Source organism: Camellia sinensis, chromosome 1 (genome assembly GCF_055761805.1).
Source record: "Camellia sinensis isolate YWXY chromosome 1, ASM5576180v1, whole genome shotgun sequence".
NCBI lineage: Eukaryota > Viridiplantae > Streptophyta > Magnoliopsida > Ericales > Theaceae > Camellia > Camellia sinensis.
This window is the reverse complement of record NC_138961.1, coordinates 129,196,234-129,340,412: the sequence shown is the minus strand read 5'-3', so window position 1 is coordinate 129,340,412 and position 144,179 is coordinate 129,196,234. Positions and strand designations below refer to the sequence as shown.

The 144,179-nt window shown below is 34.8% G+C and overlaps 4 protein-coding genes and 2 long non-coding RNA genes across 30 annotated transcripts; 5 read left to right on the top strand and 1 right to left on the bottom strand.

The window, feature by feature from the left end:
* Positions 1-1,979: 1,979 nt before the first annotated feature.
* LOC145789953 (uncharacterized) lies at positions 1,980-2,680 on the bottom strand. Its single transcript, XR_014328487.1, has 2 exons — positions 2,601-2,680; positions 1,980-2,413 (listed from the first exon to the last, which is right to left on the bottom strand). It is a non-coding gene; the product is annotated as an uncharacterized LOC145789953 (long non-coding RNA).
* An 8,255-nt stretch (positions 2,681-10,935) lies between these two features.
* Positions 10,936-16,426, top strand: LOC114310753 (CCT motif family protein). 2 transcript variants are annotated; one of them, XM_028256839.2, is made up of 4 exons: positions 10,936-11,261; positions 13,625-14,131; positions 14,654-14,800; positions 16,031-16,426. In XM_028256839.2, the coding sequence occupies exons 1-4, from the start codon at positions 11,142-11,144 to the stop codon at positions 16,121-16,123; spliced, it is 867 nt and encodes a 288-aa protein (XP_028112640.1). In that variant the 5' UTR covers positions 10,936-11,141; the 3' UTR covers positions 16,124-16,426. The 2 variants fall into 2 exon arrangements, with proteins under 2 accessions (XP_028112640.1, XP_082740296.1); XM_082884170.1 differs by lacking the exon at positions 10,936-11,261 and adding an exon at positions 11,300-11,405.
* A 3,977-nt stretch (positions 16,427-20,403) lies between these two features.
* LOC145789952 (uncharacterized) lies at positions 20,404-21,926 on the top strand. The gene is made up of 2 exons (XR_014328486.1): positions 20,404-20,957; positions 21,655-21,926. It is a non-coding gene; the product is annotated as an uncharacterized LOC145789952 (long non-coding RNA).
* Positions 21,927-31,704: 9,778 nt separating this feature from the next.
* LOC114310754 (histone-lysine N-methyltransferase ATX4) lies at positions 31,705-57,581 on the top strand. 22 transcript variants are annotated; one of them, XR_003646275.2, is made up of 23 exons: positions 31,705-33,197; positions 33,349-33,404; positions 33,479-33,698; positions 33,974-34,096; positions 34,218-34,286; positions 34,613-34,681; positions 34,768-34,859; positions 34,960-35,037; positions 36,849-36,984; positions 38,987-39,092; positions 39,188-39,287; positions 40,357-40,481; positions 41,043-41,188; positions 49,568-49,672; positions 50,909-50,973; positions 52,022-52,224; positions 53,226-53,312; positions 53,443-53,464; positions 53,710-53,799; positions 54,770-54,856; positions 54,946-55,020; positions 56,985-57,085; positions 57,201-57,581. XR_003646275.2 is itself a non-coding variant. In XM_082884123.1 (23 exons), the coding sequence occupies exons 1-23, from the start codon at positions 32,340-32,342 to the stop codon at positions 57,289-57,291; spliced, it is 3,138 nt and encodes a 1,045-aa protein (XP_082740249.1). In that variant the 5' UTR covers positions 31,705-32,339; the 3' UTR covers positions 57,292-57,581. The 22 variants fall into 22 exon arrangements, 11 of the variants coding, with proteins under 11 accessions (XP_082740249.1, XP_028112642.2, XP_082740251.1 ...); XR_014338711.1 differs by having other exon boundaries at positions 53,443-53,482; positions 56,985-57,079; XR_003646273.2 differs by having other exon boundaries at positions 53,443-53,482.
* Positions 57,582-83,217: 25,636 nt separating this feature from the next.
* On the top strand, positions 83,218-97,473 carry ORG1 (OBP3-responsive protein 1). Of its 2 annotated transcripts, XM_028256850.2 has the most exons (14): positions 83,218-83,436; positions 84,171-84,496; positions 84,597-84,640; positions 84,725-84,803; positions 84,894-85,010; positions 85,427-85,609; positions 85,719-85,805; positions 92,016-92,122; positions 92,214-92,301; positions 93,139-93,219; positions 93,300-93,376; positions 94,263-94,398; positions 94,760-94,822; positions 96,699-97,473. In XM_028256850.2, the coding sequence occupies exons 2-14, from the start codon at positions 84,182-84,184 to the stop codon at positions 97,350-97,352; spliced, it is 2,031 nt and encodes a 676-aa protein (XP_028112651.2). In that variant the 5' UTR covers positions 83,218-83,436; positions 84,171-84,181; the 3' UTR covers positions 97,353-97,473. The 2 variants fall into 2 exon arrangements, with proteins under 2 accessions (XP_028112651.2, XP_028112652.2); XM_028256851.2 differs by lacking the exon at positions 94,760-94,822.
* Positions 97,474-102,415: 4,942 nt separating this feature from the next.
* On the top strand, positions 102,416-121,791 carry LOC114310757 (Got1/Sft2-like vescicle transport protein family). 2 transcript variants are annotated; one of them, XM_028256853.2, is made up of 6 exons: positions 102,416-102,730; positions 102,834-102,887; positions 120,094-120,167; positions 120,370-120,487; positions 121,131-121,189; positions 121,427-121,759. In XM_028256853.2, the coding sequence occupies exons 1-6, from the start codon at positions 102,632-102,634 to the stop codon at positions 121,503-121,505; spliced, it is 483 nt and encodes a 160-aa protein (XP_028112654.2). In that variant the 5' UTR covers positions 102,416-102,631; the 3' UTR covers positions 121,506-121,759. The 2 variants fall into 2 exon arrangements, with proteins under 2 accessions (XP_028112654.2, XP_082740209.1); XM_082884083.1 differs by lacking the exon at positions 121,427-121,759 and adding an exon at positions 121,765-121,791 and having other exon boundaries at positions 102,441-102,730.
* The last annotated feature ends 22,388 nt before the right edge of the window (positions 121,792-144,179 follow it).

Sequence of the window (144,179 nt, the reverse complement as noted above, 5' to 3'; positions counted from 1 at the left end):
TCGTGTAGTTGGGAATACTCAATCTCTATTTTCATTGAGTTTGCAAAGCATGTGAGTAAATTGAGATACAATTCGAGTTTTATTCAATTTTTGTTCGAGATAGAGTTGGATGTTCGTTCAATCATTCTTCAAGATGTATTTTATTTGTAACGGTGTTTTGTTTGTTGTTGATAAAAGTTTACTTTGTACAACAATAAAAGTTTATTGTAAGACAACATGGAATGAATTCACAAAAAAAAAAAAAGGAGGAGGAATCAAAAAAGTTGGCAAGAGGCCATCAAGGGAAAACTCATACAGCTTTGTAGGATAAAGTTATCAGAGAAAAACATCCAATATCCACACAAAATATTGCAAACACAACAAAATAAAAAGATAAAAAATAAATAAATAAACTACATGTAATGGAAATATAGTAAAATTTTATTTTGAATAATAATTAAATATTACTCTAATATATGGTAAAATTTACTCTAATTGTCTGTAATAAATATACAATCTAACGAAGCATAAGAAGATGAAGACAAAAAATTTAGATTTCATGAACCTAAACAACTCAATACGAATTCAAACATAATAGAGACCCTCACTCACCCCCAATTTAAAATATATGTCACAGAAAAAGTCACTAATTATAAATTTTAGTGACAATTTATAAAAATCATGATAAAAAAAAAATCACTAATTGTCAATTTTTAGCAACATTTAAAAAAGCATCACAAAAAATTATTTTTGGCGACAATTTCACTAGGACCTATTTTCAATAAGATTTGATGGAAATTAAATTCAAATATTATGACCTATTGGTGGTTTACCCAAATAATAATCTCATTATTCAGTCTCATCATATTTATAACTAGGGATAACCCGTGCCTGAAGGCACTGCCAACCATTAATTTGGTATCACGTGCTACGAAACTCAATAGTAATAAATCAATTTCAAATAGTAATATCACTCCGATTTAAAACTTTACATATAAGAAACTGAAATTATTTCTACATATTGAATTAGCGAAAGTATTTATGAATTTCAAATAGCAAATTTCAAAATTAATGTCCAAAAAATGAATTATATATTTGAATGTAGCATAAGCAAAGAATCTAGAAATATTTGCTAAACTTAAAGTCCTAATAGCAAATTTAAAATTTTTATCCACATCAAAATGACACATCTATACGCTATAGCAAGCTAAAATGGGATAACCTTCAATAAAAAGAATGTTATTGAATTAGTATCATAACCGGTAACCCTTTCGCTTTATCAGGTTTCAATGCCTTAAAATAAAGATAAGTTTTCAAAAATCAATATATGAAAATTGATTTTAGAAACCCATTCAGAAACCCATTTTAATAATTGTACTAGTTCATTTATCATTTTAATCTTTTTGGAATCAAAACCATTCAGAAACACATTTAAATCTAACCTTCCATACTAGCAAGAATTTTAGAGCAGGAAAACAAATAGAAGTCACACATTCATAGAATCTCATTTCATTGAAAAAGACTTATGTCATCTCATAGTAACCTATTTCATATTCATAAAAATGAAATCAAAACCATAAAGAAACACAAACAATTATGCCCAACTTCTCTACACTCTTTCAATTTTCCATAAAGAAATTGAAGGAAAAAAAAATTCAATCAACACTACATAAACAAACCTGTTATAAGAAATGAGTATAGTAACTTAGAAATAACAATATTAAATTAGGATACCATTGATGGGTTAACATGGTGCACCGAAATGCTAAGAACAGCAGTTGCAAAAAAATAAATAAATAAATAAAACAATCAAATAGCTCAAACTATTCAAATCCACCCATAAGCAAAACATGAAACCAACATTTTGAATCCATTTAATTTGCTCATGGGAAGCAGCCTACCTATTCATATAAATGAAATCAAAACCATAAAGAAACACAAACAATTATGCCCAACTTCTTTGCACTCCTCTTTCAGTTATCCATAAAGAAATTGAAGGAAAAATAAATCGATCAACACTACATAAACAAACCTGCTTAACTTTGAAATGTATCTATTAGATTGCAGCAAAGCCATTTCAACCCTTGTTCATACCTATAGTCTTAAGGCTAATGAATTACCAATAAAAATAAAAAGGCATTTTAGAAGTTCCTTTAGTTTTATCATAATTTTATACACGTATTGCTTCCCCTCCAAAATTTCAAGTCCCTTTCACACAATTCCATCCAACCTTCCACCATTGGTCAAACAATATTAAGGTTTCTAGAACAGGCATTGTTGTTAGGAAAAAAATCGTGGAATATTTCAACAACAACAAAGGTCAATGCAACAAAAAGGCTATTTGCTAAATTTAGATGCACAAAGACCCTTACCAGCAGAAGCATTTTTTGAAAGAAACTGTTCTACCACATCTTCATTCTGGTCAACTGCTAAACTATTCCACCAGAAGGTAAAAGCAAGTCAAAACAAACATTAGTTGTTTTAACCAGGGAGGAAGAGGCAGAAGAAAAGAATAGAAAAGAAAAAGAAATTACTTCAGAAAATAATTTTGATTTCCATTAAAAGAATAAAAATAGAAAAAATAAAAGGAAATAATAGGTATGATAAAAGCAGTCTCTTACATTTCCACCGAGTATTAGAGAGTTAGCCCTCATCCATGTCTCCTGCATTTCAGTTTGGCAGTGAGCATAGCAAGAGTTAATTGCTTTTTTTTCTTAGCAGCAGTAGAATAGAAAAATATTTCCAAAGACAGTATTTTGAAATACAACAGAGATTTATAATGGAAAATTGACTTGCTCAATACTTCCAAATTTGCAGCAATAGAATTGAATGCTTTTTTTCTTGGCAGCAGTAGAATACAAAAATATTTCCAAAGACAGTATTTCAAAACCCTTAAGAAATCATTCTAGGAACCCTTAACACAAAGAAAGTAGTTGAAGCAAGCAAATACAACACGGATCTCTACTGTTTAACTGTCCACGTTTTGTACCCTCACCTTTTATTGCTCCACACCTACAACTTCTCTCATTTAACTGCCCAATTATATATATATTTTTTTAAAAAAAATACTTCATCCCTACACCTACATACGCATTCTATTCCCTTACTTTCATTTTATTATTCCACAAAGTTGTCAAAAATTCTCTTCCCATTGACAGGTTTGCACATTTCTGTTGTCTTTTTCTTACTAAAGTTGCTCACTATAATTTTCTTAATCAAACTATTGTTGTTTTTATGTTTAATTAAACTAATTTTGAAAGCGACTGTTCCTCAAGTAAAAATATAAAAATAAACATTATTAGATATGTTTTTTCATACAATTTATTTTTATGTTATTGGTATGTAAAATACCGATTGAGTATTGTAAAGTTTTTTTTCTTCTTCCAATTCTTTCTAAATTTCTTTTTTTTTTTTAAATGTATTCAACCATATAAAAGTTCAATCTAAATTAAAAAAATAAAAAATAAAACATATATACATTATGACAAATTTATTTATAAAAACCACCATATGAAAGTTCAATCTAAATTACGAATTAAAAAAAAAAAAAAAATGCCCAACAGGTGAGGCCTTAACCTCAACACACTATGACAATTTTTGGTTTTCTCTAGGCTAATGAATCTAGTGAGGCATAACCTTGATACAAATCTAGCAAGCTAAAATTATGGAAAGAAAGCTTCTTATCTTAGCAAAATCAACAACCTGCCACCAAGCTAAGATATGCATATGCATATATACATATATACGATCAATTACATGCCCAAGATGACTACTAAAATGGAGCATATCCAGTTGACAGAGGGCTTGATCACAGTGAGGATCTCAAACCTCAAAAACAGGTTCTAAAAAATTAACAATTGATAGTCAAGTAGCAAGCCAAAAACTGTTTGATTAGCAGTTAAAAAAATTTTAAGTTAACAGTTGATTAAGTGTTTTTTCTAGAGTAAACCAGTGAAAAACATGCAGGTTTATCAATGGAACACAAACCATAATGTATTGCAAATAGATAGCAAGAAAAGGGAACTTTTCCATTACAGAAAATAATGCATACATATTTGTTCCATTACTGTCAAATGTATAATGTATACATGTTTGTTCCATTACTGTCAAATGTATACATGTTTTGTAACTTTGAATACAACTTTAAAAAAAAAATAATGTATACATGTTTTGTAATGCAAATGTATTGTTCCATTACTGTCAAATGTATTGCAATAGATTCTAAGTTTCATTAGAATCAAATACTTTTCCATTACTAAAAATCTAACTTTGAATACAAATTTAAAAAAAAAAAAGAAAAACAGAGCATGAAAATGGTTAAAAAAAATAACCAAATGGAACAAACACCCAAAGATTAGGAGTTCAAAAAATTCTTAGAATCTTAACCTAGATGGACAGATACAAACTCATTTATAATGCATATAATATAAGAAAATTAATCAGGGAAAAATGCATTGCATATCAATTTCTTTTCCCAAGCAAATCACCATAATGAACCAAAATTAAACTTTGAAAACATCACAACCCGATGGAGAGAATTGAGCAGCGAGAGAAGGGGAACATAAAGAGAAGGGGAGCGACATCTTACCTTGGCGAGCCGAGAGTGGAGAGCAGACTTTGCAAACATTCTTATAATACAACCCGATGTTTTGAACCCAACAGATTCTAAGTTTCATTAGAATCAAATAATGTATATATGTTTTGTAATGCAAATGTATTGTTCAATTACTGTCAAATGTATTGCAACAGATTCTAAGTTTCATTAGAATCATATACTTTTCCATTAGAAAAAAATCTAACACAACCCAATGGAACAAACACCCAACAATTAGGAGTTAAAAAAATTCTTAGAATACAGCCCGGTGTTTTGAACCCAATAGATTCTAAGTTTCATTATAATCAAATAATGTATACATGTTTTATAATGCAAATGTATTGTTCCATTACTGTCAAATGTATTGCAACAGATTCTAAGTTTCATTAGAATCAAATACTTTTCCATTACAAAAAAATCTAACACAACCCAATGGAACAAACACCCAATGATTAGGAGTTACAAAAATTCTTAGAATGTTAACCTAGATGGAGAGATTCAAACTCATTTTAAAAAAAAACGAATACAACCTGACAGAAAATTGCATATCAGGGAAAAACAAATTAGGGAAAATTGCATATCAAGGAAAAAAAACGAATCAGGGAAAAACGAATTGCATATCAGAAGTAAAGAGAAGGGGAGCGAGCATCTTACCTTGGCGAATTGAGCAATGAGAGGAGGGGAACATTTTTTATTCAGAAAAGCCCAACAGAGACCAAAGGGGGGTTTTTTCGTTTTGTTGAAGAAGAAGAAGAACGAGAGTGAGAGAGATAGAGAGGGAAGGTGGGGGGATGTAGACGCTTCACAGCCCAATAGAGAGAATTGAGCAGCGAGATGAGGGGAACATATTTGATTGCTAATGAACAAAAAATTTGAGTGCGACGCAGAACACAAAAGGGGGGTTTTTTCATTCTGTTGAAGAAGAAGAAGAACCGAGAGTGAGAGAGATAGAGAGGGAAGGTGGGGGGATGCAGATGTGTTTTTTCATTTTGTTGAAGAAGAAGAAGAAGAAGAACCGAGAGTGAGAGAGGTAGAGAGGGAAGGTGGGGGGATGCAAACGCTTCACTGCCCGATAGAGAGAATTGAGTAGTGAGATGAGGGGAACATATTTGATTGCTAATGAACAAAAAATATGAGTGCGACGCAGAACACAAGAGGGGGGTTTTTTTGTTCTGTTGAAGAATAAGAAGAACCGAGAGTGAGAGAGATAGAAAGGGAAGGTGAGGGGATGCAAACGTGGGAAGGAGAACAGAGTGGGAGTGAGAGAGATACAGAGGAAAGGTGAGGGGTTCAGACGTTGGAAGGGGGGGAGACGTGGATAGGTGTGACTCTTTCCAATGTGAAATAGTTGGGCGGGAACTACACATACTTAGGATTGATAAATACTTAAGAGGTCATCTCAGCCGTTTATCTAAATATACAAATGAATCATGACCATTAAAATGTCCTAGTAGGACAATTGTCTCTAGGATAAATTCAAAAACCCTCTTCCCTTATTATATAGATTTGGGTCAGGCTTGTTTGCAATCCACTTTGTAGACTGGACGGTGCTATTGGGCCCATGGGGTGCACCACGGGTCTTGTTTCGATAATTCGAAATCATTCAATTTGTAGAACTCGTTGAGTACTTTATTTTTATTCAAAATCATATTAATTGGATATCAATAGCTACTTGATCGGATTAGATTTTTGTCGCCAATTTATTTTGATAAAAATTTGATTCAATCAAGTAACTATAGATATCCGATCAATGTGATTTTTCAAAAGGATAAAGTACTCGACGAGTGCTACACAATAAACGATTCAGATTATCGAAACAAGACTTGTGATGAATGCCCACTAGCCTAACAACACGCTCCAATCCAATCTTGGATTAGAGAGAAGCTTGACCCTTATAATTTTACCCAACTTAGGGGTTATTTAAAATGATCTAAATAAATATATATTTTTACTTTTTATAAAAAGATGTAAAAAAAATAAAAAAATAATATAACTTAAATAAATATACTTATTTAAATAAATACAGTTATTTAATTTATGTTAGATACTACCTTAATTCAGCAAACAAAACAACGGCATGGTGTGCGGCGGTGAGTGACCATGGATGGCCCAGCCAACTTGATATTTTTAATGCTTTGGCAAAATATTTAATACGTAGGATTGGATTTCATTGAGATTTTGAATTTTACCTCGATCGGGTCATTAATAAAATATTAATTTTAATTTTCTATTTAGTTACAAAATATATTAAAAAATAATAAAAAGATAATATATATATATATATATATAATTATTTTTAAGTCTTAAATCAAAACATTGATTGAAAAATATTTATTTTACAATTGAATTATATTAATGTTTTAAATTCAAATAATTATTAAAAATATATAAATAATTTAATATTCATTCAAATAATGACAAAAACAACAACAACGACGATAATGCACATATATGGAGTTAAGTGGACATCGGATTTGAAATTTAATTTTTTTTTTAGGATTAGACTTGTAATAGCTATATTATGTTTTTTTTTTTTATTATTTTACTGAAATCTATTGTTGGGCCATTTTTTAGTGAAAAGAACAGTCTAAATTTTTTTAATATCTAAAGTACCTAAAGAACAAGCACATCTTTCATGAAGGACAAAATGATTCGTTTTCATATTTTCATAGATAATATGGTCCTTCGATATATATGAAATAAATTTGAATCAAATCTTTCAATGATATTAACTCTGTTCTTTCTCTAGCAGAGCGCTATTTTCTTCATCAATCATAGTCCATGGAGTTCGTGTAGTTGAGAATACTCAATCACTATTTTTTTTGAGTTTGCAGAGCATGTGAATAAATCAAGATACAATTTGAGTTTTATTCAATTTTTATTCGAGATAGAGTTGGATCTTCGTTTGAACATTCTTCAAGATGTACTTTATTTGTAACGGTTTTGATTGTTGTTGATAAAAGTTTGCTCTGTACGGCAATAAAAGTTTATTGTAAAGACAACATAAAATGAATTCACGAAAAAAAAAAAAAAAAAACAGTAGAAATCAAAAAAGTTGGCAAGAGGCCATCAAGGGCAAAACATACAGCTTTGTAGGATAAAGTTATCAGAGAAAAACATCCAATATCCACACAAAATATCACAATCACAACAAAATAAAAAGATAAAAAATAAATAAATAAACTACATGTAATGGAAAGATAGAAAAATTTTATTCTGAATGATAATAAAATTTTATTTTAATATACAGTAAAATTTACTCTAATTGCCTATAATAAATATACAATCTAACGAAGCATCGGAAGATAAAGATAAAAAATTTAGATGTCATGAACCTAAACAACAAAATGAATTCAAATATTATGCCTCCGTTTGGGAAGTGGGTTGGCTTTTTGACTTTTTTGGTTATTTTAGCCTGAGCTAAAAAACTTGGTTTGGGAAGGATTTTTTTGACTTTTTTGGCTTTTTTTGTGAGAGAAGAGTGTAATGATTATGGGTTGGACGTGATGTTTTGTTTGTTATGGCTAAAATAGCCTATTTTATTTTTTGTGACTTTTTTAACCCCAAAAACCACTTGCCAAAAACCACCATAGAGACTCTCACCCCCACATTTACGTAGGGATTAGTGATTGGAGAAGAAAAAAAAAATTCTGACCAATCACAGCCCACCCACCCCCACCCCCCACATATACGTAGGGATTAATTCTGGCCAATCACAACCCACCGGGAGTCTTGCGGGATTCAGAGCATTTTTCATATGAATTTCACGTGTACAGCTAACAAAATTTAAATTTTTCCGTGATTGAATAATGATTTTGCTTATCGATTTGACTACCATCAACCTGTAGAAGATGAAATCGACGAAGATTTTCACGAAATCCAACCTTCACCAAAAATGGCACAGATCTATAAAAGATATCCAACAAAATGCTTACAATTTGGCCTCTGTATAAAGTTTTTTTTTTTTTTTTTTTAATTAGATTGAAGCCTTGGAATAAAGTTTTTGTGAGTGAATTTTGAAAATTTACGCAAATAGATATGATTTTAGCTCTTAGGCTCCATATTCAACTACTCTAAACCAATGATCTGCCCAAGCTTTCACTCCCAACCACCTATCACTGTACACAATCTAATACATAAGGAGAGTTGTATTATACTTACTCACATATTATATGTATTTTTAATTCCATTATTTTCTTCTATAATTATGATTAATTTTTTCTTTTAATTATGATATTATTTTAAGATATTTAATTATGACTTTTTTTAATTATAACTCAAAAAATATAAAATTATTTCATTTTCTTATATAATTATGAGATACATATAAATCTTTCCCAATACATAAATTACTTACACCTCTATACTTATTTTTTTTTTATGACTAAATATTTAAATCAAGTTACACGCGTCATAATTAATCTCAAGACCCACATAAAACACTCTCCGCATGGATCTTGAGGCAATTATTTTGCAATTCTCTCATAAATCTTAAGGAATGACTTTCCTCTAATTTGTAATAAGACTAGAAGATACTATTAAATCTATAAGGGTTCACTACATGTCCTGTTTCAATAATCTGAACCGTCAATGTGTAGAACTAGTTGAATACTACATGCTTATAAAAAATTGCGTTGATCGGATATTGATAGCTATATGATCAAATCAGATTTTTATAAGTTGTTTATTTTTCACCATCCATTTTTTTCAGGCATAACTGATTTGATCGTATAATTAACGATATTCGATCAACATAATTTTTTACAGACATATAATACTTAACGAATTCTACATATCATACAATTCTGATTATCAAAATAGAGTCCATAATAAACTTTCACAGACTTAGTATTCTCGGGTCCGTAATTAGACGGGAGAGTAGTCATTCTCAAAGCACCACGGCTAGTGTGTACCCAAATTATTATAAATTGTCTTGTCCTGTCCAAAGTCATGAACGAAAACCCCTGGAGCCTTCCAAAATAGATCCTTTCTTTCTTTTTTTTGTTATTTTATTTTAGAATAAATTATAGTAAACTACTTAAATTATAACATATTTGCACTTTATTTTCATAAATTTCAAAACTCAGTAATTAATTCCATCAAAATATTATTTATTAGGATTCTGTTAAAAATTTATAAAAAAATATATCATGTATTAAACATATGACATATATTTTAAAATTTTAAGATAATAAAACCTGATGATTGAGAGTTGTTTTGAGAAGTACAAATTTTTTTTACTTATTACGAAAATATAAACAAAAAATTGAGAGATGATGCGATCCACATAAACCAATAAACTAATAAATTGACTTTTTTGACATTTTTCAAAAGAGACCTAATTGTTTTAAGATAATTATACTCTTATTTAGGGATTTCATTTACACTGTCTTTTTTCTCTTAGCGACAAAGTACAAACGAGATCACCAAGGTCTTATTTGGGAATAAGTTATTTTAGTTGACTATTTGATTTTTTATAATAAAAAAAAACATGCAACAAAGTAGAGAGATTGATACGATAAAGTGTTTTGTTTTATTGACTATTTTAGCCTATTTCAAACACCTCCAAAATAAGTGCATTAGAGCAACTCCAACGGTCAATTGGTAAAAATGATAGCTAAAGTTATAATTTAGTAATGAACAATGCAAAAAAGTTATAAAATAACAATGTTACTCCAACGATGAAATTGTTATTTTTTAGCTTAACCAAACATCCAACGGGCTTCAAAATTCTACAATTTAGCACTTTTTGCAACTTCCACCAAGTCGTCAACCACCAGATTATCCACTCAGTCGATTATTGGCCTTTCAAAATTATTACGCTAGCAGCTTTAACTATAGGTAAAATTAGTGCTAAATTTGACAAAAGATATAGTAAAAATATAATTTAGGATTGGTTTGGGATGTTCTAAAAAAGTACATTTTTTGACTTATTGGCTTATATGGGTTGGATTTGATGTGATGTATTAGAGATGTGATGTGATTTAAATAAGATGATGTCACTTAAATAAGATAGTGACTTTTTGACTTTTTGTATTATTTAATTTTTGTCAAACCAACCTTTAACAACTTTAATAACTCACCATTAGAGATGAAAAAAAGTGAATTTCATATTATTTTATAGAAATTGCAGCTCCAATACCTCACCATTAAAATTGTTCTTATATGCTTTAAAATTTTAATTAATGTATCATATATTTTACATATAATTTAATTTTTTATAAATCCTTAATAATGTTAAGTTAACAAAAAAAATTAATTATAATAAAATAATATTATTAATTATAATAAAATAATATTTTAAAAAAGATAATTGTTGAATTATAAAATTAATAAGAAAGAGTACAAATGGATCATAGTTTAAAATGATTTGTATTAAGTAAATAAATATTAGTATAATTTTCCCAATTTACGACTGTTTCTGCTAGTCTTCTGCTCGTCTGTTTTTAGCGCTGTCCTTTAAAAGGGCTTCTCCTCCATTAAAGCTCCTCCTGCTTCATCATTCTCTCTCTCTCTCTCTCTCTCGTTTCAGTGAAGAAAGCAAATAATTTTAGAGAGAGAAAGCAAAATGAATTTAGGAATGTATGCAGATACTGGACTCATGTTCCCTTATTTTCACCAGAACTTCTGTCAAGAAGTACACCAACTTGAAGAGTTTTGTCGTTCTCACAAATCAAATATTCCAATGGTGAGAACACACGCACACACACTCTCTCTATCTTCTTTCTCAATCTGTAGTTTTTTCTCTCTCTAACACTGTATTCTTTGTTGATTTGGTTGACTGATTGACATTTGTTTGATGAGATTGAGCTTTCATTCCCATTCTTACAGAGTTAGGGTTTCTGCTTTTTCTTGCTAATGAACTCAATCGATCTTACTTTCTCTCTCTAACTTTGTACTCTTTCTGTTTCTGTTGATTTGGTTGACTCACTTCGTTTGCCATTCCTTGTAGAGTTAGGGTTTCTGATTTTTTTTTTTTTGGCTAATCAAGTATGGTCTGATTTAGAGCTGAATTGAATTTTGTATTCGAAGGTCAATTCTTTGGCGTGTTTGTCTAATTTTTGGGGATTTGAGTTTGGTTGCTGAGAGAAATTGGAAAAATGGAAGGAAAATTAAAATTTGAAGTTAATTATTACTACTACTATTATTTTTAATTTTTTCAAAAAATTCACGAAAATACCCAAGTTTCAAATTTTTTTGGTCCTTTCGGAAAGAAAAAAACTGAAATTTTCATTATCTAGTGACTTATTTTGTTGTTTTTTTGTTTTTCCTTTCTGACTTTTAGCATTTTCTCGACAACCAAACAGTGAAACTTTAAGCTTCTCATTTATATGCTAGATCTGGAAACAAAAAGATAGGTCGTGAGTTCCGCATTCTATACTTCTTTTCCATTTTTTTCCCCCCCACTAAAAAATACCCAAGTAGAATCGGATTTGTTTTTCCATCTCAATCATGATTCTCAGCTTTCTATTCCCATGTCAACTTTATTGTTTAAGGGGGTTCACTTTACGCCGAACAACTTAAAGAAGAAAAAAAAAAGTTACAGAAAAGCAAAAGCAAATTTGGCCTTACATTGTTGTTGGCTTATGTGTTGCGTTTTGGTGTCAAAACTAATTTTAGAAAGAGGAGGATACTCTTTGGAAAACTTGCTGTTGATCTCTGCTTCTTTAAAAGTGGGCATTTTCTGGATATTTAGGGTTGACATTTTAGTTGTTTGGAGAGGAGCTAAGAAGCTCGGACCGGTGAAACAGACATGGACACATAAATTTTAAAAAAAATATAAGATACGGCATGTTAGGAACACATGCAAAATATATAATTTTATATATTTGTTATCTATCATATTTTTAAATATTTAATATATATTTTATGTTAAATATTTAATTTTATTAAATTTATCAACCTGCTATTTTAGTAAAAAGGTTAAAAATTTTAATTTTTTTTGAAAAAAAATTCCTCAGTGTGTCCTTTACCGTGTCCAAGTGTGTCAGACTCTTTTCAGCATATTCGACACGTGCCCAACGCTTGTCAATGTTCGACACGTGTCCGACACTCGTACGTGACCTTTGAAATGGTGACCTCCGGAGAGGTGTCCTTGCTTCATAGGAAATGATGCTATTAGGACTAACTAAACAGTCTTTGCCTCTTAAGTGAGCAAATTCTAATATATGAACTTTCAGTATTTGGAAATGTTTTGGGATTTCTGTCTCATTCCATGTTTTGATCATCCATATGCTGAAATTTCTAGTATTAATTCATTTTAGCACTTCACTTTTAGTAAATATTTGGAGAATGTAAATATGCCATGAATCATAATTTGATCTCTCTTTGCCATGGTATCAATGGATTCTCCTCTCTTTGCTTTTGTTTTACTGTTGGCCCGAACCTTGAATAATTTTCTGTTAAAGCATCTATACAACAAAATATCCTCTGGTTTTAACTGTCATATATTTATATATACCCAGAAAATTTCTGAATTTGGCCAAGTTTACATGACTTGACTTCATCATCATGTTCCTGCTATAATTCATGAGTTGCATTTTGCCCTTGCTTTGGACTATCCTGTTTTTCCTATTTCATTTTTAAGCATAACCTCAAGAAGTATTCTGATTCAAAGTTGTCACCTTTCACTAAGAGGTCATGCATAAATGAATTCTCCTCCTGATTTACCTGTTTCAATTGAGTGAAGCCATATAATAAGCCTTTTCTCTTGAGTCAGTTTTACATTACAGATTTCCTGTAACTTGTGAGTAAACTGTTCTTTGAACTCTGTAAGCACCTATTGAAGCTTGTTTCTTGCATATAGGAAGAGAATCAAGGTTTTATGGTTCTAATAATAGTTTTTTCTTTGGTAATTTTCAAATGATTAGTAATTTTCAAATGATTAGTAATTTTGAAAATACTTTTATGGTCGATAATTTTTGTGATATCTGGATCCCAGTTGTGTTTTAGTGTTTTTATTTATCATTTCTGCATGTCTTTAATATATGTCAGTAATGACTTAGCACATGTAATCTTTTGAAATTTATTGAATTTTTGCTTCTAATGCAGGGCAACCTGGTTCAGACCTCCAGCATATCAGAGTATGACTTGGGGGGAGAAGGGGATCTATTCAAAGCTCCAGAACCTATTATTGAAGAACCAGCTGTGGGCCTTGATCCCATGACAGCTGCCATTTCAATGATCTCTTGCGGGGAAGATGTCATATCCCCGCAAACACTCAAGGTTGTGGATATTGAATCAATTCAAAATGAGCAACTTTTGAGTGAGGTTTTCTATGAATGTAAGAAGGATCTCTTGGCAAAAGATGCTATCGAAACACCACTTTCTGATGTATTAGATATAAAGATTCCTGTTGTAGGGACAGATGAAAACCTTATTGCAGAGGACAAAGTGTTTCCTGAAGGGTCATTTCAGAAGAGCGTTAGCTCAGGATGTTTAAGCTCAATGGAGCATATACCTGGGGCTCCAATGAGGCCAAACTTTCTGGATTTTTCTGGAATGGACCTTGGTGCTGTTTATGGGTTGCGAAGGGCATTCAGTGAAGGCGACATAAAGGTCAACTTTAATTTCTCTTTCATGTTGCTTTTCATCTCTGTCCTATCTTTATTTCTCTCTAATTTTCAATTGGAGCCTGTTACATGGTTTCCTAAGAAATTTTGAGCCCCTGTTATGGTTGTGGAGTTCAGGGGATCTAGGAGACTTCATGTTGTTGGCATGCAGCTCATCCTTTATCTATGTATGTAATATATAAGTGTTTGTGTGTGTGTGTGTGTGTGTTTATTTAAGCAACTAATCTTTAATATATATATATGTATGTATATATATAACATATATGTGTGTGTATGTTTATTCCTAAGCAGTTAATCCTAAATATTTTGTTGAAGAGCTCTTTATTTTAGTTTCGCTTTTCCTGTCCATCTGGTGTATCCCACCAGGTCCATATAAATTTATAATTTTGATTGAGCCCTGAGCATTCATTGGTTTTGTGACGAAGTCTACAAACTGAGAAATGTTTAGATGTTTCTGGTCATTTCAACAGGATGGGGCCGGATCATTGATACTGAGTTTTTATGACAGACTCTTTCCAATGGCAATGTGAGCCTCATCCATTCTCCCCTTGGGCTGCCACAAGTTATCAGCAACTGTACCACTGAAGACCGCTGGCAAAAGCTTTCCAGATACAGGAACAAGAAGTCAAAGAGGAATTTTGGTAGGAAAATCAAGGTAATTTATAATTAAGCTTTTCTGTTTCCCCTTGTTTTCGTTGTTATCCCATCATTGCTCACCATATGCAACCAAAATTTGTGTCATTCACAATGTTGAGGACACTTGGTTCTAATCTCCTCAGTCTCGTACTCACTTCTGCTCTGAAAGACAAATGAAACGATGTTAATAGAGATTTCTTTGACTTCCAAGAGCATTTTTTTCTGCTCAAACTTGAAAAGTTTCAAGTTCAATGTTTTTGCATTAGATTCATTCTTGGTCCGGGTTGTTAGCAATTAGGAGTTCACCATTCATTTATCATGGCAGCAGGTTGACTGATTTTCTGCTCTTTGAGAGCTTTATGTAAAATCATCTGTCATTTTGTGGTTAAGGTTAGATTGATACCCTGTAGCATTTAAACATCCCAACTTGAAATGGAACAGTGGGTTTTATAATGATGATTGGTAGGAACATTGTTCGACGTCCAAGGCTGTGATTTAATTCATTTGAAATCCTACAATCCTTGCCTTCAATTTTCTTTTCAAGAGAAGCCAACCTACTTAAAATTTCAACTGTTGTAACCATAGCAATACCCTTGTTGTAACCATGCCAAATGGTTACTATCTTTTCTTCCTCTTTTAAAAAAATGAATTAAAATCATCTTACTTATAACTTCCAGGATTTCAACATCTCCTTTCAAACTTTTGCACCTTACTTTCTCTGGATATACTAATTACAGATTATAACAATGTTGATTTTATTCCCATTTCCAAGGAGATTCTTGTCCTTGTAACTTTTGTATATGTCGATCAGATATTGATCACCTCCACAAGATCATTTATTTTATTAACAATTTTTTTTTATATATATAATTTTTTTGGTAAAAAATTCTGGCCATAATTGCAGCTCATGGTATCCAGCTGTCAGTCCCTAGGGTTTCTGAAGTCGGAACACTTTGGACCAGCATATGTGGCATGGTGCTTCTAATTTGGTTCTTTTTTGTCATTTTTTCTTTTCCCTTCTTTGCCATGTTATTGACGTCCTCCTTGGTCATTTTGCTCAATTGGCAATTAATTTTCCAATTATTGCCACCATGCAATGAGTGGGCATCAACAGATTTATTTATTTATTTTTCCGGGATAAAGGGTCGTGGTTTGCGTACAAGGTAGAAAAATTAGCAATTTATATGATTTGAACACAACCTTAGTCAATTTTTTTGGCTAATATGCTGATGGGGGAGTATACTTGCAGTATGCTTGCAGAAAGGCTCTGGCTGATAGTCAGCCAAGGATTCGCGGGAGGTTTGCAAAGACAGAAGAATCTGACATTTCCAAGAAGCAATGACTGTTGACCTATCTGCCTACGTACACCAGTATGAAGGAATGTTGGAGTGGAAGTAGCAAGAAAAAAATGCCAGTTATGAACGAATGAGAGTAACAGTAATGTATTAAGCCTGTGTCTTAAAGCTCAGCAGAAGCTTAAAACGGGTTTTGCTCAATAAGAAGGATCCCCAACCACCGGCGAGCGAGTTGATCTCTTATGTTCTGTATTGTAATTATAATAATCTGTGTAGATCAAAATGTCCCGACTGGGGTTGTATATAGTGTTTGTGGAATAAAAGAAGTCAATAGTGTTGCACTTGTTCTACATAATCCGCTCAAATGAAGGTTACTCTTTTGTGACTTTGGAATATATAACAATGTGGAAAGAGTATATTATGATCATAATCAAAATTTGTATCCAAATTTAGTGATCGTCACGAGCCATGAATAAAAGATTTGAAGAGGCTTCAGTAAATACAGACAATTGTGTAATTGAAGCTATCAAATTGATCAAATTTATGAGAACGTGAAATTCCCGATCAATTGATGAAGCTTGATGACAGTGAAGGGGAGAGAGAGAGATTTTAGGGGGCTTCCCATAAACCAACCTGCCTGTCCAATCTAGGGCAGGGCCTGTCCATGCCAATATGGTCTGGCTAGATCGCATGATATATATTCATTCATAGTCCAATCTCATGCCTAGTCCTGGCAGCATTGGGTGCATATCTTCTTCCAACCATATTTGTTCATATATATATGTATATTTGTGAATCAAAAATTGAGCTACAAAGGGGTAGCGGCCAGATTAAGCAAGGCAGATCAGACAGCATGTAACTCAATTAGTGAAGTAGCAGAACCAGAAATCCAGGTCCATAAAACCAGAGGACCAGGATCAGAAGTCGAGAACTAGGGGTTCAGGTCTAGATGATTAGAGTCGGGAAGCAAGGACTTAAAGAGCAGACTTAGTCAAAAGCGTGGTTCTAATTATTTGGGGCAACCTCTCCTAGAAATCCGCATATAGTGGAGCATGATCCCACAAGAAGTGGGGTTGACGTGAGGAGTGAAAGGGGAACAAAACAGACCATAACAGCTAGTGTAAGGTATAAATAAGAGAAACATATGCGGTTCAGGCACACAATCATTCACAACCATACTTGCGCTCAGTTTTTTGCTCCATTGCTTATAAGTTTACTGACTTAAGTCATCGGAGAATTCCCTATCTGCCAGACCTTTCATCTTCTTTGAGTGCATTTAGGTTCATTCGAGTTCAAACCCCATTGGAGCGTCACTATAGAATTAGTAGTTCACTTTTTACCCACCACAATATATATTTTTATTAAAAAAAATTTAAGTGATGATTGTAACAAACCGTCGTAATTTTGTTACGTATACATGCATATCTCTTTTTAGGAGCATGTACTATAAGAACATGTTTGACACAATGGAATGAAATGAAGTGGAAATGGAATGAAAGTCAGGAATGGAACACAAGGCTAAATGGAATGGATGGAATGTCCATTCCCATTCCATTGTTTGGTTGCAAGCATGAAATGACATAGGAATATGATGATAATTCTCATTTTCATGCTTGGTTATACCTATTGAACTCATGGAATGGAATAAATTTTTATTTTATTTATTTTTTTAACAAGCTAGTAAAATTTTATATAAATCATGATAATATTGATAGTTGTGAAAGTGATGATGTGGGTTGTAGTGGTGGTGGTGGTGGCGGTGGTGGTAGTGGCAACGGCGACGGCGACGACATCGGTGGTTGTGATGCAAGGATAATAGGATAGTCGTAGTAAACTATTGTGGCCTTGGTGGTAGTGGTAAGGTGGTATTGTGGTTGTGATGGTGGCTGCGGTTGTAGCGGCCAACGGTTGTGTTGGTGATAGTAGTAGCAACATTGGTAGTACAGTGATGGTGGTGTAGTGGTGGTGGTGGTGGTGGTGGTGGTGGTGGTGGTGACAATAGGGTGGTGATGATGGCGATGGCGATGGCGATAGGATGGTAGGAGAACGGAATGGTGGTAATAGTTAATTAATAATATTTTTTTTTAAGTGCTAACAATAAAATAATAATAAAATTTTATAGTAATTCTATGATGGAATCGAATGGTCATTCCTTAAGTTGGAGGAAGGAATAAGCATTCTTATATTTTGTTAGAATAATCATGTTAATCATATTATTTAATTTTGATGATGTCTAAAATATATTAGTTAATATACATATTATTTGACACAAATTATTATCTTTTTAAAATATATATATTTGTTAAATATTATTTAAATAAAATAATATTATCTTTTTAAAATATATATGTTAAATATTATTTTAAATATTTTCAAAAACTTTACTATTCACTTTTTGAAAAATAGGGTTAATTACTATTCATCTTTTGACAAATCGATTAATTATATTATTTTGACAAAAATGATTATTTTAAATATTTTCAAAAACTTTACTATTCACTTTTTGAAAAATAGGGTTAATTACTATTCATCTTTTGACAAATTGATTAATTATATTATTTTGACAAAATGATTGATTGGTTGTATTATTTTGACAAATTTGATATTTATGGGTTGTCTTATTTTGACAAAATTAATATGGAGTGGTAAAATATATTTAGTTTAAAATCTTTACAACATATACAATATTTTAAAGAGGACATATATTTTCAGATCCATCATAAATATTATTTATAGAGATTTTTCTGTATGCAAAATTTTGATCAGAACTTATATAACATTATATGCAGAATACATCACGTGCGCTATTAAATTTTTTACACTACATTAATTATATCATATTATAATTAAACAAGAAGAACAAGATGGAGTTATATATATATGTATATATATATATATATATATTTTAAACTAGATGGAGAAAATTATTTGTTTGTTTGAAAGTTGTGAACTTTGTATTAAATTGTCTACAAAAAATGGTGGCTCCATGTTTGAAATAACAAAAAGAAAAAAAAATCAGTCTTATTTTTTATCTTTTGCTGACTATTCAAAATCAAGGAGTGTGCTTATGTAAGCGATGACATCAAGAATGTGCTTATGTAAGCCATGACATCAGGAGCGTGCTTATGTAAGCCATGACGTCAGGAGCGTGCTTATGTAAGCCATGACGTCAGCAAGGAGTGTCCAACGGGTATATTTTTGTGTATAAATAGAAGTGTTGGATGTGGAGAAAAATCAAGAACTTGAAGAGAAAATATTTCTGTGAGCTCCAAAATTCTGAGTATTCTGCTCTTTCACTTTCAGATCTAAGTCTAGCTTTTGTTCTTACACTTTCATATCTACTCTTTGTGAGAGAATTATTGTAAAAGTGGGTTCAATTACCACTTATTCTTATTCCTTATTTTTGTGAGAGATTTTGTAAGGGTAAGGCATTTATTGTTGAGTGAGGCTCAATAGATAAGAGTAAGTCCTGTGCCAAATCCACAAGCTTGGTGGTGTATTTATTCAATTGATAGTAAAGAAATTCTCAAGGAGGTTCCTTGGGGAGTGGACGTAGGCCTGGCGTGCCGAACCACTATAAATCGCAGTGTTTGATTTTCTCTCTCTATCTCTTCTACTTTTATATTGATAATTATTATTCTGTTTTTTTTTATTTATTAAAATTCTGAATATTGTGTTATTTTTTAATATTGTGAAATTTTTAATAACCCAATTCACCCCCCTCTTGGGTTGCCTATCTGGGATAACAATTGGTATCAGAGCCTAGACTCTAGTTTTTGTGACTTAACCGTCTCAGAGTAGATCATGGCAACCCCTAGTTATTCCTTACCCGAGGGACAAGCATCTAATAGGCCACCTCTATTTCGCAGCACAAATTTTAGCTATTGGAAAACTAGGATGACCATACATATTCAATCTAATGATTATGAATGTTGGAAAATTATTTGTAATGGTCCAAAAATTCCTACCAAAACTATAGATGGACTTATGGTACCAAAACCTGAAGATGAGTGGGATGAATCAGATACTAGAATGGCCCAAATTAATGTCAAAGCTACAAACATGTTGTACTGTGCTTTAGATGCCAACGAGTTCAATAGAATTTCCACATGTAAAACCGCTAAAGAAATTTGGGACAAGCTTATAGTGACTCATGAGGGAACCGAACAAGTTAAAGAATCTAGAGTCAGTTTGCTAGTCCATAATTATGAACTTTTTAAAATGAAGCCTGATGAAACTATTCCTCAAATGTTTACTCGTTTTACTGATATTATTAATGGTTTAACTTCTCTTGGCAAAATATATACTAATGCTGAAATTGTAAGAAAAGTGCTTAGGTCATTGCCAAAAAGTTGGGAGACAAAAGTCATTGCCATTACCGAAGCCAAGGATTTATCAAAGCTAAGTCTAGATGAGTTAATGGGATCTCTCTTAACTCATGAGCTCATAATGCAAGAAGGAAAGGAAGAGGAGGACAACAACAAGAAGAAAGGAATAGCTTTCAAATCCACCTCGAAACATCAAGAGGATAAGGAAGATGATTCAGATGAGGATGAGGAAATGGCATTCATCACTAGAAAGTTCCAAAGGTTTGTGAGAAAGAAACAAGGTGTACGAAATTTTTTCAGAAAAGACTTCAACAACAGGGATTTTCAAAGAGGAGAAAATCACAAAAAATCTGAAGTAACCTGCTATGAATGCAACAAACCTGGACACTACAAATCAGAATGTCCAGAACTTAAGAAAAAATTCAAGAAGGACAAAAAGAAAGCTATGATTGCAGCATGGGGAGAAGATAGTGATGAAAGCGATACAGAAACCGAAGTTTGCAAAAACGAGGTTGCTAACCTATGTTTAATGGCACTTGGAAATGAAAATGAGGTAAATGACGAATCCTTTACATTTGATGAATTACAATTAGCTTTTGATGAATTACATGCAGAATTTAAGAAACTTAGTTTGAAAAATAATTGTCAAAAGAAAGTAATTTCAAGTTTATCAAAAGAAAATGAATCATTGACTTCCAAGATAAATGTTTTAGAAAATGAAGCCATGAAAATGAAAAAGGAAAATGAGATTTTAACTCAAAAAGGGTCTTCAATTTCTGAAAAACATTTAGTTGTATTGCAAAAAGAAAACGAGTCTTTAAAAAATGAGCAAATTATTTAAAAAGAAAATATTGAAGACTTGAAAACTACTCTTTCAAAGTTCACTCAAGGTAGAGAGACTTTAGATAAAATTCTTAAAAATCAAAACCGTACTTTTGGTAGAGCCGGAATTGGATATAAACCTTTTTCAAAAGTAAAAACTGCCAAAAATGGTTTTGTATATGCATCTTCTAATCACTCTCATCTCACATGTCATTTTTGTGGAACAAAAGGTCATATTTCACCTTCATGTCCTATTAAAAGAAATCCCTTTGCTAAAATAAAAAAGATGTGGGTTCCTAAGGATATCTCAAGGATATCAAATTCTAACTTTTATGGACCCAAGAAAAAATGGGTACCAATAGATAAATCAAATTTTTGTAGGTATGTTTCAAGACAAAATCCAGTAACGATAGATGGTATCTCGACAGTGCATGTTCGAGGCACATGACTGGAAATAAAGCTATGTTCGCCACACTCCAACCAAAGGATGGCGGATATGTGACTTTTGGCGACAATAGCAAGGGTAAAATCATTGGTGTAGGAAGTATTGGTAAAAATCCCTCTCCTATTATTGAAAATGTTTTATTTGTTGAAGGTTTAAAACATAACTTGCTTAGTATTAGTCAATTATGTGATAAAGGTTATAGAGTTATTTTTGAGAAAACTCATTGCACTATTGAAAATACCTTAGAAAACAAAACTTTATTTGTAGGTTATAGACATGAGAATGTATATGTGTTTGATTTACATGATTTATCTTCTCATTTTAACATTAAATGTTTATCTGCTATAAATGATAATGGTTGGCTTTTGCATAGAAGATTAGGACATGCTCATTTTGATTTAATTTCCAAACTTTCAAAAAATGAGTTAGTCATAGGTTTATCAAAAATTGTTTTTGAAAAAGATAAACTTTGTGATGCATGTCAATTTGGAAAACAAACTAGAATTTCTTTTAAATCCAAAAATATCGTTTCAACTACTAGACCGCTTCAACTCTTGCATATTGATCTATTCGGACCATCTAGAACATTAAGTTTAGGAGGAAAATCTTTTGCCCTTGTTTGTGTTGATGATTACACTAGATATACATGGGTATTATTTTTAACACACAAAAATGAAGCTTTTTATAATTTCTCAAAACTTTGTAAAAGAATTCAAAATGAGAAAAATCTTAATATTTGTAGTATTAGAAGTGACCATGGTAGAGAATTTGAAAATGATGATTTTATTAAGTTTTGTGATGACTTAGGAATAGATCATAATTTCTCAGCCCCTAGGACTCCTCAACAAAACGGTGTGGTTGAAAGAAAAAATAGAACTCTTGAAGAAATGGCTCGTACTATGCTTTGTGAAAATAATTTGCCTAAATATTTTTGGGCGGAAGCTGTAAACACCTGCATGCTATGTTATAAACCGTGCCATGATTAGACCTATTCTTAAGAAAACTCCTTACGAACTTTGGAAAGGTAGAAAACCTAATATTAGTCACTTGCGTGCTTTTGGTTGTAAATGCTTTGTATTAAATAACAATAAAGATAATTTAGGAAAATTTGATGCTAAATCGGATGAAGCTATATTTCTTGGTTATTCTATGTCTAGTAAAGCTTATAGAGTATTTAATAAAAGAACTCTACTTGTTGAAGAATCTGTGCATGTTGTTTTTGATGAATCTAACGATATTATTTCCAAGAATCTTTTAAGTAATGATATTGTAGAAAATCAACCAAGCATGGAGAGTATTTATAAAAAGGAAAATGAAGAAAATCCATTACGCAAACATGACGAAGAAATGACAATGGAGAATCTTCAAGAAATATATGCTCTTCCAGAAAATGACTCAAATCTACCAAAAGAATGGAAGTATGCTTATGGCCACCCTAAAGACCTCATCATAGGTGATGCGGCGGAAGGTATAAAAACTCGTTCCTCTGTTAGAAATATTTGTGGTAACTTGGCATTTGTTTCACAAATTGAACCAAAATCATTTTTAGAAGCTGAAAATGATGAAAACTGGATTTTAGCAATGCAAGAAGAATTAAATCAATTTGAAAGAAATGAAGTTTGGTTTTTGACCCCTCGACCTAAGGATCATCCCGTTATTGGTACAAAATAGGTTTTTCGAAATAAAATGGACGAATCTGGAGTTGTTACTAGAAATAAAGCTAGATTAGTAGCTCAAGGCTATAATCAAGAAGAGGGAATTGATTTTGATGAAACTTTTGCACCAGTTGCTAGACTCGAAGCTATTAGAATGTTACTTGCTTTTGCGTGTTTTAAAGATTTTAAATTATATCAAATGGATGTTAAAAGTGCTTTTTTAAATGGGTACATTTCGGAGGAAGTCTATGTTGAACAACCTCCCGGTTTTGAAAATCATAAATACCCGGATCATGTTTTCAAACTTTCAAAAGCCTTATATGGCTTGAAACAAGCTCCTAGAGCATGGTATGAAAGATTGAGTAATTTTCTACTTGACAAAGGTTTTTGTAGAGGAAAAATTGATACAACACTTTTTATAAAAATCAAAAAGGAAGATATGCTAATCGTTCAAATTTATGTTGATGATATCATTTTTGGTGCTACTAATGAAAATTTGTGCAAAGAGTTTGCTAAAGACATGCAGGGTGAGTTTGAAATGAGTATGATGGGGGAATTAAATTACTCCCTTGGTCTACAAATTAAACAAACTAATGATGGAATCCATTTAAATCAAACGAAATATATCAAAGATCTACTCAAAAGGTTTGAAATGGAATCATCAAAGCCTACAGCAACTCCAATGAGCACATCGATAAAAATCGACAAAGATGAGCAAGGTAAACCCGTAGATGAGAAGAAATATCGAGGTATGATTGGTTCTTTACTTTATCTTACTGCAAGTAGGCCCGACATAATGTTTAGTGTTTGTATGTGTGCACGTTTTCAATCCGCACCGAAAGAGTCACACATCATCGCAGTCAAACGCATTTTCAGATATCTTGTCGGCACTCAAAATTTGGGATTATGGTATCCTAAGGGAACCACCTTTGAACTTTTTGGTTACTCAGATGCCGACTTTGCGGGATGTAGACTTGACCGAAAAAGCACTAGTGGCACTTGTCATTTTCTTGGACACTCACTCACCTCTTGGTTTTGCAAAAAACAAAACTCAGTGGCTTTGTCAACTGCTGAAGCAGAATACATTGCCGCCGCTGGGTGTTGTGCACAATTGCTTTGGATGAAACAACAACTTCAAGATTTTGGACTTCACTATGATCATATTCCTATAAAATGTGACAACACAAGTGCCATTAACCTTTCAAAAAATCCTATTCAGCACTCACGCACTAAACACATTGAAATAAGGCATCATTTTCTGAGAGATCATGTACTCAAAGGTGACATTGAACTTGAATTTGTGCCTACAAATTGTCAATTAGCTGACATATTTACCAAGCCTCTAAATGAAGAACAATTTTGTTATATTAGAACAAAACTTGGTATGATGAATACTCCAATATAATGTTTATATTAAAAAATAATTTTTTAATAATTAAATAAAATAAATATTGTAATAATAATTATTATTATAAAAAATAATAACCATAATAATAATATACATATATTTATATATATAATTTCTCTCTCTCCCTTTCCGTCTCCATCTCTCACCCACTCTCTCCTTTACTTTCTCTTTCTCTTGGCCTCTCACTCTCTCCTTCTTCAGCCGACTTCATCTCCATGATCACCATCATCTACAACCATCTCCACCATCCACAAAATCATCCATCACTACCATCATCCACCCAAATCCCTTACCAATTCATCGAACTCCATCACTTCTCCATCCGAAAATCTGCATCACCATCTTCACCGGTTCATCAAGTTTCATCACCGATCCATCAAGATCCGTGACTGATCCATCAAGGTCCATTGTCGATCTACACTAATTCACCACCGATCTACCCCATCTTCTCCATTTCTTCCGATTTTCAAGGTCATCACCGATCAACATGTTAAAATTATTATTGCACTGTGTTGTATTTTTTTTCTTGTTGTATGTGCTCCAAATTCTCTTAGATTTAATATTGGTTGCTTCTACCTTGATTGAAGTATTTGTTTTTATTTTTATTTTCTCCTTTTATGCTAGTGCACTTGGTGTAGTTGTTTATGGCCAGATCTTAAGGGCCTTTGGTGTCATAGATTGGTAATTTATTTCTTCAATTTTATGAAATTTCTAGTGCATTAATTCAGGGGGAGACTCATATTTTGAGATTAACAATCATTATAAAAAATATATATATATATATAAAAAAAAAGGGCATGTGTATATTCTGTGCATGATTTTAGGGGGAGTATATATATACATTTTTTTTCTTATCTGCCATACTCCTTATCTGCACCAACAAACAATTTTTTTGTGCAAAGTCAAAATTTTAAAAAAAAAAAAATAATAATAATAAATAAATAAAGGAAGAAATGCTCACAATTTTATTTCAGAAAAAGAAAATATTACTCGATTACAGGTAAATTTTCAGAAGGTTTCACAGATTTTTTCTTTTTCACTTCTCTCAATAATTTTTCATGAGCCTCTGTTACATGCCTCTCTCTATTTTCGATTTCTGTGAGTCTTGGCATTATCACCGTTGCATAATACTGCACTGCATTCTCCAACTGTGCATTTTTTCTTTTTAGCTCTTTCTTCTCCTTACCCATATTCACTACTTGTTGTTTTAACAAGCACACTTCATCTCTCCATTGCTGATTTTCTTGTACTCTTGCTTGTAATCGTCGCGCCATATTGGAAACTGCAGTCATGGCCTGTGTACTAAGAGCCATAGTGTGATTAATAGCATCGAAATCATTTTGATTGCCAATACCACTAGAACCCTCATTTACAGGCATAGCATGTGCCTGCGTCACTGGTACTCTCTCATTTGCCTGCATTACAGGCACCTCATGCAGGTCCGACTCATTGATAGCCAAGGTAAGGAATGACATGATTACAAAAGAAGCTAAAACAAATTTTTCTCTCAAAACACTTGATGATTTTGTATCTTTGCCTCTGATCTGTGTCACTTTTTATACACTCCATTGCTCCATTCCTCGATGCATATCTGCTATCTCTGCTCAAATCTTTTGTTTGTCCATACTTCCTGCGCTCGAGATGCTCCAAAATCCCCACAATGATTCCGACAAGACAGCTGGCCCCTTATTTTATTTTTGGCCACCCAGATTATTGTATCCACTGTGTTTGTTTCTTATCTTCATCTTTATTTTGATGATGTCAAAGGGGAGAAAAAATATGATTTTGAAAATTATATGTTGCAGGGTTACCATTATCAAAATTATATGTCGCAGGGTTGTCAAATATTTTGTCAAATTTATTTTGTGTCAAATCCATACAAATATTGCCATCATCAAAAAGGGGGAGATTGTTAATCATATTATTTAATTTTGATGATGTCTAAAATATATTAGTTAATATACATATTATTTGACACAAATTATTATCTTTTTAAAATATATATATTTGTTAAATATTATTTAAATAAAATAATATTATCTTTTTAAAATATATATGTTAAATATTATTTTAAATATTTTCAAAAACTTTACTATTCACTTTTTGAAAAATAGGGTTAATTACTATTCATCTTTTGACAAATCGATTAATTATATTATTTTGACAAAAATGATTATTTTAAATATTTTCAAAAACTTTACTATTCACTTTTTGAAAAATAGGGTTAATTACTATTCATCTTTTGACAAATTGATTAATTATATTATTTTGACAAAATGATTGATTGGTTGTATTATTTTGACAAATTTGATATTTATGGGTTGTCTTATTTTGACAAAATTAATATGGAGTGGTAAAATATATTTAGTTTAAAATCTTTACAACATATACAATATTTTAAAGAGGACATATATTTTCAGATCCATCATAAATATTATTTATAGAGATTTTTCTGTATGCAAAATTTTGATCAGAACTTATATAACATTATATGCAGAATACATCACGTGCGCTATTAAATTTTTTACACTACATTAATTATATCATATTATAATTAAACAAGAAGAACAAGATGGAGTTATATATATATGTATATATATATATATATATATTTTAAACTAGATGGAGAAAATTATTTGTTTGTTTGAAAGTTGTGAACTTTGTATTAAATTGTCTACAAAAAATGGTGGCTCCATGTTTGAAATAACAAAAAGAAAAAAAAATCAGTCTTATTTTTTATCTTTTGCTGACTATTCAAAATCAAGGAGTGTGCTTATGTAAGCGATGACATCAAGAATGTGCTTATGTAAGCCATGACATCAGGAGCATGCTTATGTAAGCCATGACGTCAGGAGCGTGCTTATGTAAGCCATGACGTCAGCAAGGAGTGTCCAACGGGTATATTTTTGTGTATAAATAGAAGTGTTGGATGTGGAGAAAAATCAAGAACTTGAAGAGAAAATATTTCTGTGAGCTCCAAAATTCTGAGTATTCTGCTCTTTCACTTTCAGATCTAAGTCTAGCTTTTGTTCTTACACTTTCATATCTACTCTTTGTGAGAGAATTATTGTAAAAGTGGGTTCAATTACCACTTATTCTTATTCCTTATTTTTGTGAGAGATTTTGTAAGGGTAAGGCATTTATTGTTGAGTGAGGCTCAATAGATAAGAGTAAGTCCTGTGCCAAATCCACAAGCTTGGTGGTGTATTTATTCAATTGATAGTAAAGAAATTCTCAAGGAGGTTCCTTGGGGAGTGGACGTAGGCCTGGCGTGCCGAACCACTATAAATCGCAGTGTTTGATTTTCTCTCTCTATCTCTTCTACTTTTATATTGATAATTATTATTCTGTTTTTTTTTATTTATTAAAATTCTGAATATTGTGTTATTTTTTAATATTGTGAAATTTTTAATAACCCAATTCACCCCCCTCTTGGGTTGCCTATCTGGGATAACAAATCATTTTAATGAAATGACTATTCCCATTTGAATAAGACGTATCAAATAAGGAAAAGATAATGCAAAGTTAGAATGGGTATTCCATTCCAGCCCATTCCACTATACCAAATGTGCTTTAAGGGTTTGTTTAATTGAGCAAATTCTAAAAACAACTCCAAAAGAGGAGGCAAAGGAGTTGTATTAGCCATTTTTGTTAGTAAGGTTGTATTTGTCTTCCTCCAACGTATTTTGCCTCACAAGAGGCATTTTGTCAATTTTTACAAGTTTGGGAAGACTAAATAAGTGCACTTTTTGACTTTTTATGAAATATGGGATGGATTTGGATTGGGTTTGAAGTGATGTGTTAGAGAGGTGATGTGACTTAAATAGGATAGTGACTTTTTGACTTTTTGGATTTTTTGAAGGATGCCAAACTTGGCCTTAGACTCTCCGCAAGTCCTTAGCATTTATTGCTAAGCAAAGGGTCTTCTCAGGTCCACATCTCTTCATCGTTGCTTCTCTCGTCTAGTCCATGGATCATATTTTATATTATTTAAAAAAATAATTAACATTATATTTTAACAAAATAAATATTTACAAATGTCACATTAATAACCACTTCAACATTAGATGCATATGGAACATGTTATAAATATTTACAAATCTCACATGTTTTCTAGTCCAACAATGATAGGTGACCCAAAAAATCATGGCTCAAATGGCTCGAAACATCCAAAACGACGTCGTTTTGACATATTCGAGCCCTTCGAGTCACAAAAATTCGGGTTACCAAACATTTTCCTTTCTTGTCTTCCTATATCCTCGTGTTTAGTTGCTCCAGATATAGGGAATTTAGATAGTATATGATATAAGAGGGGGATACCACCCCCCAATGGTATTGTATATCCCCTACTGTCGAATATAGAGAATATTTCATCCAAATGTCAAAAATAACCACTCTCCTCTTATCTCATCTTATATCATATCTTAACCAAATATAGTATAAGTGACCCCACAATATATAATTTATCTCATATCTTACAATATATTATATCTTATCTTTATCCTTAGGTATTACATATCATCCTCAAACCCTTATATTCACATAGTATAAGTGACCCCACAATATATAATTCATCTCATATCCTACAACATATTATATCCTATCTTTATTCTTAGGTATTACATTCTCAAACCTTTATATCCAATCCGAATAATCAAATAGGGCCTTAATAGGCATTTTGCCTTTAAGCATTAGAGCTGCTCTGACATATAATTGATATTATTAATTCATGAGATTTCATTATTTGGTTGCAAATTTTATATTTGATTAGATTCCAATAGTCATTCTATCTATACAAAATTAACGGATTTTTTAATCCTACAGCTAATAACGCAAAGCATACATATAATTGTTATAATATATTTTTTTATATCTATTACAAAACAAACGCGGACAAAAAAATTATGTATCTCACTCATTTTACTAGATAACAAATTCTAGGTTTTGATTTTTAGAAAATAATTTTTAGAAAATTTTACTTTTTTATTTTTTGTATTTTAATGTTTTTAATGAATTTTTTTAATATTTTAAGCAATTGTTTTTTAATTTTTAGACACAATTAACACAAATACACTTAAAAAGTATAACATTTGTAAAAAAAAAAATCTTTAAAAAATATACTAAATACCAAAAAATACAAAAAAAAAATATAAAAATTCAGTACATTTTTTCTTATTTTTGTATATTTATTAATTTTTTAAAATATTTTTTCACAAATATTTTACTATTTAGATACATTTAAGTAAGGCGCATCTAAAAAGTAAAAAAATTGCTTAAGAATTTTTAAAAATATTCATTAAAAAGAAGAAAAAAAAACTCAATCTTTAAAAAACTGAGTTCAGAAAACTGAAACCAAACACATTAATTAATTTTCTCACTATTTTAATCATGTTAATTGGTTTAGGATCAAACAATTTTAGTAATTTTGTAACTTTTTATAAAAAAGATATATAAAAAAATAAAAAGAGTGATATGAAAACTTGTAATAATTTTTTTAGTTTTTAACTAAAATTTCAAATTGCCAAACAAGAGGCAAGGTGGCACTAACAACTTTCTTCAATACCGTGGATTCACCACCAATGCACCACCCGTAAACTTCAGAATTATTAAACCCAGCCTCGTGCAGAAAGAGAGACACGACTTGCAAACTAGTTAAACGAAAATATAACTATTTTTTAGATTTTGTGAACAAAATTATAAATATAAAAACAATATCAAAATTTTGAAAGTGCCCACCTCTCTTTTTACTTTTTTTTGAACCTTTATGCTGTGTTTGGTTGGGGGATTTGAGGAGGAAATTGGAAAGGGAAAGAGAAAAGTTAAGTGAAATGTAAATAAAATATACTTACATTTTACCTAGTTTCACACACTTTTTCCCTTTCTCTTTCCAAATTCATCCCTAAATCCCCCAACCAAACACATCATTAAACCTCTTCCTCTTTCTCTGTCTTCCTCTTCCTCCTCCTAATCTGTGCGTGTGGAATGGTAAGAAGGTTAACCTGACTCGCTCAACAGATCTACTAGCTAGTTCAAACAGTTCATTTTATTTTCATTCATGTCTTCTCTTTGATACTTCAATATATTTTCTTTCTTCTTATCTTACACAAAAGCATGGTCTGCATACTACTATCATTGTCGGAGTGAACAGAGAATTAAATTCAATTAACTTCAAATTTCTTCCTCGTCATCGTGGTCATTGTTTTCTCGTCGACTCAACTGAAGATTCATGAGGTCTTCTGAGGACATGACATTCCAGTGGTCTCCGGTCTACTTTTTCGGTGATGCAACTTGTGTAAGTAATTTTTTCTGCTACAACACTATTTCTCTGCTTTTATGTCATCAAAGCCCATTTCAACAGGCATAGTTAGAACACAACCCATTAACGAACCACCCATTTGCGAAACACATAAAAATAAAATTCAACGTACACTACAAATGGAGGATTTAAAAAATAAATAAAATAAAATAATTAGAATTGATCAGCAGACCCATTAGGATGAAGATAGCCAAACCGCCCTGATACACATACAAAACTCAAACACAAAAATAAATAAATATAAAAATTTCATAAATTCCATTCATGCCGCTTATAAAAAAAAAATGGTGGTTTGGTTTGCCAGAGAGACAAACAGACAGACAGGTCATCCTCTTCAAATCATAACTTGCAGGCAAGCATTTGAGTAAAAACCATTAAAATACAGATTTGCCAACCAAAAAATCAACCAATATGGAGCTTCACCACCACCACCATTACCTTGGACAATTTAAATGAACTGGGTTTCAAATTAAATGAACTAAATTAAATAAAATTATATTTGGTTGAAATTACACCACCCAAAAAAAAATTAAAATTTTAACAATATGGTTCCAAGTTTCTTGGAACACACTCTTTGACATATCTCTCTGTGTGCTGCTCTAGAGAGCCAAACCATTATGACTTACATCGTCACATGCAAGCAAAGCAATCTCTGAAATTTGACTCCTCCTCCGAAGACCGAGCACGCCTCGCTCGTTTACGCGACTTATACCCTTCTTTAATTTCTCTCTCTCTCTCTCTCTCTCTCTCTCTAACTTTCAGCATACACATATACATACGTATCTATATATCTATATGTATGAATCCTTACCAAAAATGAAAAAAAAAATTGCTAGAAGTTATGCTTATATGTTTTATTATATAGAGTATTTGTGAGTGTTGCGTGTTTATTTATAGATTAAAAAAAGAAAGAAAGAAAGAAAGAAAGAAAGAAAAATCTTTATCGACTAATGAGCAGTTAGAGAGCTTCGTCGCACAGAGATCCCTATTCAGACACCGTCTCTGCGACCCCATTTTTTCGATCGCGAACGAATTCCCGCGCAATTTTGTCTCAATTTTCTTTCCTCTTTTTCTTGTTTTGCTCAATTCGATCCTCACTCCAATCTTTTTCTGTTTGTTCGTCTGGAAAATTTTATTTTATTTTCCCTCTCTCTCTCTCGAGTGGGTGCCGCGTTTATTTCTTTCTTTCTTGGAAGTTAGGGCTTGAATTCGTGGAAATTAGGGGTTTTCTGAGTTGTTTTTTTGCCGGAATTCGGATTTGGATTAAGAGGTGGTTGTGATTGGAGAGGATGATAATCAAGCGCAACTTGAAATCGGTAATGCCGACTCTGAAGCGATGCAGAGTTGGTGATTCCGGTGGTGAAGAAAGCGAGAGTTCCGCGAAGAGAAAGAAACGGAAAATTAACGACTATTTTCCTCTGAATCTGCTCGGTGAGCTCGCCGCCGGTGTAATTCCCTTCGGTATCTACGGGCTGTTGAGGAATTCCGGTGAGAAACGTTTTGGCGCAGATGAGGTGGATTCGAAATCGAAGAAGACTAAGGAGAGCTTGAAGGAGCGCAACATTCCAGAACAAGAGGCTTCACGGCCGCCTCTCGTGAGGACGTCTCGGGGACGAGTTCAGGTACTTCCTTCTAGATTCAATGATTCAATTCTTGATAATTGGAAGAAGGAGAAGAGTAAATCTAGTGTTAGAGAATCGAGTTTGGACCCTGAATTCAATCCCTACGTTGAGAAATACAGCTTCAAAACCCCCAAACTTCGTTCACAAAATAAAGTTAGCTATCAATGTTGTAAATTGCCGCCATTGTTAGGGGAAGGTGAAGAAGTGAATTGTTTTGACATGAAGAAGTATTCGAGTTCCCATAGTACAATAACGTCGCTCCATGAGCAATTGAATGACACAGAAAGGTCCCCGATTGAGAAATTGGAGGAACCTGTAGATTTGGCTGGTAATGATGGATTGTTGAAGGAGGGTGAGTTTGTTTCAGGTGATATAGTTTGGGCCATGTCAGGAAAGAACTATCCTGCGTGGCCGGCTATTGTTCTTAATCCTCTAACACAAGCTCCCCAACAAGTTCTGAGTTTTCGGGTTACAGGTGCATTTTGTGTGATGTTCTTTGGCTACTCTGGAAATGGAACGCAAAGGGTAAATTATACTCTCTCTCTCTCTCTCTCTCTCTCCCCCTAACTGAGTTGCTATATATTGACTTATACACAAATAAATACAATACAATGTTTATATTGTTTAATCAGAATGTCTAAATTTAGTGACATTGTGTAACAATGATGATGAGCAGGATTATGCTTGGGTTAAACGTGGAATGATATTTCCATTCGTGGAGTATGTAGACAGGTGTGTTATTGATAAGTTTTTTTGCCTCACATTTGGATGGTTTTGCAATTGTGCTTAAACTTTGCTTGAGTCAGGTTTCAGGGGCAGACAGACTTGAATGATAGCAAGCCCAGCGATCTTCGGTCTGCAATAGAAGAGGCATTTTTGGCGGAGCATGGCTTCACTGAGATGTTAATGGTGGAAATTAATGCGGCAGCTGGAAATCTAGGTTATTTAGAATCTATTCGTGGAGGGGTCCAGGAAGTTACTGGTTCAAATCAGGATCAGGAATGCAACATCCATAACCAGGCAAGTGTAAGTTTAAAATCCATGCTTTAGTTTTCTCTTTTTTAAATGTTTGGGTAGTTTTGGGAATACATCAGCGACCTCAGAATTGTTCTTGTACTTCTGCGAGTGTTAAATGAATATCATACTGTATATCTAGTTCTGGTATTGGACATTGGACATGAATTTGTGGTTAGTTTTTCTTTAAGTGTTGAATTCTAGTCTGTACATTAAGACTTTCTCTTATGAAATAAATGTTGGTCATTTCTGTACTAGCGTTTACTAATTTTATTGTCGTTGTGCAGGATGTGCTTAAAAAGAAAGAGACATGGTCCTGTGAAAGCTGTGGATTGAATATTTTACTTAAATCTTCCAATAAAATGAAGTTTTCAACCCCGGGAAGCTGCCTATGTAATTCCTGTGCTAGGGTTCGTATTGTATGCCTTGTGCTGTGGTGTTTTAATTGTAGTATTCTGTACCAAAATGTTCGCTGAAGCCATTCAGATGCTGGATGTGTATTGTTGACTATTCTATGTGATTTCATTGCAGCTAAAAAAATTAAAACATTCTTGTGGCATATGCAAGAAGATTAGGAATCATTTGGACAGTGGCATTTGGGTGAGGCATACAATCCAAATTGATTTTGTAATTTTATTTTTTTATGTATGCAAATGGTGTGGCTTGGCCCAATGGTAAGGTTTGTCGTTAGCATCCCTAGTGATGCAGGTTGGATTCACGGAAACAGCCTCTCCAGAAATGGGGGTTAAGGCTGCATACATCTTATCCTCCTTAAAGCCTGCTTTAGCGAGAGCCTCATGCACTGGGTCGCCCTATATATGGACATAAACTTTTATTTTATTTTGTTTTATATATTTTCTTTTATGGAGATAATGTTTGTTTTCTCTTAATTCAATTCACAATTCGGATTTTTTTTACTGAATTAGGTACGCTGTGATAGTTGTAAAGTTAGGGTGCATGCAGCGTGTGATAAAATTTCTAGCAATCTTTCCAAGGTATGGCCATGCCGGCACTGTTACAGTGTTATTCTTCTTTTTGGTCTATGTGCATGCAGGTTGACTTAGTCACTTGTTTTCTGCAGGATCTGGGGGCCACTGATTATTACTGCCCTGAATGCAGAGCAAAGTTCAATTTTGAATTATCAGATTCAGAAATCTGTCAGCCTAAAGTCAAGTAAGACTGTAATATTTATTGCCGATTACTACTTATATGGTATTGGGATCAAAATTAAATGTTTTACTTCTGAATATCTAATGATGGTAGATATTTGCAGAAACAATAATATGCTGCCTGACAAGGTTACAGTGGTTTGCTCGGGCATGGAAGGTGTATATTCTCCAAGCCTTCATTTGTAAGCATCTATAGCTTCATGTTCTTACAATAACTTCATGCCCCCCATCCCCACCTCAAACAACAATTACTATAACTTTTTTCCTTGATGAAGATCTCTGGCTAGAATTTGCATTATGATGAAAGTAGATGATACTCTATTGAACAGTGTTCATTTCAGGGGCACTCGGATTCAGAGCATCAATTCAGTGTTGTTACTTTTTGTTTTGTTTATTTGTTGGATAAATATTGATCCAGTATTGTTACTGCTGCTTGCTAATCAAATAATGTAGCTAATGGCTCTCAGAATTGAAACCCTGTGATTTCTTACTGTGAACAGTGAACTACTAAACAAATGTAGCTTCCAGAAACTGTTGGCTTGAGGATTTTCTGTCGTTATTGCCATCACATATATGTATTCAATATGCTTGGAAGAGACTGAACATGGTAGCATAAATGCTGAGCTCTGTATCAGCATATTCAAATTCCAACACCTTTACAAGCAGGCTGTATTCTTGGATTGAGCTACAAGTAATATAGTCTGTCAAGATGAATCATTAGAAGCAGACGAACAGCTTGAGTTGCTGCTAGATTCTAACCAGCAAACTAGTTCCTAGTTAGCAAATTGGCAACCAGGAGGGACACATGTGTTCTATATAAGGCTTTTTGTCTTACATTCGTAACAGTTAACTTCAGTAGGCTTCTTCTTCTTCTTCTTCTTCTTCTTCTTCTTCTTCTTCCTTTTTTGTTTTTATTTTTAAAATTAGTATATTATTATCATTTGATTTTGGCTGATATATGTATTAAACATAAATTATGGAAGCTCATAGTTGGAACTATAAAAAGGCCCGAGTACTTTGGAGTTGTGTTGTTTGTCATGCTTTGGGTTATTTGTTTGGAAAGAAATGCGAGAATTTTTCAAGACAAGTTCGAAGATTTTCAAGGCTTGTGGGATAACATTTGTTAGTTATTTATTTTTTTTTTTTTTTGAGCTTCATTGTCCCTTTAAGGGTGTTCTTTTGTTTTGATTTATAGAGAATGCAAAGTTGTACGCGAGTTGTAATTTTGCCTTTGTTTCTTTTCTTTTTGGAGGATTACTTGTCCTACAACTTTTTGTAGACTCTACCTTTTTTCAATAAAATTTTCTTGCATTCAAAAGAAAAAAAGAAAGAAAAAACAAGCATATGCCAGACCGTGCCAGCTATGAAATTATTATTGATCTGTTGCACATTACATTTTTTTATTTCAAATGTAGCTATTGTGATAAATAAATTAGTACATACACTTGCATGTGAGAATATAGATAAGCTCAAGGTCCTTTAGAACCTATTGTAATTAAAAATTAACTGTGCTAGTGTTCTTGCTCCAGCCCTTGTTTTTACCCTGCAATGTCTTGTCTAGAATAATTTGATGTCATATTATCGGAAAGTTGGAATGTTTTGCGGGAAATGTTAGGATTGATTGAAGAGCAGCGCATTCAGCATTAGGGTAAAAAAATGCCATTGATTTATTACTAGGGAATAATTTGTGTACAACCATGTAAGTTGGGAAAATTTGGGGAATTTGACATATGCTTCCAGTAGTGGGCAGATACCATGACTTGAAATTGAGAAATTGTTTTCCTTCCTTTTCTAGTGCATCCTTGCGTTATTGATATGATAGATGATAAAAAATTGCATATTTTAGGGCTTCATATTACAGGCCAAATCAGCTTGAATTAGTATGATCACATTCTCAGCTGACATTGTTTTCGTTTCAAGACCCTTAGTTTCTCTGTTCTCAAAATCAAATATAACTCCTTTTTTATATATTTTCTCTCTCTATCCATGACAGAGTTGTCTGCAAATGTGGGTCCTGTGGAACAGAAAAACAGGCACTTAGTGAATGGGAGCGGCATACAGGTTCGAAAGCAAAAAATTGGAAGACTAGTGTCAGGGTGAAAGGTTCCATGTTAACACTAGAACAATGGGTTCGTTCTTGAAGTTGATCTTCTAGTTTCCTGCATATTATGTTTTCTTCCTCCAAGTTTGCACTAATATAGATTTGTGTATTATGTATGTATGAGTATGAATGTATGTTTGTATGAACTGTACTCCAATGCTTCCATATCTCATTGGTCAGATCTCACTTGAGTAAAAATGTACTCCAATGCCTTCATATCTCATTGGTCATATCTCGCTTCAGACTTGCATTCAGCATTCCAGTACACAATATCTTTCTTTATTTTTATAATTTTTGGAGGTTTTTCTACAATGCATAATTTCTACTTAATGGTCTATAGTGTGGTATAGATGTCTAGGGTTTAAGCATTAGAAGGTCCTCATAATGATATAACTAAGGGTGCAACTTGAGCAGGCTTGACCCAAACAACCCTAGCTCAATCTGAATTTTTTTAGAGTTTGAACAACATATTTTTGAATTCGATGCGGGCTTAGACAGAAATTCAAAAGCTTGAATTAAATTTGGGCTGAGATTGGGCAGAAACACCAAACAATATACACAAATAACTCAACACAAAACTTTTACTATTTTCTTTTCTCGCTTATAAATGGCAAAGACTCCTGCAGCGACGCATTGGTTCCTCAATTTCCATCTCTCTCCTCTTTGTCTCTCTCTCACATCATATAAATTATTTGTTCTGATATTATTAATGATTTTACCAAGAAAATGTTATTGAGTATAATTTTAACAAAGTAATCAACCAAACTGCACAAAGGCCTCATATTCAACTTTTTGAAGGCTTAATTAAATAAAGCCTCATTTTGATGTTGATTCTGAGGCCTCCAAAAACCATAGGCTGCTATTGGTATTAGCAGCCCAAGAAAACTTGGCATACTGATAGTTAATACTTATAACCATGTAAAAAGTAGGTAGGATGTATTATCAACTAGATTCTTCTTCTTCCTCATCTTTTTTGGTGAAAACGAAGCTAATTTTTAAACATTTTTTATGTACATATTTAAAAAAATCTCTTTCACAAGTATTTAAAGCATATATCATGTTTGTGGTAGAACTATGATGGAATTTTATGGGAATCAAACCTATAGTTGATGGATATTTAAGAAGCACAAACACTTCTAAGAAGGTGACGTGTCCATGTCAGACACCGACACTCCTCGAATACTCTCGGACACATGCCCGATACTCTTTTTTTTTGTGTCCTTAATTAAAATTAAAAATATTAATTGCGGACGCTTGTCCGACACTCATTTTACGACTTGTCCATCACCTCTTGGCCATGTCTATCACTAAAAATATGAACATGAGATCAACACTTTGACATTTACTAACATAAGATTTTCAAAGTTTGAGGATTTGGCATAAATATTTTATATTCTTAAAAACAATGTATAATTCTTAAGAATAACGTAATATATAATTCTTTTAAAAAAATGTATAAATAGACGGCTTAGGAGGATGAGGGAAATATTGCAATATAAATGTTTCCTATAGTTTATCTAATTTTTAACTACTATGATCCAATCCAATAGTCTAAAAATTCGTGTAAGAAAATTAGATACAAGATTTACTTAGTATAAAGTAATTTAATGTCGTATATATTATGCACATATAAAACTATATAACATAATTTATTCTTAGATAATATTATATCAACATATAATTATTTGTGGCGTGTCCAAGCCGTGTCTGTGTCCCACTTTTTTGGAATTTCCGTATCAACGCATCTATGTCATGTTATCCGGTCCTGTGTCCATGTCTATGCTTCATAGATAGATATGAATGATATAGTGATCTTTGACCATGAACCGGGCTGAATTAAACTGAAAAGGCTCCTAGCCGATGGTTCTACATTCTTGAACATATTATTTCATCTTTTTTCTTTTTGTTCCCCTCTCTGTAAATTATCAACATGGTAGTATTAGTGATGAAAGATGCCTTTGTAGATCTTTGACTGTATATGATCACTTGAGGGGTGCATGTATCTAATAGAATCTCATTTTGTTTCACAGATGCTGCAGATAGCAGAGTATCATGCACGTACTGTTGTTTCTGCTAATTCTCTTAAACGCCCTTCAATAAAAGCACGAAAGCAGAAGTTGCTTACTTTTTTGCAAGGTATACCGATCTTCTAAGCATGTAATTAATATGGTCCACTTTTCTGCACTGCTGTAACACCAGTGAACTTACTTCACAATATTTTAATTTTACAGCAAAATATGAGCCCATTTATGCCAAATGGACAACAGAACGGTGTGCAGTATGTAGATGGGTTGAAGATTGGGACTACAACAAAATAATTATATGCATCAGGTTTTTGTCAATATGGCACATCTCATGTCTTGATGATACATACTTGAAAGGTGGTTTTTGAAAAACAGTATTTGGAAATGTTACTCATATACAACAATTCAAGACCAACATTGAATGCACCCTTGAATTGCCGAGGGTGTAAAAATACTCTGGTCTGGCTGTTCTGGACCGTCCAATTGTTGAATGTTTCACTCATCAATAGCCCATGAAGCATGGGTACTCCAAAAATATGGCCCTATGAGTGCCGGATACTTACTTGGTACGAGTATACATACTGGCATAGCTGCATGTGTGCCAGGTACGGGATGGGTATAACTCGGTTATTGGATGGGTACGCTTCATGTACTTTTGTGGGTATGTCGGGGCATAAATGAAATTTTAAAAACTAAAAGGGTACAAGAACAATTATATTGTGTCTATTTTTAAAACTTTAAAAATTTAGTGTATTTTTGCAATTATCAAAAAATTTTAAAGTACTTAGTGTTCTTTTTTGGCTGCCTCTTCTTTCCGACTCTCTGTCTCTCCATCTTCTTCTATTTTTTTCAACGAGCCTCTGCCTTTGAGTACTCATCTTCGTCTCTGTTTTTTCTATCGTCTGTCTATTGTTCTACGCTTTTCTAATTGTTACTTTGATTATTTTTTGCATTGGATTGTTTAATTGTTATATATCATACACTACTAGAAATTATCAAAATATTTTTTTATTGGGTGTGCCCAGGCGTACCTGTATCCTATTTTTTTTATTTTATGTTTTGCCGTATTGGTGTACCTGCACCCACATCCATACCCATACTTGTGCTTCCTAGCCAATGACAGAGACTGATTGAGATTCTGTTAACCCTAGTCACTATTCTTTGGTAAGCACCTGGAAGGGAGCACCATCTTGTTTGCTTTTAGTCATATCTGTGTGAGATACAATTGATAAGCATTTTCTTCACATTATCAGTTTGACCTTTTGGCAAGAATGTCTGACAATTAAAGGCAAAATTCAATAGTGGCTTATGCATACTAAATTTTTAGTACTTTAATCATATGAAAAATACTGTTGACATTCTATTTTTTCTATCAGATGCCAAATTGCTGTCCATCAAGAATGCTATGGAGCAAGAAATGTTAAAGATTTCACTTCTTGGGTTTGCCGAGCATGTGAGACACCTGATATCAAGCGGGAGTGTTGCCTCTGTCCTGTAAAAGGCATGATCCTAAAATGAATGGAATCTCATGAGTCGTTATTGCTTATTTGGTGTTTCTTTTCCTTTCTTTCAGGCTCCCATTAGAGAAGCCATCAGGAATTTTCCCTATAAATTGCTGTCTGAAGCATGATTTGTTCATTGTCATAATGCAAAACTTTCTAATGATTACCCTATTGTTGCGAAATGCTGTCTGAAGGATGATTTGTCTTATTTAGCACATCCTCCTCACCCGTACTTTTATCACTTTCCACTATTTAGTTTTTTCAAAGTAGGGAGAATTTTGCGGGTAGTGGAAGTGGAGGATTGTTAATTTTGAAGTTACTTTAAAAAAATAATAAAAAGAAACCAGTTTAGTAGAAAATTAGTCTTGCTAAATTAATACCATCATTGGTTCCATTAGTGATGGTTACTGTCCTATCAGGAGATTCCTTTGCTCTTTTAGTGTCTTGTGGACTTCATAATTATCAAGAGAATATATTAATGCATATTTAATGTTTAAATTTTTTTTTTTTTTTTTGGTTAATATCTTATAATGGTGTTGTCTTTACTCTTTCCCTTTTAGGAGGTGCTTTGAAACCTACTGATGTTGAGTCATTGTGGGTTCATGTTACTTGTGCTTGGTTTCAACCTGAAGTTTCTTTCTCAAGTGATGAAAAGATGGAGCCTGCTGTGGGAATCTTGAGAATTCCATCAAATGCTTTTATAAAGGTAGAGTAGTTTACATTTAACTGCTTTAAAGGTATCTCTGTTTATTTCAAAGATAGAATTACTAGTTTACTTTATTGTGTTTTCAATTTTTGGATAGAGAGGCATCTTGGCAAGTTCATGCATATCTTGGAATATGTTTTGTATTATAACAAACATGTGATGTAAAACTGTTGTGATTTATGCCAAGTAAAAATAACAATGAGAAAGTACAATGTTTTCTTCCATGAGGATTTAATGCACAAAGAATCCACTATGTCAACATGTTATCACTAAATTTGCTTGTAAAAGAGACAATCTTTTAAAGTGATACTGTAATGATCCAGAATTTTTTTTGTAAAGTCATTGCATAAATTAATTGAGCAATATTTGGATTAGACTGCTGTGTAAAATTCTGTATGAGAATGATCAAGTTTTGTATTTTTTAAAAATAGTTTCCGATCTCAGAAAATTATGAAATTTTTATATGTTGTTCCTAAATGAGTCTAACATGTTGGACAAAAATTTCAGAATGAAAGGATGAGTATTTATTTTCTGAAAATTGATAGATTGAATGGCGTTTAGTTTAGTTTATATAGAATTTGGTGTTGAGTTTTGGGTGTTTAGACCATGACTTGAGATAAAGTTTGTTGGGTCTAGTTTGATATATAATTGGGTCATGTTTGGCTTATGGGTGGGAATTTAATTCAAGACTCATGACTTAAAATCAATATAATTTGAGTTTGTGTATAAGTTATGTTTAACTGTTTGGTCGTTTTTAATTACATAAATGATAGGGACCACCTTGAGAGTTGCTATTATTATAATAAATATTTGAAAGGTGAATTTATGGTGCGTACTATAAGGTGAAAAATTATATATTTTGTAGTGAGCAGAAGATTATATTTTGTGATGCACAGAAAAGTGATATTTTTGTGGTGAGATAAAATTTTATCATTTTATAATTTATGTTACAAAATTTTTGGTTTTATTACTGTAACACCTCAAAATTAACGATATTCGATATGCATTATAACTCTCAAACATACATGCGGAAGCTTACCAATCTCAATTATTTAATATCGAAAACTAAATTGGAACTATCATTCATTCATTTATCTCCTTAAAATATTACAAAACGACGTCACATGCACTAATACATTCATCAATCCTAGATTATGAATCTATAGCATGTAACAGATATATAGAAACAAAAGGAAATAAAGATAAGGTCACACTCCTACCGGCTACAAATTTCCATGGCTTGGTTACAACAAAAGTGGGTTGTAGTCCAATATGGGAAAAGCCCTAGGCTTGTACAAAACATAATTACAGAACAAAAATGAGCGTCCCGTTCTAATGTCCTCCCAAACTATCTCCTTAACGGAGGCATACCATTAGCACCTAAATATTTGTTTTCACAGAAGGTGAGTTAAAGCTTAGTAGAGATGAGTTTAATGATTTGTATGATGCTTGACAAAGTCATATGGTGAATGTATATGAAATGTCATTGCAAAACATGCGTTTTCCCTTTACACACACTGGGAATCTCTAGGTACGTGTTTACAAGTAGGCTATACGAGCACTATCAAAAGCCATTTTACCGGTATTAACCGGAAAGATCGACACCTAACTGCACGGGTTTCTGAACTTTCACCAAGGACACAAAGGCCAACATAATAACCACAACCACACCCCCTAACTAGATTTGCCAAGGTATTCACTCATTTTTCTCAAAATGATGCTTTTCAATGCATAAGTATAAAACCAATGTTCAAGTTTAATGCATGAGTGAATGGGTTCCAGTTGACCTAGTTCATATGCAATTTCTACAAGACGTAATGGTATTCTCTACCGATAGCCAAAACAGATATCTCTATTCAAAATATAGATTTCAAGAGATAGATATAATTTCGTAATCTGACATTTCCATAATTCAACATGGGAGTAACAATCACATATTCAATCTCCCCTTTTCCATCTCACCCAAAGACCATAACATTCTTCCAAATTCCATAAGGCTTTACCCCTTTTTGTTCGAATCAAGATTCACCAAGAATTTCCATTTTTGCCAAAAATAACACATGTTTCTCATTTGAATACAATTCCCTTCAGTTCCAATGTCACTATTATCATCAATAACCCAACATCATTTTCGAAGAAAACACTCCAAAACCCCCTCTTTTATGAATTAATTCAAGCCTAAATCAAACCCAAAGTTTTACAAAGTTTGGTTTAATCAACTAACATGTAACGAGGGTAAGTAACATGCAAACCAGTAAATAAATCCCTACCTTGAAAGCAAGAAGAAAAAGGGATGAATAATACCCAAACTGACGAAGACGAAACTCAAACTTTTTTAGATTAAAATGCTCCTCTCCTTGAGCTCTAACTTTAATTCCAAAGTACTAGGGTTAAGAAATTCATGAATTGTAGTAGATCGGAAGATTTACAGAAGAAATCTAGAGAGAGGTGAGAGCTTTTGAGTTTTAGATATTTGTAGAGAAAGAGAAATAAGAAAAGTGAGTAAAAAGATCTTTCCTCACAACTTTATACAAACAAACCATTTGAGCGAACAAAACACCGCTCGATCGTCAGATACAACACATCACTTGAGCAATCAAAACTAGGCTCGAGTGAAAAAACCAAACTCATAGAAGATTATCTCTCCAAAACAAACCGCTTAAGCGACCAAAGCACCACTCAAGCAAATAAAGCCTTACTTCCAGAAGTTCAGATTGCAAACTCAGAAATTGGAACAAAAGAAAGACTGCTCGAGCGACCAACTCACCGCTCGAGCGACCCCAAGTTCAACCAGCCAAAATCTTCCCAAAAAATCCAAAATCTCACCTATTTCAATATAACTCAAACAAACCCCAAAACTCAACTCAAATGATAACATTGGGCCAGGATAGATAACAACACCAACAGATACAGAATCCAAAACCAAAGAGTATAAAATGATTGGGTCTCAACCCTGGGCCGCTATAATTACCATGTATTTTGTATTAATTTTTGTGATGTTAGGTTAGGTGAGCATCGGTGGGGAAACGAACCCAAGGATACCCAAGGAAACAAACCCAAAGGGTTTCCCTTCCCCTCCCTCGCTGCTTCGCCTCTCCCCCATGGATACTTAAGCTTCAAGCTTAGAGTGGGAGTCCTTAGAGTGAGATTTTGTGAAATTTTTGTAAATAGAAGTTGGAGATCTCATCGTACTCTTTGCAATGGAAGTCTCAGATTCTTGATCTGGTGAGGTTTACATTTTCAGATTTGTTCCTCTTCATCATTTGAGGTAGGGATTATCTCAGTATTATTGCTTTGAAATTTATGATAGGTTTATGTTGAGGAAAAATGGCATGATAGGAGTTATATGGTTTGTATCTATATCATATTATGATTAGATAATTTATTTGAGGAAAAGAATGATGTTGAAATATTATCTTATCTTTGATTTTTCAAAAATAAATTAATATTGATGAATAAATGTTTAATGGTTAAGTTGGAATTATAGAGTTGTTTTGGGATTAAAAACTCTAAAAGTGTTATATTTATAATATTTTATGAATGCTGATATATTGATGATTAGGTTTTATTCATTTTTATGAAAATGAAAGCATGAAATGTAGCCTTTTGAACTCCTAACCTTTAAAAGTGTACTCTTGGGCATATTTGATAATTTTTTATTTTTTATTTTTATGTAAATACCATATTGATTAGTTAACTTTGGAAAAGTTGTGAAAATTGTTGTGTATAGAAAATTTGGGGAAAATGATCTATTTGAGTAGCTTAACATGAGATATGATTATGTTTGAAAGATGAGAAATATTAAATTATGTTTGGTATTATTTTTTTTTCGAAAATTGTGAATATAATGAATTTACTAATTTAGTGGATTAATTTTCTCTGGTTTACATTTTATACCCTTTATAATAAAAAATGTGTGTTATTGAGATTATATCATGACTTTTAATATACTAGGAAGGAAATGGTAGTATTTGATCAGTATGAGATTTAGTGAAAATCATATTGGTTATTTTGGTTGAGCTAAAATAGAGTTAATTGAAAGTTTTGTGTGAGTCAAAATAATTGAGAAATTGATTGCTAGTTTTACTAGTTGGAGTATTTTAATGTGTTATTTTTATACCTTAAATTCATATATGAAATAGTTGAATTTTTTGGTGACTTTTAATGAGAAAAGGAAAGGAAATGATTATTTTAACTTGTTTGGAGTAAATGGATGTTTTGGATTAAAACATAATTGGAGTTATTTAATTTATTTCCTTGGATTAACTTGATGAGGTTAATGTTGATAATTGGAAAGTGAGTACTTGTGTTATATTTTATAATTATAGTTAAAAGAGGATTTTGATATAATTGACTAAGTGTTGGAAGTATTTGTTTATGCTTATTGAGAATTACGATCTAACTTGGAAGATCCGAGACTTTACTTGCATGAGAAAATGAGAATTTAATTCTATTGAATGTTTAGGATGGTGATGAGTTTTGGAAAGAATGTGATTACATTAAATTGATAAAGTATGTGAGTTAGAAATAATGAAATTGATGAAATCTTGATTCCTCTTTTACGTTGTATGTTATTGATATTGATGAACCTATTGCTTAGAGGTTTTGTTGTTGACAACCGGTGGACGGTTGCATTGTTGGTGGTAAAATGATATGGATTTAGGTTGAACAAAAAACCCTACGTATAATGTAGTTGTTTTTATATTGGAAATGAAATGGATATGGTATGTATATTGTGATTGGTTGATATGAGTGCTATATAGAGGTCCCAAGTTCTTTCCAGTTAGCACCAGGTAAAGTGGTTTGTGTTTCTAATGAGAGGTACCATTTCCTTCCAGTTAGCGCCTAGTAAAGTGGGGTGCGCTCCTAATGAAAGGTACCAAATTCCTTCTAGCTAGCGCCTGGCAAAATGGCTATGCTTCGAATGATAGGTTCCAAGTTCTCTCCAGCTAGCGTCTGGTAAAGTGGATGGCTGTGGCTTGACGAAGCTGGATCGCGTTATGTTATGTGATAGTAGGTGATGATGTTATGGTAGATGATTAAAGTGAGTAATTGAAGTTGTTTAATTAGTTAAGTTAACCGGTGTATGTTAATTAAATAATTTGGACGTAAGGTCCTATTGGCAGTCGCTGAGCTTGATAACTGTGGATCTATTTAAGTTAATGAGATATGAGTTATTTAAATGAGATATGAGTATGCTTGTTGATAGCTTTTTAATTGTGGATTTATTTAAGTTAATTGGAATGAGTTAATTAAATAAAAGGATTGGAATTGAGGCCTTGCTAATAGTCATCCTAACTTGTGGATTCATTTAACTAGTATGAGTCATTAAAATGAAATGTACTTGATACTTTGTTGGAGGCCATTATGAATTGCTTAACTATTTAATTTAACTGGGATGTGTTAGTTGAATAGATTAAAAAGGATCTGTTAACATTTGGAGCATGTTTATTTATTTAAGTTAATTAGTTGGGGTTAATTAAATGAATTGGATTTAAGAGATTATGTAATAAATGCATAAGATTTTGGCATGATATGATTTTTATGTATATGTATAAGTGTCATTGTACCCACATATCTTTTAATGTTATAATATGAGATTGCTTGGTGAGCTAGTAGTTTGCTCACCCCCTACCTGTACATGTGAACAAGGAATGTTTTCGGACTTGAGGATCAAATAACAGGTTTACCTTGACGTAGTTATAAAGTGGTGATGAGTCGTAGTGCATTTTATTTGTTTTCTTTGGCTGAATATTATACTTTGTAAAGGGTCACGCCTTCTTATTTATTGTAAGCCTATGAGGCATTCCATTTGTAATAAATGTTATATTAAATGTAATATGCAAAGAGTGGGTTATAGTTTCATCCATGGTATTTTCTTATATTGACTTGTGAAAAGTAAAGAAAATGGTTAATAGAAAGGATTTTCGATAATTAATTGAATAAGAAAGGGAGTTCTTTCAAAAACCTCACACTTAGGTTAATTAGTTTTCGCCTAATTAATCTTTGAAAATTGGGGCGTGATAGATACAAATTTTATAAAATAAAAAATTATGTGAAGTAAGATGATAGCATCAAGATGACAAGCTGAGCGATGTGATTTTTTTCCCTAAAAAATTCTTTTGGAGTGGTGCAACTACCAAAATTGATCCAGAATGCTCATTTGATCACCATGAAGAGTCTTAGATTATTAATCTCTCATTTTAGTTTGAATTGTCTTGCTAATGTATAATGAATTGTGGTGTTTTGTGTACATGTGGATTGACAGTTTTTGGATTTTGTAATGGACAAGAAGGGTTATGGTGGGCGGTGGAGATCTTAGGGGATGTTTGTCAACTTGCAATATATCAGTTCTAGTTAATGGTAAACCAGGGAATTGCTTCAGGGCTTCGTGAGGGTTACGACAAGGGGATCCACTATCTCATTTTCTTTTTATTTTGGTGGCTAACGTATTAGAAAGGATGGTTGATAGAGCTAGAGAAGGTCTTTTCGTGGGATTGGAGGTGGGGAGGGATAGAGTTAGTGTGACACATTTACAATATGTGGATGATGCCATATTTTTCTCTTCAAGGGATGAAAGTCAGATAGTTGATCTTTATCGATTTTGAGACGATAGTTGATCTTTATCGATTTTGAGACTTTTTTGGGTAATCTCAGGGATTAAGGTTAATCTGGAGAAAAGTAGCGTGGTGGGCATTTATATGCAACAAGATCAGTTTCAGAATAGGGCGGCACTTTTAGGATGTAGCATAGAGTCACTTCCGTTTAAGTATTTGGGTCTTCCATTGGGGGGTAATCCTAGAAGTGAAGCTTTTTGGAATCCAGTTGTGGAAAAAATTGGCAAGAGGTTGAAACAGTGGAGTAAGGCTGCATTGTCATGTGGGGGTAGATACACTTTGGTTAAGACTGTTTTGAGTGGTATTCCTATTTATTTCTTATATTTGTTCAACATTCCGGTTAAGGTGGCAAGGTCACTAGAAAAGTTGATAAGGGATTTTCTTTAGGAGGGTAAGGATGAGGAAAAGAAGGATCACCTGGTGAATTAGGGTTTAGTTTCGTTACCTAAGGAGAAGGGGGGTTTGGCTATTGGTAACATTTTGGCTAGGAACATGGCCCTTCTTGGCAAGTGGTTATGGAGATTTCCACCTGAGAGTGATTCACTATGACATTCGGTTATTAGAAGCAAGTATGGGACTCAAGACAATAGTAGGGATTCGCAGGTAGTTTTGAGGGGTAACTGTCGTGCTCCTTGGAAATCAATTTCTCAAATCAACACATGTTGGTCTCGTCATCTTTCTGTATGGGTGGGCAATGGGGAACATGTTTGATTTTGGGAGGATGTTTAAATGGATCAATCTTCATTTGCTTCTGATTTTCCACATCTATATAGAGTGGCTCAATCTCATAATTCTTCTATTGCTTCCATGGCTTATTCACTTTTGGCTCCAATTTCCTAGAATTTTGACTTTTCTAAGAATCGTAATGATAGGGAGGCTTCACAGTTGATTTCTTTGTTGTCTAGAATTAATCATTTTTCTTTGCTCCTATTTTGGAGGACAATAGGGTTTGGGCTCTTCATTTATCGGGATATTTTCTTATAAGTCTTTTTTTGATAAAATCATCGATACTCCTCATGGTTCCTTATAGTTTCCTTTTTGCAAAAGAATTTGGAAGGCTTGTGTTTCTCTAAAGGTGAAGGTGTTCGTTGGGGCCATGGTTCATGAAGGCATTTTGACAAATGATACATTACAGAAACGGAGACCTAATAGCTTTCTAAATCCTCAATGGTGCATTTTGTGTTGTAAGAATGGGGAATCCGTGGATCATATATTTGTGCATTGCCCAATTGTTTTGAATTTATGGTACATTGTTTTTTTTAGGGAATGTTATGTGGGTAGCCCCAAAAGGGAGTGCGCACATGCTCCTAGTTTACTTTTGTGCATTCAGAGGATCGAAGAAAGCCAAAATGCTATGGTCTTGTGCCATCTTTGCCACTTTTTGGGTTCTATGGATGGAAAGAAATGTAAGGTTGTTTGAAGATAAGTTCTGGGAGGTGGACTCTTTGTGGGATAATGTTTACCACTTAACTTCTTTTTGGGTTTAATTCTCTATTTAAGGGGGTCCTACTTTTTTTTGTTAGCTAGAGATTGATTGGCGGTGGTGTATGATATGTAGGTTTTTGCTTGAGATTATCTTGTTAGGGTTTTGCTCTTAGTATTCTCATTTTACTTTTGTAAGAGGATGTCTCATCCTCGCTTCCTTTTTTTGATTTATCAATAAAGTCCTTTGTTGTTGATTAAAAAATAAATAAAAAATGAATCATTCAATGTTGGAATCTAAAACTGTATTTTTTATTTTTTTTTTTCCTGTGAATGTCAGATCTGTGTAGTCTGTAAGCAAATTCATGGTTCCTGCACACAGTGTTGCAAGTGTTCCACTTATTACCATGCTGTGTGTGCATCAAGGGCTGGGTATCGTATGGAGGTGAGTTGGTAATGTATATTTACATTTATGTCTATATATGTATGGGTTGTTTGTTCAGAAAAAACTCCGCCACGCTTTCCATACTGGTATGTTCACTTGTTTATTGATATTTTTGGAAACTAGCAGTACCATCTGCCTCTCTTTGTTATATTGCGGTATTTTCTGCTTAGTCTTTTATTCTGCCCTTCTCTCCAACCTAGAATTCTAATGTGGGCTCATGTTTGTACTAGTAATTTGCAACTGACTCTTGTTTTTTAGAAGTTTTTTTTTTACTTAATGCTAACTTAGTAAGGGTTCTTGAACATGGCTTGGTTTCACACCTTTTCTTGCATATGGGCTACTTCTATGCTATATGTGAGGCATGAGAAACTGTCCAATTTCTCTCAAGTGAGAAGTGGATGGTTTGGGGGCAGCAAAAGCTATTTGAAAATTTATTTTGTCACAAATATTTCTTCAAGCTGGTCTCTTTTTCTAACAAAGAAAGAAAGCGATTTTAATTGAAATTTATAGTTTCTTAAGAGTTTCCTGCGAGTTTTCCACCATGTTGCATTTTAATGTCAATATAGAGGGTCAATCTTAGATAATGAAGCTTTTCACAATACCAATGATGGGATTGACTGTTGCTGTCAAGTTTTGAAGCTTGGTCATAACAGGTTTTCTGCATTTGATGTCTGTCTTTTCTACTTCTGGACATGACCAGCAAGACAACTCTCCTTTTAATAATTTTAGCATGCCAAAGACTTGTTTATAAAGAATGTCTCTTCATATTCGGAACTTCACAGATTTGTTACTTTAACAATTTGTAGAAGAACTTCGTATTTGTGCATTCACACAATATTTTAATTATTACTTTAATCGATTATGTCATAGCTCTTGATGCATTAATGTTGAGTATTGCACATGCACATGCTCACAGACGCATTTGAGAAAATATATTTAATGACACAAACAGAGAAAATGTTGTGTTGCCAAGATTTGATCTTTGATTTGGTCTTTCCAAGCAACTGTCTTATGGAAAAATGCAACATGTCATGTGAATGACAGTAAATATAGTCTGCAAGCCTGGCACTGGGCACAAACAATTGAGTTTCTTTTATTTTATTATGACCTGAATTTTTGTCTTGTCTTGTATACCTCTATTTTTTGGTTTACGTGAACCTGATGCAATTGCCTGCATTTTGTTTTGCTCCACTATGTCAATTCTCTGCTAATTGCTGAATGCTTCTTGAATTGCAGTTGCATTGCTTGGAAAAAAATGGGAAACAAATTACAAAAATGGTTTCATATTGTGCTTATCACAGGTGAAAATCTCTCTCTCTCTCTCTCACATATTCTTTTGCTGACACAGTTCTATTAGACTGACGCTCTTTTGATAGGGTTCAAGTGCATTTTTAACCCTACCTAGCATCTCTCACAACCAATTATGTGTGCCACCTATCTCTTTGTATTAGTAATGCCAGAGATTAAGTCTGTTTCAAGTGACATCTTCTAACACCACCTGCATTGGCAGAACCTGCATTACATAACGGCCTTTATAATTGTCTAGGACGCACGGATACAGGTACGAATACGGATATAGATATGGATACCGGATCTGGCGATAGCCAAAATTTGAAAAAGTAAGATACGGGTACGGCAGCGGCGGGGATACATTCGTAAAAAAAATATATTTTTTTATAATTTTAATAATGTAATATGCATGAAAATAAAACCTAGAGCAAATTAATAAATTAAGAGATGGATTCTTGTTAAATAAAGAAATAGTAACATTAAAGTTCCTAAAATTATAAATTTGGTAAAGAAATACTTACATTAAAGCAGTGTAAGGAAACCCCCCCCCCCCCCCCAAAAAAAAAAAAAAAAGTGGAAAAAAAATTGAATAAAGTAGCCTAATAGATAAAGGAAAAAGAAAAAAGTAAAAATAAAAAAAGAAGAAGAACGAGAGCAGAGAGTATTGACTATTGAAAAAATGTCAATATAAAATAATAAAAAAATTGGAAATTTTTTTTTATACTATTTGGCGTATTAAAATATAAAAAATAAAAATTAGAAAAAAAAATTGAATACTTTTTTGGTGTATCCCTCATGTATCTTGCCATATCCTTCAGGTATTCTTCGCGTATCCTTCTCGTATCCGAAATTAAAAAAATCAAAAAAAAAAAAAATCAGATACTTATTTGCCGTATCCGATACATTTTCCGCCGTATCGGACGCATATCCATATCCAATACTCGTACAGCACCTTTTTTGGAGTATCCGTGTTTCATAGATAATTGTTTTTAAATTTATGTTTTGTGTTCCTAGGTTCTTTATTTATTAGTTTATTTGCATTTTTGTTGTTGTGTATAGGTTTCCAAATCCAGATACCGTTCTAATCATACAGACTCCTCTGGGGGTTTTTTCTACCAAAAACCTTCTCCAAGACAAAAAAGGCAGTGGTTCAAGGCTAATTTCATCTAACAGATTGAAACTTAAAGAAGCGCCAACAATAGAGATCAATGAGATTGAGCCATTTTCTGCTGCAAGATGTCGGACCTTCAAACGATTGAATAGTAAGGTACCTTGAAAATAATATATAATATATTTTTGACATTTTCTCAGTTCACCTGAATATGCATTGGACTGCTTTGTGGGCTACATACTTTAGAAAGTGGGGTAGGATGCTCACCAAGTGTGGTAATTGTACCCGGATTTTGCCCCAATATTTTTTGGGGAAAATTCCCAATTGAGTCCTACTTTTCTCTTAAAATTCTAATCAAGTCCTATTAACACTATAGTGAGAGATTTCATTCATGTGTTAATAGGACTCAATGTGAATTTTATTTACAAAAAAGGGGCATTTTGGAATTTTCCCTATTTTTTTCTGATTTTGCTTTCTGTCATCTTTGTTCCTGTAGGTCAAATAGTTTTCTCATTTCGTGTTTTGGGCTGAGTAGGTGTTCTTTTTCAGAAAGAAAAACTCTTTTGTCCTTTCTCAAAATGACTTGTTCATGTCCATTCCCAAGAACCATTTTTGCTTAAATTATGCACTAGTTTTTATTCAGCATCTATCTTCCTTTTTATTTTACTTCCATTTAATTTTTCGAATCTTTAGCATTCTATCTTGCAATGTATTGTGAAATTGTGCACAACACATTGAATGATCTACCATCTTTGAACTGCTTAAAAGATTGGACTCCTTTTTAATTATGTTTATTTTGTTACTGTGCTGATCTGGTTTTATACTCCGTCACATGCATATGGTGCATGCTGATGTGATATCACTTCCTTTGTGATGTTATAATTAGCCGAATTCTTATTTTGCAATTATAACTAAAAATTAAGCTACTGGTTTTCCTTTTCAACATTTTAATTTGATAACTATAGTTATCTTCACTAGATAAAGATCCTTTGCTGGTTTTTATGCTGTTAATTAATTACTTTTCTCCCCAATAGACTAAACTGTAGTTATTCTTTTATTTTAAATTTATTTACATCACTATTTCATTGGTTCCTTGTTATAATTACGTGCGCACTGTGCCCATTCTTATCCTTCTCTTTTTCTGCTTGGTAGAGGACAGGAGAACAGGCCGTTGCTCATCATGTGATGAGACCTTGCCATCACTCTTTAAGTGCAATGCAAATACTGAACACTTTCAGAGTAAGTGTGCTTTTATGGTTTTGTTCTCATCAGGTTTGATGAGGGCTCTGAAACTAATAAGTAGAGCTAATATACATGCTTTTTCCTTTAAACAGAAAATAGATGAGCCTAGATCCTTTTCTACTTTCAGGGAACGGCTGCACCAGTTACAGGCAATTTTCAACATCATTGTCGTCTTCTTTCTTTCTTTCTTTCTTTCTTTCTTTCTTTCCCTTTGTTGTTTTCAGGGTTGGGCAATAAGGCAGCTTGAGTTCCAATGTTAAAGTTGAGAGATCAACTGTATTCCACCTGTCCTTAGAGGCTGGCGGTTACAATTTGCATTCCTTTTCTTGAATCTTGGTCATTTCCCAAATTGACTAATATATCACTTCTTTTGTGTTTTTGTTTTTGAGTCCAGAGAACAGAGAATGATCGGGTTTGCTTTGGGAAATCTGGAATTCATGGATGGGGCCTCTTTGCACGTCGGAACATCCAAGAAGGAGAAATGGTATGTATTTGCTTGTATATGTTTTTCATGTTTTTACTCATATTTGGTCTTTTAGTTTTTAAAAATGTGGAAAATATCCTAAGGCATTGCTATGCATGGTGATGTGGAACGTAAGGGAACCAATTTGGCATGGGAATCTTAATTACAATCATGTAATTTACGTCTTTGATATTTTTATTTTTTATTGTATTTAATTATAGCTTAATTACGATTATCTTATTAATATTTAGTTTTTTATTTTCATAGTTTACTATTTCTTAACAGCCATTCTACATCACATTGACTTCTCAAATGATCAATAACAGTTAGGTTGCGTTTGTGCTTGGTATTCTTTTAGACATGGAACCTCTGACCAGTGTGTTCTATACTATACTTCTATTTCTATATGGTCTGTGAAGGCATAATGCCATGCTCTAGATTTGGATGATTGTAAAGTGAAGTTGTCAGTGAAAATGGTAGTAAGAGAATGAGGCAACATCGTCTTGTGAAATCTAAAACTGGTCCTACATTTTTTTTTGGCTGGGAAAAGAACTGTAGAATCATTTCAAATGTGAGATAAGATTCAGTGGATTTTTATTTTTATACCAATGGAGCATCTGAACACTTCCTTAGCATATGCTTTAAATGTTTATCACATACTCTAGTTTGTACAAAGTTTGCCATACGTATCCGTATGTATCTTACACTGCATGTTTCTCTCTGTGAGCAGGTTTTAGTTAGTTTGTACATAGGTACTGGGTTATAGTGTTTGGACCTTAAATATTTACAGAGTTTTTGGATCATGGATTTGGGTAGGAAATTCGGAAAGTGAAAGGGAAATGGAGAAAAAATTAGCTTATATTTTATTCATATTTGTCTCACCTTTTCCCTTCTCCTTTCCAAAGTCAAGATGCAAACACACAGCCTTAGTGTTTGGTTTTCGGAGTTAAAATACAAAATGTTCACAGTAACATGCCTGTGTTTCTTCCAGGTTCTTGAATATCGGGGTGAACAGGTTAGGTGTAGTATTGCTGATTTGAGGGAAGCTCGCTACCGAGTGGAAGGCAAAGATTGCTATGTAAGTCAATTGGCTTGGGAAATCTGCTTTCTTCTTTTTCTTCCACCCACCCTCTGTTCTCATTTAAGTGGTGGAATTTTAATTTGCAGCTGTTTAAGATCAGTGAAGAAGTTGTTGTGGATGCCACAGATAAGGGAAACATTGCACGTTTAATCAACCATTCGGTAAGTTATTCTAATTGAGATTTAGATTGCATTAGGGATTTAGTTTGTGTTTGGATTTATGAATTTGAAATGAAATTATTTGAGACTTGTTGAATACAGAAATTAGAGTATATAAAATCTTTTTATTTTTTATATTATGTATATAATCTGTGATTGTATCAATCACTGATTTAGTATTGGTTTCTTATTTGTATTGTTTCCTAAATTGTATCATGAATCTATTATATATACATGGCCTCTCCTCATTCATGTGTAAGCCAAATAATTCTTTTCATTCTTTTTGGTATCAATGCTAGTAATTTTGCTTCACCGGCGGGCGGCAGCTTTGTCTTAGCCGTCCGCCAGACCTCAACCCATTCCATTGCCATATTTTCTTTTAGTATCACTTTGTGGTGATCTCTTCCTCTATCCATTCGTTTATTCATATCCCAAATATCTTTATCATATTTTTTTTTACTCGCAATCCATTTTTTGTGTTTCTGTTCCACTTTGTCTCTTTCTCTATTCCAACCTCAAATAGGTCTCTATCTTCAAACCTATTTGAGTTTTTTTTTTTTTTTTTTTTTTGGGGGGGGGGGGGGGTGGTATTATATCTATATTATGGTGAGTATGGTAATATACCATGTGAACCATCTAAGCTGGCTCATCTAGCGCACAACCTAAGTCGCCAAGCCTAAGTCATCCCCTCTGGCGCACAATCCAAATCGCGCCCTTGGCGCACCACCTAAGCTACCCCCCTTGGCGCACTTTCTAATAAGCCGCCCCTTGGCGCACTCAGTCATTTGTTGCCATCATCGTTCAGCACCACGTCATAAGTTATGTGTGTACCACGCTTGCTGGTTCAACATCCAGTTCTCTACATCGGTCCGGCATGACTCCTTTAAACTGTCGCAACATTGATTTTGGTTAGTCTCTACAACAGTTCGACATGACCTCTTAAACTGTTCTGACATTGATTCTGGTTAGTTCCTACAACAGTCCAACATGACCTCGTAAACTGTCCCAACATTGATTCCGATTAGTTCCTACAATAGTTCAGCATGACCTTAAACTGTCTCCCGGCATTAGCTCCGGCCTTTGATGACGACAAGGGTCTTGTTGATTGCCGACGAGGGTGTTTCTTGGCCATAGATGCTCTGGTGGCTCTTCTAAGGCAGTTCAGTCTCTGTTTTTTTCCCCTTCTAGGGTGTGGTACTGATGTATTAAGCACTTTTTGGCCTTTTTTATTTAGTGAACTACCAGATTTGTTCAGTAACATTTATTTGGACTAGCTGTTGAGTTTTTTTTTGCTTCTTCTAGTCATCCATTGGCAAGCTGCGATTGTTGAATATCTTCACACCAGCTTGAGGGAGAGTGGTGAATATAGAAATTAAAGTACATAAAATCTTTTTATTTTTAGTATTATGTATATAATCTGTGATTATGTCAATCACTAATTTAATATTGTCACAGATTTAATATTGTTTCCTTATTTATATCGTTTCCTAAATTGTATTATGAATCGATTAGATATACATGGCCTCTACTCATTCATGTGTAAGCCAAATAATTCTTTTCATTCTTTTAGACTAATCATTCTAGGAGAATAGCCCAAATTTAGATATGCTAGCTTAGATATGGATTTCAAGATTGAATTTGAGAATCTTACCATGATGGATTTGAAACAATAATATAAAGAGTTATAAGCAATCGTTTACACTTTTGATTATTAGATATGGATTTCAAGATTGAATTTTAGAATTTTACACTAAGGATTATGGTTGCACAAGATATAATGATAAAATGCTTCTGTACTTCCCATCCCCCAATTGGAAATGATAGGACAGATTAAATTTTAGATAATGTACTTCTTAATGTCTCAGAGATATATTTCTAAGCCATTTTAATCATGTGTTTCCTATGTCTTGTGAGAAACCTTGTGCGCCATCTCCTCTTACTAGACTTTCTATTTCTATTGCTGGCAGTGTATGCCCAACTGCTATGCAAGGATCATGAGTGTGGGTCATGATGAGAGTAGGATCGTGCTTATTGCCAAGACTAACGTGCCTGCTGGTGATGAGTTAACGTCTCTCTCTCTCTCTCTCTCTCTCTCTCTCTCTCAGAGCTTTGTGTGATGTTTGTTCATTTGAGTTTGTGTATATGCTTTTCATAATTCATTTTGTTGGTTGTGCACATGACAGGTACGATTACTTATTTGATACTGACGAGTGTGACGAATTCAAAGTCCCTTGCTTGTGTAAAGCTCCAAACTGCAGGAAGTTCATGAATTAGGTTACAACAACAGAGTATAGACATTGTTTCTCCGGAAGAAGCACTAACCCAACCACCTTCTACTGGGACCTCACAGATCAGTTACTAAATTTGTAATTTTTTTTTTTTCTGTTTAAAGTAATAATTTATGTATTTTAATTTTTTGTTCCAATTTTTTGTTTTGATAAATTTTCAAGCTTAATAAGAGCTATTGATTTCCCCAGCTGTTTGGCTTGAGTCATTCTTGTGTAAATTGTTTGGTGGATATACATATTTTTTTTCTCTTAATGTTGATCCAGATTTCACCTCTACCATTTGGCAACGTTTACAGTTTACTGTTTTTTATTTACAAAAAACATTAAACATGTTTATGTCTATTTTGGGTAAAAATGAAAATAAAAAATATGTTTGGTATACAAGTATTTTAGAATTTTATTTTGAAATAAGTGAAAATGTGAGACTATGAGACGTGGTTGTTGACTGTTAAAGATTGTGGCCAAAGGTGGTTGGCAGCTATGGGAGGTAGTAGTTGAAGGTGGTTGGTGGCTATTGAAGGTAGTGGTTGAAGGTGGTTGCCATCTATGAGAGATAATTAGCAGTGACTAGGGGTGGTTGTTGTTCATGGGAAGTGATAGCCAAAACTGATTGTCAATAGTTGGAGATGTGGCCGGTTGACCACTCAGTGGTAGTTTTCAAGATAAGGTGGTGGCCAATGGTGGTTACCGTCTGAGATGATTGGTGGCGATAGCGGGTGGTTAACAGTTGAGGGAAGTGGTGGCTGAAAATGGTTGGCAGAGGATGTCATTGGCAACGATGGTTGATAGTGATGAGTGAGGATGGCAATGGAATGAGTTTGGAGCAAGTTTGTCGTCATTCAACATTGCCTGTTAACTTTGTAATTTTAAAGATAGAAAAATTAGTAAAAATTAAAGGTAATATTATATTGAGTGCTGCTATTAACATGCACCTTTATTCTTTGGATTTCTCATTTCTTTGAACCCTCACCTTAAATTCTAAATTTTAGTAGCATTTTTTTTAACACCCCACTTAATACCAAATTTATCCTTATTAATAATATCACTACCCAAGTTATGCACATCCTCTCCATCAACAATAAACGACAGTCTATTTCCTTGTCTAACAAACTGAAGAACGATAATTCCTCTTCCTTTCCTAATCAATTCGAAACCCTAAACCCCAATTCATACTCTTCCAATTTTGATAGAAATTGAATCAAAGTTCATACTCCTCCGGCTTGTCTGAATCTAAGAACACCATTGCATGTCTTCTTCAAACTCATTTGAATTTGAGAACCGAGTCTCAATGAAAACCTTAACAGTTGGCAAACCAATACTGAACAAAAAATTTTTGTTTGGCACTACGTTGTCGAACTAAATTGTAATGGCTTGGGCCGAGACCCAAACCCTAGTCCTTTTCGTATAAAGATATTGTACCAAAAAGGGTTGCTATTGAAAATTCGAATTAACTTAAAAATTTTATAAGTGTGAAAATTGGATTTTTCAGAACTTGCGATTTTGAAAATAGTTTATGGCAGTAATTGTTTCTTATATTTTAAATAGTCTAAATTGATTTTATGAAATTTTTCTACGAAGTATTAACCCCCTTACTTCAACGTAAAACTTAGAAATTTCAGTAGGAAAATTACTTTTATACTAAAACAGGAGGGACCACTTTTTGATTTAATTGGATTTTAATTTTTTTTAATATATTTATTTGATTCCAAATGGGGAGTATTTCCTTATTTAAATTGTAAACTTAAGTAAATGAAATATAAATGTAAGAGGCTAAAAGAAAACATTTAAATAAGGTTGATGTGCTGGGAATGTCTTAGAGTATGTGCCTGTGTGATTAGCTGTGTCGTGAGTGACCGCTCAAGCGGTGGGTTTATCGCTCGAGCGGTGAAGAGTGTGCATCCTCTTGTTTTGTAGATTGAAATACTGAGAAGTTGAGTTCACCGCTCGAATGGTGAAAAGACCGCTCGAGCGGTCTGCGCGAATCAGCAAACTTAAAAACTGACTTTTGCTCATTTTTTCCCCACTTTTTCATATCCTCTCTCTCTCTCTACAAATCCATTTCCAAAACCCTAACCCCAAAAATACTTGATTCTTCTAATTTCTATTAAGAATCCACCTTAGATCTTTCAAGAGAGTTGAAGAACAAGCCTTGATCAAGATTTCCACCGATTGATTCATGATTTTGTTGGAGCTTCAAGTTGGGTTTTCATTTTTTCATCATCACCTTTGAGGTAAGAATACTTTTAACCTTGTATACCTATATTATGATTTGATTATGTGTTAGTTTTCATGATATATGTATGGTATGAGATAGATGATTTGATTTAATGAGTATTTATGGAAAATGGAGGTTTTGCTTCAATAATTTTGTAATGTTTGAATATTCTTAAATAAAATCAACTTTGATTCCATGATTCTTGGATTGATAGAGACTATGGAAACAAGCCATAAATTCTACAAAACCCTAGCTAAGAATTTTGGTGTTTAAGAGATAATTGAAAATAAATTGATGTTGTGTGGATGTGTTAAAACATCTTGTAATGAGGTAAATTTAGGAGTTTGTTGAAATGATATATAGTGTGATGTGTTTGGTACCCGTGCGGGGAAATTAGTTGCCCATGTGCCCGACCATGTGAGGACGACAAATGTGGGGAATGTTTGAGGTGTCCACATACCTGATCGTGTAAGGTGCTCATTGGCCCATCTATGTGAGGACAAAAAATGTGGGACCGAACCATAAATGTGAAAAGTGTGAGGTGCTCACTGATCCATCCATGTGAGGACGAAGAATGTGGGATTGTTTGGAAAGTTTTATATTCTTCTACACATATATATACATACTCATGTGGATTTGTTTTAAATAAAAATCTTGGAGCAAAGTATTTTGGGTTACACATAATCATATCAAATGTTTATATGCCTTGTTAAATGTATTCTCTACTAGGCACTAGTTCATTCCTATCATAACAAACATTTCAAGTTATGATGATGTGCCTTCACTTAATTAGGAATTGATGGAAATATTGATGGAGCACGAAAGCTTATTTGAATATTTTATGTGGTCACAGACATCGGGCTTATGTGTTTGGGATGGAAATTTTACTTATGTGTGTAATCAAGGCCCTAGCCTTGAAAAGTGTAAGTCGTCTTTGGGTATTTTGTCGTATTGTTTTTATTTCTTGAACTATAATGTAAGATTATTGAGATTGCTAATGTTCTAAAGTGAAATGTAACTTTTATGAGAAAGATAAACACTGGACTTGTGTAATGGTTGTGCTCTAAGTTATTTTCTATAATCTTCTTTATATTTTAGAATTTGAGATTGATAAAAGTTCGGTAATTATAAAATGGATTAAAAGATCGGGTGTTATAGAATTCAGCACTGTGTTACAGAACAAAAACTAATAGTTGGCAAACCAGTATTGAACAACTTCAAACAACAAAACAACAATAAAAAACAACAAAGAATCATTAATGCAAGGATTGAAAGATTGATAAACTTACAAATATAACGTCAACCTCGTCCGATTTGTTGCCATCGTCCTCTATTGCTCAACTCATCTAAATTGTTGATTTCTTATATCAACAAATGGTGACAATTATTTGAACCAACGACCTCAGCCCACAATGATAATGATTTCTGATTAGGGTTTAGGGTGGTGATGAGAAAATGAATATTGTTTAGGGTTTAGGTTTCCTACGCCGCTGTCAAATGGTTTGGTGGGGGTGGGGGTGGGTGTATGATGTTGTAAAGTGTAATTCTAATTGTTTTCATTGGTTGTTGGGTGTTCCATGGTGGTTGTCATTTATTGTAATTTTACTTCAAGTTATAATTGTAATAAAAAAAATTAAAATTGGGGGGGTCTAAAGAATAAAGGTAAGTGTTAATAATAGTACTTATTATTATATTATACATAGTAATTTATAATTAATGAGAGTTAAAAGATGTAACATGATAAATAAATTAGTGAAAATGAATATTAAGTATAATATTTTAATATTTTAGTTTTATTATATTGAAAAAATTAAATTATATACATATTATATATATATATATAAATAAATTTAATAAATAAAATCGAGGTGGGGTAGGGTAGGGTAGATTAGAGAGGGGGAATGGGTTGGTTAGCAGGCGAGAGAAGAAATGAAAAAAATAAATAAATAAATAAATAAACAAAAAGTGAAACCAACTTTTTTGTATATACAAAATTAAAATTTTGTAAACTGTTTATAATTTTTTGAAATGGGAAACAGAAACCAAACGAGTTTTTGTTTACAGTTTTCAAAAATTTTATAAATATAAATAGAAAATTATAAATATAAACATTACCAAACATATTATTTTTAAAAAAAATTTAAACTAAACAATTGTATTAGTTTTTTTTTTTTTTTAAATACAAACTTCATTTAGAAAAAAATAATAATAATTGAATTAAAAAGAAAAAAGAAAAAAGGATTGGTGTCCTATGAGTCCCATCTCCATTTTTAGTAGAAGCGTATGCAGTGTGGTACAATTTGAGGGTAAAATTATAAATTAATTTGCGAATGGCAGAATAATAAATAATCAAATTGTGGTTTGAGTGGTTTCAATTGTTAGTTGATTAAAGAATAATCTTAAGCAATTATCATTCATTTGCATAATATAAAACACTAATTTACACAATATTTTTCATATATATAAAACTAACTAATTTTACATAATATTTTGTATAGATATAACACTAATTTGTAATAAATTTTATATCTTAAATCTATCCCACGTATTTTTACTTTGATAATTTATTAGACGTATATATATATTAACTATTGTCAAATAGGACAGTTTCAAAGACTAATTATGAATTTCAAACCATGGATTAAACTAACCTGCGATTAACAGGTGAATCAACATGAATTGAGCAATTTTAACGGATTAGACGATACTTTGCACAATTTTAATTTGGAGTATGATATGAGAGTATGGGTCTATGGTAAAATAATCGGGAGCAGTAGCATTAGTGCAAAATAAAATGTTTGAGACCTACAAAAAAATTCTCATAATTTGACCCACACTAAGGTAATATGATAGGTATCAACTTTTGATTAGTTTCACACCCAATTGTCAGATCATTGTGGGTCTAAAATGTGGGTCTCTAACATTATTCCCAGTGCAAATCAAATTGGAATGTGCCAAAATTTCAGGGAACTTCTATTTCCATATCCCATTTCATCTTTGTTCTCACACTTAATAATATTTTATTTTATTATTGTTTGTACCCTTTTTGGCAAAAATTGCCACCTAGCAATTCTTACAATTTTTAATGCCACGTGATAATGAAAGATGAGGAGTCAGAGATTTTATGGGAACCACCATCAAGGTAGATGAAGTAGCAGTTGAAATTGATTTATTTTAATTAATTAAATTAGCCAAGTCATTGGGTTAATTAATTAATTAATTTTAATTTGATTTGATTTGATAAGGTGAGCCTCGACCGTTTCTAATAATTAGGAGGTTGTTGAGTCTTATCTCATATTTTGGTGCCTTATCTCTTAGTTTGTAGTTAAATGGCTACTATGGATGAAGACTACATGGGATTTGAAGATTTGGCAAAATTAACAACAATGCTATAATATAGGAACCAAATTCCCCAAATCATGCAAGATTGGGATTGATGGTGCACACATGGCAAATAAAGAGGCTTTGAGGATCAATTTAAATGTGCCTTTTTCCCTAAAGCATGCAAAATAAATTCAAGTTTGATCCTTGAGGGACACGTGGCGGCCAATGAGAGCTCAATGGCCCAAGTCAAAGTGATGGAGATAGGCATTAGCCTTTGAAGATCAAAACCGTTCCTACTCTTAGGGGACCAAGTTAAGGATCAAAGACACACATAGTCGTTTCTTTGTGTTAGAAGTCAAAAATGTTCAACAATTCCTACACCTTGAACTAGGATCACAAGTTTTGACCCGCCCACATTTCGTTAATAAGCTTTTTTGTGTTCACACCCATAGGACTTCTTGAGTGGCAACAGGAATTTCTGAGGAGTGCAAACAAATTTGACAAGCCTAGTGAGACCTTAGGTGCTGTCTTTATCAAACATTCATTATGGTTAGCAAAACGAGAGAAAAAAGTGTTACGGGTTAATCAAGAATAGTGTTGCCTCTTAACAGTTTAGGATGAGGTGATTCTAGGTCGTCAGTAGCGCGACACACTTTTGAAGGATTCCAGGGTATGACAGAAAATTTTAGACATTGCCTTATCATGGCCAATAGGGAGCTTTCTATGGAGCTCTCTCACTCTTTGTCCATTTCACTACACGAGATAAGGTAATCCCAAACAAATCTGATGAAAGTAATTGCCAATATGACGATGACTTGGGAGACAAGCTTTCTGCAGTTCTTCCGCCAACTCCAATTCTGCCCACAATAGGAACTTTCAATGCCATTGTAGAGCAAAATCCTCAGAGCAGGCCAGTTACGGCTAAACCGCCGCCTCCAAGAGTTTTTCAAGCCTCTTCTTCTAGTAACCCCATTCCTGAGGGGTATGGAGGACTAGGCATTGAACGAAGGGAGCAAGGCATTGAGACTAGAAGGGCAACTTCCTGGGTTTTGGCCGTTCAAGATCAAGGATGGCAAGACTCCTTAGAACCCCCAGAACCTGTAGAATCTACAACATCAGGGACCTCCAAACCAGAGCTTCCACAGCTAGAACCTTCAGAACCAAAATCTGCAAAACGTCCAAGGAGTTGGTCCTAGGCCTATGGAGAGCAGTCAGCCTCAGTTCCAACAAGGTTGGTCAAAAGTTAACGCTTTATTCGCTGCTCCGGAACAGAGAGAATTGAATTACACTTTAATTCCTAAACAGAGATGGCAGAACTTTGGTCCAATTCTTGAACAGAGAGGGCATCCCTATGCATCGATTTTGGAATTAAGGGGGGCAGAACTTTGCTCTGATTCCTGAACAGACAGGGTATAATTTTATTCCAATTTCAAAACAGAGAAACCAGAATTATGTTCTGATTCCTGAACCGTTGGGGCAGAACTTCGCTCTCGTTCCTGAACAGAAAGTGTATAATTTTGGTCCAGATCTACGAGGCCAGAACTTTGCTCCAATTTCTTAATAGAGATGGTAAAACTTTGCACCAATTTCTGAAAGAAATGGTTAGAATTTCTACAACCAACCATCGCGTGGAGCTTATCAGGGGGCATATTAACCAAATTTGACCATGCACAAAGATCAGGTTATGGATCTCATCCAGGAACAATTCGGTCCTGCATTTAGATGTGTTGGCAGGCCCATCTATTGAAAGCCTTATCTAGAAGCAGTCTACAGAAATTATGATTTTCCTAGAGGGTATAAAGTCGATAATTTTATTTTATTTTCTGGGGAAGATAATCATTCTATTGTTGAGCATGTTACTAGGTTTACGGTACAATATGGTGAGGCAGGAAAGAATGACTTCTTGAAGTTAAGGCTGTTCACCAATTCCTTAACTGGAACGACCTTTACTTGGTACATTAATCTCCAACCAGACTCAGTCCATTCCTAGTAGCAAATGGAAGAGATGTTCCACCAGCAATTCTATAGAACCGAACCAGAGGTTACCATGACCAATTTGTCAAGAATCATCCAAGTTCTTGGCGAGATGGTAGAAGCATACATTGCAAGGTTCAAGAGAGCTAGATTCAAGTGTCACAATGTTATTCTAGAAATGGAGTATGTCAGACTGGCTTAAAACGGCCCTGACTTCGAACTTTGTAAGAAATTCGAAAGCATGGAATTCAAAGATCTCTTTGAATTAGCCGCGAGAGCAGCCAGGTGTCAGCAGATCCTTAGAGAGGAGCAAAACCGGGGGAATACATCAAAGGGCACCTATTATAGGGATCCTAATTATCCGATGGCAAATGTAGACGCATAACGAAACAATGAGGTTGTTGTGGCAAAAATTATGAACATAAAAGCCTTATGTATGCAAGGCATTTGTCAAAGTGGAACCAATGAAGGCGCAAGGGAATTCCATAACGGCTAAGACAACTTGTTCCTACACTTTTGATATCACCAAAGCAGAAGAGATTTTTGACCAATTAATGGTAGACATTTAGATTCTCAATGGGTCACAAAATTCCTCCTACTGATGAAGTTAGGAACAAGGAATACTGTAAGTTTCATAATTCCTGAAATCATGCTACTAATAATTGCATTGTCTTCAGAAATGCTATTTAGGATCGCATTGACAATGGAGAGTTCAAATTTCCTAAGAAGAAAAAGGCTACAATGGGAGTAGATGGTGATCCTTTTTCGAAGGAGTTTAGTGCAAACATGGCAAGGATGCCACGAATCACTTCTAAGCAAAAGATTATTATAGAGGCTTCTTCATGGCCTAACAAAATAGACACTTCTATTATGATTCCCACAAGAGAAAACAGTGTTCAAAAAAGTTTCTTGGTCTTAGAGTTATAGGAATAAATAGTAAGAACTCCACCTTCTAGTCCTGAACCTAGCATGTACTCAGCGTGGCCATTTTCCTCAAAGAAATAAGCCAACTATCAAGAGTGTGGTTATGAAGTATGGGGCAGAGTTTCATCATCCCACCAGGAAAACAGAAAAATCCTTCGGTAACTTCAGCTTGCCAAGCCCGATTTGCAGGAAAGAATATAGAACTTAAAGATCATAGTCTTTGCCCAAGGCCAAGCCAAAAATGTTAAACATCTTGTCACTCCTCCAGGAAGATGGACAAAGGTTAGACATCCCAAGTTCTTGCATCCTCAGTCAACGTTGCCAAGATCCTAGAAGCGTTGCCTACAATGGAAGAGACAAGCAGCAAGACTGGTCAAGAGGAAAGGTGTGGCAGAGCACGAGGATTTAGAAGTCCAGTAAGAAGTTTCAGAAGATAAGCCTAACTAGGAATTCAGAACTCAAGGCTCCAGAAAGAAAGAAGGTTAGAAAGGAGTACCATCCTAAGGAAAGACCTATTGATCCCAGTCCTGTGCAAAAGGATTCCATTCCTGTTTAGAAGCAATCGGCAACATATGCCTTAGTCCTTCTTAAGAAGCCTCCTGCACTGGAAATCCTAGCTAGCTAGAAAGGAAAAGGGGCAAGGCAAAGCAGAAAATGGTAGTTCTTGGAAGTAAGCTCGGTACTTCAACTCATAAACTTTCATGTAATGCGGTGTTTGTTCTACCTTAGTCTTTCAGGGTTAAGAAAGGGCAGCCATACTACATTCATGGAGATGTTAAAGAGCATGGAGAGACAGTAGAAATTCTGCAGGATTCTTTTCAGCACAAGTCCTTCCAGTCTGTAGAAGTTAGTCCTTCCATCATTGTGTTGAAGGATGAATCTAAAGACAGATGTGTATTATCCTCAACAAATGTGATTTTTGAGAAGCTATGTCCAGAGGCCAGTAACCACCTTCGTCTATTGTATATTATAAGGTTGTTAGATGGGGTTCCAGTCAATAGGTTATTGGTGGACAATGGCTCTACAATCAATCTCATACCGAAAGCCATGATGTATAAACTGGGCAAGACAGAGAAAGATTTGTTGCCTTCCAATACTAGCATTACAAATTTTACAGGAGGGTCAACAATTTCTTAAGGAATCTTGATCATGAACTTAGCTGTGGGAGACAAAAAACCATTTGTAGCTTCTGTGAATCATGCGAAGGCAAGGTTCTACAATGAAGAAATTGGACCTATGAAGTTTTCAAGAAATGATAAGTACGGTCATCCAAAAACCATTAATGCATCTAACCATTTCTCAGCATAAGAGTTGGAGAGTGTCTACAAAAAGCTAGTTGGCCTAGTTTCAGAAATCAGCGGGCCAACAGTTGGATTTGCAGAAAGGTTTAAGAATGGACCCAAGACCCTCAGATACTGAAAAGGCCATGACATGATAGTGGGTCTAGATAAGAAGTTAGTGGGTCTAGATAAAGAAGAAGTTTCGGCAAACTCAGCCACAATAATTTTTGAAGAAGACGTTCCTGTAAAAGATTTAATCTAGTTTGAGGAATTAGAAGCAACTCTTGCCAAGTTAGATGACCTTAAGGTAGAAGTTTAGGACCCTCTGGAAGAAATTAATGTGGGAACGATTGAAATGTTTAGACCAATCTACATTAGCCAACTATTTCCTAAACCATACAGGACTATACTTATTCAACTCTTGTGTGAGTTTAAGGAATGCTTTGCTTGGGATTATACAGAAATGCCTGGATTGTCCAAAGAACTAGTGGAGCACTATTTGCTAATTAAGGAATAATTCATGCCGTACGAATAGCCACCCAGAAGGATGTCTAATGAGGTAACTTTACTAGTCAAAGATGAATTGGAGTGTTTACTTGAAGTTGGGTTTATAAGAACTTCTAGATACGTAGAATGGTTATTAAACATAGTGTTATAGTCAAGAAAAATGGAAAAATTAGAGTTTGTATACACTTCAGGAACTTGAACTTGGCCACCCCTAAGGATAAGTACCCTATGTCTATGGAAAACTTGTTAGTAGATGGTGCTGCTAGGCACAAGGTTCTGTGTTTTATGGATGGCCACTCAGGATAGAATCATATTTTTATAGTAGAAGAAGATACATCCAAAACAGTTTTCTGCTGTCCTAGTGCATTGGGAACATATGAATGGGTTGTAATGTCTTTCAGCCTTACAAACGTTGGGGCTACTTACTAGCATGCCATGAATTCTTTATTTCATGACATGATACACCAATTTATGGAGATATACATAGATAATGTGGTGGTGAAGTCCAATTCTTATGAGGAACACTGAAGAAATCCTTTGAGAGGATGAAGAAATGTCTGTGACCTGAAAATGAATCCTTTGAAATATGCCTTCGATGTAACAGCAGGCAATTTCTTGGGATTTCTTATTCATTAGAGAGGAATTGAGGTTGACAAGAACAAGATAAAGGCAATCCAGGTAGAGATGGCAATTTAAACCCGGCCCGACGGGGACCCGACCCCGATTAACACGAGGATTCCCTGAAAAATACCTCCGATGGGCCGAGGACAGTATTAAAAAAAAATCCCCAATCATTTTCGGGCCGGGGACGGTGATAAGTTGTTCCGCCCCGACCCCGGCCCCGTTTCCCGTCCTGATTCTACCCCGCCTCCCTCTCCTCTCTCACTCACCAACCCACTTATAAAATATATACTCATCTCTCTCTCTCTCTTATCACAGAACTCCTCTCCTCTCTCATTTCAGATCTCTCTCTCTCTCACCTCAGATCCCCTCTTCCTCCGCCGCTCTCTGTCTCTCGTCTTTACGCCGCCATGGCCGCACTCCGCCGCTTGATACCAGTGGCGCAACCAGTCTCCATCTTCTCTCTTCTCTCTCAACCGATCAAGACCTCTCTTCTTTTCCTGTGTCTGTGTGTGATGATGATGATGGCGACTCAGATCTCAGTCTCAGATCTGTAGATGTGTGTTTGTGTGTGTGTGTGTGTATGTGTGAGATGATGATGATAAGGGGTTCTGTAACTTAGCTGGTTGAAGACTGGTTATGAGGATGATGACTGGTTATGAGGATGATGAGGGGTTCTGTTATGAGGATGTGTGTGTGTGTGTGTGTGATGAGGGGTTCTGTAACTCAGCTCTGTAACTCGTCACCGTCGGGGATGTTTCGGGATCGGGGAAACCCGATCTCCGTTAGGGGACAGGGGTAGGGGGAGTGAGGGGTTCCCCTTCGAGGATCGGGGACAGGAACGAGGACAAGGGCGGGGATGGGGATGGGAAGTTCCATACTTTCGGGGATCAGGGACGGGGAGGGAAATCCCCGGCCCCGCCCCGCCCCATTGCCATTCCTAAATCCAGGAAGCCAAGCCTCCTACTTGCAAGAAGGAACTGCAGAAACTTTTGGGACAACTCAATTTTCTTAAGCATTTCATTTCCAATATGGCAGGAAAGGTTCAAGTTTTTTCTCAGTTACTAAAGTTGAAAGATGAAGAACAGATCATATGGAAGCCTTACCACTGGCATGCTTTTGAAGTCATCAAGAAGTACTTAGTACAACCTCCTATCAAGAATAAAGTTCTAAATTTGTACATTCTACTTCAGAAAAGTCCATTGGGAGTTTGTTAGCGCTGGATAATGAGAGTGAGCAGTTTATTATCTCAGCATGCTTTTTACTCCTATTGAATGTAAATATAGAGTCCTATGGAGAAATTATATCTTGCATTTTATTTTTCTGCAATAAAACAGAGACACTACATGTTTCTTGTTTTGGTTTACTTAGTGTGCAAAACTGATTTGACTAAGTATTTACTTTCTCGGCCCATAATGAGAGGCCAAATTAGTAAATAGGCCTTAGCTCTAATGGAATTTTCATTTCAGCACATTCTTCAAAAGGCTGTGAAAAGCCAAGCCCTAGCACATTCCTTAACTTGTTTCTGCAGATGATGAACTGGATGGCCAGACACCGTATTCCCCGTTTATCCTTAGGATTTGCCCCTGGTGGATACATATCCTTTTCCAGAAAATTTCAAATGTCATATTACCAGGGGTTTTTATCTTGAACCTCATTTATTGCTGCGATGGTTTCATAGGCAGGCGTGTACTATTGTTCAATGATGATTGGACGCATCTTCACTCCCAGTGGGATGTCTACCATGGAAGATAGAGTTTCCAATGCATTAACGAACTGGTTGTTCTCTCTCAACAGATATGTGAACATTAGTTTTTCAAACCTCGGAATCAGAATATCTAGGGTTTGATGGTAAACCTTCATTTTCTCCTCTTTGACTTTCCAGTCTCCATTAGCTTGAGAAATAACCAAGTTCGAGTCTCTGATGACATCCAACCTTCCCAGATGTATTTCCTGATGAACTGTCAGTGGGATCGATTGACAGAGAAATATAATTTACCATTGATGTTGTCCTAGGCACTCAGCCTATCTCAAAAACCACCTACAGAATGTCTACTGCTGAAATAAAAGAACTAAAAAAACCATTGGAAGACCTACTTAACAAAGAGTTTATCCGACCAAGTACTTTGCCATGGGGTGCACCAGTATTACTTGTGAAAAAAAAAATGGGACTTTACACCTGTGTATTGACTATCGAGAACTTAACAAGATAACGATAAAGAATAAATACCCTTTACCCCGTATTGATGACTTGTTTGATCAGCTATAGGGATCACAAGTATTTTCTAAAATTGATTTGAGATCCGGGTACCACCAGTTGAAGGTGAAGGTAGAAGATGTTGAGAAAACTGTATTCAGAACGAGGTATGGTCACTACAAATTTCTTATTATGCTGTTTGGAGTGACAAATGCTTCTGCAGCATTTATGGATCTTATGAATCGAATTTTTAAGTCTTACCTTGATGAATTTGTTATGGTTTTTATTGATGATATCCTAATATATTCAAAGAGTAGACTTAAGCATGAACAACATCTGAGAATTGTCTTGCAAACACTTAGAGAAAAGAAATTATTTGCTAAACTGAAGAAATGTGAATTTTGGTTGGATGAGGTTGTTTTCTTAGGGCATGTCATCAACAAAGAGGGAATTTCAGTAAACCTGTAGAAGAGAGAAGCAATTGTGAACTGGCCTACTCCAACAAATGTAACAGAAGTCCGCAGTTTTATGGGCTAAGCTGGGTGCTACAGAAGGTTTGTGAAAGATTTTTCAAAAATAGTTGTACCTCTTACCCAACTTACACACAAGGGATAACCATTTGAATGGAATGACGAAAGAGAATCTTTCTTTCAAGAACTGAAAATGAGATTAACCACTGCACCAGTGTTGACATTGCCTACAAGTACGGAAAACTTTGTGACTTATAGTGATGCATCTTATAAGGGTCTGAGTTGCGTGCTAATACAGGAAGGACGAGTAATTGCTTATGCCTCCCGACAATTGAGACCTCATGAGAAGAATTACCCAACACATGACCTGGAATTGGCCGTAGTTGTATTTGCTTTGAAAATTTGGCGATATTACTTGTATGGGGAAAAATGCGAAGTTTACACGGATCACAATAGTTTGAAGTATTTCTTTATTCAAAAGGAGTTAAATATGTGCCAAAGAAGATGGCTTGAGCTAATAAAAGATTATGACCTTCAGATTCAGTATCACCCCGGAAAAGTCAATACAGTTGTTGATGCCTTAAGAAGAAAATCAACGGGGAGCTAACTTGCCTATGTACTAAATAGAAGGAAATCCTGCAAGATTTTGAGAAATCTGAGATTGAGGTAGTATTACATGAGCAAAGCGGATTGGTAGCCGTCATTTCAGCCGAACCAGTAATTATTGATGAAATCAAGCAGAGACAAAAAGAAGATGAATTCCTCAAAAAGATAGCTGATGAATTTGAGGCAAATCCGAAACTAGGATACAGTGTGGTAAGTGAAGTGTTGAAATTCCAAGATAGGTTGTGTGTTCCAAACAGTCTTGAATTGAAGAGGAAAATTAGTGATGAAGCTCACAAATCAATGTTTGCTATGCATCCGGGTAACAACAAGATGTATCAGGACTTAAAACAGAGTTATTAGTGGCCAAATATGAAACATGAAATTGCAGAATATGTATCTAAATGTCTTCAGTGTCAGCAAGTTAAGGCTGAACACCAGAAACTGGCAGGTCTACTTCAATCTCTTCATATTCCAGAATGGAAGTGGGAGCACATATGTCATGACCCGAACCCATCCCTATGGATTAAGGTTATAACCGGTCAGTAACCATGAGATTACCTACGGTCTCAAACCTGATTAAACATGTTTCAATAGAAATAAAGGGGCCAAAACGGAAGCAGACTTAATAATTTTGTCCAATGAGCTGTGCTTATATGGTATAGCAAAATTATTCCAAAAGCATTCCATAATAACTCACACAAATATGCAGAATTAACATTTTGTAGATGCAGGAACTTCAAACATGTAGTCAGCCAAACAAAAGTTCATATAAATGGGTGATTCAACGTATTCACCAAGGTAGCAAAAGAGTAAACAAAAGGACAAAAACAAAGTCTCATGCATGAAACGTTCGGGCTGACTCCACAAAACGTGACTTCCTCTCACATTCTTCACTGAGACTGGGTTTGGACATCTCTTTGCTCACCTATATACATTTAAATGAGAGTGAGATAGCCCAGTGAATAATATCAAAATAAAGAAGTTACATGAATGAAATTCGTAATAGATACATTAAACGGCCTCTAGCCCATCTTATCAAATGACCTCGGGCCCAATTCGTTCTTATCAAATTGCCTCGGGCCCAATTCATTCATGTCAGACGGCCTCGGGCCCAGTTCATTCATGTCAAACGACCTTTGGCCCAATCATTCATGTCAGATGGCTTTTAGCCCAATCATTCATATCAAACGGCTTTTGGCCCAATCATTCATGTTTATGCGCATTTCATACTTGAGATCATAATCATATCATAATCATAATCATAATCATATTCCAACGGCCTTATTTGATTATTGGCATAACAAATATTCGTTCACAATTCAAATTAACAAATCCGTGAAACTTATATAGAAGTAAGCATTTGGAAAGTAGCATACTTCAAAATATCCTTACTAAGATATTACTCACAGTGTTTTGCCGATGGATTTGCCCTCGTGCTTGAAACTACACATTTCATAACACATTGGGTCACAAACAATTCAATCCATTCTTAACTTATTATTTCTCTTAGGCCTCTTTCTTATCCCTTTTGTTCATTTACAGTGTTCAATGCACGCCTAAGAGTGCTTAGAAATGAAAGAGAACGGAAAACGAAACGTAAAACAATTTTTCAAAATTTCTGAAATAGGGCTCTCAGCTCGAGCGCAGCTTTGGTCACTCGAGCAACTACTGGTTGCATGAATTTTACGCTCGAGCGATATTTCTAACACTCTAGCGAGCAGTCTTGCAAAATAGGGTTTGCTCGAGCATAAGGTTTTCCACTCGAGCCATTGTGCAAATCTCTGCAAAATTTCTAGGAGATAAATTTTCACGCTCGAGCAAGACTTTCCTTGCTCGAGCGGACTGGTCAAATTCTGGGTTTTCTAGCAAGCTATTTGAGCTTCAAAACACAACCCCAAAGGCTCCAAAGTTTGCAAATTAATGTTAAAACATAGAAAAACATTGAGTAACATAAATACTTGGGAAATTTGAAATCAATTATCCAAAATCATGGTCCATTTTGAAAATCATTCCAAATTCTCCTTTGTCGATTTCAAAATTTATGCATTCAAGCTTCATACCTTCATGACTCATGCATGCATGCAACACATTGACTCTAATTCCATTTCAAATGGTACAAATGATGCTCAAAATCATGAAGCTCAACAAAATTATGCATGCATGTGTGATTTGGCACTCAATTCTCCATGATCATGCACATTCATGGTAATTCTTTATATGCAAGGAGATATTAACTTCAATTTCATCAATCACTACTCAAATTTTGTTCTTGATCACCATCTCTCTTGGAATTCACATAATTATAAGTTTAAACTCACGAATTAAGGGTTGGTTACTCACCTAAAGGCTCTAATTCTTCCAAATATAGTTAAGCCTTGAGCTAATCCACCTAGTTCTTGAATTCTTTTGCAAAATCTTCAAGGATGAGCCCTTTCTCTCCCTAAATTCAGCTCACTCTCTCTCTAGAGTGTACATCTCAGATTTTTTAGCTTAAACAACTATGAGCTTGAGTGTGAATGGCTTATATATACTAGGTGATTAGCTTAGTTAATCAATCTCAATTAAAGTTAATGAGCTTCACTTAATTTAATTGGTTTAATCTAATTATTTTGATCCGAATTGCTATTTAATTAACTTTCACCATAGGTTCTAAAAATCATGCTAAGCGCAAAACTACAGTCAATTTCAGTTTCTGTCGCTTCTACGGCCATTAATTAAATTTTATAGCAGGAAATCAAACAGATTTTTCCTACGATGAACAGATAGAAATTCAATAACACATATAATCATATAAATGGCACTCAAAATCATATCAAGCACATAATCACAATCATAAATAAGATCAATTAGCATAACACAGGACAGGGTTATCACAACATAACCATGGACTTTGTTGTTGGCTAACCTCGGGCACCTAGAGGTATGGATTTTATTTGGGTTATAGTTGATAAACTGACTAAATTTGCACATTTTCTACCTGTGAAAAACACGTATGATGCATATAGATTAGCCACTATTTATGTCGATGAAATTGTTTGTTTATATGGAGTTTTGGTGTCTATTATGTCGGATAGAGACCCGATATTCGTATCTAGATTCTGGAAAAGTCTTTAAGCCGCAATGGGAACAGAGTTGAGATTTAGTACAGCATTCCATCCACAAACTGATGAACAATCGAAACAGGCTATATAGACTCTAGAAGATATACTCAGAATGTGTGCTTTGGATTTTCAAGGGAGTTGAGAGACTTACCTACCATTGGCTGAATTTTCATATAACAACAGTTACCACTCCAATATTGGTATGGCACCATATGAATATTTGTACGATCGAAAATGTAGATCTTCGATATGTTGGATTGAAGTTGGGGATAGGGTCATACTTGCACCTGAACTTGTACAGACAACTACCGATAAAATCAAGGTCATTCAACAAAGGCTTAAGACAACACAAAGCCGACAAAAGAGTTATGCAGATGTTAGAAGAAGGCTCCTTGAATATAAAGTTGGTGACCATGTGCTCATCCGTATAAATCCAATGAAAGGTCATTTAAGATTCGATAAAAAGGGTAAATTATTACCTCATTACATTGGACCATTTCAAATTCTAGAGAGGCTTGGTCCAATTGCTTATAGGGTTGTTTCACCACCGGGAATGGAACACATGCACAACGTATTCCATGTATCAATGTTGAGGGGCTATCTCTAAGATCCATTCCACACAATTGATTATCAGAGCATAGCACTTAACGAAAACATGAAGTACAGGGAATGGCCAGAACGGATCATTGACCGATAAGTAAAATAGCTGAGAAACAAATCCATTCCAATGGTAAAAGTGGATTGAAAGGAACATTATGGAAAGGATGCCACGTGAGAGAAAAAAAAAGAGATGCGACAACACTATCCACATTTGTTTCTAACAGAAGGTAACATAAGTTTGGGGGACCAAACTTCCTAAAGATGGGAAAAATGTGACAACCCTGTTCTGTGATATACTATTAATTGTTAATTATACTTGTGATTATGTTCTTTGGTGTGAATTTGCATGCTAATTATGTGATTAGATGTGATTTCGAACTTATAGCTGTTCACCGTAGAGAAATTTGTTTGTTTTTCTGCTATAATTTGAAATTGAAGGCCGTAGATGCTACAAAAATTGAAATTGACTGTGTTATTGTGATTAGTGTAATTTTTAGAGCCTACAGTGAAATTTAATTAAAAGTTGATTCGGATCAAACAAATTAGATTAAATTGATTAAATTAAGCACAATTAATTAGTTCTAATTAAGTTTGATTACGGAAGTGTATAAATAGAAGTTAAATGTGCTTAAGCTCATTACATGAGCTCAAAATCTGAAAATATACACTCTAGAGAGAGAGTGAGCCGATTCTAGAGAGAGAAAGAGAGCATCCTTGAGGATTTTGCAAGAAAATTCAAGTATTAGGAGAATTAACTCAAGAACTAGCTAGAATTTGAAGGATTGAAGCTTCTAGGTGAGTAATTGAACTCAAATTCATGGGTTTAAATTCATGACTACGTGAATTCAAAGATGGTATGAAATTAAGAACAATATTTGAGTTGAAAATGATGATAATGAGATCAATATGTACAAGCATGTAACAAATTGCTATGAATCTTCGTGTTTGAGTATATAGCATGTTAAACAAGTTGAATTGGTAGTCATTTGAGACATGCATCCATGAATAATGAGGTCATGAGGCTTATTTGCATGTTTTCAGGATGATAGAATAAGAATTCACGTAAGATCATACATGCATGAGAGTTTTTAATATCATTTTGACAAATTCATGGAGAATATGGTACCAAATACATAATTTTGAGAAATCTCATGAGTATGGGCCTTGTTAGTATCATTTGAAGTGAGGAAAGAAGCTATATCCCACATGCATGCTCAATCCATGTAGATATAGAACTTGAATGCATGAGGTTATGAACATGAAATTGAAATGATTTGAGCTTGTATGAAGAATTCATAGAGAATTGAACTTCAATTCTTGTAAAATTAACTTTTGTTCTCATGTTAGAAGCTATTTGGCCAAGATATAGGACTTAACATGCAAGAAAAACAAGTTGGAATCATGTTTTGAGTTTCAAACACAGTTCTGGAAATTCTAGAATTCGGCATGTCCGCTCGAGCGAGGAAAGTGTCGCTCAAGTGTAAAAATCAAGCTCCTAGAAGTTTTATAGAAAATTACACGGTAGCTCGAGCAGCAAACCTTGCGGTTGAGCGAACCTTATTTTGCAAGACTCATCACTCAAGCGACGTAAATCTCGCTTGAGCATAAAGTTCATGCAACTAGTACTTTTATAGAGTTTTACAGAGTGCTCAAGCGACCAAAGCTACGCTCGAGCGGAATGCCCTATTTCAAAAAATTTTGAAAAGCTATTTTATGTTCCAATTTCCGTTCTCTTTTATTTATGAGCATTCTTAGGCACACACTAAGCAGCCTAAATGAATTAAACGACATGAAAGAAGCCTAAGAAGATTAATCAAACTAAAGAACGGATTGATTGTATTATGATCTAATGTGTTATGAATTATGTCGGGTCAAGTGCAAGGACGAATCAAGCACCGGAACACGGTGAGTAATATCTTAGTAAAGATATATTTGTATATACATTATTTTCCGAATGTTACTTATGTGGTAAGTTTCTAAACCTCTAAATTGGTACTATGAATGAGTATTCTATCCGCTTGATTCGAAATGAAATATGTGAAGTAATTGGCGTATGAATATGAAATAGGCCTAAGGCCGTTCGGTTTATTCAATGAGGATGTGGATTGGGCCTAAGGTCGTTTTGTGTATAACTACTAAGTTGGGCCAAAGGCCGTTTGGAATAAGGAATTGGTTGGACCCAAGGTTGTTTCGAATACAAAGGGTGAATATGAACATGATCATGGATCTAAAAGTGCGCACAAATGTGTATATGAATTGGACCTATGGTCGTTTGTATATGAATTGGACCCAAGGTCATTCTGTAATGTGATTGGGCCCAAGGCCGTTCTGTGTTATGATTGGACTCGAGGTCGTTTTGTGCTTGGATATGATATATATTGGCCCTAAGGTCATTTTGCTTTATCATTGATCAACAAGCGTAGTTATGGATTGTGATTAAATAAGACTCATTCACGAATTCCTTTACTTTGGTATTATTCACTGGGTGTTAGCTCACTCTTTATTTATATGTATATAGGTGAGCAGCGGGATATCCAACCTCAGCCCCAATGAGCAATGTGAAACCGAGTTTTGAGGAGTCAACCAAGGTCGCCTCACACAAAAGGCTATAATTTTTTTTGCTTTTTTTCCTTTTATTTTTTTGTGGTTATGTATGACCAAATTTGTGTATAACCTTGGTTTTTATTAACACTAACTTTTGAATGATCTTAGACTTATGTGACAAATAATATGGATGTTTGCATAGTGTGAGTTATTACATATATGAGAAAGTTTTTGATTGAGCCATTTATGCACAGCTCATTGGACAATCTTTGTAAGTTTTGCTTCTGTGATTTGGCCCCCTATTATTAAACATGATTTGATTTCCGATTGAGGTCGTAGGTAATATCATGATTACTGGCCGGTTATGACTCTAATCCATAGTGGCAGGTTTGGGTCATGACAGGTAATTTTTGCCCTAAAGATTTGGAGACATTATTTGTATGGTGAAAAGTTTGACGTCTATTCTAACCACAAAAGCTTAAAATTCTTATTCTCTAAAACAGATCTGAATTTGCGCCAACATAGGTGGATGGAGTTTATGGAAGACTATGATTTTGAGTTGCACTATCATCCAAAGAAAGCTAATGTTGTGGCCAATGCCCTTAGTGAGTATCATGGCAAGTGTGGCCATTCGAGAATGGATTATGTTGGGTGGTATTGACGAGTGTCACTTGCATGTTGGCGAGTCTAGTGAGGGTACTACCTTGTTTACTCTGATTACGCAACCTACCTTAATTAGCAAAGTCATAAAAGCTCAACAAGGTAACCATAAGGTGGAGACAATCCGCGAGAAAATCTCCAGTGGGAAGGAAGAGAGGGGTTTGAACATCTATTCAAATCTTAATGTGAGGTATTTAGACCTTTTGTTTGTGCTAAAACCTTGTAGAGAGGAGGTACTTCGGGAGTTTCATCATTCACACCTTGCGGTACATCCGGAAGGCACAAAAATGTACCTAGATCTTAGTTATCAATTTTGGTGGAGGGGCATGAAACAAGATGTCGCTTCATTTGTATCAAAATGCCTTACTTGTCAACAAGTGAAGGTCGAACACCAAAGACCAGCGGGTTTGTTACAACTCTTGGAAGTGAGGACATGTCACCATGGACTTCATGGTTGGACTTTCGAGGACAAAATGGTGTAACGATGTTGTTTGGGTGAATTTTGATAGGTTGACTAAGTTTACACACTTCATCCATATGCACACAGGCAACTCAGATGATTATTTGGTTGAGTTGTACATTAGAGATATAGTTCGACTTCATAGGGTCCCGGTGACCATTATTTCAGATAAAGACCATCGTTTCACCACCCGATTGTGGCAAAGCCATCAAGAGGCATTGGGAACTAAGTGGTGTTTTGGGAAGATGGTGAAAAGCTGACTTTTTGGCTTTTTAAACTTTTTTCACTGTTTAATGTGAAAGGTGATATGATCCAAAAAAAAAAACTAGCTTTTAGTTTTTTTGGTCCCTGCCCAAAACATCCTTAAGTTGACCTTTAGTACAGCCTATCATCCTCAAACCGATAGGCAATCTAGGTGTACTATACAAATTTTGGAAGATATGCTTAGGGCTTGTGTTTTAAATTTCAAGGGGTCATAGAAGAGACACCTACCGTTGATTAAGTTTGCCTATAACAATGGTAACCAAGCAAGTATCAGAATGGCACCGTTTGAGGCCTTAAATGACCAACATTGTAGATCGTCGGTTTGTTGGGCCGAAGTGGGTGATGCACCGATGTTGGGCCCATAATTAGTCCAAGAGACAACAGAGATAGTTGCTCTCATCCAAAAGAGATTGGTTACAGCTCAAAGCTGACAAAAGAGTTATGCCTACAAGATGAGACGACCTCTATCTTTTGAGATCGGTGACCACGTATTTTTGAAAATCTCACTGAGATGGGGTTTGATGAGGTTTGGGAGTGGGAAACTATCTCCAAGGTTCATTGAGCCATTCGAGATCTTAGAGCGAATCAGAGAGGTAGCATACCATTAGCCTTACCGCGACAACTGTTCAGGGTTCACGATGTGTTTTATGTTTCCATGCTTAGAAAATATGAACCCGACCCTTCATATGTACTTGATTGGGTTGATTTAGAGGTAGATGAGGATGTCTCTTATAAAGAATGACCAGTCCAAATATTAGATACCTAAGAATAAGTGTTGGGGGACAAGACCATACCCTTGGTGAAGGTGTTATGGAGACATCATGGTGTTGACGAAGCAAATTGGGAACGGGAAGCGGAAGTCCGCTCCAAATACCCAAATTTGTTTAATAATACTTAGTTGATTTAAAATCGTTGTGTACCTAGATGTCATGGTGGAAATTGAACATTTCATTGCGAATTATTAACTGTTGAACTCCTTGTGTTTATGAAAAACAAAGATTTTGCAAAAATCATCAAAGTTATTGAAATTACCATGTTGTTGAAAGTGTATTAAGTGATCATATCGTTAATATTTGGCATAAATCTTGCAGTATGGAATTGTTGGGGAAGAACTTGTTTTTGTAGAAAAGATTGGTTTAATTTCGAGGACGAAATTCTCTAAGGTGGGGAGGCTATGATGTCCAAATCCTTTAAAGCTAATTGAGTACATTAATTGATAATTTTGGTACCTTTGTGGTGTCTCCATCATTGTTGAACCTTTTGAGTATGGTGTTGTTATCTATTCCTCGTTGTGGTTGTTCTGGTAAGTACATCTTAGTATGTTCCGAGATGTCATCTTGTGCTTTTGAGTGTTGGACAAAAACCAAGAAAGTTGGTTAATGTTTTATGTTACCTTGTCTCACTTTTAGGTTGAGAGCGCTTGAGCGGTCTTTTGGTCGCTCAAGCAGTGAAATCAACGTTCCAGTTTCTTGGTTTGCAGTCTGAACTTCTGAGAGCATGCATTCTTCGCTTGAATGAAGCTTTCATTACTCGAGCAGTCTTTTACAAAAAGGAAGTAGAGATTCTAGGAGTTGGTATTTTTCACTCAATTGATCGTTTGAGAAATCTCTCAAATTTGAATTATTCGCTCGAGCACAAGTTTGGTCGCTCGAGCGGTCTGTCCGCAGTCTGCTCTGAAAATTGTGTCAAATCACTTCAAAAGTTGAACCATGCACACTTTCCTATCACTTTTCACTTTACAATCTCTCTCTACATTAACTCTTAATCTTTTCTCTCATCTATCTCGAGAAAACCCTCTATTCACTTCATGTACTCCTTGATCTCTCTTTATCTATTGAGATTTTGGCATTAGTGTCTTCTTTAATTTTGGAGAGCTCGTCAAGGGCTACATTGTGTACGGCAGAGATCGGATTTTAACGCCGTTGATTTCGAAGCTTTTCATATTTTCTTCCCAAAGTCTCAAGGTAGGGATTTTCTTTGAGTTATATATATAGTTTTAGCATATCTTGTTCTTTTCACTACAATTTGTAGTTTAAGTTTGTGTTTTGAGATGTTAAACCTAGGAAATGTTAGAGAAATGATTTCTTTCTCATGATTTGGTCCAAGATAAATCATTTTGTGAACTATGAACCCTTTGGGGATGTATCTTTGTAGTTATTTTGAAAATGAAGGGAAAACCCTCCTTTGATCAAACCCTAGGTTTTTGGGTTAATTTGGGAAAAGGTGAAATTGGTGTAATATTCATGAAATTGATATTAAATCTCTTGTGAAATTGAAGAAACCTTCCTTAGGTTGTTATGTTGTTGAGGCATTCATGAAAGGAATAAGAATTTCGGTTGAACAATTATGGTAATATGTGATGTGTATGTTTGGATTTGGAAAATTTGAACAAAAATGGATGTTGATTGTGAATATGAGGAAATGTCATATGTCACATGGATTCGTACCTTACCATGATTTTGAGAACTATTGAACCATGGAAGCTTTATTTGAACAAATGTGATAATTATGGAGATATTGGGCAAATGAGATATTTATATGCAATTATTTCTCATTCCATTCATTTGCATTATCTTGAATATTATTCACTTGATCTTGACTCAAAAATTTATTTATTGTTTTGAGAAAACAACTATTATTGTTAAAAACGTTTTGGGGTAAATACGTTTGGTAAGTTCGGTTAGGGGGTGTAGATTGGGAATTAAGTTGGCTTGAGGGTCGTTGGTGTAAGACCAAAAACACATGTGTATGGGTACCTAAGCCCTGCAGTTAGTAACCGATAAAGTAGGATTTGATAGTGCTTGATACGCCTACTTGCAAACACCAGACTTGGAGAATTACCATAGTCATATTTACCACCACATTGTTTAAATCTTGACTTTCATGAAGATAATGAACCTTGAATGAAATATTACATGGATTTTGAAAGAAATGGAAAAACTTTGACATTCGAACATGATATTGCATTGCATATAATTATATGAGATTGCTTAAAACATATATATTTTGTTAAGATATCTCTACCGGGCCTTGTGCTCACCCCTAGTGGATTTGTTTAAGAAATGATGCTGTGATCCCGCCTAATTGAAGGTGTGGAATGTATTGAGGGAGGTTTGCAATGGTGGCCGGGATTCACAATGGCTCCTGGTGATAGTGGTGGCGGTGAGTGGTGGCTAGGGTGAAGTTAAGTTAGCAAGAGTTAGGGGTATTTTTTTGTTATTTTATAAGAAAAGATGTACTCTGAATAAAATTTAATATTTAAAAACATAATTTCTCACACTTAATTATCTCAGTACACATACTTAATGAAATATTATTTTAATAGCAATTATGTCCTAAACTAAAATGACTATAATGGACATCCAATAGCATCCATAATATTATATGAAAATATTCTCTAGAAAAAAAAAATCTCTATATATACCTTTTGGAGTAAAAAAAGACTAAATCCTAATTTTTCCATTGTTATCATTTTGCTTGCTACACATTCTATACTCCTCTGTTGCTTGCAAAACAATGCACTCATAACAACTCTCATATTACTTTAATCTCTAGATTTATACTCTATTAGTGATGAAAATATTAGTTTTTATCATGCAGAACTTTCTTTTTTCTTTTCGCGGTTTTCAGTCGGACAACCAGTGCCAAATTATTTCATTATATTTGGATATCAACTACCAAATTATTTCATTATATTTTGATATCAATTGCCGAAAGTTTATTTAATTTTTTTTCAAAACAAATTTGTTGAACTAATCCCTTTTATTCGGAAAGTTAAGTTTCAGATTAAATGTATAATTTCGAAAAATCAGTGCCGAAATTCCCAAACTGAAAAACATAAAAATTTAAAAAAAAATTAAAAAAAAAACAAGAGTTGAGTGGTGTATGCAAAATAATTATAAGTGAAAGGTATAATTATAATTTTTAATATGTGAATTGAAAAAATTAATTAATAAATATATATCTACTAAAAAAAAAATATGCACCGAAAATTAAATAGGTGGAAATCGAATTTCTCCATCTAATGATTGTGTAATGGAATTACTCCAAATTCAAATCGGTATTCATAATCCTGGACAAATGCCCAATGGGCCCAAATGGCCCGTGGGCCTTGGAGAAATTGCACAGTTCCACCTCTTCTTGATGAGAGAGAGAGAGAGAGAGAGATATTTGGAGTTGGGGCAGACGTAGACATGCGAGGGACTCATGGCGAAACGTTTCTAGCGTTCTCTCCCACGCAACTCTCACACGCTTCTTTTCTCTCTCTTTCTATTTCTACGTATACATCTATGTATCTATGTTTATATATATCGTCGCTCTCACCTTCGTTCTCATCTCCGAATCCTCTCTAGTATTAGTTCACTTTACCAGTCAACGATCTCTCGTAAGTTATTTTCTCCCTCATTGATTCTATTCTTCTGCAAAAATCTTCCTTCTGTTTGGTTGCCGAGAAAATGCTGGAAACTAAAACAAATTTCTCTACCTAACCACTCTGAAAACCTCAATTGGACTTGCTCTAGCTTAATTCTTTCGCTTAAGAAATTTCTAGTTCGATTTATTGTCCTGCTGTTTTCTAAAAAACTTAAATGTGGAGGGGTTTGATTCTTTTGTTTGCGTGCTCAGAAAACGCATGAAAATACAAGAAAATTGACTTAATTTGAATTTTAGATTTTCGGACAAAGTTAAACTCATCATAATACAAACTACTTTGCTTGCATGACTTTACTCATTTAAAAGCAGGAGGATGCAAGATATATTATTATGCATACATACATATACATACTGTGCACAAGATGAATTCAAAATCTGAAACTGAAACGGTTTTTGAATTGTGTAGTTAATGCAAAATTTTAGTTTCCACGTTTGCCCCAAAGTTTGTGAAACCGAATCTATTATTTGTGAGGGCAAAATTAGTAACAAAAATGGTGACACAGTTCACTTCGCACCAACCTCAGTGCTCACATTATATAATAGATAGATAGAATAGATACAACAGGAGATAGGTGTATATGGTTTCTTGTGATTTTCTCAGCATTCAAACATTGGATCAAATTAGATTCTTGCTATACGGCAATGTGAATTTTTTATCTTTTTTTTTTGTTATGGTTGGGTGTTTAGATTACATATCAATGGCGTTGTGTGGGATTGGCTGGTGTCCAAGTCGGGAAAGTGTTGAAGTACCAAATCTTATCTTTAATTTGTCGACAAGACCGATCAGACCAGCTTTTGTTCGTTTGATGGGTAAATATGATTATTCAAGTCCAATACGAAGCCCAAGAATAAGATGCTCATTATCAAGGACAAATGCAACTCCATTGGAGTCCGAGGAGAGTGCCAGTGCCACTTTCTCAGATTCTTTGGAGGAAGAATTGGGTCATGTTATGAAGTTCAAGATGTCTGATTTTAAGATTCGTGATCGGGTTAGCATTGGCCTCAGTGGGAGGGTATGGAGAATTTAAATCTGTTTCTAAGATATGTTGTAATGTTGCAGAGATGATCTTTATCATATTTCCATATAATTAATCAGTTTGAACATTCTTCCAGGCGGATGAGATAGTTTTTGAAGCGGTGTTGAAGGATGTTCATAGGTTAGTTCAAAATATCTGCATGTGAAGTATTTAATAAACTATTTTTTAAGAGGTTGAACTTGAGTGTTTGTTTTTATGACTTAGCCCGTTGCATAACTCAAGAGTCGTGCTACGGCGACTTACCAGTGCTCAAGCTCAGCGTAGAGGGAAACGAGCAATAGAGGTTTGTGGATTGTGTATACTGAAATTTGGTACTTCATTCAATTAGTAACTATGGATTCCTCTCTTACTATCATATTGGCATGTATTGTAGGTATTAAAGAAGCTAGCTCGCCGTAGACTTATGTATCATTCTTACTCGATGCAAGTTCATGGTTATGTTGACCCATCTACAAGTGGTGATTATGGTTCATTTACCATAGTTCACGGGGTAGGTCTTTTCCCAAGCAAGACAATCTCTTATATAATTATATTCCTGTTTGTGCAGTGATACCTTTGTAGCAGAGGTAGGGACTAGGGAAATGGATTAATTGGTTATGACTAGGCTTAGCTGAGAAATTTCTCTGTTGAGGATCCATGTCTTTTGTTGTATGGAGTGTTAGTTGAGTACCTTAAGGTTAATTGGTTGATGTTCAATTTTTTTTCAAAGGCTTATGAGTGTATTAAAAATGAAAACACCCCCTTTTTTAAGTATTGATTAATGTAATGGACCTTTCTACTTTGGATGCTGTACAGAGAGAAGTTTCTGCCATTTTTGTCATCATCCCTATTATTTCAAGATGCTGCTGAATAATAATCATGATTCTTAGAGGAAAATTGAGTCTCAAGTCTCTTTTATTTTGGCAGTATCACGGCAGTTTTTCTTTAAGACATTGGCTTCAACAGTCAGATTGGCTTCCAACATTAGAAGCTACTCTTGCTTTAGATGAGGAATCTGTTAGGAGGGTGGGAGATGACACAATTGGAGGACCTGCTGTTTCTCGACAGTTGCGACTTATTCGAATTCTAATGAGGGATCTCTTGATTGGAGTATGCTCAACAATACCATACATACTCTTTTGTTGTGTCATGATTCTGACACATGGTACTTCTTTATAGGTTGGATTGGTTGATGGCTTTTGTTGTTTGTCTTCCTTAGGTGAATTACTTACACAGCCATGGACTTGCTCACACAGAGTTGAGGTTGGAGAATGTGCATATTAGCCCTGTGGATAGACATATCAAAGTGAGTACCATTCTTTTTCTCTTTACTAAAAGAAGGGTAAAGTGGGGTTTGGGGAGGGCAAGACTTAGACAACCTTAGTTTCAATTCTAGATCGGTTGTTTTCGTGACTCAAACCCATGCTGCCAGGATGCAAATGACAAGCTTTACTGTTGGGTGAAGCCACCTTTCCATTAATTTCTCTTTATTTCAAGTTAGAATTAACTGTGATGATTGTTCTAGTTACATAGGGATTATAGGTACAATATTTTGTAGTAGTAGTCGCTGGTTTTGCTTGTTTGATAACCTGTGAACGACCAGGAAGTTCTGGTGTTGCAGTGGTCCATGATTGAGCTCGTGTTAATTTGAAAATATATATAAAATTGAATGTGCTTGGGTTTAAACCCACGCAACATGGGAAAGCACACCCACAATTCACATGCACAATCCAAAGAGAAAAATGGAGAATTTATAGTGTTGCACAAATCTAGCTACATTCATGGGTATGTGAGAAATTCACTATAAACTGTAGAAAAACTACAGGTTTGAGACAATCCAAAATACCTAAAACCCAACACCAATACTTGAGTCTTGAAATAATCCCTGTTTCCCTACTCAACTCCAATGTCCAGATCTCCTAAAGTCAAACCCACTTCTCTGTTCGTTGGTGTTTTTCATGTCTCTCCCTCGTATCTCTGTAAATCCTCTCAATCTCACTTACCCTAGCATTCCTACAAGTCTCCTATTTATAGGCGAACGCTAAAAATCTTAGCATCATACAATCAAGATGCACACCCAACGATCTCCACCTAGGTTTGAATTATGCAAGCCATCATGTGCATAACCAGTGTTGATTTTGCCACTTACTATCAATCTGATACACCTAAACTAGCATGACATGCATCTTCACACCTAGGTCCCATGCCCCAACCTATGTTACATGGACTCTTCAAATTAAATCAATTACTTGTATCAGACTCCTTACACTTGGACAAGGGTGTGAGATATGTATCCAATATTTTCCATTGGACACGTCTTACATAATTATATTTGACACTATCATTATATATGTATATTGTTGCATAATTCTTATAAAATGAGTAACATGCATTTTGGACACTGTACATTACATATAACACCATTTTATCTTACATAATAGATTAAAAATATAAAAATATGACTCTTGAATTAACTGTGGTGTACTTGTGGGAAACTCTTTGCCGAAGGCTTGTGCACTCTTGGGGATTAGTCGGACTTTGATCCGGACACCCCGGTGCCAATCAAAAAATAATAATAATAATAATAATATGACTCTTTTTTGCCAAGTCCCAATACAACCTTTAAAATTGAGGTTTGAAGGGTCTGACCTCTTCATATGCACTTGCAATCGACCCCTAGTCCATGTAACATGGGCCCTAACAAAGTTCACTACTTTGTGGACTAGTGGAACTCCACATTTCCTCCTCCACATGCACAACATACAGACCATCTCAATTTCTCTGTCTATAGCTTAGCCAAAAATTACACACCTTACACCTAAGCTTTGATATGTTGCTTCTATGTACACACATGTATCACATGTGCTCCTCTGCAACTATTGCTCACCCATATGCTTTACATGTGTGCGCTGCCCACCCAAACTAGTTTCATATTTGGCAATAGCTTTATCACAACAATACGCACTAGTCTGTATATAAATTGTCAATCATCTATCTATCATCACAATCTTGTCTGTTGACGCCCCTAGCAATTAAAACCCCAAATGCAGTCATCTGTCGATTGGTTTTTACCTTTTACCAAATTCCCCTCGATCACCCTTTATCACTGCGTGCAAACTCAATCATTCTTGGTCAAACTTGATCTCCATAGATCTATCCAATCGAATAAAACCATGCAAAATCTTGAAAAATTGGGCTCACCAATGAATCTGCAACATCTAAAATCACCTTCCCCCTCAATTTTGGACAATCTTCATCAAATCGTGTTGTGCTTGGAATTTTCTGTTACACTGGTGTGTCACAATCAATCACACAACCTGTGATTTAAAACATTGTGCCACACCAGATCGCTCTCCGTGTCAAACCAAACTTCTACTGATAGAGTTTGTTGTTTTGTCTTTCACATCAAAAGAGATGATCATTGTAACAATTTTTCTCTTTTCTTGCAATCATACCATTGCAATCTATTTTTCTCGTCCTCTGCATGTTGACATCTCTATATTCAAACTATATCCAAAAATTTATACCGGATACCACTTCTTGTTGGGGTTCAAACCCACACAAACATGAATGCATACCCACAATTTACTTGCACAATTCAAAGAGGGGAAAAAAAAAAAAAAGAAAGAAAAAATGAATTTATATGGTTAGGTATAAATTTGTCTACATAAACAAGTGAGAGAGAAATCCATTATATAAAGAAATTGTTGGTATGAGTATGGGACAATGCAAAACACCCAAAATTGGACAACAATACCTATCCATGAAGCAATCCCGGCTTCCCTACTCAGTTCTAGTGTTACCCCCCTCGGATTTGATGATTTGATGACCCAAAGCCATGTACGTGAACAGTAACTTAATGTGGCTGGTGGCATTTGAATTATAAATAAAAGATTTGTTTATTAATTAAATACTTAAAGTGACAAAACTTGTTTAGAAAACCATTTAATGTCAAGTGTCAAGTTGGTCAAATTGCTATGGATGGTATGGTGACCTCACACCCACCCTATGCAAGCAACAAACACCCAATCATCATTTGGTCCCACAACATGAATAAATTACACATATTACAATTGTTTAGCGGCTTACAAACTAATTGATGCAAGTTAGCTTAAGGGCTATTCTGGGGCTGTGAAAGTGTTGAAATTTAAGTAAGAAAGAAAGAAAGGAGAAGAAGAAGATAGGTCTAGGAATCACTCCTAGAATTCTTTAAGCATCGCAGCTAGGGTTTGATTGCATCACACAATCCATAAAAAGCTTCAAAGCTCTAAAAATTTTCTAAAATATTAAGTATATTGTATTAGAAGCATTACATGACTTTATATAGATTTTAGAGACTTTCTAGAACAACTAGAACCAAAAAATGAAACTACTATAATATCTTGGACTTCCAAAACTAATTTAAGACCAAATAAGAAAAATAAATAGAACTCAATTAAATAACTTGACTCCCAAGATGACCCATGGGCGACTCCTATAACCCATGACAACAATAATGAAAATTACCAAAATACCCTTGACCTAAAAATTCTAGAAAATATAAAAATAATCATAAAATAAGACTCTAATAATACTAGTAATATTATTTTATAAATTCCTATCAATTTCTCTTTGACATCATGCTAACATCCAAATATCATTCAACTTGTTTGGTTTCATTTTTCTAAAAACAGTTTTCAAAAAATTCTACTTTCTTATTTTCCGTATTTTTTTGTTTTTACTGAATTTTTTTAATATTTTAAGCAGTTTTTTTTTTTAATTTTTAGACACACTTAACATAAATACACATAAAAAGTATAATTTTTGTGAAAAAGTCTTTAAAAAATTCAATAAATACCAAAAATACGAAAAAAATACGAAAATTAGTATTTTTTCGTATTTTTATGTATTTTTTAATTTTTTAAAATGTTTTTTCACAATTTTTTTACTTTTTAGATACATCTAAGTAAGGTACATCTAAAAAAGTAAAAAAAAAAAATGTTTAGAATTTTAAAAATATTCACTAAAAACAAAAAAAATACAAAAATAAAAAACTCAATTTTCAAAAAACTTAATCTAGAAAACTCAAACCAAACACACTGATTGCTTCTTTGAATTTAGCCTTCCTTGAGTTTTTTATACTCTGCATCATTCTCCCTTGGTTGGAAAAAACTCGACCTCGAGTTTTGAAGTGTTGAAGTATAAGAATCCAAAAGTATTGGAATTGCACCCAAATCTTCATATAAAATGTTCAAGTTGACATCGCCTTTTCTTCTCCATTGGGGGTAGTAAGGAGAAGACAATGAGCTAGTTTCAATTGCAAAGTTGAACTTCTCCGAAATGATAAAATCAATAGAAGAAAGAGATACATCTTTGAAATGGTCTAAACCTTGTGCTGCAAAATTTTTCCCACAGATCCTAATATCTTTTGGATTGATGACATCTGAATACTTCCTATCATATCATCCATTTTGGCCTTCATGCTCTTACCTTGTCTTTCAAACAAAATGTCATCATGTGATTCAACATTGCCCTTTTCTTCAATGGAATCATGACTTGTCATTGAGTGAGACATGTTATATTGATTTAAATTGAATTATATGTTATGTTGCAAGGTTAAGCAACCTAGGGTATGTTTGGTTTAGTTTTGGAAGAGTAGTTTTTAAAAATTATTTTGGGAAGAGAGTTTAGAAATTTTTTTGGTTTGTTTGGTTGTGTATTTTGAAAGTAGTTTTGGAGTTTTGGAATTTGGAATGATTTGATATTTTCTTATAATTGAGTAGATGTGTGTGAGAGAAAAAGTGATTGAGAATGAGAGAGGAGAGAGAAAAAGTGATTGATTGATAGGTAAGAAAGAGAAAGTGATTTTAAAAATTGTTTTAGAAAATTTACAAGCCAAACAAATTTTTTGGAAAATTTTTCCCAAAATCACTCTACAAATCCAAACCAAACACACCCTTAGACTCTTGTATATGACCTGAAGTATGTTGGATGTAATGCATGGGTGGGGGCACATCATAGGACTGTATTGGCACTAAATTAGAGAATTCTGATAGCAACTTTTCAACCTCCAGCTTCAAAGGCTGTTTTGACTCAGGACTTGTAGTTGGTGGCTTTAGTTCTTGAGTCCTTACAATTGTTGTAGCATCCAATTCACTGCTTTTGGACTTTAGCCTCTTTGGGAATAATAATCGGAACTTGTTGGGGTGCTTTTGAACCATGAATGAGGGCCTCACCAACCTTGAAAATCTGATCATCTTCCACCTTGGGCAAATTTTGATCTTGGTCCTCTAATTCTACCTTGGAACACAGAGTTGTGAGTAAAAACCTTCTTCAACCTTGATGCTTTTTGGGGTGATTTTGATTCATCAATCAAACTCTCTTTATCCTTGATAATTTGAGTGTTCATCACCTTGTCCTAAGTTGGTCGGCTCTCCAAAGCATTAAGCCATTGACTAAAATTATCAAGTTGTTCCACAATTTTTAAAATAATTTGATCCCTTTGGTTCTCAGAAAATATCTCTGCGACAAAAGATCTACCACAACGAATTGACATGTTTTATAGCTTGCTCTAATAATAGGATCTTTTGCTCTGATACCAAATTGATGCAGGACAGCGCTGTAAGGGTTGTTCTGGGGCTGTGAAAGTGCTGAAATTTAAGAAAGAAAGAAAGGAGAAGAAGAAAATAGGTCTAGGAATCACTCCTAGAGTTCTTTAAGCATCACACATAGGGTTTGATTGCATCACACAATCCATAAAAAGCTTCAAAGCTCTAAAAATTCTCTAAAATATTAAATATATTGTATTAGAAGCATTACATGACTTTATATAGATTTTAGGGACTTCCTAAAACAAGTAGAACCAAAAAATGAAACTACTATAATATTTTAGACTTCCAAAACTAATTTAAGACCAAATAAGAAAAATAAATAAAACTCAATTAAATAACTTGACTTCCAAGATGACCCATGGGCGACCCCTATAACCCATGACAACAATAATGAAAATTACCAACATACCCTTGACTTAAAAATTCTAGAAAACATAAAAATAATCTTAAAATACGACTCTAATAATACTAGTAACATTATTATATAAAATTCCTATCAATTTTTCTTTGACATCATGCCAACATCCAAATATTATTGCTTTTTTTGAATTTAGCCTTCCTTGAGCTTTTTATACTTCGCATCACCACGCCCCTCAACCCGATACAAAAGTCTGAAATGAAAATGACAAAGAACAAGGGCCGCCCATAATGGCTCCAAACTCCATGATAGGATACTAGGATGAAAATCACACCCAAAGTGAGTCACTATTCCATACCCCTCTACCTCTTCCAATAAGACAACAAATAAAGTAAATAAAATTACATTTACATGATCAATTAATACAAAGCAAGAATTTAATAGGTAAATATCCTGAGTGATTTAAATAGAGTGAGAGATGTTGCATTGTTAATTACCTAGGTAAACAAAAAATTGGTAAAATTTGATCCAGGTCACTAAGGGGTTTTTATTTTTTTATTTTTACCAGGTAGGTATACTAGGAAATGCTGCTGATTTTTATGATAACAATCCAAATACCAGCACAATGGATGGTAACATGGATAGACGACAAATGATGATTGCCTTCGACATGAGGTATGGTGTGGAAAGTAAACTGAAGTTTGAAGTAATGTTAAATTTGTCTTTATAAGTTTTGTTCCCCCCTCTTTCCTGTATTATTGCACAGGTGTGTTGGATTCATGATCGCAAAAATGGTGTTGCGGGAACTTATGGAACCATTGATATTCACAAAGTTCAAATCATTCCTCACAAAGGTACAAGATTTCTATCCTTCCATTTTAAATTATTTTATTTTATGTTGTATTAGTTTTACTCCTTTTTGTATGTGCTTGCTCTTCTTTTCTTTCCTTTTTTTTTTTGTTTTTTGACAGGGGACTGTGTTTCATTTTTGAAGTATGGCCTCGTGAATGAATATACAAAAGACATGAAAACTAAACAGGACACTAAAAAAATGTGTCCAAGATGAACAGTGATGCATTGTTAGTCAATCACTGAACTTATAACTTGAAAAATAAGGTGGTCCTCGTGTTGTCTAAATTGCTGTTCTAGGCAAGTGGAGGATGTTGATGCAGAACTTGCAGTTGCATGTTAGATTCAGTAGAAATTTGAACTAGATATTATCATAATTTATATTTCTCAAGGAAATTCAGCAATATTTTCCCTTAGAAGGCCCCTAGGTCAGTTCAGAAGCAATATGTAAACTTCTGGACCATCATAACCAAGCCAACACTTTCTGACAAGTGATACTGACTTGGTGATTATATACCAGAAGATGGTCTTTCTGATAAGTGATCCTTAAATCCTTAACCATGCATTTTAACTTGATTCTTATTCTAAAATTTGTTTGTCAGAAACTTTAAAACACAAATTCAGCACACATCCAGAGAAACCTCTATGTTTATTTTCTTCTTGCACATCCTCTCAGTTCTTCCTCCCCATAATGCTGACTTGGCTTGCCCACAATTTGGAGTTTATTTTTCAGTGTTTTATGACAGAGCATCTAGTCAAGTCTAACAGATTATCAAATGCAGTTCTGCGAATGACTCCTCTTAAAAATCCATTGTTAATTTTACTTTGGTTTGTAAGTGTAGGGAAATGATCCTTCCTGCTTGCGTGAGTTTCTACTGCAAACTCTTGGTAGGAATTCCTCATCTGGGAATGCTGGACTTCAAGTTAGTAAAACACTGGGATTCTATTCCTCCCCCTTTTTGTGAAGATCTAGTTATCAACTGTCATAATATCTGTCTTGTAGATACTTGATCGAAACTGGGGTGCAGGTTGGAACCTGCTGTCCTTACTTCTTGCGAGCAAGCCTTCTGAGAGAATAAGGTATATATCAGTGACTACAGTAGCAGAAAATCTTTTCTGGTATATGATATATCGTGATAATTAACATTCTTAAAATACTGGGAAGTGATGATTGCAGAGCAATATACAATGACTGTATATGCACAAGTTAAATGAGAAAATGTTGATCTCTTGTTATTCGTAATGCATATTTTAACTTATCAATCATGTATGTTTCTATATGATGCATATAATATTGATGCATGTGCTTTTATGTTAAAAATTAGAAAATGAAAATCATTCAAGCTACAATATGGACAATTCTTCTAGATTGATAAAACAGAACTGTAATTCCACAAATTGTAAAAGAACAAACACTTGTATAAATCAACTTTTAGATGGCTTGGTGGTGTGCTCAACTACGAAAATAAGAAGAAACATGTTTGCCTTTGTTTTGCACAGAGACATCAGAATTTCATTAAGCAGAGAGGTTTTAAAAGTTTCGGCTCAAGTTCTATTGCGTGTAAGACTCAACCTGCAGTAACTGTTTGAAAAAAAAGGAAAAAAAAAAGAAGAAAGAAGCAGTTGTGTGCGGTTTAAATGGAAGAGGATTCTCTCTCATAATGTGTCTAGTGAGGTTATAGACTTTGCTTCCTGTCATTTACTTGATTCGTTGTTTTGTTAATACAGTTTGAAAATCAATCATGGTTAAGAAAAATACATACTTCACAAAGAGTATGCAGGTTCCTTTGTCAAATTGGAATCTTAAGGTTTTTGCTGCACCCATTTCAACATTTGTCAGACCAGGCAATAGACAGTAGATTTCAACTATGGCGATTAGCTGGTGAAATATGATGATTGTTTTGATAATGATTAGTAATTTTAATTGTGTGACAGCCATTAACTGTTCGTCTGGACTGCTTTTCAGTTGTTTAGATGCTTTGAGACACCCATTTTTGTGTGGACCAAGATGGCGGGTAGACCCAACTATGGACATCATTAGATGGGGTCTGGGTTCAACAGCGGTTAAAATTACAGAGGAATACATTTATGGCCATCAACAGGTTTAAATCTTTTTCACTCGAATCAAGCTAATTATCTGTTTCAATCAACAATTTGAACTGCTTATTGGAGAAACAGGACTTGTTAATCTCATATTTGCACAATTAGCTACATTGATACTTAAGGAACCTCATGAGTAATGTGTATACATAATAACTTCCAGTTTACTTCTCTTATGATGAAAGACACTTATAGTGAATGTGCATCTCAGAATTTTATTGTCTTGCTACAAGTGCTGCCTCCTTTACTTCCTCCTGCTTGATTTGTTTAGTTTTGATAATTATCTATAAAATATTATTTTTGAAAACAGAAGTACAACAATGTAAGAGGTTCACTGACCTCTGGTTTATTTTCATGTTTTAGCGTAGTAGGCTTGCGCACTTCATCGAATTAATGGAGATGTTGAATCCACACCCGAAACCAAAGGTAAAGTACTCTTATTATTATTTTTTAAAATTATCATTTATTTTATAACCAGCAATGGGGTTAAAGTTGATTTATATTTGGTACTCAACCCCATCAACTATTCATTCAAACATTTTACCTTACTAGCTGCGATGTACGTGCGTTGCACGTAAATTGTCAAATTTATTTTAAATATTACATTTATAATAAATATAAAAAAATCAAAATATAGCTTATTGTATAAATATTTGATCATAATGGACTAATTACAGATTTTTTTTTTTTAATAAATAAGGGACTAATTAGAGAAAAATTGTATTTTACATGTAAGAAATTGTTATGTGTGTGTGTGTTTTATTTTTTTGGTTTTTTTGTTCACACAATATCAAAGTAATTGTAATATTAATATATTATTTCAATTTTAAAAAAGAAACAAGAATGAAATTATATTATGACACATACATGAAATTATATAAATATACAGTTAAAAACTAAAATCATATATCATATAAGTTGCTAAAATCATATTTCAAAGCAATCTTACCTTTTTTGATAGCTTTTGGTAATGGGCCATCTAGGTTAACTGTGCTTTGTTTGTAATTTTTACCAAAATCTTATTCTCCCTATACTTCTTGTACTATCACTTTTGCTCCATTCAGTCTCTATCATAGTTGTGTTGATTCTTAAAAAAAAATATTTATAACTTATCGTAAAAATTTATCAAATCTTTATAGAATTTGTTTTTACATTCGTGCAATATGAAAAAGTGCACAAGAATTACATTAATTTTAAATCAAATCTTATTGTGTTACAATCAAAGCAAAACATGAGAATATAAAAGCGTTTTTATAACCTCATGGAGTTGGCCTGTGGTCAAGTAAGTACAAACAATTTCTTGGGATCAATCTATATGGAGGTTGTCGGATACTCAATTATCAAAAAAAAATGACATGCGTGTTTGTTCTAATGTAAACTACTTTCTTTTTAATTCAACTAAACATGAGAATGATATTCAACAGGTCCAAAGGAATCACCATTATTCTAAATTGAATGACAATTCTTCTTTGAACGCCCACTTGGATGACCATTATTCCAAATTAGTGAATAATAATTTCATATATATATATTGTTTTTTTTACCCAACCAATCATAGAAATTAAATATTCAAAAGAATTCACTATTCCATTCCATATAACTAATCTAGCCATTTTTTGTTTGATTTGAAAATCAAATGATTGACATAGTATATATATGTCACAAATTAGTGTCCTTATGTTTGACATATTTATTTAAAACAACAAAAATAGGAAAAACTTTAATCAGTGAAAGTAGCATGAAAACCTTGAGGATCAACAGATTCTAGTGAGATCTAAACGGAAAAATTGTGAAACAGAGTTGTGGTATTACTGTACCATCATTGCATAAGAATTTTATTTTACCAGGCGGCAGCTTCGAAAGTGATGACAAGATTTGGGTGTTTCCTGCAGGATGCAAATGGCAACCCAAAAGCCTTCTTCTTGGTTTGAATTTGCATGAATGTGTCGTTGGTTTCATAGCCTTCCGTTGGGTTTGATGTGCCGTTCAGATGAATTGGTTTTTTGAAATGATTTGATCACGTCGTTCTTTTTTTTTTAAAAACAAAAAAAATTTAATTTGTCAAGGGTGTTTTGGGAAATTAAAAGTAGACAAACACTTTCATTTTTTTATTATTAGTTTAGATTTAGATATCCTAGACATGTTTTCTAAAAAATAGGACAAGTAATTCTTTGTTTTGTTGTCATGCTTGGGTGGATTTTGGGTTGCCAGGCATCGGTTTGTCATCCATACAGTGCATCTTGTTTAATAGTAAGTAAAAAAAACGATATAGATTTGGCTGATTAGTTTGATTCACTTGCAGAATTGGTTGGCCTTGCTGCCAGGAAAATGGCGGCTGTTGTACTGCACGGGAAGGCACATAGGATTGACCCTTCGGCAGCCTCCTTCCAGAGTCCTCATTGGCGATGTACATCTGACTGTAAACAGCACATCAAAGCTAAACACAACCTTTTCATTCTCCTCTGACATTAGTTTCACGGTGTTGATTGGTCAAGATTGGCCTCACGATAAGACAGGAGTAGTTGGGAAATTGGGGGTGAACTCATCTTTCCAATTAACAGCGGGTAGACGACAATATCTTAATGAAGAAAAGGTCGCAACAACATTTCTCCCGTCACCACCACCAAAAACCCATGATTTTGTAGCTAAAAAACTCTCTGGTAAAAGATGGAGGAAAGCAATTCCTTTTAAGGAGTTCCCATCGAGCCTTCCTGTAACTAAACTCATCTCCAATGAAGTTGAGGTCACACTGAGTCTCAATGATCCATTAGGGAAGAATGTTGACAGTGCCAAAAACGCGGTTCAAGAAGTCAGGACACAAGTTCCACCTGAAATGTTTGATCTCTCGAAAGTAGTCTGTGGAACATATGTCGACACTAGGCTGCTGGTTCTCCGTGGGGTGAGTGGATCAGCACTCTTTTTTACTAGGTCTTGTGCAAATGAAAACTGTAGATGACAGTTCCTTTGTGTTTTGTGCGATAGGCAGGGGAAGTAACAATGTATCATTGGTTTGTAAATACCTTACTGATTTCCCTCCTCAGAGGTTAAAAAAGTTTGGCAGTGTACTTTTCTCCTAATTGCATTTTTAGTACTATAGAATGGGTTAGTTTTGCATTCTCTTTTTTCTGTTTGGTACACCTCATGTAAGTAGGAAAAACAATCAGTGTGTAGTTTAGTTTTTTGGATTAAATTTTTTGAAAACTCAGTTTTTTAATTTTCTTATTTTTTTGTTTTTAGCGAATATTTTTAAAATTTTAAACATTTGTTTTATTTTTTTAGGTGCATCTTACTTAGATGTATCTAAAAATTAAAAAATGTGTGAAAAAATATTTTAAAAAATTAATAAATACATGAAAATACAAAAAATATACTGAATTCTTGTATTTTTTTTTGTATTTAGTGAATTTTTAAAAGATTTTTTTTACAATTTTTTTAACTTTTTAGATGTATTTATGTTAGGTGTGTCTAAAAAGTAAAAAAATTGTTTAAAATATTAAAAAAAAATCAGTAAAAATAAAAAAAAATACGGAAAATAATAAAATAGAATTTTCTGAAAAGTGTTTTTAGTAAAATAGAACCAAGCAAGCTGAATTCTATCGGAATAGTCATTTTAACTTCCTCTCTCCAAACTAAGTAACCATTTTATCATGAAATCATTTCAAAACAAATATCTTATCATAAAAATACGTGGGAATAGTCATCAAGAAATTATAGCCAGCAGCGATAATCGAAGGTGGTGGTAGTGGTGGTCAATAGTGGTAGTATGTAGTGGCGGAGCCATAGTGCGTCCAGGGGGTCACGTGCCCCATCGGTTTTGGAATATTTTTTCTTTTTTTATTGCAAATTTAAAGAAAATATTTTAAATAAAAAAATTATAAAATATTATTTAGAATGAAATATTAATGTCATTTTTAAAATGATGAGAATAAAAATAGTTGTTTTTTTTTATTAAAAATAAAGATATTACGATAAGTCATATTATTATTAAAAAAAATTTCAATACAATTGTGATGTCTATCATTGTTGACATACAATTATAATTAATCTCAATGAAGATATAGAATTTATTGAATTGTTAGTTACATTTGACATTTAGGGTTCATTCTCTATGTGTTTCTTTACTATTGATGGGTGATACCATGTCAATGATGACGTGATATCACTGTTATATTGAATTTTTACTGAAATTTTGTATAAAAAATTACTTTATCATTATATAATTTATTTTAAAACTTATATCCATGACTTTTTTTTTTTTTTTATATATTGTTCATGATATACTAATTATAAATAATATATATATATATATATATCTTTCTTGAAGTCAATTGTAAAAATTTATGTGAAATATTTTTGTAAAAATTTTCAATATTATAATTAATAAGTGTTCTTTCTGATTTAATTTCTTGACTCTGACACTGATAGTATGTGAGAGTGTAATAACACAAAGGTGAAAATGAAAGGAAAAAAAAAAAGAAGCACTTTAAGTAATTTGAATTTCTCACCAAATAATTTTGTTAATCATATTCTCATAACCACAATAAAACAATACATGAACAATGTCATACCCCCATAAAGATGGATTTCTCACCATTTTTTTTTTGGTCCTTTTAGCTTTATTGAAATAAAAGTCAGTGTAATCATATAAAAACTGTAGAATTTGTTGTATTTTTTTTTTTCAAAAATCAAAAGAGATCAATGTGATTTATCTATATATATTATGGGGTATCAAAAAATAAAATAAAATCACCTTGGAGAGTTATAGGTAGATGGGTGTATGGGTTCAAAAAATTTGGTGGAATTGGTAAATCGAAGCAATTTAGTTCAAATTGTAAGTTTGGTTCGATTTTTACTACTTTTGGTTCTAGTTATAGTTTAAAAAATGGTTGAATCATTTAAATCAATCTTGTTCACGATTCTAACATTTTAGTTATGATTTATTTATATTTATTTATTATTTTTAATATTTTTGTATGTACAAATAAAAATATGGAATTTATTAGTGAGATTTCAATACTAATCTTGATTGTAAAAATGACAAATTCTAATCAACTTAATTAAACTAATTATTGTTATAAAATATATATATCATAATTCTTATTATATAATATTCCATAAAACGTAAATTGAATTGAACCAAACAGGCTTTTATAGTTTAGTTACATAAGTTTGACAATTCGATTATGATTTTAATTGGAGTTTAGTTATATACACACCACAATTACTCTCAGTACCACATCATTTACTCAGTACACACCACACATAAATTAAATATGTTGATTATATATCAATACATACCGCCAATTTTCATGTAATACTATATTACCCTCATCTCTTCCAACAAACCCTAACCCTAGAAGGAAGGCTTCATCTGCTCCAAGCCCCTAAAAAAGTAAAGGGCGACACCCTAGGCCACCATCTACCATTGGCAATCACTTTTCTCTTCTCTTCGTTTCAGCACTCTCCTCTTTCCTTGGTGTCCTTTATTCATTGTCGCAACGCTACATATCTCTCTCTTTTCAAACATAGATCTCTCTTTATGGACTGTGCGTGATCGGTTGCTGCTTAGGGTTGAGTTGCGATAGTGGTAGGTCATAAAGGTTTGGAGGTGCGATGGTGGTGGGTCGACAGGAATGGTGGTGGTTGCAGGGTAGTGAAGATAGGGATGAGCTTAGAAAGGCGGCGGTTGCAGCCACTAGACTGAAGAAGAGAGAACCGGTGGCTAGTGTTAATGGTGTTGGTAGCTGAGGTTGATGATGGTGGTGTTTGGTATGGTGTTGAGAGAATTTAGAATTTTGTCCTAAAAGGTAATTTCATTGAGAGACATAATGGTAACAAAAAAAAAAAAAAAAAAAAAGATAATGTTCTAAAATGAAAGTATGAGGGATTCTACTTATACCACTACGTTACCTCTTTACACCCTTCATATGAATTTTTTTTTTTTAATTTTACCAATGTGTAAAATTACGTTTAAACAAAACACTAAAATTAAACATATTTTATTATCTCTTTACACCCCTTACTCTTCAATCCCTACTCGTCTTCTTCCTTTCTCAATTTTCTCTCTCTTTCTCTTATATATCTTTTTTTAAAAAGTGAGAATCATATTGTTTTGATCATAGAAGAACGCAATGGATGAAGAAACAGTGGTGAAGAACCATAAAAAAGTGAGTTTTTTTTTTATTTGTTTGGTAGGTTTTTGTTTCGTTTTTCTAGATTGTTCTTTAACTTTTGCTCGATGTTTCAAAATCGAACAAAATAAAATAGTCTGATATCACATTGCTGAACAAAAAATATGTGTTTAGTAACTAACTGGCAAACAAAAGATACATTTCCAGTAACTCAAGGCTGAATTTTTAAAATTTGTTTGGCTACTCATTACTGTGTATTTCCAATTTCATTATATATATTTGCTTGGAAGGATTATGCTTTTACTCATTGCAACAATGCAGGTACTGCATTATTAGTGGACTCCAGTCATAAATTCATTACAGACGAGGTTTATTAAGTTTTTTTATGAATACAATTTTTTTTTAAATTTTTAATTTGTATTGAGTTTTATTAATAACTTGACGTATAAATGTATTTATTATTTTTAGATTTTTAGTAGTTGTCAAGCATTAATTAATTTTGTTTTTGACGTTGGGAAGAAGACTGGATTTGTCATTATTATAAAGACATTAGATGCGGGAGGTAATGGTAGAAAACTAAGACTTACACTTGAGTTGCATTTGAATATAGTGCATTACGTACAACTATTTGGTTCACATGAAAGGGTTAATGACCTTACTTCTATCTTATCCAACTTCGAACCTGGCCTTGAATTTAATCATTGGATGACTATGCTTGACATGGGCTATTTGATAGTATCATACTACCGAGTTGTTCTTTATCATTTATCCATGCAATAGTGCTTGATGTTTTTACCACTTAGATTAGTACCAATTGCAACACCTGAACAAAAAGATATTTGCATAGGATTTGTAAATGGAAACTATTTTGTATAGGTACAAACTACCGAGTCTGCTTAGATTATTGCCATGTCTTATTTTGTAATTCTACTTATTGATGTCTTTGTTATACGTATAACCTGGTCATCCAATACCTCCGATAGCAAATAATTGGATTCGTTTTCATCACTTGTGTGCTAGTAGATGGAAGAAAGCATATACTACCTCGTATTCATCTGTACACTTGTTGTAGTAATTACCAAAACTACTGATAAAGACAAATTGTGAAAACATGTTTAATTGATGGATGAAAACAATAACAGTTTTTATGGATGCTTTTATGGATATATTTTACACTTGATATTTTTGTGAATATTTTACGGATACTTTTTATGTATAATTTTATGGATGTGTGTTTGATTTATGGATGTTTTTTATGGATGCATGAAGGAAAAAGTAAATCTTTCAACGTACAATAATAGGTGACTAGATAAATCTATCATAGTTTGGCAACACGACACTAGAGTAATCTAATTTGTATAGTAATGTATCACCAAACAGACACTTCACAAGTGACCTCGAATTAATTTATTGTTATTATCCAATTGAACGACAACATATTGCAGGAAAAAAAAAGTTTGTTTAGTAATATAGCATTGGATTAATTTAATTCATTGGCATTGTATTACCGAACAGCCCGACACAAATTTAAAAATCATTATTTGGAAGAAAGTGGCTCTATAAATGTATAACAACAAAACGGTGGAGAAATCTATTTTTTCTGGCAACATAACACTAACATAACACTAGAGAAATGTAAATTGTTTAGCACTGTGTGACCGAACAGGCACTTCGCTGTGAGCTTCATTCACTGTCTTCCTTGTCTTTCTCTTTGCCCTTGTTGCCAAGTTTTGAAGAGTTTTACTTTAGGGTTAATTTTGGTAATATAATAAGTGTAATAAGAATATTATTTTTTTTAGTAGTATAACGAGATAAAAGGTGTGAAGAGGTAAAGTAACAGTGTAAGAATCACTCGAAAGTAATTACGGTGTGTACCCATTATAAAATTGGACTAATCCCTTGAAGCACCCTACAAATGGGGTATCTCTAGAAATAGTCTGTATAGTTGGGGTAGTTCCACAAATACAAAATAAGATGGGTATCTCTGTGAACATGATCACCTGTCGATCACGGTGACCCCTCTGAAGGAGAAATGCCCACTGATCTGGTTTAATCAAAAGCCATTGATGCACAAGGACGCTCAATATTCAACAAACCCACAACAATGTGGAAGCTGAACCAGTCAATTTTAGGCGGAGACGAAGAGTTACAAGACAACCTGTTGGATGGACAAGAAGGCCTCTGTTCTATATCCCCTTTGCAGGTACTTTGAATTATTTTATTATAAATTCACTCAGTTTTTTCAAACATTATTAGGTTTTTTCCATTTGGGTTTTAAGGCTTTCTTGTTCATCTTGTTTGAGCAGAGAATTTACGGATTCGCTGCATGTTTGGTTGCTGGCTTCGTTTGTATGTTTCTGGTATGACCTTTTTCGAATACGCTTTAATTTATTTAAATTTTTTTTTTTTTTGTAAAATGGTTTCATTTAGCGTGCTTGAGGTGGAAAAGAGATGATGTTATATGATAAACTTGTGTGTAAAGCCTTACTCATTGACCATCTAGCTATTATAAAATTTTGCTAAAACCCTAATTACTTCCATGCATTGGAAGTATGATAAAAACTCTTTTAAGTTGACATGAATTATGTACAGGATTGGCATTTGCTTAGGTAGTGATTTTAACCCACTTACTAGTGTTATTATTATGGGGATATCTCTGAGGTCCACTCTTGGCGTGGCTGAGGATGTATATTCTGATTGAATCCGATGCAAAACTGCTATCAAAAGTATTTTATAAAATCAAGAGCTCAGCCACTCAGGCCTAAGTTTCAACTACAAGGAAATGTGTGACAATGTTTTGATTAATGTAAAAGTTCCATTTGGGTTTAGGGTTTTGCTACCGAGTCATTATGAATTTAACTTCTAACTGTCTGTGCAAAGAAGTCAAGAATAGCTTCTTTTTTTTTTTTTTTTTTCACGCCATTGATTTGAAGATGTTTCTTCTAATCTCTTATGAAGAACCTACTGCTAAGAAGCACGGACACTTCTAAAAAGGTGATGTATCTGTGTTGTGTCCGTGTTGGACACCGATACTTTTTGGATACTCTTAGGACACGTGTCCAACACTCTTCAAAACGTGTCCTATTTTTTAAATTTTTATAAAGACTCGGACACTTGGAGGACACACGTGTCTATTGATTAGACACATGTGGAACTAATTATAAGTTTGAACAAAACAACTTAAGATACAATAATAAAACAAAAATCATATAAATTTATAGGAATTAGTGCCATATTGCAATTTTTATTATCTTTGAATGATATATTCATATATATAACAGATAATAAATATATAAAATTATATATTTCATGCGTGTCCCCCACGTGTCGTGTCCTGTATTTTTTTGAAAATTACCATCTCGGCGTGTCCGTGTTGTATCCGTGTCCATACTTCTTAGACCTACTGGTATGTTTCTAAAACTTGCATATGTTCACATGCAGTTGAAATAAATTAGTTAGATCGAGGAGTAAAATTTCAGTAGTGATAGGTAGCTGTGATGATTGTCTTTTATGAGAGCCTTGCTTATTAGGCTTGAGCCTATGGTTATTTAAAACCTCTAGGTTTTGTTTTAAATTTTAAGTTGCTTTCGTGATCTTCATGGTGAGAAGATGTGATCCTTAGTCCATAAGCCTACTGGTCTCTTAAATTGATTGCGGCATTATTTTAAATACAAAACTATGTACTGACAACAAGATCTTGGAGGTGTTTGCTATAACATTTATTGAAGAAAATGATTTGCATCTATTGCTGATATTGCTGACAAAGCAGTAAACACCTTGTATCAACTCACTTTTTATTATTATTATTATTTATTTTTATCAGCATCAATCAAAATAAAAATAAAAAACAAGAAGAGAAAAAAGAAAAAGATTATTACAACAATAGTCCCAACACCCTTAATGCACCCCAAAAAACACTACACCCAACTATAAAAATTTCAAAACATTACCATCTTCATAAAAGTTTCTTTTTGAATTTTGTAATTGCTTTACAATTTAAGTTTTTCTTATAACAGGTCCAACTTAGGTTTTTGTATCTGGTTACAGTGTCATGTTCTCATCATCCTTGATTTTGTTTAAAGTAAAAGGGAGTATGTATAATCATCATACTCTTGGTTTTACGCTTTTCAATTATATTGATTTTTTTTTCTTTGCATGATTCTTATTTTTATTAAAAGAGAATATTTATAATCATCCTACTTTAGGTTTCATGCTTTTCAGTGATGTAGTTTTTTTTGTTGGTTAGGTGTTGGCTATGTTGATAGTCATCATATCCTTTGGCTGGCTCTATTCACAACATTGGAATTATATGAACATTTTTTCTGGGATCATCCATTTGCAAGCCTTACAAAGTTGCTGAAGGCTGGGATCCTTGTTCCACTATTTAGTGTTATTAAGAATGGCGTGAATAAGCATACTTGTTTTGAATGGTTTTGGTTGCGTATGAGAGGGTTCGTGGATGTCGCTGGAAAATTTGAAGGTCTCCGTAAAAGTCACCGGAATCTTCGAATGTCGGCAGAAACTTTGAATTGGAAAAGTCGCCGGAATCTTCGAAGGCTTGCCGAAAAATTTAAATGTCGCTAAAAATTTCAAATGAAAAATTCGAATGTCGCCGGAAATGTCGAATTTCTTAGAAAAATATGGGGAGGCTAAGATTCTTCAATGGTCACAACTAATGAAAACCCACGTAGAGAAGAGATGATGAGAAGAAAAGGTTGGGTGAAAAAGGCAGCAAAGTAGTTAGAGAGAGAATAATGGCAAGGCTCTCCCATGAATCTCCCACTTACTCTCAAGGTAGATAATGGAGAAGAGATATTAGTTCTTTCCCAGAATAATCTCTCCAAAATCCTCTTCCTTGTAAAGCTATGGGTGGGTGCTATTTATAGGCATCTCATGATGTAGGATGGAGCCTATGTGCAAGGCACATGGGGAATATTCCCTCTAACCACTTTGTCCGAGAAGGTGACCTCTCCGAAGATTAAAAAAATTCCGAAGAAGAGATCAACGTCTTGGCGAACCCTTTTCTTAGCCACGCCTAACCAATGATTCTCAATCATCCCAAAGGTTCAGGGGTAGTCCCAGAGGACACCCTGCTGCAGAATGGTTAGGGGTAGTTCAAGAGAACGTTGTACCGCAAATATTGTCGAGTCTCAGGGACCTCTTGGATCGTGCCCTCAATATGGATATAACCTAGTTTAACCGAAGAGTGAATTTATCTCCATTCACTGTTCGCGGGATCCGGTCCTTTGTTCAGACTCTGTCACGACCATAGTTCTGGTGCGTAGATCCCTGAAAGCTCTGAGCCCGCAAGTGTTTTGGGACTCATTAACGGAGTGACTTTTAGATTGCGTTTGAATCCGTTCGAAGCTAAGCGTTTAAGATCTCTAGGTTCGTGGATCCGAATCTTTTAGAGTGCTAGCTCAAATAGGTCTTTAGGCTCGTGGTTCCGAGTCTTTTCGAGACTAAGCAAATATCTCGGAGAATGGATCTCCTCCGAGGGTTTCATCTCTTCTGAAAGTAATGATTAACCTTCTCAGACACTCATATGATCTGGGCTTTCTTGGATGGGCTTGTTGGACTTTCTCTAGAGATATAAGCCTAATGAGTCCTCCTCAGTCCAATTTGTTGACTTTTTCACGGGTTCATTCAATAGAATTCATTTGAGACCACTTGGTGACAATTTCTCTGGACCCATTAATTTTAGGGCTTTTCGATTGGGTTTCGATTCGACCCAATTAATTTAATGGCTTGAAGTTAACCCCTCTTGCATTTTGCTCCTTGCATGTATGGGAAATTTTGAATTTATTGGACATGCATATTTTGACTTCTTCGAACATATTTTGTCTTCATTTCCTCGGACATGTCTTGTGTCACTTCCTCGGATGTATTTCGTCTCAATGTGACCTATGGATAAGGTTGACAACTCATAAAAATAAAAGAATATTTTTGGTCCTTATGCCATGTTTGGCCCACACACTTTTATACTTTCTCAGATTTTTGATGCCCCAAAAATATCAAGATTTAATATTTAATTAATACACCAGCTTAATAATTCCAAAACAATCAAAATTTGATTGTTTTGTTCTTGATTGATCCCCCAACCAAATAAGTAAGCCCTCTCTCTCTACAGTTTCAACCGACCCATTCTCTTTCTTTCTTTTTTCCCTTTTTTTTTTTTTTTTAAAGAAATTGAAGACCAACTCTCTACTAAATAATTAAATAACCAAGATTCTTGTTCCTTCTCTCTCTTAAACGAACAAAGACCCAAAAGCTTTTATTCTTTGCCCTCTTGCTCTGAGCACGACAAAGAGTAGGATTTCAATTTTCTCAAGACCGACGGCCAACAAAGCTTCTGCCGAGTGCCGACCCAAAAAATCATGAAGGCCCATTTTCTTCTCTCCTCCAGCAAAGTGAAACCCACAATATTTTTGGCCTCTTCTGGAAATCAAAGTCTCCAAGCTTCACTCTCTATAAGATTTTTTAGCTGGCCCAACTCTTTCTCTAAAAAAATTGAACAAACCAAAGCTTTGTTCCTTTGCTTCAAAGACGAATGAGGACTACTGCCATTCGCACGCTGCTGACCCTTTGCTGCTGATGCAAGCCAACAGCGTTGCTCCCATCGTCGCCAGCTGCTTGTCACGCCACCGACCCCTCTTGGTCCTTGGTCTGCTGCGGCTCAGCTCTCGCCTGCCTTGTGCGTGCATTGCTTCTTGGGTCGTTTGTTGGTCTTGACTTGTCTGCGGCTTGGGCTGGCCTTGTCCCACGCTGCTCACAACTCCGATACATGCTGCCCACGCCGTCCTCGGCCTCTGCTGGCCTTGACTTGCTTAGCCGTGATCTGCCCCTTTTTGGCCTGACTATTGCTGTTTTAGCCTTACTATTTGCTCACTTCTTGTTGCCAGAGTCAGTCTTGCTCATCATTGACCCATCTTCTCCTGCTCTGCTACTCTAGATCAGTGGGTAAGCCTTTGAAAGAAACCCCCAATGTTTTATTCCCTGATGCTAATAGATTATGATTTTGTTGGGACTTGCTTGAATGTAGTTAAATTGTGCAAACTTGACTTGAGAAGGTGAATTCCTTGATTGTACAACCCATGAAATTTCTGTTGCTGAACTGATATAGATAGAAACTTGATGCTTGGGATTTGTTTGACTTGATTATATAAGATCTGAATTAAAACTTGAAATCTGAACCTCCATTGATGAGCTTGACTTGAATAAAGCTTTGATGTTGTAATACCCCATTGGTGGTGAGATCTTGTGTTGATAAATCCAACATAGATGGAGTATTAATGTTGCAAAGATCCATTGGTATAGAGAGAGATAATTTGAATCCTTTAAGCTTTGTTCGTGTTGCTACTGAAAATTTTGTTAGACTTGTTGAGGTTTGTTGTTGAACCCACTTTGATATGCTTGAGAAAATATATTTTGAATCCTCACTTGGAATCTGAAACTCCACTAATGTTGAGACTTGTCAAATCCGAGAATGATGAAATTTTGCTGCTCACTTTTGTGTCTGAACCACTGCTACTAGATCTTGAACTCATGTTGATAATTTTGATGCAAATAGAACATTTGAAACTTGCTTTGAGCTATTTGACGTTGAGAGAGAACATGTAGTACAAGTGAGTGTTGTTGCTAGCTTTGCTTGTCTTGAAATTTGTAGAGCAAATAAAATAAATGTTGTTGCTAATGAAACCCCGAGGAAATAAGCTCCTCATATTGTATATAAATCTTGTCGTCGAATGATTGATTGTTGTGGTTCTGAGAATAGTGAAACCTCCACATTGAGCTTCATATACTTCATGAATGAATTCCCTATATCCAAATTTAGTGAATCAAATAGCATTCTAAATCTTTCTTGCACCACTTATCGAGTGACACCAGGCTCTTTTGAGCTCGATTCAACGTGATCAAAAATTTGTATGTTAGATGGGTTGGTTTAGTTTTCCTTTTGTTCTATAAACTGCTTAGGTCGGTACAAGGCTGCCTGTGCCCAAAAGCGATGATTCACTTGTCCCCTTGTCCATAGGGACCTCGTGGCATACAATCGAAACCACTCCTATACTAAATAGCCACCCCTTTTTCTCTTTTTACAGCCTTGTGGATGGACCAAAATCTTTGATAGGCAAGGAATTGATCCAGAGGGAGACGAATAGGAAAAAATTGGAGCAACGAAGCTTAGAGACCTTACTCAACTACCAGAACTTTAAGGAAACAAAGCCACCACTGATATTTTCGGCCCGTTCCCCTTCAATCTATTGATTGCTAGAAGTATCCCTGATCTAGCTCCCGAAGTGGTCCTTTGAATTTGAATCCCGGAAACTCACGGATGGTTACCAACAACTTCTTTCTATTGTGAGATGCTAAAAATGAAAGCGTTTGCAACACATACCGAAAGGGTACTAATTAAGTTGGCCATTAATAACATCATTGCATGCAAGGAAGCTTGGTGGGGTTTCATACGAGGGTCCTGCGTACTGTGCCATCGCCCAACCAGTACAGTATGACCATCCCTGCTATGGTCAACAAGCTCGTGTATGGACTTGCGGTAAGTTGCCATTTTGTCTCTGTCACGGAATTGAATGACTGATTTACATTCCATAGTGATGAAGCTCCCTAGGCTGTCCTTCTGGTGAAGCAACCCACACCTCGCTTGGAAGAAAAAACTGATGTAATAGAGACTAAGACCATATATTGCTGTTTTGTTGATTTTGTGGATGCTCAGGAAATAAATAGTTGATGATGGAATTCTATTTGAACCCTTGTTACTATTATGTTGACTTACTAGAGACAAACCCGGAAAGACCAATCCTTGCTTGTCAATTATGAAGTGGGTTAGAGAAATAAAGCTGTAGCAGTATTGTTAAAAAAAATACTGATGTATTATTATTGATTGTATTGATTGATTTATATTACAAATGGTGAGTGGCTCATTATATAGGAGAGGGTGAGTGTAGTAGGTGAGGAGTAGGTGAGGAGTAGGTGGTGGTAGGTGATGGTAAATTGGTGGTAGGTGATTGTAAATTCTAACAGCCCCCCGCAAACTCAAGGAGGATAGAAACTAACCAACTTGAGTTTGGAGAGAGTAACAAAACAAGAAAATACATAAAAATAAAAGAGGATAGGAGACACTGTATGGTCGTGTCAGACCATTGGTGAAGACACTGGATGGTGGTGTCATAACGTTGTAGAGGACACTGTATGGGGGTGTCATAACGTTGTAGAGGACACTTTATGGGGTCATGTCGGACCGGTGTAGAAGACAGTTTATGGGGTCATGTCGGACCGTTGTAGAAGACAGTTTATGGGGTCATGTCGGACCGTTGTAGCAGGACAGTTTACGAGGTCTTGCCGGACCCATGTAGAAACTAACCGGAATCAATGTCGGGACAGTTTACAGAGTCTTGTCGGACCCATAAAGGAGCTAACCGGAATCAATGTCGGGACAGTTTACAGAGTCTTGTCGGACCCTTAAAAAGTCGCACCCTCAAAAAGGTGTGCCCAATCTTTCAAAAGGCGTGCCATCAAAAGGCGTGCCCAATCCATAAAAAGGCGTGCCATCAAAAGGCGTGCCCAATCCATAAAAAGACGTGCCATCAAAAGGCGCGCCAGACACGCGACGATGCACGTGATCGACAGTGCGCGTGTCGGCCTCTTCGTCATGTGCTATATAAATGAAGGCGGAGGCTGAGAGAACATGTGGAAATCAAACCAGTCTGAAACCTCTGAAAAACTCTTCGTGGGCTGAGAGAGATACACTGGTAACACTCTGTAAACACTCTGTAACCAACCCATCTCTGAAATACTCAGCAACCATAACATGGCCTCTTCTTCCCGTCCAGCTACCCAGAACATGGCCTCCTCTTCCCGTGGTCTGCTTACGCTCTTTCCAGAACTGAACGAGTCCACAAGAGAGAGAACTGGAGCGGTGGCACTGGAACCTCAACCGAGTGCCCCGGAGTTTACTCCGCTGGACTTTCCGATGCGGTCTGTGGAGCAAAGAATGGCAGTGCAGTCGGATGTGGAAGCCAATCAGTATACATCAAAGTCATGTGTGGAAACCATGACGGCGGTTACAAACTTGTCGAACCGGCTGCAGAGTAGGGCAAATGAGGTGCAGCAGTTAAACTCCCAGCTGGCTCTGCTCCAACGCATGTATAAGGATGCGCGAGCAGAGATAAGTGTGCTAAAGGCGGAAAATAAGGAGCTGAAGCGGAAGGCCACCATGATGTTCCGGTTTGGAGGTCCGCCATATGCTGCAGTGGAGGAGCAGGGAGTAGTGATCATGCCCAGTGGAGTGGGAAATACGGAGGCAACACCGGCAAGGGCCGTCCAGGACGGAGGCAAGAAGAAGAGAACTACAGCAGAGTAGAGAAGAAAAATCCTGCCTGTGGATGTGGTTGTTTTGTTTTGTTTTGTTTTTTTTTTTTTTGTTTTGTTTTGTTTTGTTTTGTTTTGTTTTGTTTTTTATATTTTATGTTGGTGTAAAATTGTGATCGGGGTTGATCCCCTGATATGAATAAAATGAGTTTGGTGTGCAGTTCGTCTTCTTCTTCTGCGGTTTTTTTTTTTTTTTTTTTTTTGGTGGAAAAGAAGAATAATAATAAGAAATAAAATGAAGTGGGGGATAAAGGTGAAGAAAAATTTCGGAAGGGTAAAGTAATAAAAAATAAAATTAGGGAAAGAAGGTGATGGGTGTGCAAAACAGTGTGTGGTTCGTGTCCTTGTCAAAAGAGGGAATAAAATAAATATAAAAAACTATGAGTGGGGAACAAGAGTGGGTGGAAAGAAGGAAATAAAAGAAAAAAATAAAGAAATGGAGTGGGTGTGGCGTATGATAATACTGTTAGATGTAAGAATGACATGGATCCAATAATTTAATTAATCGATAAAGCAGCAACTAAAGGTGGTGAAAAAAAAAAAATAATAATAATAATAAAAGAAAGGTGCACATGGGTTGGAAAAGTGAAGAAAGGAGAGAGAGAACAGTGTAGAATAAAAAAGTTGATAAAAAATTGGAGGAAGTGGGTTGAATAAAAAAAGGAATGTGACTGTGAAAGGGGAAAGAGGCGAGAGATGAAAGTGCATTGGTGAGTGGGATCACGTGAGTGGTGTAAGGTTAGTACTCCTTCCCGTTATCAATTCTGGTGGTCTGACCCCCAGCATCGATCAATGCAGAAGTGACTGTCAGTGCTGCTCCTGCTGAAATTGCTGTTGAAATGCTTCTTCCTTTGTAACCATGCTTCTTCCCGTTATCAATTCTGTAGTCCTCTTTTTTTCACTCACTCCCCGATCTCCAATCGTCTCCTACACAGATCAATTTTTGCATCTGTCTCTGGATTAAAGGAGATCTATGGATCCTTCAGAACTTAGGTATTTGGAAGATGATGATACCCCAATGATGAAAACGATCAAGGGTGCAACCACTGGAGCTGTTGATGGTACCCCAAGAGGGACTTTATTAAAGGAGCTGTTGGTGGTTTCGTTGCTGGTGGAGCGGACACCACAGGAGGTGGCGCCGCCGTGGGGCTGGTGGATGGAGCAGGAGTTGTCAGTGACATGAAAGAGAAACTTGCGTATGTTGCCCTTGATTATGAGCAGGAGTTGGAAACTGCCAAGAGCAGCTCTTCAGTGGAGAAAAGCTATGAATTGCCAGATGGGCAAGTGATCACTATTGGGCAAGTGATCACTATTGGAGGCTCAATCCTAGCTTCTCTCAGCACCTTCCAGCTGATGTGGATATCCAAGGTGAATATGACGAATCTGGTCCAGCTATCGTTCATCGGAGTGCTTTTGAGCTAGGTGAATACGTGATTGGTGATCAAGCACTTGGTAGCAAAAGAATACACCAAGATGGTGGTAGTGAATCGAACGGAGGAGAGAGTGGCTGCAATCCGTGAGGAGTGAAGGTATGTGTAAAAAATTCCAGCGGGCAGCGAAGGCAAGGTTGCCGGCCGGCTGCCCGCCGGTGAGAAAAAAATACAAGCCTAAATCTTATAGCTCTGATACCATGTTAAAAAAAATACTGATGTATTATTATTGATTGTATTGATTGATTTATATTACAAATGGTGAGTGGCTCATTATATAGGAGAGGGTGAGTGTAGTAGGTGAGGAGTAGGTGAGGAGTAGGTGGTGGTAGGTGATGGTAAATTGGTGGTAGGTGATTGTAAATTCTAACAGCCCCCCGGTATGGTGATTGTAAATAAATCGTTACCGCTTGTTTGATGTTCACTCAACTCTGATAAGTTGAATTTGATATTGCCCTCATTGCTTGTTGGTTTTATTATTTCAGCTAAATGGCTTCCCGTAAGAAGTCCACCACCTCGAGGCCCTCGAAACTTGCACTAATGGAGGCAAGGGCTGTCCTTTGGAAGTTCGAGTGGAAGCACACACTCTACTTCGGCAAGAAAAATTCTCGAAACTCACACTAATGGAAGCAAGGGCCGTCCCTTGGAAGTCCGAGTGGGAGCACACACACTCTACTTCAGCAAGAAAGATCCTCGAAACTCGCACTAATGGAAGCAAGGGCTATCTCTCGAAAGTCCGAGTGGGAGCACACACTCTACTTCAGCAAGAAAGATCCCTTTGGCAAGCAAACGAGTCTACTACTCCTTTCTTCTTCAAGGGGTGACAAAAATGAAATTGTCTCAAGCAATAAATCACAATGGAGAAACATAATATAGAGGAAATAAATTTCTGTATAATATAAGAAAGATAAAACTTCTTGGACAACGCAGTAAAATAAAACTGTAAATGTCACAGATAGGCTTCTTCTAGGGGATGTTGGCCTTTGCCCCTAGTGTTGTGAGAGCATCCGGAAAGATTTCACCAATCACTCGGGTTGGGGCTTCGGTCCATCTTGCATACATTTTGGAGCCACTTCGGGCTTTATCACTATGTCCTCGTCGGGAGATTCTTCCTTTAACTCGGGCCTAACTATGGGAGAGACTAACCCCTTACACCTTCATAAGTAGTACACTGTCTTGTCTCCCTCTCGGACCTTCATCACCTTCCGAGGGATAGGAGAGCTTTTGGGCATTGAGGAAAGTTAGGACAACGGTTGTTTGCTTGACTCGGCTTTTGGTTTGGCATTCGAGTAATAAGGTTCACGTGTATCAAAGGGTCTTTCTGAAGCCTCTATAGTGACTGTCTCATTTTCCCATTTGCGTTTGACACATTGATGATAACTTGAAGGCATGACACCGTACTTGTGCATCCAAGTCCTCCCCAAGATAATGTGGTAGTTTGTCTTGGAGTCAATGATATGAAATTTAGTGGCCGAGTGAATCACCCTTACGGCCAAATCAACTGTCACATTCTCCAGAGTAACTTTCTCTTCTCCTTCGAAATCCGTGATGACTACTGGTTGTTTCACGATGTAGTCTTCTTCGAAATCCTGGCCTTCTCTAGAGTGGCCCAAGTAATGATACTGATGGAAGCTCCTCTATCTAGCAAAACCCTCTTAAACTCAACCTCATTGATGTAAGCGCTCGCACAGAGTGGTCGGTTGTGTGAAAAAGGGTACTTTCGGTCTGCTTGGAAATTGCGTTCCTCAGAATAGATCCCTCAACTGTCATGCCCTCCTCATGGTGTGTCTCGACAATGTTGACAATGGACTTGGTAATTTCAGTTCTCTCTTCCTCGGAAAGCCTTAGCTGATCGAAGAACTGTTTGAACTTGATGTTATCCTAGAGAGTCTTTGCATAGTGATCCGGATCTTTTTCCACCCTCAGCAGTTCATAGTTGACCAACTCATAGGTCTCATTGAAGTAGGATGACATACAAACATGATGCTTTCTTCTTGGATTGAAGGGTGCTTTGTAACCAACTCTTCGTTCTGGATCGAAGGGTTCACCATAAGAAACTTTCTCGCCTTCTAGCTCGAGGGTGTCTTCGAGGAAATGCTCCTCACCTTATGGCTTGAGGGCATCTTTGAGGGGCTGCTCCTCATCCTTTGGTTCGAGGGCGTCTTCGAGGAAATGCTCCTCATCCTCTGAGTTTTCAATTGTTTTAATCATTGGCCCGTCATATGCCATCATAGCCACGTTTTCTGGATATCCTGGCGCTTCTGTTCTTTGACCTTAGCTCATCTACTTCAACTTTCTTTCTAAAGATCTTAAATGTCCAACACTTTTCTGTAGGATGCCGTAGTGATCGGTGGAAAACACAATAATTAAGACTCTCAGTGTCCTTCTTCGGCAAAAGCTCTTCGATATAAGGCAACTTTAGGACTCTATCTACCACCCATTCTTTGACTAAGGCCTTCACCTTCTCAATACCACACGGAAAAGGAGTGTCATCTTCGTAGCTCCTTTTCTTTTGACCTTTGAATCTCCCCTTTTAACTTTCGGGTAGAGGGCGCAGAAGCCGCAGTGACAGAAGGTCCTCGGGTTGACTTTAAGCTAGTTTTATAACTAGTCTTGAACCCGATCTATTGAGACTGAGGTATGTTAATGTTTCGAGTTGCTTCAATTAGTGTTGAGAAGGAGGGTAGCTTGTGATTAACAAGAAACATCTTGTACCCGTTCAATGCCCATTCAATACAGATTTGAACCAAGTTGTTTTCCTCTACGGCTTCGTGATAGTCCACAGCTTCGTCTTGGAACCTTTTCACATATTCGAGAATGTCTTCACCCTCCCGTTGCTTTTCCTTATAAAGAGTGAGAGTGGTGACCTTCTCAGCTACTTGAAAGAATTTAGCATAAATTTTGTTAACCATCTCCTCCCAACTTTGGATAGAATTTGGGGTCAAGTTAACATACCAACTATATGCCCGGTTGGTGAGGGACTTAGAGAATTCTCTCAGCCGAAGGACGTGATTTGAACCATGAATCCCCAGAGTCTCGATGAACCGAACAACATGTTCCCTAGCATTTCCTTGTTTTTTCGTCAAATTTGGTGAACTTTGGAATGGTGTACCCCTCCAGGTATGGGTAATTCAACACTTCGACCGGGTATGGAGGTTTGATGTCTGGGTCAGACAAAGAAGGTAGAGTTATTTTGCTTCGTTCTAGATTGAACATGGCTTGCACATCTGTAAGCATGAGAAATTATTGAGGGAGAGAACTTGACGGTGTACCCAAAGATCGAGCTCGAAGCAACTTCACCATTTGGGTGTAGAGAATTCATCACCATTGAAGAAATGTAGTGATATTGACCGTTGGCATCTATGGATATGACATTCAGTGACGATGTGTTGAATTGAGTTCCATAAACTTCGTTACACGCCATGGATATGCCGGGTTGGGCTTGGAAAGCTGTTGTCGGAGCCAAGGGAGACTTGCTTGGTACATGGGTAGAGTTTACAATTGGTGAAACAAAATTAGGCATGGATGGAGCACCATTTTGTAGAGAAATTCCCGTGGGCCTTGCTTGAACACCCATTGTTGTCGGAACACTACTTATCGCGCCAGAAACTCCTCCAACCACCAATGGACCGTGGCTCAATCCTCCAGGTGCTTGATTTTGTGCTCCATGGGCCACATGTTGTCCATGGATTGATCCTCTGAGTGCGTGATTTTGCACACCATGTGGGTCTTGATGGTTTTGACCGTTCCCAATATCACCATGAAGTTGTTGATGCTTGCCAACGCTGGTTTGACCTCCATTTGTTGCTAGTGGTGTGAAATTCGAACCCATCACCAACATGGTGGGTGAGATTTTGAAGGGTCGTGAGAATCTCTTGTTGAGTGTGTTGGAGTCCTTGAATGGCTTCAAGGATGAGAGGTGGGTCTTGAGCTTGAGTCCTCTCATCACTACCATTGGAAGATCCTTGTTGATGCAGCTCTTCATCCCCACCATCTTTGCCGGAGTTGCATGTGTTCTGGATCTTGTTGAAACCATCAACCAATCCGCCTCCCTAGTGAAGTCGTCAAAAAATGTATGAGAGGGTCTGGGGATGTTGCCAGAAAATTCGAAGGTCGCCGGAAAAGTCCTCGGAATATTTGAGTGTCCACTGAAAAAATTCGAAAGTTGCCAGAATCTTTGAAGGCTTGCTGAAAACTTCGAATGTCGCAAGAAACTTTGAACGGAAAATTTGAATGTTGTCGGAAATTTTGAATCTCCTAGAAAAATATGGAGAGGCAAAGATTCTTCAATGGTCACAACTAATGGAAACCCACATAAAGAAGAGACGATGAGAAGAAAAGGTTAGGTAAAGAAGAAGGCAAAGTAGTTAGAGAGAATAATAACAAGGCTCTTTCATGGATCTCTCACTTTCACTCTCAAGGTAGATAGTGGAGAAGGGAAATTAGTTCTCTCCTAGAATATTCTCTCCAAAATCCTCATTCTTGTAAAGCTATGGGTGGGTGCTATTTATAAGCACCTTATGATATAGGATGGAGTACATGTGCAAGGCTTATTGGCAATATTCTTTCTAATTACTTTGTCTAAGGTGGTGATCTCTTTGAGGATGAGAAAAATCCCGAAGAGGAGATCAACCTCGGTGAATACTTCTAGATTGCGTTCAAATCCGTTCGAAGCCAAGCGCTTCGGATATCTAGGTTTGTGGATCCGAACCCTTTCGAGTCTGAGCTCAAATAGGTTTCTAGGCTCATGGTTCTGAGCCCTTTCGAGACTAAGAAAATATCTCGAAGAATGGATCTCCTCCGAGGGTTTCATCTTTTCTGAAAGCAACGATTAATCTCCTCAGATGCCCGTATGATATGGGCCTCTTTAGACGGGCTTGTTGGACTGTCTCTAGCCAACCTCGGCTCAATATGGTGACTTTCTCGCTGGTCCATTCAATATAATACATTCAAGGCCACTTGGTAATAATTTCTCTGGACCCATTAATTTTTGGGCTTTCTGATTGGGCTCAGATTGGACCCAAATAATTCAATGGGCTCAAATTAACCCCTCTTATAGGTTGTATATAATGTAAGTTTGTATTTGGATGTGAAAGCTTCAATTTGAGCTCTTAAATCCAAATTTGTTATGCAAAAAAATATAAAAATAAATTATCGAGCAGGTTAGGACTTTGAAAAGTTAATGAGAATTTTACTAAAATGCTAAATTTAACATACTAGAAACTGTAGCATGTTTTGCATTGTGTGATTGAGATGATAATTTGTTAGGATATCAATATTAACTAATTTATCTTTATTTCTTTTTTATTATGTTTGATAGGGCTGCAAGTTGGCCAAGTATGATTGGGCTGAGAGGATCTGTCCAAACTTAGCTTGAAGTGTAGAGGGATTTTCCCAAGCTCGGCTTTAGGCTGAGCTCCAATTTTTGAAAGAGCTTGAGTTAGGCTTTTTACCTGAATTCAACACAAAAAAATCCTGGAAGCCATCCTAAACCAATGTGTAGCACTTAATAAAAATAAAAGAGAAAAAAATATCTCAAATAATTTGACGGTAAAAAATTAATGATTATTTTATATGTATATTTCATTTTTAGTATTAATAATTATTAATTTTAATAATAGAATTCAGATGTGAAAGCTCCTCCAGGTCTACTTAGAATTGAATTTGGGTTGGCAACTTTTAACCTATGCCCAAACCAAATGTGTAACTTCATTGCTTAAGACCTAAAATTTTGCTGATTAGACCCCAGTTGGACTTGCCCAAGTCAAACTCCTAATTTTTTGAGGGGTATGTTTGAAATAGAATTGCTATGAAGCACCGACACGTTCCCAGGGCTGGCGTACGAGTGTCGGACACGTTTCGGACACGGATACGCTGTGGACACGTGTCTGACACTCTCTCTAACGTGTCCTCTTTTTTTTTTTTTTTGAATTTTTTCAGTTGGATACGAAGTGGACACGCGATGACGCTTTCTGGACAAAGATTGAAGAACCCTAAGCTGTTGGAGAGAAAGAGGGAAAGAGATCTACAGAGAGATTGATTGAACGAAAAAGCCCTAATCTGTTCAAAAGAGATGAATCGAAGAAGCCCTAACCTGAGGTAATCTTCTTCGTCTTCTCTGCTCTGCTTCCTTCTCTTCGTCTTCTCTATCCTTCATCTTCTTTGTTCGTCTTCTTCTTTGGTTCATCTTCTCTGGTTTGTCTCTCTTTTCTTCTTCTGTTGTCTCTTTCTGATTTCACTCTATTCTTTTCACTTCTCTCCTTTTCTCCTCCCGTTTCTCTCCCTTCCTTTTATTTCCCGAATGCATCTCTCTCTCTCTCTCTCTCCCCTCTCCCTTTTTTTTTCTTTTTTTCTTTTTTTCTTTTTTTTTATCTTTATTTTTATTAAACCTAAAATTTATAGAATAAATTATTTTTATTCAAAAAAAAAAAATCAATTTTTATTAAAAAAATTTAAGAAATATGTTTATTAATTTTATTATTATTATAATTGTATAGGAACTAATTTTTTTTTTAAATTTTAGACATATAATAAATAAATAAAATTATATATATTAAACGTGTCTCCAGTTTGTCGTGTCCCTCATTTTTTGAAAATTTACGTATCCATGTGTCTGTGTCGTGTCCTATGTCCATGTCCGTGCAACATAGTAGAATTGTGTGTGTTCCCAATCCATAATGCTGAACCACAAAGATAGCTGGATCTAGTTTGTCATTTTTACATTGTTTGAAGAAGCAACATATTGTCATGTGCCCTTACATTTACTAATTCCTAAGTAGGAGAATTTGGACATCTTCATCTTCAATGTTGCCTTTAAAAGAGGCACTCAGCCCCCTGCAAAGGGCCCTTCATGGTGTCACATGCCACTGGGGCTGCTTTCTTCAGGTTTGGCCTGTGTTGAAGTACTCATACCTTTGTAAGTAGGGTGTCACTACCAAGTCTCTTGCTCCATATCCCTTGACACATTATGGGTAGATGAAGGCTCTTGGCTTGTTAGTCAAAGCAGCACAACACTTCCTTACTGATAATAATGACACAAATTGCATTTTTTGCCATGAGAAGTGTGAGAAATTTTCCCATTCCTGCAATCGTTTGCACATATCATTTTCATTGTAAATTTCATTCTTATGGACTCTGTAGAAGAGTGCTCAGACTGTTTTTGTCAGGCTTCAGAGCTGACATAAACTGTTTATTTCAGGCTTCCGCATGTTTGGGATCACCTATACGATTTTCAGGTGTTTACCTTTGCACTTTGGATTCCCCTATTGGCTGTTCCCTATATCACTGCTGTCATCCCAACATCATTGTTTTTGGTTTCCTATCTGCTCCTATCGGCTCCTATCTGCTGAAAAGATTCAGATCAATTGGGTTATGAATTCAATTTTCTCACAGTTCACCAAATCGGCTGGTAATTAGCATAGACGTTACTAGAGGGTAAAAATGATGATGTTTGTGGTTTTATAAATTTGAAAACTTTCTTTCTATGTCAGGAATAGGAATAGGAATAGGAATAAATAACATTTCATATTTCTTTTTAACTGCATATATTTACTTTGGGAAAAGATAATGCACAATACCAAGTCACGGATGTTGAAGTGAAGATTGTCTTTTACATTTGTAAATGTTTTAACATTTGAATTTTTGATACAGGCAATTTCATTTGATACTTCTGCTGCTGAATGTTATTGTCTAAATGTACTGATCAATTGGTGATGCCTATTTAACATGTCTTCTACCTTGTATATTTTTGCAGTCATTGATTGTTTTTGCCAAACCCATCAAGTTTGCAGTGTTGTTTACCTTTGGGAATATGTTGGCTGTTGGAAGGTTTGTTTAAAATTAGCTGATTGAGCCAAATGATGTTATTTCATCAATACTAAAGCCTAAAACCCACCAAGTTTCCAGATGACCACAAACAAGTGGAAGTTGCATATAACTTCTTTCCTATTATTATCTCAATTTCAGTATGGTACTTAACTCTTCTAACTTTTATTTCATTAGATTTTAAACTTGAAACTATGTGTGGCAGCACGGCATTCGTTATTGGACCTGGGCAACAAATGAGAATGATGCTTGACCCTGTTCGTATTTATGCAACAGCTATTTACGTTGGGTGTGTTGTCTTAGCTCTCATTTGTGCTCTCTTGGTAAGTCTCTGAGCTTTACTGAACAGGAAAGTAGTAGTAGTAGTAGTATGGAGGTTCTTTGGAATACATGTAGTGAATACTTGACTACATGGCCAGATGGGGAGAATATTGTAATGGAGGTTCTTTGGAATACGTGTTGACATGGAGGATAAGCTCTTTTTCACTGTTCAATTAAAAGGACACAATAGTTCTTCATAGGACAAATTTATTTGCGTCATTTTTCATTAATCCTTTCATCTGTTTTAAAAATGCAATGAGATTGGATTATAGGTTATCCTAGGTAGCCAAGTTCATTTTGTACATTTATCTTCTGGATTTTATGTTTTACGTTTGACATCAATTTCAACTTGGTAGAATTCAAGAGCATATGTAAATAATTCAAAAATATCTCTAAAATTTATCAAATACATAAAACAGGAAAAGAAAATTTTGAAATGGCTCATTTTTTTTTAAAAGTAGTGCATTTAGAAGCCATTTGTTTCTTTGCACATTCTCTATTTATAGGCTCCTCTTTGTTGGTCCTTGCATCATGTTGAGTCCAACACAGGAATTTTGGCAGTTCCTTGACATTTAAAGATGGAATCAGCACTAGCATAATGTTTTTGGGAACTTCTTTTTAATCTTCTGAATTTTTTGCTTGCAGATCCGTAGTAAGGTTTTGACAATACTAGCAATTATAAGCGAGATCTGTGCCCTAATTTGGTGAGTGCTTTTCACATGCATAATTCTTGTTTGTTTTTCATGAACTCTACTCTCCCTTATACTGTGTGCAAACTTGTATTTTTGAGGTCGATAGAGTTGTTGCTTATTTTCCGCATGCACACTTCTTTACATAATTAAAACTTCAATGTATGGTGTTTAACCAATTACCTATCTGAAAGTGAGTTGTATCGTATGAATTCCTATCTTGCTTATGCAACCATTTTTGAGTTGTTTCAGGTACAGTTTGAGTTATATTCCATTTGCTCGTAGGTTGGTGTCTGACATGATGATCCGTTTATTTGACACAGAGATCTAGACCCGCACAATTTGAAAGAAGTGTTCACCATTTAGTCATTTAAAAAAAAAAAAAAAAACCTGGATCATTGAGATTTGTTTGATTCTTATTTTTTTTTATTTAATTTTTTCATTTAATTTTGAGTTAGCACGAAAGGCGTGTTTCTATTCAAGTTGGTTTAGTGAGCATGTAATTGTTTTGTTGGTGGAAATCATATGTATTTTTAAATTGTGTTTGGACTTTTTGAATTAACGAAGATTTCCACTTTTCTATCATGTAGAAGAATCTCCTGATGTTCAAAAGCTTATCCCTTGTTGCTTGTCTTTAAGTCTAATTAGATAGTGAAAGGCATGAAAAATATCTCTGTCCTCTTCCTTTTTTCAACCAAACACAAGAACACCTAACACACTATGATTTTCACATTCAATTAACTTAATGCTAGCTTCCTACCACATAAAAGGAGTGTCTTGACATCATGAAGACTCACCCGTACAAGTCAAAGTGGAGGATACTAGCCGATCTATCTAAACCGTTGGATTTTCACTTAAATAGTAAGGGATTCGAACTATGATCAATGAGGAGATGAGCAAATTTCCTCATCAATTAGGATGGTTCCTTGGTGGTTAAAAAAAAATTTAAAAAAGATTGTTGTGATATTATAATATAGATATATCACAATCTACTTTTGTTGTATCGTACTCTCTTTGCTTTTTCTTTTTTTGAATTAGTACTTTCTCTTTGCTGTGAACTTAGCAATTGGTGTCTTGTTTTGAAGCTAAATGCCTAGTACTAGAAACATGAAAGCATATGAAAACAAAACAAAACCATCACAAAGATCACGCGAGTCCCTTGCCAACCAGACATATTGTGACCTCTCCAACCCTGGCCTAGGTAGACCCTGTACGTACTAGATTTTCTTATGAATCACTTGCTTCCATGGTGAAATTTACAAGGAAATAAATAATACATACTGACAAACAAAAGATTGTTCCAGTAACTTACCTTTAAAGATCTCATATAAACATTGGGGCCAAGAAGATTTTATACGGTACACTGTATGGCTACTGTTTGGGTGCATGAGTTTATCACAAGGATGTGATTCTTCCGGTCCATAGTTTGGACCAAAGGCGGTTGTTCGGGGCGTGAGGATTATTATGAGTTCTATTTCGATAATTTATATTTTTATGTTATCGGACACTTTGTGTGTATTATTCACACAAAAATTAGATTGATCCGTTAATTGTAACTTATTCTATTTATTATGTTTGTCATAACAAAAAAAATAAAAAATTAAATGATATATTTTGTTTAAAAACACAATTGTCGTCTTGTTTTTTTTGTGACAAACATAATAAATTGAATAGGTTACGATTATCGGATTGTTTTTTTGGATGATATTCATGAAGTGCTTAATAAAATGAACGATTCTAATTATCAAAATAGAATCCGCGAGCCCCATGAGCTTGAACAAAATGCCTTCAAATCCATAATGGCCCGGAGGTTTTCCACCTCTTTATGATAAGTCATATTTTGGTGAATCGTTTATTTTTTGTAAGGCTCTGTTTGTAGACTATTTGTGAAAAAATAATAAATTTTTTTTGATAATTATAATTATATGATTTTATTATATTTATTTTTAAAAAATAAATAAAGACCATTTATTTTTTATCCATTTTTGCGATGACATAATTCAGTCATGACATTATAAGATTAGTCTGATTATTATTATTTTTAAATGATATAAAAATATGACTTATAAATAAACGATTTAAGCTAATAAAATATAAATCCTTGAGGGGCATTATAGGCTCAAATTGTAGACTGAATCATCTATCTCCAAATTTATTATCTCCTTGTTTCAATACATATGATGTGATTTTTATTTTATTTTTTGGAATAAATTATATTATGTACTTAGAAATTTAAAATATAAAAATTTTATACACGATCGTTAAGAATTCTATAAACCAAAGCCCTTGTTTGCAAACAACATCAGACCACTTCCAACTGAAAAACTGGTAAAGAATTATGAAGACCAAAGCCCAGTTTGGGCTGGAAAATCTAGTTGAATTATTAAATGCATTTTTTTTTTTATTTTTACTATAATGGTGATGATTAAGATGCATGTATTGACATCAAAGTGCCCTTTTAGAAGATTATAATATTTTTCATTAAACAACGGAGATGGCCAAGTAAAATTCGTTTTGACAAAGAAAAAAGCAAAACAATGGAGATGACTAAGTAAAATTCGTTTTGGCTAAGAAAAAAGCAATTGAAAAAAGGTAAATTATAAATACACTTACTGAGATTTATGTAAAATATAAATTATTTTACGTAATTTTAAAAATTATAAATACCGTTTTGTCAAGTTTTTTTTTATCTAATAGAATTAATAGAAAAAAATAAAATTTCTAACTATTATTCTATATAATAATAAAATAATACTAATTGAAATATATTTTTAATATTATTAAAAAATTAATTAATTTGATGATTTATTTATAAAAAAAATTATTTATTATACAATTAAAAACTTGAATAGGCGTGAATTAATTTTCAAAGCCACAAAAAGAATTTCATATTTTAAAGTAAATCATAGAAAATGTATTATAGAAGAGAAGAGGGTTGGTTGAAGCAACAACCATCTGCCCACGTGTAAACCAGGCTAATTGGGTTGGTGGAGAGCCACGTTGCCTCGTGATCATTTGTAGTTCGAATTCCATGCTAACCTAATCTCTTTTCAAAAAATTATATATATATATTTTATTATAAAAAGTGGAAAATCACCAATCAGTATTATATGATTGAATTTTTTTTTCAGATTTATCATAAAGTTTATCAGCAATGCTACAGACCCCACTGGGGATGACCCCCAGTGACCCCAGTGCCACGTGTCGGCCTGGGGTTGGCTGAAAACTCAAAAAAAAAAAAAAAAAAAACTGTTTTTTTTTTGGACCAATGGGAGGTGACCCCCAGTACCCCCACTGGGGGTCCAAAGCTTTATTCAAAGTTTATAAATTTTAATTATTAAAGTTATAAACTTTTTTATGATTATGTAATATTTTTGAAAACTATACTTTCTTTGTAATTTTTTCAAAAAAGAAGGAAAGAAAATATTACAAAATAGTGGAGTGTTAGAAAAATAATTACAACATCATTGAAAATTTTTGTGATTTTAATTATTATGATAATTTTGTTCACTAAAATATAATGATTTTTAGAAAAATAACCTGATATGTAATTTATCCAAAAAAAAAAAAAAAGGGGGTCGACTCAATATTTGTTGTCCCCATAAAAAATGGGGACAATTACATGTAAGAGGATTTCAGAAAAAAAAAAAATACAAAAAATAATAAATACTAACAATTAAAATCATAATTTTTATTATTTTATAATAATTCTTAAAAATACCTTCTGAATATTAATTTCCCCCCAAAAAATCCAAGCTCCAACTGAGACTGGAGGATGATAGTGTGGATCATCACATCAACTACTACTATTACGATTAATCAACCTATCACTATCATCATCTACCAGATGAGTTTGATAGTGTACTCAAACACAGATGGGCTTGTGAACCAGAGCAAAATTGAGAATGGAATGGGAGAAGTTTAATGTGTCTGGATTGAGTCCAGATTACTTGAAGTTGAATATTTTAACTTTACAATGAAATTGACTTATTATGAGAATTTAGATGTATTTTGATAATTTAAATAGTTTATTTCACACAATTAATTGAAAAAATTGTTCCTACAAAACTGATTGTCATTTCATTATATCATTATTAATAATAAACATCCACTTGTTAAAATATATATATGATTTGATCATATAATTATTTATGTCTGATCAATATTATTTTTTATATGTATTTTCTTCTTCACTTGTCATAAGACACTACAAAAAATTAAGTTTTTAGAGACCACAATTTAGGGACAAGATTATTTTTTAAGGATCAAATATTTTTGTTGCGAAAAGTGTCGTTATTTTATTTTTAGCAATGAAAATTAGACATTAATGATGAATTATTATCTTTTTGGGACCAAATTTTTTGTCTCAAAAAATTAATTATTTTGAGACCAAATTATTTTGTTCCTAAAAGTCTATTTATTAGTGACATTTTTAAAATTTTGTCGCCAAAAGCCTTATTTTTTACTTTTTGGGACGACTTTTTAACGACTATTCTCATAACGATAGAAATTGATCCTTAAATGTCTTTTGAAACAAAATTTTCACTTTTAAAAACCAAAATATTTTATTTCTAAAACTCTTATATGTTGTAGTGAGAGATGAACTTGTGAGATGATTGACAGATGATCACTTGTTAAGTTGATATTTTCAACTTTAGTAAATCTGATCTTGTTTGGGAATTGATTTATTTAAGTGACTTTTTACTTCGTTATTATTTTTGGACACTTACAGGTCGATCCTATAAAACCAAATTTATTTACTTACAAATCCTAATTGATAAATTTGTCATTGTAAATTTATTGACCAAACTAATAAATTTACTCACCACTATAATTTCATTCATTAATATCCACCGTCCTTACTCATATTCACTCACGCACTCACTTAAAAAAATCCATCATTCTCTTTTACATACACAAAGAGCAAGATACTGATAAATTTATCATTGAAAAATAAATTTAAATCTGAAAAATAAATCTAAATCTGCAATGATGGTGGAGATAGTTGGTGAACGGTGGCGGCATTCAAATAACGACGATGTGGTGGTAGGGTAGACAGTGACAGTAAGATAGTGTGAGGTGGACGGTGATAGCGACAGTGGTTGTAGATAATGGTGGTATGAAACTTTTGAAAAAATGGTGAAGAGAGAGAGAGAGGGACGATGTGGTGGTAGGGTAGACAGTGACAATAGTGGCAGTGTGAGGTGGACGGCGACAACGGCGGTGGTTGTAGACAATAATGGTATGAAACTTTTGAAAAAATGATGAGAGAGAGAGAGAGAGAGAGAGAGAGAGAGAGAGAAGATGATGGGTGGACAATGATGATATTGGTAGTGGTGGGTAGATGTTGGTAGCAATGGTGACCAGTAGATGGTGGCGGTGGTGGTAGACAATGGTAGTGTGAAGTTTTTGGAAAAGTAGTGGAGAAAGAGAGATAGAGAGAGAAAGGAGAGAAGAAGTTGAAAAAACTTGATAAATATAGATATTGTAGGACTTATTAGTGCATTTAAAAAGTCAATCACCTTGTCTGGTTTCAATTTTTAAATTCATTTTTTTTAAATTAAGTTTTTTATTTTTCATATATATATTTTTTGTTTTTAGTAAATTTTTAAAATATTTTGAACAATTTTTTTTTAATGTTTAGATGTATCTAAAAAGTAAAATATTTATATAAAAAAAATATTTTAAAAAATTAATAAATTCACAAAAATATGAAAATTTACAATTTTTTTTTTTTGTATTTTTTAGTATTTAGTGAATTTTTAATTTTTTTTCATAAATATTATACTTTTTAAGTATATTTATAGTGTATCTAAAAATTAAAAATTTGCTTAAAATATTTTATAAAATCAATAAAAAAATACAAAAACTTAAAAACTCAATTTTCCAAAAAGAGATTCAAACCAAACAAGTCTACTTAATGGGACTAGTTGTAGTTATCCTTTTTTTTACGACAATGCTAGGTAGCTCAAATTATTGTGGCTCAAATGGCTCAAATCTGTCAAAACGACGTCGTTTTGACAGATTTTGAGTGTAAAACGACGTCATTTTGACAGATTTGAGCCATTGAGCCACAAAAATTTGAGCTACCAAACATTTTCCTTTTTTTTAATAGTGAATTTTTAAAAAATTATTCAAAACATTTACACTTCTACAAATTAAGGAAAAAAATTTTAAAATTGGAAAAAATATTCCACTAAAGAAAAAAAAAGTAAAATTTTTTTTTAATAAAATGTTTAAAAATCTTTTACGTTAGATAGACTTAAAAAGTAATTAAAAAAATTGATACAAATTTGAGAAAAAAAAATCATTAAAAATTAAACAGTGTGAATATTTAGGTAGATCCCAAATTCACTAAATTAGAACCCAAAAAAAAAAAAAAGAAAGAAAAAATAAGAAAGAGAAAAAATTACTTGCATTTTAGAACAGATTATTTGAGATGACCTAAATAAGTGTATTTTTTATTTTTTATAAAACTATATATAAAAAAATAAAATGATGATATGATAAAAAAAATAAAAAATAAAAAAATAAATTATTTTGTGTATGTCAAACTTGACCGACGAAGGAAATGTGCACGAGGGAAACAAGCATGCAACCAGCGTCCTTGGCAAACTTGAATCACTGTTGTTAGATCAGTAGTGATTTCCAATCAACTAAAGGCACATCACATCATACTCTGGCTTTGTTTTGACAAATAGTTAAAATAGTTAAAAAATTATTACAAATAATTATATTCTTTTTTTAATATGTTTTTTCATGAAGTGTAAAAGTCAATTAAAATAATCAATAATAAAAATGCATTATCATGCTTTTGGTCGGCTCATTTTATTATTATTATTTTTTTTATAATTTTTTGTGGGTAGGTAAAGGGAGCTTTTGACACCATGATTGTTAATTAGAAGTAGTTTGCAAGCTTTAAACTTTTGGATCCACCAACCTTAAATGGGTCCTACTGCTACACACAAAATGGAGAAAGATGTAGTGAATGAGCTCATCTAAGATTGTCTCTCCAATTTAGTAGTAAATTATTTGACATTAGTAATGGTCAGTTTAGATAATTGAATGGAATCTAATAAAATGATTTGGGATATATATATAGTCAGTGCAAGAATATTCCTTTGATCATACCTACCAAATTCAAGTTGGTAGGTCTATTATTCAAGATTCAGCTTAGGTGCAATGTAACAAGCAAGTAACAATGAAAATGCTAAAGCCACACACTCCCATTCTTGAAAACATCTACTAATAATGGAGGATTTCATGTGTTCTGGCTCAGAACAATAATTTTTAAGGAAGAAAAATCTTAGGTGAACGATAGTGTGGTGTTGATGAAAATTGTAAGAGGATTTTTGATCGACATCATACTAATATCTACTTAAAATTTATGAGTGACTAGTATTAGGTAAGTTAGGTTATCGTCTAAATTTCTTTTAAAAAGTCTCTCAATATCTTTAAGAAGTACTTGTATTGAGGAAAACCTTCAACTAAAAAGAAAAAATAAAAGATCAATGAAAGTTTCAAAAATAAATTATAAATTAATAATTAGTAATTTTTGTAATATATTTTTTGAAGTTACCACTGCATGCTAATCCCCCAACTAAAAAAGGCTCCATATTGAGGAAGTCTCACACAAGCATATATATTTATCCACAAAGCATTGTAATAAATTAAGGTTTTAGACAAAAATTTAAAGACAAAACAACTTTTTAAGACTTTTCCATGTGTTTGTAATAGTTTTTTAAGTTACCATTGGATGCTAATTTCCCCAATTAAAAAAGGCTGCATATTAAGCAAGTCTCACACAAGCATATATATTTATCCATAAAATATGACAGCAAATTATGATTTTAGACACAAAAATTTAGGGATAAAATAACTTTTTAGAAATGAAATATTTTAATTGTCAAAAGTGTTATTATTATATTTTTAGATCAAATTGATTTTAATGATAAATTACTATTCTTTTGGTATCAAAATTTGTATTCTTAAAAGTGCATTTATTAATGATATTTTTAAAATTTTGTCATTAATGATCTTCTTTATTTATTTAAAACTCTTAGAAATTACTTTTTAACGACAACTTTTGCAACAAAAAAGTTGATTCACTAACATTTTTTTGTAACAATATTTCAATTTTAAAAATAAAAGTTTGATTCCAAAAACCCAATTATGTTACCGTGATGGCGTGGATGAGGGGAGCTTCTATTTACACACCAAACCCACTCTATACACACACTTAATGAAGAGGATGTGCAAAAAGTATAGTGAGGAGGATGTGCAAAAAGTGTATATTGTGTGTGCAAATAGAAGCTTCCGTGGATGAGAGGATAGGTTTGGAGAAACGACAATTTTGCCCTATATTTTTATATTCTTTCATTTTAATTTCTCTATCTCTCATTTTTCACTTCACCTGTATAACAGCAGCAGACCCACTCCTCTTCCCTTATTCTTGTTCTCGTTTCCTCAAACAACAAAAGGCCACCCATCGACTACCACTCCAAAAATAAAATCTAGTAGCCACTTTCACACTCTTCTTCTTTATATGCACTTGCACATAGACATAGACGCACATAGATGGACCCATATCCTAATAACACTTCTATCAGTTCAAATTTGCCCTAAACTTTTGTTTCTATGTTTTTAATAGCAACAAAGGGGTTGGCATATCAAACTATTCCTTATAAAAAGAAGAATACCCCTCTCTGTCTCTCTCTCTCTCTATATATATATATGTATACCTCTAAGCTCAACTACATGATCGTTTAGAATTTCCTTGTATCTTTCAGTGATTCTACAACAATGACCTCCATCGCGTCCGTCGCATTGAATTATTTCGTCTTGTTACCTTGTATCTTTGAGATAAGGTTTTACGCATTCAACATTTGCTTCAAGATATGATGCAAGTAGTAACTGAGAGGGTAATTTATGTGAATAGTGTTTTACAAACTAAGACCATTCGTCTTAGACATTGGGCCGAGCTACAGGCCGAAGTAATTGTTTATGTAGCACGGTTTTAGTTCATCTAAGCATCAGGCCGGTCAGAGGTGGGCTACCAGTGGCCTGACCTGGCTATCCTGGACCGAGGTATCAGTGGAAGGAGGATTGAGCTAAAGGATAGCTCTGCAGGGTGTCATCTCAAAGTCAAGACTGACATCGATCAGGTTGGCTGTGTTTCCACAAGTGGCCTTTAGCTCGGCCGAACGCCATCTACATCATTGCTTTGTTAAGAGCATTGCAGAGACAAGCTAGCTCGGTTAAACCGCACCAACTTAGCCAAGGTAAAAACCATCTCACTTGGTTAGTAGTGAGTAGGGTGTTGTCAGGATAGACATTATCCTTGGGAGTGCGATTCTTAGGAGGACTCTTATACGAAGAGTCCGAGTCCTACTAGAATTGTGCTAGGCGGAATCTATAAAAGCCCATGATAGACCTACGTACAGGTATCACAATTTTTACTCTCAAATACACAGAGCTTTTGTGTCTATTGTCTATTTGCTGACTTAGACATCAGAGAGGTTTCCGGCACACACCCGCCGACTAGCTCACATTTGTGTTTTCAGGTAGTAAAGCGACGATGTTCGGAAGAGTGCAAACTTAATCAACAGGATTATACGAGAAGATTATTTCGTTCTCGTACAGTAACAAATGCCTTATTAATGGCAATTTGGTTCCACTGGAGCTCACAACACATTTGTACATAAAGGACTCTAGTATCTAAAGATGAAAGCAAACTTGAGTAATAGTGATATTGTAGTTGGTTTTTCGTGCTCCTCAAAAGCGTTTAGTCTCTTCGGGTATGATAGCCCTATAGTTCGGATTCCCGTGGTTCTAAATCTGGTTTCACAAGTGCAATGTGAAATAGAAAAGTGAATGAGAGTCTAAATCTGGTAAATCTTAGAAAATCCATTTAATCATCAATGATGCCAAAAATAGACTGCATTGTCAGATTTCAAAGTCGTCACCTAAATATTTTTGAAAAATTTAAGAAACCCGTGAGTCGCACCAAAGGCCATTTGTCCATTGTAACCAAAGTTGTCTCAGTTCGGAAACTTAGGTATGAGAGGGGAATATCATGAATTGAGCATTCCACTCACCCGATCAAAGATCGGCCTCTACTAATCATGATGTGAATTTTTTCAACATTATATGCTCTTGTTCTAATTTTATTATGCTAACTTACTATGTGAGGCACACAAGTATAGATTGCTTCCTTGCTTTGGAAATGACTTGATGTTTTGTGATTTTTGAAAGAGTTTTGAGTGCACACAACTCAAAAGGAAAAAAATGAGCTCGTACATACATTTGATCAAAATCATCTCCAATGCGAGTAAAATAATCTTCATCCACAGGCATTCAAACAGTTTATTTTGAGTAAGTACGTAGCCTCATGGTAAGATGTTAAGCATGGCCACAAAACCACATACATGAATATGTTAAAGCAAAAAATGCTCACCTAATACTTCGAGGTAAGCCAAAGAAAAAGAAAACAAATAGAAAAATGCATGATCCTAACAATGCACATGACTAATGCAACACACACAAGAATGCAACTATTAGGTTCGGCTTATTAACATGTCATATGGATTAACTCAAAGCATGCGGTAATGCACGTATTCAAGTAAGTAGGAAATGACGATGATAGTCAAGAATGATGAATCGAACAGTAATGCATGTAAAAATGGATACAAAGCATGGTAATGATGTGAAATGAAAAACATGATATTATATACAACCATGGTAAGCGTGTAAATAAAAAAGAGAAAGAAATGGGGGTTAAAAGACATACATCACATATTACAAATTTGCCCTCACACAAGAGGGTCCGAATGATTATTACATAAACAAATGAATAGACTAATTATTACAAGTCCAAATAAAAGCAAAGCAACTAATTAATTACATATACGAATCAAAGCTACTAATCTTAAAGGGACTTGAACATGAGGCAAGGAACCGCATGTGTGTAACCAAGAACACTCTCCGGAAACCTTTCTGTTTACTGCCAAAACCTGCTCTGTTTACAGTTAGAAAATTGTTCTGTTTTGGCTTCAGGATCTGTTCTATTCTGTTGTAAAATCACCACTACCGTATAAAATGGATGGCCAACCGGCCTGATTAGTTGTCGGCTGTACAGAGTAATAGCCGACCGACCACTGTTTCTAAGGAATACTCTGCTACAACAAAGCTGGAACAGAGCAAGATAGAGTATTTTCAGGAGATGTTTATCCTCTCTGCCCTTCCCTATCATGAAGATGTTCAAGGGAGGAGTAGATTCGATTCTCAAATCACCAATCATCGCAAATTTATTGCGTGATGATCTTAGAAATGATAGGATAAGAGTTTAATAAACACAACAAAAGATAAACAATACCTCCTCCCTATCATGGAGTTACCTCAAGGGAGGGGGTAGACTTGTCTCATGAATCATTAAACATCACTGAAATAGTATGCTATAATTCTAGAGGCAATAGATTCTGTATAATGTCTGACTAATCCTAACCAAATTTTATTATCTTTTTACCTCCTTTTTTACTCTAATTTTATTAGTCTTTTTACTTTACCTTTCCATTTTCTTTATCTTTTCTATTTTTTTGTCCAAAGGTGATGACTATGCCCACTAAGTCCAAAGCAATGAAGATTAGCAAGCATGACTTGACCCGAGAAATGAGCTCTTCGAGCCCTTTTCTACGGGTCAAACTACAAAGGAAGAATTAAACCCATTTACGAGAGATAATGTATTTGAAGTCAAACCCGAAATGAGTGATATACTTGATAATGAGCTATGATGAATCTTTCCTTTATGATTTCCTAGGTCTAAAAAGAAAATTAGTCCCTTAGAAGTAATGCACTGGCGATAAAGAAGGTATCGAACAAGAGATTGCGCTTAGCATAAAAAGGATGTGATGCCCTGATAATGAACCTTCGAAAAGGTTAAAGCATTTAGCACGTGGAACTTCTTTGTTATGCCATGAGCGAAAATCTTTTGGTTGATATAACCCTCAATCAAAAGAAACAAAGAAATGAGAGAGCTTCCAAAGTGTGAATGAAAAGTGGATGATTACAATGACATGAAAATATACATGAAAGATATGGAAAGGAAAACTATTAACTCAAATGAATTGGTGGCTATGGCCTATACACCAAACCCACTGGACTTACAATAACACAAGTATGATATTCAAAGCATAAATTAAATAGACACATTAAATAGCCCCTAAACTCCGGAAAATAGTGGCCAAAATCAAAAGAAACAAAGTAGAAAAGGCAAAGCAACAAGCTATAGAACAAGGCCTAAGGAAGGTGGCTAACCCCTCCTCTTTTTGTGAGGTTTTAATCACATTTTAAGATTAAAAATAACTCTGAAATCAGTATGAAAGTACAAGAAAAAGAGAGAGAAAAAATGGTTAAAGAGTTCAAGGATTACCCCTTGAAAGAGAGGATGTTCTTCTTAGCTTACAAACCACACTCTTAACACTCTCTAGGATCTGAAATTATCTTCAAGAACCTTAGCAAAAGCTTCAAGTTTAAGCTTATAAGGTGTATGCATTGTGTATATATATTGCAAGAGGGTGGAGAAGATGGTTAGTCAAGTTTTGGGCTCTTGGCAAATTTTTCTAACCCCAAACCATGAGGGGGAGTCTTGTGTTTATAGAAAAACAGCTGCTCTCGTCAGAAATATCTGCAAAAGGGATAGCTGGTCCAAAGCATGTGCATGGGAGCAGCTGGCTGCTGTAAAATATCTGTTGTGCTAAACATGGCCGACTGACCAATGAATTGTATGGTTGGCCCAAAAAAGTAGCTTGCCGGTCATTTTTGGTCTAGTTGCTAAGGAGATTTGGTCGGGCACAAATACCCACTGTCGGGTCTAAATGTTGAAAAAAGGATTTTTAAGGGTCTAAAATATTTTGGTCAAAATGAAATGTAAGGTTGGGATTAAAAGTTCAAAACTGAATTCTTTTGCTGAAGATTCGAAAGATTGCACAACGTAACGTTTCATTATCGAGTGTTCAGAGTAAAGTGCCCAAGTCTTAAGGGCAGTCAAAAATGCGGTGTCTATAGATATCAATATGGAAGAAGATTTCTCATTTTCACAACCTTTAGATCTCAATACAAAGGATGTCTACGTGTACGGGGAGTACATATTCTTTACTTTTGTACTCCTTATGACCAAGCTCTAAACGACGTTGTATTACCTGAAAGCATAACTCAGGTGAGCTACCCAGTGGGTGTATTGCCAGAAAATCCCTCTGGAGGTCAAGTTAGCACCTTTCAAAAGAACAAGGAAAGTAATGAGTGCCTAGTGTACGATATTGCTGACCTTTTGCATGGTGGCGCTGCATGTCTTATATAGTTTGTGTGTGCACTACCTTACTCATCCTTTCTTAGACGCGTGGATGTACTATCCTCTCTTTGTAACAATCTGTTATGGGTAACCTCTTGAGTGGTCAATCGGTCGCTTGAGTGGTGATACATAGCTCTTAGTATCTTGCTTGTTTGTAGGGGAGACCGCTCGAGCGGTTAAGTGGTCTCTTGAACGTAGAAATATGGATTTTAGTATTTTCACTATAGCTCTGCAAAACTTCTGAGACCTTACATTTAACGCTCGATTAGTGAAATGTTCGCTCGAGCGGTTTATTCGGGAAAACACATTTAAAAGTTGATCTAAACATTTTTTCTCTCACTTTTTCTAAACCTTCTCTTTCTGTCTCTGTCTCTTCCTCATTTTCAAACCCCAACCCTAAAAATACTTGATTTCTCATAGTTTTACCCAAGATCCACCATAAATCTTCAAAAAGGGTTGAAGGAAAATCTAAATTCTAAAATTTTACCGATTGTTTTTCATTTTCTAAAAGATTAGAGTTGGGTCTTCACCTTTTGTCTTCTATATTGAGGTAGGGGTACTTTTAATTTGTTCTATATTTGATTTGAGACTCATATGTGGTGTTTTTTAGATATTAAGTTATATGATATGTATTGTGTTATAAAATGGGTTTGAATTGAAAAGGGAATTTTATCTCATAATTTTTGGAAGAGTTTTTATGTATTGTTAATGATTATTGTTCTAGATAATAAGAATTGGTCTTTAAATAATCTATGGGGAAAAAACCCCAATTTTCTTAAAAAGCCTAGTTTTTAAAGTTGTTCAATGTAGAGAATGTGACTCAATTGGTGTTCAAATCTTGAAATTGTATGTGTGAATTGACTTTGGTGTTGAGATATGGATCTTGAGAACATCTTGAAACAAATCCTTGAGATGATGAAAATTTGACTCGGAGACTCTCTTAAATTGTGAATGTTTAAATAGTTGAATTGTTGTGAATTGAAGCTACCTTAGGAAAAATTGAGATTTTGAAAATTCATGCATCATATTCATTTATTAATTATACTTGGTGGTTTTACATTGATACTGATTGGAAAGCATTGGAAATGGAGTAAATAGTGTATGAGTTCGGATAGTGAGTCAAGTTTTGGAATTGTGTTGTGTATTATATTTGGTACCCGCATGGTGAGTCAAGTTGCCCAATTGCCTTGTCTTGTACATATCGTTGGATGAATGTAGGAAAGGTTTTATTCTATTCACGAGCTTGCCGTTTTTAGAGTTGGCAAATGTAAAAAACATGATTTTGGATGTCCACGAACCTACCATTTTTGGAGTTAGCAAATGTGGAAGAATAAGGTCTTGGGTGCCTAACGCCCCACCGTTTTTAGAGTCGGCAAATGTGAGATTATTTTCTATATACATATACATAATGTATTTTTTGGTTTACAACTCTTATATCGGGACGTCATAGCGTATTTATACCCCATGTTTTGGATGAGAATTTGTTATTGACATTACATAGTTTGGCATCATGGTTTTAGAAAGGAATGACCTTGGGTTTTTTCTCATCTCTTACATGGCATGATCATATATATTTTGATTAATTATATAACCTGTTAATGGTATTTCCTACTGGGTAATTGTTCACTCCCAAAACTAACAACCTTTCAGGGAATGATGTTGATGTGCTACCAAAGCAATTGGCATCGAGATGTATTTTTGGATTGAAGCATGAAGGTTCATTTATGTGCCATGTGTTGAACCCTCGCGCTATATTTTGGTGCTGGAGATAGAACTCCATTTTTTGTATATTCAAGGAAAATCCTTGAAAAGATGTAAGCTCTTAGGGCATGATATTTTGAATTATCTCTTGCATTTTGAACTATTTATTCTTTTGATGAACGTATTTGACAATGATGTAATCACTCCAATAGTTCAGCAGGGAAGATATAACTTTTGAAATTATGGAATGGAACTACGTAATGGTCTAACTTGTTGTCGTAACTCATTTTATTTGTAAGCCCATGTAGTAATAAGGTATCAATTATCAAGTCGTTACACTCCATGCCTTACATGTATGCGCGTCAGTATTGCCAAACAACATTAACTGAACATCCAAACGATATTGACGTGTACTATTGGCGGGTTCACCTCCCAACATTTCCAATTGGGCCACGTAGCACATGCCTACTGAGTTATCTTTGGTCGGTTTAACTCTAGATCTGTTTAACCCCGACTAACCTTTGGGGCCGAGCTGACTTTTTCCTGTATGTACCAAAAGTGCTTAACTGGCTCAGCTTACAACCTTCAGCTCGATTAAGTTCCATTCATTCGTTAAGGCAAATCTCACTTGACTCTGAAGCACAGCTAAAGTACCTAGCCGAGTTGAGGGCAAAGTCATCATTTTACCTAGCTCAGCCTATGGCCTAAGCCTACCAGCCAGCCTAGCCCAACATCCGGGCCTCAGGCTAGCTTGGTTGCGCGGTCCAAGACAACGACCCAAATATGATTGTGCTCAGTCCATGTGTTCGGCACAAATCCCCCTTTCAATTTCCTCTTAATTTCGTCTGTGTCTTCATGACTAGAATTACCTTATTCTGCCGACAAAATCCCCTACCAGGGTTCCAGTTATGCTTGGTCTAGATACCTTTCATCTCCAGAACGGTACACTCCCCAACAACTGATATCACGTCTCTTTGTGGACACGTGGCATCTCCCAAATGGATCTGCATGTTCGATTCAGCCATTGTGTATTGTTTCCCAAAATTCAAATTATCACGCTTGTTTGTCTCATTTATATACAACACTTACTGTGCATCTTCTTTGACGACTATAAACCTTAGAGATTAGAGCTTACCTTGCCATTTTTGTATCATCTGTGTTAGGGACTATCCATTTCTGGCATTGATCGAATCGTCGTCCACATGGGAGCATTCTCCTTGATCGGATCTCAGTTCAGTGCCCTGAGTTGTAAGTTCTTCAAACCCTAAAAATCTCAAGTTTTTTTCATTACTATTCATGGTGTTCTTAGGCCCCAACTTCGATGTTCATACTCTAAAATGAAGTAATTGCATCTAAAACCACTAAAAATCTAGGTAAACCAGGTTCTTGAACCATCTTAGGAGTTTAATCAATCTCTAATCCTCTATCTCTTGAAGTTCAGTTTTTGAGATGAACACATAGGCCAAATCAGGCAAAGATCCTATTTTTTATCCAAAAACCCAACACAACTGGGCAAACTTCGCGTTTGTGACATTTATGAGAGAGAGAACCAAGCTAGAACCCTTAACCAAGTTGTTTAGGCACACGACCAAACTAAAACATTCATTTGTGGCACCGAGCTAAAATCTAGCTCATTTGCGTGCTAACACTTGTACATGCACTTAATTTTGATTTTCCACCATGTAAAATCTTAGGGAACCAAACACACCAACACAACCATTAACTCTCAAAGATTAAGCAGTCGTTACTCATTAGGCCACCATGATTTGCTGAGAAAAATCATATAAATTAGTTTGGCATTGAGTCGAACTGTGCTCCATGGGGCATTATCGCTTCTTGGTTGCAACGCCGGGGTAATGGAAGAGTTAAAGAAAGATTACGATATGCCGACAGACGTTCATTTTGAAATATGCAAAGAGTGGATCATCCTTTCTGGCTTGTCGAGCAATGACAATTTGGCAGAGAGATCTAAAAGCTGAACAAAACGGCAACTTCTTGCTTGTCGAGCTAAAACAGCTCGGTTGAGAAATCTGAAGTTAAGTAAGGCATCAACTTTCACTTGCCGAGTAAAGACAACTTGGTAGATAAACCTTAAAGCTGAACAAAATATAAACTTTCTCCTTATCGAGCAAAAATAGCCCAGTAAGGAGCTTTAAGTTGAACAAAATATCAACTTTCGTCTTACAGAGCAAAAATAGCCCAGCAAGGTGCTTTAAGTTGAACAAAACATCAACTTTCATCTGGCCGACCAAAATTAGCCTGACAAGGTGTTTATGTTAAAGAAAACATCAACTTTTGTCTTGCCAAGCGAAATCAGCCCAGTAAGGAACTTTAAGTTGAACAAAACATCAACTTTCATCTTGTCAAGCTAAATCAGTCTAGTAAGGAGCTTTAAGTTGAACAAAACATCAACTTTTATTTTGCCGAGCTAAATCAGCCCGCTAATGAGCTTTATGTTGAACAAAACATTAACTTTCATTTGTCAAATCTTTTTACCTTACCGAGCTAAATTTGCTCTGCAATAAATTCTTAATATCTTTTCGTCTCGCCGAGATAAGTCTACTCGACAATCACTTTTTGCCTGGTTGAGCAAAAACCGCTCGGTAGGGAAACATTAAAGGGATAATTTGGTAATCAATTGCCCCTTAGACCGTGCTATTACATTAAACTACGAAGAAAGAATGTGATAACACAATTAATTAAGATGTTATGTTTTTTTCATTACACCAAGTGGGGGAGAATTACATCACAAATGGGAGGAATTACATTCAAGTATTACAAGAGTGGAATTAGAAATAAAACAACTTAAAGTTAGTTGTGTTCCATGGTCTGGGTATGGCTTGCCCATTGAAGTCCTCAAAGTGATATGCTCCTTTGCCCGCTAGACCGGTGACTTTGTATGGTCCCTCCTAGTTTGCCTCTAATTTTCCTTCTCCCGATACTAACAGTCCATCACCTTGCGCATGACCCAATCCCTTATTTTGAATTGCCTAGAGTGCATGGTTTTGTTGTATTTTCTTGCCAACTATTGTTGATATGCCGCGATGTGGACTAGCAATTTTTTCCTCATTTCTTTAACGAGGTCCAGTTCCAAGACAATGACCTCCCTATTCAAGTCCGGCTCAAGGTTCTCATTTCGAATGGTTGGCATGCCAATTTTAAGTAGGATGACTGCCTCCATGCCACAGGGTAAGGCAAAAGGAGTTTCCCCAGTTGAACGCCTAGGTGTTGTTCGGTACGCCCAAAGCACATTGGGCAATTCCTCAACCCATTTCCTTTTAGCCTTCTTTAACCTTTTCTTTAATAGAATTGTCTTGGCCAAGGCTTCAGCTTGACCATTCGACTAGGGGTAGACCGGTGTGGAATTGTAGAATTCGATCTTTAATTCTTTATAGGATCCTCTAAGAAGTTTTCCGTCTAATTGCATGCCACTATTTAAGATTAAAGCCTTTAAGACACCAAACCGAGTTGTTTTTCTATATGAACTTCTTCACATCCTTCTCTTTGATCAATGCCAAGGGTTCAACTTCTACCCAATTGGTGAAGTAGTCTATTGTTGCTATAAAATACTTTCGGTTGCCCGGGGTAATTGGCTGCAGCCCCACTATATCCAGTCCCCAAAGAGCAAATGGCCAAGTGCTCGTCATGGGTAAGAATTCTCTGTCCTGCTGATGAATTTGGTGGGCAAATTTATGAAATTTCTTGCATTTTCGGTCATATTTATGCACGTCAGCCTGCATGCATAACCACCAATAACCTTGTGAAATAGTGTGGTATGCTAATGATCTCCCCCCTATGTGACTCCCTCATATGCCTTTGTGAATTTCGAACAAAAATGCTTCAACCGGTTGGGGTGAACCCACTTCAGGTATGGCCTGGTAAAAGATTTTTTTATACAAGTCCCTAGATAAAGAGAGCCAAAATTTCTCTGACTTGGCCCTAGTCTTATAGCTTCCTTCTTTTCAGTGGGCAAAACTTTTCCCTTCAGAAAAATTATGATTGGATCCATCCAAGAAGGTCCCAGTTCAGTGTGGCTTGTTCAGGCTCTTCAATGCTGGGCCTGAGTAAGAACTCTATCAATAAATGGTTGGGCTTTGACTTGTCTGCCATTGAGGCTAGACCGGCTAGTTCATTTGCTCTGCTATTTCCATCGTGGCCAATTTGTTCTACCCTTATTATCTTAAACTTCTTGATTTCCTCTCTTACTAGCATCTGATACTTGGCCATTTTGTTATCTTTTGCTTCGTATTCCCCAGAGACTTGGTTGACAATGAGTTTGGAGCTGTTGTAGACCATTAGCTCGGTTGCTTTCATTCTGAGGGCGCTTTTTAGCCCAACTAGCAATGCTTTATACTTAGCCTCATTGTTTAATGTTGGGAACCCAAGTGTAATTGCGTGGTCCACGATTAGTCCCTCTAATAAAATCAAAATGACGCCTGGCCAGACACCATGCCTGTTTGAGGCTCCATCAACGAAAATTTTCCATATTTCCTTAACAAACAACTTCTAGCATTCTGAAGGGTCTTGAGATTTCTTGAGATCTCGGAGTTCTATAACTTTTTTGCTCGGCGTTGTTGGCTGTGCGGCTATCTCTTTTCTCGATTGCTTTACCATTTCCTTTATTGGCATACCGTTATTGGCATACACGAATCGCATGACCTCCTTCCCCTCCAACGATGCATCATTGGGTCTAGTAGGTTGTTCTACTACTTCCAAACTCGCTAACATATTGCTAGGTTCTACTGGATGCGGTTGTTCTTAAATTTGTAGAGTAGTGGTAGGTTGTGCCACTTCTGTAACACCTATCTCCTTTTGCGCGGCTGACTGAGGAAAATCACTTTGTAAGATGGTGGTAGGTCGGGCAAATACCACAACACCTACCCTTCTTTGCGCAGTTGCCTTTGAAAAGTTAACCCGACAAATCGGATAAGTCCTAAGAGTGAACTCGATAACAAAATCTGCCAATGCTTGAGCTTTTATTGAGGTTCTGGGCTGGAATTTGATGTTAAATTGTCCTAACTTGACTACCCACTTCAAGATCTGACTGGAAAAATCTACTCTCTCAAATAAGGCTTTCAATAGAAATTCTATTAGCACAGCTATTATGTAAGCATGAAAATAGTGGGCTAACTTTCTGGAAGTCATCATAAATGCCAAAGCAAGCTTCTCCAGTGGTACGTATCTCGACTCCGCAGGGAGCAATGTTTTGCTCACGTAAAAGATTAGGAGATGTTGGTTGTGTTTGGTTTGTGTTTTTAAACATGTTTTTAGAAGAAAATTTCTAAAAACATGTTTGGTGACAAATTTCCTCAAAAAAATTCCAAAATTACTTCTCTCTTTATTATACATCAATCAATCACTTTTTCTCTTTCTTCTTTCATTCTCAATCACTTTTTCTCTCACACACATCTACTCAACTACAACAAAATATCAAATCATCCAAAATTCCCAAACTCCAAAACTATTTTCAAAATATACAACTAAACATACCAAAAAAATTTCTAAACTCTCTCTCCAATTTTTTTTTTGAAAATTTATCTCAAAACACAAACTAAACACACCCGTTGTATTCCCTTGGCCCTAACAAGCACTGCACTGACGGCGTGCTGGGAGACAGCCAGATAAAGAAAGAGTTATTCACCAGGCTTTGCATCACAAGGAGTGGAGTGGAAGACAAGTATGCTTTTAGATTTGCCAATGCTTTGTCGCATTCGTCATTCTAGGAAAACTTCAATTTTAGGGGTTGGAAGAAAGGTGACAATGATCTAATGACCGACTAATAAATCTATTAAGCGCAGCTGCCATTCCGGTAAGATGTTGCACGTCCCTTCAAGAATTTGGCCGTCCTAGTTCTTGTATAGCTTTGATTTGGAAGGGATCGACCTCTATTCCCGGTTAGTTACCAAAAAGCCTAAGAACTTACTAGATCCCACACCAAAGGCACACTTGAAAGCATTCAGGAGACTCTTATGATGCTTGAGAATGTCAAACATTTCAGTGAGGCCCAGATAATCAAACTTAGATTTTCTCTTGACCACCATGTCATCGATGTAAGCCTCCATAGTTCGGCCGACTAAGGGAGCAATCATCATGGTAATCATTATTTGGAAGATGGCCCTCACGTCTTTTAGGCCGAAGGCCATAACCTTGTAACAAACAATCCCCTTGGGGTTGTGAAGGAGGTAACATCTCAGTCTAGCTCATACATGGAGATCTGATGATAACCGTGATACTCGTCCAGGAAACCGAGCCTTTTGTGCCCGGCAGTTATGTACACCAGTTGGTCAATTCTGGGTAGTGGGAAGCTGTCTTTAGGGCAAGCTTTGTTGACCGTCTTATAATCAACGCAAACTTGTCACTTCTCATTCTTTTTCGGCACCACCACCGTATTAGAGATCCATCAGGGATAATGCACCTCTTTGGTCACCCCCACTTTCCAACAAGTTCTTAACTTCTTTCGCTACTACCTCGACGTGATGCAGGGCTAATTGTCGCACCCATTGTATGATTGGTCGGGTGTTCGGGAAGACATTTAACTGGTGGGAAATAAAGTTTAGATTGATGCAAAGCATGTCATAAGGCATCTATACAAATACTTCTATGTTAGAAACCAAAAAAATCACAATTTTTAACCATTCATGGTAAGACAAAGATGATCCAAGCAAAAAAGAACTTGCTCGGATCATTTTCATCGATTCATACTGTGACCAAGTTCTTAATGGCCTTTTCTTTAGTTTTTTTTGCTGACATCATCTAAGACCTTTTTGTCATTCGGTCCTTTAATTATTTATATGAAGCCTTTGGCAGCTCGACTTCCATTTACTACCACAAAACATTTAGGCCATTATTTGGTCTCAAAAACCTCTTCTATTAGCCCGGTTGTAGAACAAAACCTCATCACTTGGTGGTAAGTTGGTGCCACTGCTTGCATGGCTTGAAGCCATCATTTGCCAAAAATCTAGTTGTAAGTGGAGGGCACCTTCAATACCCAGAACTCCATTTGCTTGTTCATTGACCCCGCTTTGATCGGTAGTATGATCTTTCCAACTGGCCATTCTAGCGATGAGTCAAAGCCAACCAGAGGTGAAGTTGTTGGCGCTAAGTCTTTGTCCTCTAACTTGAGTTGCTTAAAGGTGTCATAATATATGATCTCGACCGAACTACCTTGGTCGATCAGAATTTTCCTGATATCAAAGTCCTTGATGATCCCATGGATCACGTTGATGACCCCATAGAAGGGAGCATCTAAAATAGCTAGGCAATTAGGCTTAACTTACGCTTGTGGTGCTGCTCTTACACCGCCATCTATATACCAATCTAAGTGTCCCGGCACAACTAATTCCTTTAAGTGTTACTTCAAAGGCATGCAATTCTCGATGCAATGCCCATTTTTTTCATAGTAAGTGGAGCAGTATCTTGGGTTGAATCCTCTCTCTAAGCGTCCCCTAACTTGGTTGGCCACCGAATGTATGCCTCGTCACGGATTTTGCTCAATATACGATAAATCGGTGTTTTGAAAACCATGGCGATGCCGGTCTGTGCCTTCAACTTTCTTTTGGCATCGTTCTCCACGTCATGGTGGTTATTATCCTGGTTGTTGTTATGACTTTTATCCTGGTTATTGCAGTTGGCATCACGATTTTGATCTCTTTCGTGGTTGTTAGGACGACTATTTTCCTATCCAATCGCATGAACATTTTCTGTAACATTTTTGTCTGTCGTTACCTGATTTGTCTTCTCGGTAGCTGTGATCGCGTCATCCTTAACTCCAATGTGTTCGTTGGTTATTTTTATCAATATCTCCATCATTATGGGTTGATTCATTGTAAGTGAGTCCCTCAACCTATGTCCGACCGGAAGACTGCGTTTGTACTAAGCGATTGCCAAGTTTATGAGGCAATCAAGAATCTTGTTATATGTTTTCTAGTGCTTGGCATTGTACGTCTTTAATGAATTTCC

What these genes read in the sequence shown, in the direction of transcription:
- LOC114310757 (XM_028256853.2), top strand. Translation starts at nt 102,632, where the DNA reads ATGTGGAAGCTGAACCAGTCAATTTTAGGCGGAGACGAAGAGTTACAA. An exon ending in GTTCTATATCCCCTTTGCAG is followed by an intron (nt 102,731 to 102,833) that starts GTACTTTGAATT and finishes TTGTTTGAGCAG; the next exon opens with AGAATTTACGGATTCGCTGC. An exon ending in GAGATCTGTGCCCTAATTTG is followed by an intron (nt 121,190 to 121,426) that starts GTGAGTGCTTTT and finishes GAGTTGTTTCAG; the next exon opens with GTACAGTTTGAGTTATATTC.
- ORG1 (XM_028256850.2), top strand. Translation starts at nt 84,182, where the DNA reads ATGGCGTTGTGTGGGATTGGCTGGTGTCCAAGTCGGGAAAGTGTTGAA. An exon ending in GAGGGAAACGAGCAATAGAG is followed by an intron (nt 84,804 to 84,893) that starts GTTTGTGGATTG and finishes CATGTATTGTAG; the next exon opens with GTATTAAAGAAGCTAGCTCG. An exon ending in TGAGGGATCTCTTGATTGGA is followed by an intron (nt 85,610 to 85,718) that starts GTATGCTCAACA and finishes TGTCTTCCTTAG; the next exon opens with GTGAATTACTTACACAGCCA.
- LOC114310753 (XM_028256839.2), top strand. Translation starts at nt 11,142, where the DNA reads ATGAATTTAGGAATGTATGCAGATACTGGACTCATGTTCCCTTATTTT. An exon ending in ACAAATCAAATATTCCAATG is followed by an intron (nt 11,262 to 13,624) that starts GTGAGAACACAC and finishes CTTCTAATGCAG; the next exon opens with GGCAACCTGGTTCAGACCTC. An exon ending in ATTTTGGTAGGAAAATCAAG is followed by an intron (nt 14,801 to 16,030) that starts GTAATTTATAAT and finishes GTATACTTGCAG; the next exon opens with TATGCTTGCAGAAAGGCTCT.
- LOC114310754 (XM_028256840.2), top strand. Translation starts at nt 32,340, where the DNA reads ATGATAATCAAGCGCAACTTGAAATCGGTAATGCCGACTCTGAAGCGA. An exon ending in TCATATTGTGCTTATCACAG is followed by an intron (nt 50,974 to 52,021) that starts GTGAAAATCTCT and finishes TGTTGTGTATAG; the next exon opens with GTTTCCAAATCCAGATACCG. An exon ending in CACGTTTAATCAACCATTCG is followed by an intron (nt 55,021 to 56,984) that starts GTAAGTTATTCT and finishes TATTGCTGGCAG; the next exon opens with TGTATGCCCAACTGCTATGC.